Source organism: Procambarus clarkii, chromosome 50, assembly GCF_040958095.1.
Source record: "Procambarus clarkii isolate CNS0578487 chromosome 50, FALCON_Pclarkii_2.0, whole genome shotgun sequence".
NCBI classification, from domain to species: domain Eukaryota; kingdom Metazoa; phylum Arthropoda; class Malacostraca; order Decapoda; family Cambaridae; genus Procambarus; species Procambarus clarkii.
Genome location: NC_091199.1, coordinates 17,812,361 through 17,956,539, shown reverse-complemented (window position 1 = coordinate 17,956,539; position 144,179 = coordinate 17,812,361). Strand labels below are relative to the sequence as shown.

Sequence of the window (144,179 nt, the reverse complement as noted above, 5' to 3'; positions counted from 1 at the left end):
AGATACTAGGGAAAGAGGAGGGGATACACCCAGCCTATTAGATCTCATTTTCACCCAGAATGTAGAAGACATCGAGCAGTTGGAACATGAAATACCACTAGGAGCCAGTGACCATTGTGTCCTAGGCTTTGACTACATGATGGAGCTTAAAATTGTGACCAAAGGACAAGAGGTCCGGGAAAGAAGACTTGATTACAGAAAAGGAGACTACAGAAGGATAAGGGACTACCTGGGAGAAGTGCAGTGGGAGGAAGAACTTAGAGGAAAAACAGTGCAAGGTATGATGAACCAAGTCATATTGAAATGCAAGGAGGCTGAAGAGAGATTTATTCCAACAGTAAAGGAAAAAAGCAGGAGGGAATATAATAACCCATGATTTAATAGACAGTGTCAGGAAGCAAAGGTGAGAAGCAGGAGGGAGTGGAGGAAGTACAGAAGACAAAGGACAGAGGACAACAGGATTAGATGTAACAGAGCTAGGAACGATTACATTTACATAAGACGAGTGTCGGAAAGAAATTATGAGAATGATATTGCAATCAAAGCGAAAAAGCAACCTAAATTACTACATAGCCATATAAGAAGGAAGATATCGGTAAATGACCAAGTGACAAGACTGAGGAAAACAGAAGGGACATATACAGAAAGCGGCAAGGAAATCTGCGAGGTACTGAATGCAAGTTTCCATGGAGTGTTCACAACCGAGCCTGAGCAACTCCCATTGTTAGAAGCGATTACCCTAGATGAAAGACTATCAGATATAGAGGTGACAGCAGAGGAGGTAATGAAACAGTTGACAACACTGGATGCAAATAAAGCTGTTGGACCAGACAAAGTATCATCGTGGATACTAAAAGAGGCAGCGCAGGCTCTCAGCGTGCCGCTGGCAATGATCTTTAATGAGTCACTTATGTCGGGAGAATTGCCCAGTTGCTGGAAGGAGGCAAATGTCTTACCGATTTTCAAGAAAGGTGATAGGGAGGAGGCACTTAACTACAGACCCGTATCACTGACAAGCATCCCCTGCAAAATACTTGAAAGAATAATTAGGCTAAGACTTGTTGAGCACCTGGAGAGCATTGGGTTTGTAAACAAGCACCAACATGGGTTCTGGACAGGGAAATCATGCCTAACAAACCTTTTAGAATTCTATGATAAAGTAACAAGGATAAGGCAGGACAGAGAAGGCTGGGCAGACTGCATATTTCTTGACTGCCAAAAGGCCTTTGATACAGTACCGCACATGAGACTGCTATACAAACTTGAGAGGCAGGCAGGAGTAAGCGGAAAGGCCCTAGCATGGGTGAAGAACTACCTAATAGGAAGGAGCCAGAGGGTAATGGTAAGGGGCGAGAAGTCAGACTGGCGAACAGTAACAAGTGGAGTACCTCATGGATCGGTGCTGGGCCCAATCCTCTTTCTAATTTACATAAATGATATGTTTACAGGAGTGGAATCATACATGTCAATGTTTGCGGATGACGCAAAATTAATGAGAAGAGTTGTGACAGACGAGGATTGTAGGATTCTCCAAGAGGACTTAAACAGGTTGCAGAGATGGTCAGGGAAATGGCTACTGGAGTTCAACATCAGTAAATGTAAAGTTATGGAAATGGGATCAGGTGATAGGAGACCAAAGGGACAGTACGCAATGAAGGGGAACTGCCTACCTGTAACGATTTGAGAAAGAGACCTGGGAGTGGATGTGACACCTAATCTAATTCCTGAGGCACATATAAATAGGATAACGACAGCAGCATCCTCTACACTGGCGAAAATTAGAACTTCATTCAGAAACATAAATGAGGAGGCTTTTAAGGCGCTTTGCACTGCCTACGTGAGACCCGTCTTAGAGTATGCCGCGCCATCATGGAGCCCCCACCTGAAGAAACACATAAGGAAACTGGAGAAGGTTCAGAGGTTTGCAACGAGGCTTGTCCCAGAGTTACGAGGGATGGGATATGAAGAGCGTCTGAAGGAACAGAACCTTACGACACTAGAGAAAAGAAGGGAGAGAGGAGATATGATAGGGACATATAAAATACTCAGGGGAATTGACAAAGTGGAAATAGATTAAATGTTCGCACGTAACAATAACAGAACGAGGGGACATGGGTGGAAACTGGAAACTCAGAGGAGTCACAGAGATGTTAGGACGTTTTCTTTTAGCGTGAGAGTAGTGGAAAAATGGAATGCACTTGGGGAACAGGTTGTAGAAGCAAACTCTATTCATACTTTTAAAATTAGGTATGATAGGGAAATGGGACAGGAGTCATTGCTGTAAACAACCGATAGCTGGAAAGGCGGGATCCAAGAGTCAATACTTGATCCTGCAAGCACATATAGGTGAGTACAAATAGGTGAGTACACACACAGACACACACAGACACAGACACACACACACACCGACACACACATTAGGCAGTGATGTGGTGGAGGCTGACTCCATACACAGTTTCAAGTGTAGATATGATAGAGCCCGATAGGCTCTGGAATCTGTACACCTGTTGATTGACGGTTGAGAGGCGGGACCAAAGAGCCAGAGCTCAACCCCCGCAAACAAAACTAGGTGAGTACACACACACACACACACACACACACACACACACACACACACACACACACACACACACCCACACAGAAGGATTAAGACAGAGGAGGACAGCTTGAGGCTTCAAGAAGACCTGGACAAGCTGCAGGAATGGTCGAACAAATGGATGTTAGAGTTTAACCCAAGCAAATGTAATGTAATGAAGATAGGAGTAGGAAGCAGGAGACCAGATACAAGGTATCACTTGGGAGATGAAATACTTCAAGAGTCAGAGAGAGAGAAAGACCTGGGGGTTGATATCACGCCAGACCTGTCCCCTGAAGCTCATATCAAGAGGATAACATCAGCAGCATATGCCAGGTTGGCTAACATAAGAACGGCCTTTAGAAACTTGAGTAAGGAATCTTTCAGAACATTATATACCACATATGTCAGACCAATCCTGGAGTATGCGGCTCCAGCATGGAGTCCATATCTAGTGAAGCATAAGACTAAACTGGAAAAGGTTCAAAGGTTTGCCACCAGACTAGTACCCGAGCTGAGAGGTATGAGCTACGAGGAGAGACTACGGGAATTGAACCTCACTTCGTTGGAAGACAAAAGAGTTAGGGGGGACATGATCACCACATTCAAGATTCTCAAGGGAATCGACAGGGTTGATAAAGACAGGCTGTTTAACACAAGGGGCACACGCACTAGGGGACACAGGTGGAAACTGAGTGCCCAAATGAGCCACAGAGATATTAGAAAGAACTTTTTTAGTGTCAGAGTGGTTGACAAATGGAATGCATTAGGAAGCAATGTGGTGGAGGCTGACTCCATACACAGTTTCAAGTGTAGATATGATAGAGCCCAATAGGCTCAGGAACCTGTACACCTGTTGATTGACGGTTGAGAGGCGGGACCAAAGAGCCAGAGCTCAACCCCCGCAAGCACAACTAGGTGAGTACAACTAGGTGAGTACACACACACACACACACACACACACACACACACACACACACACACACACTCACACAAGTGCAACACACCAATTAGAAACTAGCAAATTTTTGGATTGTGTCCAATAGTGCATATTAGACAAGTTCAGGGGTTCGACATCAGTGCCAGGACAAGCACGTGGGCCACTGCATGGTCAGAGTGTACACAACTAGATGTGATAGTGAAGATCATAACAATTAGTGAATAGGATAGTGAAGAAGTGATTCTAAACGTGTGGCATTAGAACTATATTGGTGCGAAGAGGAACAAGAAGCAGATTACTGGTGATAGATAGCAACAAGTTGGAGAGACCTACGCCTGGCAGCTGCGTGGATGGAGACAGCAGGCCTATTCACGACTGTCAACAGTACTTTTAACACCTGTTTGTGCTGTGGGATGTTTTGAATTGACGGTAAGGTAAGGCCTCTCAAAATGTCAATCAAACGGTGTACAGTGTTATTGCTTTTTAATAGTTAGTCTTGGATATAAGTTAACAAACGGAAACGAACCTCAAGGGAAATGTTCGGCTCATGTGGGAACTAGTTTTGTGGCACCCAAGTGTGAAAAAAATACTACGCCTTACACCGAGACCACTCCCCACCCCCTTCTCGCACCCCCACCCCCCTCCCACCATAGCACCAACAATACACACACAGCCTCCCAACCATAGGGCCCTCACCCTCCCATAACCCTCCCACTCTAAACCGCCCCATACACCCTCACCATCCCCTCCCTCTCTCCCACCTCCCCCCCCCATACACACCCCCCCCCTCTCTCTCTCTCTCTCTCTCTCTCTCTCTCTCTCTCTCTCTCTCTCTCTCTCTCTCTCTCTCTCTCTCTCTCTCTCTCTCTCTCTCTCTCTCTCTCTCCCTCTATATCTCTCCCCCTCTCTATCTCTCCCCCTCTCTATCTCTCCCCCTCTCTATCTCCTCTCTCTCTATCCTCTCTCCTCCCTCTCTCTCTCTCTCTCTCTCTCTCTCTCTCTCTCTCTCTCTCTCTCTCTCTCTCTCTCTCTCTCTCTCTCTCTCTCTCTCTCTCTCTCTCTCTCTCTCTCTCTCTCTCTCTCTCTCTCTCTCTTTCTCTCTCTCTCTCTCCCCCCCCTCTATATCTCTACCCCACTCTATCCTCTCTCCTCTCTCTCTCTCTCTCTCTCTCTCTCTCTCTCTCTCTCTCTCTCTCTCTCTCTCTCTCTCTCTCTCTCTCTCTCTCTCTCTCTCTCTCTCTCTCTCTCTTTCTCTCTCTCTCTCTCCCCCCCCTCTATATCTCTACCCCACTCTATCCTCTCTCCTCTCTCTCTCTCTCTCTCTCTTTCTCTCTCTCTCTCTCTCTCTCTCTCTCTCTCTCTCTCTCTCTCTCTCTCTCTCTCTCTCTCTCTCTCTCTCTCTCATAGGGAAAATATTGCAGGGACACGAACTCGGGGTGACAAACGCGGGATGGCAATCACGTCTGGAACAAACTCAGAAGATGCGGTGGAACAGGAAGCCTGGATGAAGGGAGTATTCCAGTAAATGTGTGATGAATTCAGTAAAGGACTGAGGCTAACGAGGGAGACAGTAGCCAACCTGCAGGATGAACTACTGGCATCAAAGGACGAGACAAGGTGCCTGAAGGAGACTCCTCCGCATTACCAGACACAAACCGTACCTCAGGGAGATGGGAATGCTACTGTGGAGGGGACCTCCACAACTTAGCTCTCATTTGCTGAAATGCTTAAAAAAAGCCAGGAAGCTAGGTCTGCAGTTAGGGAAGTTGCCATGGAAGTGGCTTCCTCTCAGGAAGCAGCTAGATGTACTAGCCGGCTGATAGAGAGAAAAAGAGCAGTAGTAGTAGTAGCAGACATTAAGGAGCAAACAGGGACCAGCCCAAAGGAGCGGAGAGACAAGGACAAAAACGAACCTGTCAACAGTACTTCTAACACCTGTTTGTGCTGGTGTCCACCATAGTTACTGAGATCCTTAAAGAGGTAAAGATGGAGGGAATTGACCAAAATGTTGAAAAGGTTTTCAGGCTTGGAAAGTACAACAAGGATAGAGACCGAATGATAAAGGTGGTATTCATGAGCGAAATCACGAAAAAGAAACTGTTAGCAAAGAAGAGCGGTCTAGCAAATTTACAGAAGTTCAAAAAAGTATTCATGCAGAGGGATATGACAAGGGTAGAGAGAAAGCAGGCAGCAGACGCGAGGAAGGAGCACAGGGAGAGAGAAAGAAATCAGATAACCACAACCCCGAACCCTACAATCCCAGAGGAGAGTGGGGAATCCTCAAACAGTGCAACAGCCACAGGGAGTGGGGCACCACCCCTACAGTCTACCCAACAGACACCCTACCTGCCCCATCCCCTGTCAGCCCCCCCACTAAGTACCCACCTAGGGCACCCTCCCCCCACCCACCCCCCCCTCCTCCCACTCACCCCCCTCCTCCCACTCCCCCCTCCCCCCAGGACCTCCCTTCTCCCCCATCCCCCAAGCCCTCCCTTCTCCCACATGCCCTAGCTCCCGTCTCTCCCACCCCCAAGCCCTATGTTCTCCCCTGCCCCCTTAAGCCCCCCACTCTCCCCCACCCCACCTAAGCCTTCCCCTCTCCACCACTCCCCTGAACCCTCCCCTCTTCCTCATCCACCTCAGCCTTCCCTTTCCCCCCACGCCCTCCCCCCTTTTCTGCCCCCCATGCCCCCCTTTTTCACCTTCCCCCCAAGCCTCCCCCTCTCACCCCCCCAACCCTTCCCCTCTCACTCTCCCCCCCTACCCTCCCCCTCTCACCCACTCCCCCTACCCTCCCCCTCTCCCACCCACCCCTACCCTCCCCCTCCCCCCCCCCCCAAGCCCTTCCTCCTCCACCAGTCTCCTTGTACCAGATCCTCCCAGCTCCCGCTCACCCCAGATCCAACAGGCCCCCCCCCCCTAGAGGAGAAACAGAAGAGAGTCAGTTTCAGGGTAATGTTCTCAAACCTAAATGGGATCACAAGCAAGGCAAATGAACTAAGGGAAAGAGCACAAGAATATGTAATTGGACTCACTGAAACAAAACTCTCTGGAATCATAACGAATGTCGTGTTTCTCCAGGAGTACACAGTAATAAGAAAAGAGAGGGAAGGTAGGGGAGGAGGAGGAGTGGTCCTACTCATGAGAAAGGAATGGAGTTTTAAGGAGATGGCTATCCCGGGCTGTGAGGGTTTTAGAGACTACATAGCAGGCACCATGACAATGGGAGGACCAAGGATAGTAGTAGCAGTAATATATAACCCTCCACCAAATGACAGAAGACCCAGTCAAGAGTATGAAAACAACAACATGGCAGTTAACATTATAATTGAGAGGGCAGCCTCTGCTGCCTGTAGAAATAGATCCCACCTGCTCATCATGGCGGAATTCAATCACGGAAAGATTGACTGGGAGAACAAGAAACTGCATGGAGGCGAGGATATGTGGAGAGCCAAACTATTCGAGGTGGTGACTAGAAACGTTTTAACCCAGCATATCAGAGAACCCACAAGGATGGAAGGAAATGATGAACCAGTGAGACTCGAAATAGGCTTCACTCTGAACGAGTCCGACATAAGAGAAATCGGTTTTGAGGCCCCAGTAGGAATAAGTGACCACAGTGTACTGGTGTTTGAGTACCTGATTGAAGAAGGGTTATTGAACTCGAGGAAGGATACCGAAAACAAAAGGTTAGCATACCGAAAGGGAAACTATGAAGAGATAAGAAAATTCCTAACAGATATAGCATGGGAAACAGAGCTCAGGGGAAAAACGGCCCAAAACATGATGGACTACATCACACAGAAGTGCAAGGACGCAGCAAACAAGTTTGTCCCAGTCCAAAAGGAAAACAGTGAAATGAAGATGAGAAGGTTATCTTGAGGTTATCTTGAGATGATTTCGGGGCTTTTTAGTGTCCCCGCGACCCGGTCCTCGACCAGGCCTCCACCCCCAGGAAGCAGCCCGTGACGGCTGACTAACACCCAGGTACCTATTTTACTGCTAGGTAACAGGGGCATAGGGTGAAAGAAACTCTGCCCAATGTTTCTCGCCGGCGCCTGGGATCGAACCCAGGACCACAGGATCACAAGTCCAGCGTGCTATTCGCTCGGCCGACCGGCTCCACACCAGGAGAAAAATAACAATAAAGGAACAGGTTATGAAATTAAGGATAGGGGCAGAACGATTCACTACAAACGACAAGGAAGTGTGTGAGAAACTGAATAAGAAATTCCAGGAGGTCTTCACCTTAGAGCAAGGAGAAATTATAGAGTTAAGAGAGGGAATAGTTAACCAGGAACCACTGGAAGATTTTGAGATTACCAGCGGGGAAGTAAGGAAGTGTTTACTAAAGTTGGATGTGACAAAGGCTATAGGCCCAGATGGAATCTCCCCTCGGATACTAAAGGAAGGAGCAGAAGAACTGTGCTTGCCACTCTCCATAGTGTATAACAAATCACTGGCCACAGGGGAACTGCCAGAAATCTGGAAAGTACTAACGTAGTCCCAATATACAAGAAAGGGGATAGACAGGAGGCACTGAACTACAGGCCAGTGTCCCTAACCTGCATACCATGCAAGCTGATGGAGAAGATTGTGCAAAGAAAGCTAGTGGAACATCTGGAGCGAAACAACTTTGTAACACAGCATCAACATGGGTTCAGGGATTGCAGGTCCTGCCTCACAGGGTTACTTGAACTCTACGATCAGGCAACAAAAATCAGGCAAGAAAGAGAAGGGTGGGGAGACCGCATATTTTTGGATTGTCAGAAAGCCTTTGATACAGTACCACACAAGAGGCTAGTGAAAAAGCTGGAGATGCAGGCTGGAGTGAAAGGGAAGGTACTCCATTGGATAAAGGAGTACCTAAGTAACAGGAGACAACGAGTCAATGTGAGGGGTGAGGTCTCAGATTGGCGAGACGTTACAAGTGGAGTACCGCAGGGGTCAGTCCTTGGACCTATATTGTTTCTGATATATGTAAATGATCTCCCAGGGGGCAAACATTGAGTTCTCTCAATGTTTGCTGATGATGCAAAAATTATGAGGAAGACTGAAACAGAGGATGATAGTAGGACGCTACAAGATGACCTAGAGAGACTAAGTGAATGGTCCAACAAATGGCTGTTGAAGTTCAATCCAAGTAAATGCAAAGTAATGAAACTAGGCAGTAGAAACAGGATGCCAGATACAGGATACAGAATAGGAGATGAAATACTTAAGGAAACGGACAAAAAGAAAGATCTAGGAGTTGATATCACACCAAACCTGTCTCCTGAATCCCACATAAAAAGAATAACGTCTGGGGCATATGCGAGGTTAGCTAACATCAGAACAGCATTCAGGAATCTGTGTAAGGATTCATTCAGAATCTTGTACACCACATATGTAAGACCAATCCTGGAGTATGCGGCCAGATACTAGATATCATCTGGGAGATGAAATACTTCAAGAGTCAGAGAAAGAAAAAGACTTGGGGGTTGATATCACGCCAGACCCGTCTCCTGCAGCCCATATTAAGAGGATAACATCAGCGGCATATGCCAGGCTGGCCAACATAAGAACGGCATTCAGAAACTTGTGTAAGGAATAATTCAGAACTTTGTATACCACATATGTTAGGCCAATCCTAGAGTATACAGCCCCAGCATGCAGTCCATATCTACTCAAGGATAAGACCAAACTGGAAAAGGTTCAAAGGTTTGCCACCAGACTAGTACCCGAGCTGAGAGGTATGAACTACGAGGAGAGACTATGGGAATTGACCATCACTTCGCTGGAAGACAGAAGAGTTAGGGGGGACATGATCAACACATTCAAGATTCTCGAGGGAATTGATAGGGTAGGTAAAGACAGTCTATTTAACACAAGGGGCACATGCACTAGGGGACACAGGTGGAAACTGAGTGCCCAAATGAGCCACAGAGATATTAGAAAGAACTTTTTTAGTGTCAGAGTGGTTGACAAATGGAATGCATTAGGGAATGATGTGGTGGAGGCTGACTCGCTGACTCCATTCACAGTTTCAAGTGTAGATATGATAGAGCCCAATAGGCTCAGGAACCTGTACACCTGTTGATTGACGGGTGAGAGGCGGGACCAAAGAGCCAGAGCTCAACCCCCGCAAACACAACTAGGTGAGTACACACACACACACACACACACACACACACACACACACACACACACACACACACACACACACACACACACACACACACTAAAAGGGAAACTATGAGGAGATAAATAAATTCCTAAGGGATATACCATGGGACACAGAACTCAGAACCAAGTCCGTACAAGACATGATGGACTATGTCACCCAAAAATGTCAGGAGGCTGTAAGCAGGTTTGTCCCAGCCCGACAGAAAAAAACAGAGAAGCAAAAGAAGAATCCGTGGTTTAATAGGGAATGTATGAAAGCAAAGGAGCTGAACAAAAGGGCATACCTTACCTTACCTTACCTTGAGGTTACCTTACCTTGAGGTGCTTCCGGGGCATAGCGTTCCCGCGGCCCGGTCGTCGACCAGGCCTCCTAGTTGCTGGACTGATCAACCAGGCTGTTGGACGCGGCTGCTCGCCGCCGCCAGAAAGTAGAGAGAGATACCAGAGAACCAGGAACGTGTATGTTAGTGTGAGAAGAGCAGCTGAGAAAAAGTATGAAAATTATATAGCTTATAAAGCCAAGACCGAACCAAAACTATTACACAGTCACATCAGGAGGAAGAGAACAGTGAAGGGACAGGTGATGAAACTTAGGATGGGTTATCTTGAGGTTATCTTGAGATGATTTCGGGGCTTTAGTGTCCCCGCGGCCCGGTCCTCGACCAGGCCTCCACCCCTAGGAAGCAGCCCCTGACAGCTGACTAACTCCCAGGTACCTATTTACTGCTAGGTAACAGGGGCATTCAGGGTGAAAGAAACTTTGCCCATTTGTTTCTGCCTCGTGCGGGAATCGAACCCGCGCCACATAATTACGAGTCCTGCGCGCTATCCACCAGGCTACGAGGCCTCACCCTGCCCTGGGTGAGGACAGGTACACAGAGAATGACAGAGAGGTGTATGAAGAACTCAACAAAAGATTTCCAGGAGGTCCTTATAATAGAACAGGGAGAAGTCACGGCGCTAGGAGAGGTGGCAGCAAACCAGACGACCTTGGAAAGGTTGGAAATTACAAGAGATGAGAAGAAGCACCTATTGGAGCTGGACGTGAGAAAAGCTGTTGGACCGGATGGAATCTCACCATGGGTATTGAAAGAGTGTGCAGGAGCATTTTGCTTGCCACTCTCCATAGTGTATAGTAGGTCACTGGAAACGGGAGACCTACCAGAAATATGGAAGACTGCTAATGTAGTACCAATATACAAAAAGGGTGACAGGCAAGAGACACTGAACTACAGGCCAGTGTCCTTAACTTGTATACCATGCAAGGTGATGGAGAAGATTGTGAGAAAAAACCTGGTAACACATCTGGAGAGAAGCGACTTCGTGACAACCCATCAACATGGGTTCAGGGAGGGTAAATCTTACCTTACAGGCTTAATAGAATTCTACGATCAGGTGACAAAGATTAAGCAAGAAAGAAAAGGATGAGCGGACTGCATTTTTTTGGACTTTTGGAAAGCCTTTGACACAGTACCCCATTAAAGATTGATGCATAAGCTGGAGAAACAGGGAGGAGTAACTGGTAGGGCGCTCCAGTGAATAAGGGAGTACCTAAGCAATAGGAAGCAGAGAGTTACATTAAGGGGTGAGACCTCAGATTGGCGTGAAGTCACCAGTGGAGTCCCACAGGGCTCTGTACTCGGACCTATCCTGTTTCTGATATACGTAAATGATCTCCCAGAGGGTATAGACTCATTCCTCTCAATGTTTGCTGACGACGCCAAAATTATGAGACGAATTACGACAGAGGAGGACAGCTTGAAGCTTCAAGAAGACCTGGACAAGCTGCAGGAATGGTCGAACAAATGGTTGTTAGTGTTTAACCCAAGCAAATGTAATGTAATGAAGATAGGGGTAGGAAGCAGGAGACCAGATACAAGGTATCATTTGGGAGATGAAATACTTCAGGAGTCAGAGAGAGAGAAAGACCTGGGGGTTGATATCACGCCAGACCTGTCCACTGAAGCTCATATCAAGAGGATAACATCAGCGGCATATGCCAGGTTGGCTAACGTAAGAACGGCCTTTAGAAACTTGTGTAAGGAATCTTTCAGAACATTATATACCACATATGTCAGACCAATCCTGGAGTATGCGGCTCCAGCATGGAGTCCATATATAGTCAAGCATAAGACTAAACTGGAAAAGGTTCAAAGGTTTGCCACCAGACTAGTACCCGAGCTGAGAGGTATGAGCTACGAGGAGAGACTACGGGAATTAAACCTCACTTCGTTGGAAGACAGAAGAGTTAGGGGGGACATGATCACCACATTCAAGATTCTCAAGGGAATCGACAGGGTAGATAAAGACATGCTATTTAACACAAGGGGCACACGCACTAGGGGACACAAGTGGAAACTGAGTGCCCAAATGAGCCACAGAGATATTAGAAAGAACTTTTTTAGTGTCAGAGTGGTTGACAAATGGAATGCATTAGGAAGTGATGTGGTGGAGGCTGACTCCATACACAGTTTCAAGTGTAGATATGATAGAGCCCAATAGGCTCAGGAACCTGTACACCTGATGATTGACGGTTGAGAGGCGGAACCAAAGAGCCAGAGCTCAACCCCCGCAAGCACAACTAGGTGAGTACAACTAGGTGAGTACACACACACACACACACACACACACACACACACACACACACACACACACACACAGTATGCAGTATGAGTATGCGGCCCCAGCATGGAGCCCGCACCTTGTCAAGCACAAGACGATGCTGGAAAAAGTTCAGAGGTGTGCCACTAGACTGGTCCCAGAACTAAGAGGCATGAGTTACGAGGAAAGACTGCGGGAAATGCACCTTACGACACTAGAAGACAGAAGAGTGAAGGGAGACATGATCACTACATACAAAATCCTCAGGGGAATTGACAGGGTAAACAAGGATAAACTATTCAACACTGGCGGTACGCGAACAAGGGAACACAGGTGGAAACTGAGTACCCAAATGAGCCACAGGAACGTTAGAAAGAACTTTTTCAGTGCCAGAGTAGTTAACAGGTGGAATGCATTAGGCAGAGATATGGTTTAGGCTGACTCCATACGTAGTTTTAAATGTAGATATGATAGAACCCAATAGGCTCAGGAATCTGTACACCAGTTGATTGACAGTTGAGAGGCGAGCCCAAAGAGCCAAAGCTCAACGCCCGCAAGCACAAATTGGTGAGTACAGGCAAAGGGAGCAGAAGGCTGAACACAAGGTACCATCTAGGAGGTGAAATCCTGCAAGAGTCAAATAGAGAGAAAGATCTGGGGGTTGATATCACACTAATCCTGTCCACAGAGGCCCACATCAAAAGGATATCGTCAGCGGCGTATGCTAGCTTAACCAACATTAGGACTGCATTTAGAAACTTGTGTAAGGAATTGTTCAGGACCTTGTATACCACTTACGTCAGACCAATCCCGGAATATGCAGTTCCAGCCTGGAGTCCATACCTAGTTAAACACAAGACAAAGTTAGAGAAGATTCAGCGGTATACTACGAGACTAGTCCCGGTACTGAGAGGTAAGAGCAACGAGGAGAGGCTAAGGGAGCTGTACCTCACATCCCTGGAAAACAAAGATGTAAGGGGAGACATGATGACGACCTACAAAATTATCAGGGGAATTGACGGGGTGGACAAAGACAAACTCTTTTGCTCTGGTGTAACACGAACAAGGGGACACAGGTGGAAAATTAGTACCCAGATGAGCCACAGAGACATTAAAAATAAATTTTTCAATGTCACAGGAATTAACAAATGGAATGCATTAAGTAGTGATATGGTGGAGGCAGACTATACACTGTCTCAAATACAGATATGATAGAGCCCAATAGGCTCAGGAATCTGTACACCAGTTGATTGACAGTTGAGAGGCGGGACCAAAGAGCCAGAGCTCAACCCCCGCAATCACGACTAGGTGAGTATAACTAGGTGAGTACACACACGTATTCATTCTTATATTAAGACATTCATGTTTCCTTTTCTTACAGATAATGCTATTTACTGTTGTGAAGATGTTGATGTTAGTGATATCTGTTGGTGCTGGAGCTGGTGGAGTCCGCCTCAGGTGGACAGGTGGTGGAGAGGTGGTGCCGCTGGTGGTGGGGGCGGTGTTGGAGAACGCCTCCCTCCATCACTGCTCCATCATCCTCGTTACTGGTGGTTCACCATCATACACCACACTCTACCTGGTGAGTACTGGTGGTTCACCATCATACACCACACTCTACCTGGTGAGTACTGGTGGTTCACCATCATACACCACACTACCAGGTGAGTACTGGTGGTTCACCATCATACACCACACTCTACCAGGTGAGTACTGATGGTTCACCATCATACACCACACTCTACCAGGTGAGTACTGGTGGTTCACCATCATACACCACACTCTACCAGGTGAGTACTGGTGGTTCACCATCATACACCACACTCTACCTGGTGAGTACTGGTGGTTCACCATCATACACCACACTACCAGGTGAGTACTGGTGGTTCACCATCATACACCACACTACCAGGTGAGTACTGATGGTTCACCATCATACACCACACTCTACCAGGTGAGTACTGATGGTTCACCATCATACACCACACTACCTGGTGAGTACTGGTGGTTCACCATCATACACCACACTACCAGGTGAGTACTGGTGGTTCACCATCATACACCACACTACCAGGTGAGTACTGGTGGTTCACCATCATACACCACACTACCAGGTGAGTACTGGTGGTTCACCATCATACACCACACTCTACCTGGTGAGTACTGATGGTTCACCATCATACACCACACTCTACCAGGTGAGTACTGGTGGTTCACCATCATACACCACACTCTACCAGGTGAGTACTGGTGGTTCACCATCATACACCACACTACCAGGTGAGTACTGGTGGTTCACCATCATACACCACACTACCAGGTGAGTACTGGTGGTTCACCATCATACACCACACACTACCAGGTGAGTACTGATGGTTCACCATCATACACCACACTACCAGGTGAGTACTGATGGTTCACCATCATACACCACACTCTACCAGGTGAGTACTGGTGGTTCACCATCATACACCACACTCTACCAGGTGAGTACTGATGGTTCACCATCATACACCACACTCTACCAGGTGAGTACTGGTGGTTCACCATCATACACCACACTCTACCTGGTGAGTACTGATGGTTCACCATCATACACCACACTCTACCAGGTGAGTACTGGTGGTTCACCATCATACACCACACTCTACCAGGTGAGTACTGGTGGTTCACCATCATACACCACACTCTACCAGGTGAGTACTGGTGGTTCACCATCATACACCACACTCTACCAGGTGAGTACTGATGGTTCACCATCATACACCACACTACCAGGTGAGTACTGGTGGTTCACCATCATACACCACACTCTACCTGGTGAGTACTGGTGGTTCACCATCATACACCACACTACCAGGTGAGTACTGATGGTTCACCATCATACACCACACTCTACCAGGTGAGTACTGGTGGTTCACCATCATACACCACACTCTACCTGGTGAGTACTGGTGGTTCACCATCATACACCACACTCTACCAGGTGAGTACTGATGGTTCACCATCATACACCACACTCTACCAGGTGAGTACTGGTGGTTCACCATCATACACCACACTCTACCTGGTGAGTACTGATGGTTCACCATCATACACCACACTCTACCAGGTGAGTACTGATGGTTCACCATCATACACCACACACTACCAGGTGAGTACTGATGGTTCACCATCATACACCACACTACCAGGTGAGTACTGATGGTTCACCATCATACACCACACTCTACCAGGTGAGTACTGGTGGTTCACCATCATACACCACACTCTACCAGGTGAGTACTGATGGTTCACCATCATACACCACACTACCAGGTGAGTACTGGTGGTTCACCATCATACACCACACTCTACCTGGTGAGTACTGGTGGTTCACCATCATACACCACACTACCAGGTGAGTACTGATGGTTCACCATCATACACCACACTCTACCAGGTGAGTACTGGTGGTTCACCATCATACACCACACTCTACCTGGTGAGTACTGGTGGTTCACCATCATACACCACACTACCTGGTGAGTACTGGTGGTTCACCATCATACACCACTCTACCAGGTGAGTACTGATGGTTCACCATCATACACCACACACTACCAGGTGAGTACTGATGGTTCACCATCATACACCACACACTACCAGGTATGGACTCTTACTTCACAATCAATCACTGGGGGTCACAGTATGATGTATCACTGGGGTCACAGTATGATGTATCATTGGGGTCACAGTATGATGTATCACTGGGGGTCACAGTATGATGTATCACTGGGGTCACAGTATGATGTATCACTGGGGTCACAGTATGATGTATCATTGGGGTCACAGTATGATGTATCACTGGGGTCACTGTATGATGTATCACTGGGGTCACTGTATGATGTATCACTGAGATCACAGTATGATGTATCACTGGGGGTCACAGTATGATGTATCACTGGGGGTCACAGTATGATGTATCAATGGATTCACAGTATGATGTATCACTGGGGTCACAGTTTGATGTATCACTGGGGGGTCACAGTATGATGTATCACTGGGGTCACTGTATGATGTATCACTGGGGGTCACAGTATGATGTATCACTGGGGGTCACAGTATGATGTATCACTGGGGTCACTGTATGATATATCACTGGGGGTTACAGTATGTTGTATCACTGGGGTCACTGTATGATGTATCACTGGAGTCACTGTATGATGTATCACTGGGGGTCACAGTATGATGTATCACTGGGGTCACTGTATGATGTACCACTGGGGGGTCACAGTATGATGTATCAATGGGTTCACAATATGATGTATCACTGGGGGTCACAGTATGATGTAACACTGGGGGTCACAGTATGATGTATCAATGGTGGTCACTGTATGATGTATCACTGGGGGTCACAGTATGATGTATCACTGGTGGTCACAGTATGATGTAACACTGGGGGTCACAGTATGATGTATCACTGGCGGTCACTGTATGATGTATCACTGGTGGTCACAGTATGATGTATCACTGGGGTCACTCTATGATGTATCACTGGGTTCACAGTAGGATGTATCACTGAGGTCACAGTATGATGTATCACTGGGAGTCACTGTATGATGTATCACTGGGGTCACAGTATTATGTATCACTGGGGTCACAGTTTGATGTATCACTGGTGGTCACAGTTTGATGTATCACTGAGTTCACAGTATGATGTATCACTGGGTTCACAGTATGATGTATCACTAGGGTCACAGTATGATGTATCACTGGTGGTCACAGTTTGATGTGTCACTGGGGTCACAGTATGATGTATCACTGGGGTCACTGTATGATGTATCACTGGGGTCACTGTATGATGTATCACTGGGTTCACAGTATGATGTATCACTGGGGGTCACAGTATGATGTATCACTGGGGTCACAGTATGATGTATCAATGGGTTCACAGTATGATGTATCACTGGGGCTCACAGTTTGATGTATCAATTGGGGTCACAGTATGATGTATCACTGGGGTCACTGTATGATGCATCACTGGGGGTCACAGGATGATGTATCACTGGGGGTCACAGTATGATGTATCACTGGGGTCACTGTATGATGTATCACTGGGGGTCACAGTATGATGTATCACTGGGGGTCACAGTATGATGTATCACTGGGGTCACAGTATGATGTATCACTGGTGGTCACAGTATGATGTATCACTGGGGTCACAGTATGATGTATCACTGGGGTCACAATATGATGTATCACTGGGGGTCACAGTATGATGTATCACTGGGGTCACAATATGAGATATCACTGGGGGTCACAGTATGATGTATCACTGGGGTCACTGTATGATGTATCACTGGTAGTCACAGTATGATGTATCACTGGGGTCACTGTATGATGTATCACTAGGGGTGACACATCATACATCATATCACTTCTAGCTGGAGGTTCTTGATGTTGGAAGGAAGTTAAGGAACATGTTGGTGGTGAAGGCGGTAGGAAGCCACAGTTCCTACTGTTATGGAAGGGAATAACTTAACAACTCCTCCCTGTAGCCTCTTCTTATCGCCTGAGATGCTGATGGAGACTGGAGATTGGAAGCGGGAGGTTCCACATCATGGATGTGGACCGTGGGGCGTCTGCGATGATGTTGTCCAAGCTTTTGTTGAACAAGATGTTGATGTTGTAGTTCTGCAAGTACAAGACCCAGCAAAGTAAGCATTGGTTGGAGAACTGGGCTTGCTAGAAGAACTGAGGAGGAATGTGATCTGAGAAGATGGAGATGGGTTGATGTCCTTGAAGATAAGGTTCGCAGTGTTATACACATGGGATGATGGCGAGTAGCTCTTTTTCGACTATACTGTAGTTACGTTGATCTGGTTTCAGCTCGTAGCTGTGGTAGCTGACCGGCAAGATCTCCTCTTCTCGCATCAAGACACCCCATTATGCCGGTGCTGCTGGCATCTACATTGAGGACGAAGGGTTTGTTTACATCTGGCGAGGCGAGACTGCGATTAGTACAGAGTAATGTTTTTAGCTGTTCAAATGCAATGCTCTGTGATTTGGTCCAAATGAACTCTGCTTGGGGCTGGTTAGGTTGATGACAGGTGTAGCCACGGAACTCAAGTTCTTGCACAAATAACGATAGTAAACCTAGAAAACGCATGAGCTTTTTTCGTGAAGTAGGCTGAGGGAAGTGTTGAATAGCTTGTAGGCGAACACCAAGAGGTGCTACACTTCCACTGCCTTTTATATGACCCGAATAGCACACTATATGACCCGAAAGATCGTTCATGATTTCAGAATTAGAGAGCACTGGGTGAGAATTACTGTTGTCAGGAGGAGAGGCACGGTAGGTATCACTGTGGGTATATGTATATGTGAAATGTGGATACTGACATCAGTACAGGTGAAGGATTACCTTGGTATTGCTTGAGGAGGTTGTTGTGGCGGAGTTTGATCTTACGCTGCTGATCTGGAATCTCTAGAATGTAGTTGTTCCTGCATCTTGGATTCGGCATGAACCTGACAATTTACTCTGGAAGGGAAAGCTTGGGATAGAAAAATATGCCGAACCGAAGTCTCCTACATTGAATTTCCTTACTTTAGTATTTTGATAAAAATGTGCTTTCATTTTATGCTGAGATGATGACAAGTTAGCACTGGCAAATTGATGTACTCTCTCAAGGATGTATCTCATGTTTTGAAGAAATTGAGACACAGTAAGAGAATCACTGAAGGTGTTAGATGTTAAGGAATCTTTAAATTACTTTAAGGGGGATATGGCACTTACGACCGTAGAGCATCTCATAAGAGATACTCCAAGGGACTCCTTAGGAAGACTTATGAAAATACACATAATTAGGTCTAGTTGCTTATCCCAATCCTTCTCTGTACTAATGCAAAATTTTCTTAAAAGTGACTTTGAGAGTTTGATGACTACGTTATAGAGAGCCCTGTGAAGCAGGATGATAGAGGCTAGACAATACCTTTGTGATGTGGAACTCTTTATGGGTTATCCCAAACAAGTCACTGGTTAAATTTGTGCCACAACCACTCTAAATCTCCTTGAGAAATCTATATTGCGTGAAGATGATTGATGATTGATGAAGATTAAGCCACCCAAGAGGTGGCACGGGCATGAATAGCCCGTAAGTGGTGGCCCTTTCGAGCCATTACCAGTATCAAAAGATGATACTGGAGATCTGTGGAGGCGCAACTGCACCCTGCGTGACGGGAGATGTCTCCCGGACCAAGTGGTGACCAAATGGTGGTGATGATCGGTGATATGAGTGTGAAGATCTTAGAGAGGTGCTTAACAACTGTAGCAGCCGTAATGTTCTTGACAAGAACTGCTATAGAGAACCTGGCAGTAGGACACATGATAGTAATGATGAAGAGATTGCCGGAACTGGTTCGTGGTAGAGGCCCAACGCTGTCGATTATGAGTTTGGTGAAGGGCTGTGATGGCACAGGAATAGGAATCAGTGGTGCCTTGGGAATAGAAGCATTGGTCTTACCTGCCATTTGACATGTTGACTGATGTTTACGAAGGTCCTCACATCTCGTGCCATGCCTGGTCAATAGTAATCCTGTTATGGGTATGATAGGTTTTGTTGATGCCATAATGGGATATCGAGGCATGGGCCAAGTCAGTTATATCTTTATGTAATGATGTAGGAACTACCAACTGATCAACATTAGCCCAATCATCCTCTGCCTTTAATATACTGAATCTGCACGATATAAAATTTGATTGAGCCAGAAACAACAAGGGGAATTAATGAAATGTCAGCTTGCTGTAAATTATGGAACTCGAACAGGTTGAAATTCCGTGGGAGTCCTTGTGGATCTTGAGTGACAGTGGGGGTTGAACGGTTTGTGCACACGTAGTCACTAGGACAGGCTGAGAGATGTCTTCAGTTTCGTCGGTCACTGGTATCTCATCTGTGGCATGCTTCATTACAGGATCTACTGTAGCAGAGTCACATACCTGGGGTTTGTCACAGAGGAATAAGTTTGTGGAGTCTTTTTATTCAGTCAAGTCGTTGCCCAGAAGAAGTTGAATTTCTGTCATGAGAAAGGTTTATCCAGTATGGCGTCTTGGACGTCTCCACGTATGAAAGAACAATCCAGGTGGAGTATGGTATGGAGTGAGTATGGAGTGGCTGCAGTGAGGTCGGTGATGAGAATGGTTTCTCCAGTGTAGGTAACTTTGGGTGTAGCGGCTTTCAGAAGTATACTTTGGAGAGCAGCTGTATCCCTCAAGATGTTCACTTTGACCTTTCCCTCAGAATCTCCACCGTTGACAGAGACAAATCCAGGGTACACGTGTCTCTGGAATAAGGAAAGATTAGAAGCTGGAACATGAGTATGCATATCAGGCTTATGAGTCTTGGGAGGTTGAGGTTTAGGCTTACGTAAATCGTTGCTAGTTTTACAATGAGGGTTGGTACATTTTTCGATCGTGCGTCCATATACTTTACAATACCGACAGTAGAGTGCGTAGTTAACATTGACAGGACTTACTGAAGCAGAGCTGGACCAAGATGGTTTACTGGAATAAGAATCATTGAATTTGTGAATTAAACTAGAGGTATCAGCCAACTGGGCACATCTACTGAGGTTGGTCTCTCCTTTATCTGAAAGGTCAAGACGTACGGGATTTGACACACGGACAGGAATTCTTCCATGAGGATGAGGTTGATTAGCTAAGAAAAAATGGTGATCTGGGCTGACTTCAGCCACTTTATAAAGTATCTGATTTTATTCTGAGGAAACTACATTGGTGGTGGTACTGGCTTTATGATAATCTCTGAAACGTCTATAAGTTTCTGTCGACAAGAGAGAGGCATCTAGAACTGCTTGCTTCAGCAACTGGTAATCAGTCTCAATGGCAAGAGTACTGAGGGTCAAAGCAGTTCTACGTGTAAGATGGGATCGAAAGAGTATTGACATTGGTTCTGAGGCCAGCTGAGTTGAGTAGCTAAAACCTCAAATGAGGTAAAAAATTAATCCACCTCTGTCTCTACAAATGGCGTCAACATTTTAATACACTGAGTCGCATTAAAACGTACCGGGAGGTTGGCTTCGGCTTCCTGGCGCTGAGTGGTGTTGGTGGTTTCAAGTTCAAGTTCCTGTTCTCGAAACTTGAGAGCGACAGCAGCTTTCTTTCGTTCAGAACGGAGAGAAATGGTGGTTTCTTGTTCTTGTGGCTGAAGTCTCTCTCGTTCGCGATGCCGTTGCGGATCAGCTTCTTTCTGTCGTAAACGTTCTAATTCCGCTCATTGTTCCATGATTTGATGTTGTTGCCTCTCGCGTTCACGTTGGAGAGCAACTTCTTCTTGCTGACGTTGGCGTTCCAGGTCTACTCGTTGTTCTTGGAACCAGTATTGTTCATTCTCTCGTTCTCGTTGGAGGGCAGCTGCTTCCTTCTGTCGTTGACGTTGCAGGTCAGCTTCTTCTTGCCGACAATGACGTTGTATGCCAGCTTCCTGTAATCTTATCACTTGTTTTTGTTAATTAGCCTCTGCTTCCATGCGGGCTAATTCTGTCTTCAGCTTCATGATGCTGAGTGCAGTCTAATCGGCCATCTGATGTTGTTCCTGCAGCTATGGAGTGATAAGATCGTTATCAACTAAATAATCTAATATTATATTATGGAGTTCAGATTAGTCGGCTGCATTAGGATAAGGGGGTGGAGGGGGGGGGGGGGGGGGGAATTGAGAGGTGATACTCGGTGATAAGTGTCAGTAATTCGGGTTTGGTGGCGCGAATGAGGTTACCCACTTCATGCACCGGGCTGGAAAGGAAGGCAGCTAAGCTAAACATGATTTAAAGTATTAAAGTACAGAGACAAGTAAAAAAGTGGAAGAATAATGTGACTGTCCTCCTGTAAGTAAACCAGTACGTGAGGTTTATTCGATTCACACAAAGATTACGTGATAACAGACACGGGAATGGTTGTTGTAGGACTGGCAACTCTTAACTATCCTGTAGAGTAATAATGGAATTACAAGATAAGTTATTGAAGCATAAGGTTAATTGATTAATATAACTAAGTCATAGACTGTGTCAGCACTTTGAGAAACAACAAAGAATGTTTCGAGGTAGTACAAGATAAAGAATGAGTAGGGATGTCTATACCCGGTACCCTATTAATGACGAGGATATGGGCAAGCGCTCTCCGAGGATATGGGCAAGCGCTCTCCTACTAAAAACTCGGTAATTAACTGCAGAGTTACAATTCCATGTGCCCAGGAAAAAGAATGGTAAAGGCCCTTCTTGGGCAATTAATCACAATATTTGAACCAAGGCTTAGGGGGTGCGGAGAGTGTCAACATGTGACGAGAACTGCTGTAAGAGTCCCAAACGTATAGTTTAGTCCTGAATGTGAAAGGAACGAAAGCCCAATACGTCCTCCTAAATTCATACTGCAAAGTTGAACAAAATAGTTTGGAGACAAAGCAAAGTACCAGAGTACCCGAGGGGGTGATCTGTCTGAGTGAGATACTTCTGTAGGGACAAGATTGTATAGGGTAAATACAATATAGCAAAGGTTCATAAGACTAACCATGACGAGTATAAATTTGTAATCTAAAGTCAATCTAACAAACAGGTCACAAATTGTTTCACCTGAAATGTGAATAGACTTGTTCAAAAATGAAAAGTATTTAAAAAAAATAGTTCTGAAAGGCAAACATGTGTTAAAGCCAAATAAACAACTGAACACAACTTTAAGCAAAGGAATTAATAACATTACTGGGGACAAGACTCCCGGAGAGGATTCCGGGAGCATTTATTTAGGCATACCATACCTAATGCACATAAAACAAACAAAAAGATAAAACAAATTAAAATACAACTGCTTACGTCCTTTGCCGTGTGAACAGTTGCAGAGAAAACTAGAAGAATTAACAATTAAACTCTTTTTCTTAATAATAATAATAAACACAAAGAATAATACCAAAAACCTGAAAACTTGGCTTTACACACAACACTCTACACACAAGAGGGTGACTATAAAATATGTATAAATATGTAGTGCTTCCTCCGTCACTCGTTGTAGCAAACCCCATCACGTGAGAGAAGACATGTGTGACCCAAGAGAGAGCACCAGCAGTAGTCTGAGTGCTGGGTCACTGGACGTCACTTATGTACACCATTGGGTGATGTTGACCAGACCACACACTAGAAGTTGAAGGGACGACGACGTTTCGGTCCGTCCTGGACCATTCTCAAGTCGATTGTGAGAATGGTCCAGGACGGACCGAAACGTCGTCGTCCCTTCAACTTCTAGTGTATGGTCTGGTCAACATACTTCAGCCACGTTATTGTGACTCATCACCACCATTGGATGATGTTATGTTGGCGTGGAACAGTTGAATGGTCAGTCAGCAGATTAATGGGTAGATTGCAGGTATTGAGCAAACAGCCAGCGAACAACTGGTATGTGGATCTCGAGGCAAAGCCGAAGAAGGCCGTAGAGAAACATTCTAGACGTCTAGCTAGGGGTTTTGCGGTAGGAATGACGTTAAGGAGCATGTTGATGGTGAAGGCAGGAGGAGGAGGAGGTATATTCCACTGTTATGCAGGGGAATAACGCAACAATGGTGACCAACAGGCGGAGTGGATGACGGAGGCGGCGGGAGTGGGCGTGATGGTGGTGACTTCCCACGCCCAGGACGACCTCACCTCACTCACCAAGGCTCTCTCCCACGCTCGTGAGGTAAGACCAGCACCCAGTCAACACTCTCCCACTCCCGTGAGGTAAGGCCAGGACACCCTCACCACTCTCTCCCACACACGTGAGGTAAGGCCAGGACACCCTCACCACACTCTCCCACACACGTGAGGTAAGGCCAGGACACTCTCCCACACACGTGAGGTAAGGCCAGAACACCCTCACCACACTCTCCCACACACGTGAGGTAAGGCCAGGACACCCTCACCACACTCTCCCACACACGTGAGGTAAGGCCAGGACACCCTCACCACACTCTCCCACACACGTGAGGTAAGACCAGGACACCCTCACCACACTCTCCCACACACGTGAGGTAAGGTCAGGACACTCTCCCACACACGTGAGGTAAGGTCAGGACACTCTCCCACACTCTCCCACACACGTGAGGTAAGGCCAGGACACCCTCACCACACACGTGAGGTAAGGCCAGGACACCCTCACCACACACGTGAGGTAAGGCCAGGACACCCTCACCACACTCTCCTACACACGTGAGGTAAGGCCAGGACACTCTCACCACACTCTCCCACACACGTGAGGTAAGGCCAGGACACCCTCACCACACTCTCCCACACACGTGAGGTAAGTTCAGGACACCCTCACCACACTCTCCCACACACGTGAGGTAAGGCCAGGACACCCTCACCACACTCTCCCACACACGTGAGGTAAGGCCAGGACACTCTCCCACACACGTGAGGTAAGGCCAGGACACCCTCACCACACTCTCCCACACACGTGATGTGTTTACATTCTAATTTACATTCTTATATAAGCATACATTTTTATATCATTTACATTCTTATGTAAGCATACAATTGACTTGAGAATGGTCCAGGACGGACCGAAACGTCGTCGTCCCTTCACCTTCTAGTGTGTGTGGTCTGGTCAATTTGCATTCTAGTCTTAACAAAAAATGCAATGAGGACAAGCATAATATTTCAGATGACGGTCACAGTAAACTCAGTGCTTGGTAGTTTACCAGGAAGTTCTATTCCAACTTCTCTATCATATCAAATCAGGGTAATTCCCAGACAGCAACAGCGATTATGTATTACTGTAGATGAATTGTACACTATATTCCACAGGTGGTTAACATACATCTAGCAACTCAGCATTCTAATACCTGTATTCATATGCTAGTCATCAACAACTGTAATCATTCATTGAGCAGTGTTAAGTTCGAAGCTAAATTGCTGCCCAAATGTCGTACCGCAATTTAAGTAGAATCGTACGTCTGGCCCCATAGTAGGTCAGCTGTCCTAGTACCTGTGCTCATAGTAGGTCAGCTGTCCTAGTACCTGCGCTCATAGGTTAATCAGCTGTCCTAGTACCTGCGCTCATAGGTTAATCAGCTGTCCTAGTACCTGCGCTCATAGGTTAATCAGCTGTCCTAGTACCTGCGCTCATAGGTTAATCAGCTGTCCTAGTACCTGCGCTCATAGGTTAATCAGCTGTCCTAGTACCTGCGCTCATAGGTTAATCAGCTGTCCTAGTACCTGCGCTCATAGGTTAATCAGCTGTCCTAGTACCTGTGCTCATAGGTTAGTCAGCTGTCCTAGTACCTGTGCTCATAGGTTAGTCAGCTGTCCTCACATCCATCAACTAGTGGCCCAAACGTAGCGCCGCAATTCATCCATCTAGCAACACAGTTGGATCTTAGCCAGTATACTCATGGGAATAATCATTTCTGGACCACAAAAACCCTATTCTTGCTACGCAAATCAGATAACTTGTTTCCTAAACAAACAGTCACAAATACATACATACATACAAACTCTTCAATCTGTCATCTTCAATCCGGTGCCCCCAGAAATCACACGGGACAAGCCCATGACATCACCCTAACAAAAGAAATGTTGAATAAAAACACTTGTATAATAGACAAAACCAAAGATTATAAGAAGATTATAAATTCTTGAAGCAATCCCCCAAAAATTGAACCTACAATAAATGCTCAAATTACGGATCTATTCACTCTACCCTCCTTGAGAGTAGGAACAAGACCACAACGTCAAGATGCCCACATAGAAGACACTGATCGACAAACAGCGTCCACTACGCTTGATTAATCTGTGTGTGTATCCTATTTAACCTTCTGATCCTTAGCTTCTTTTCTCCTTTATGCCTTATTCTTTACCCTTATGTTTACCCAATGTATTCCCAGTGTTTACACCTGACCCCATTGTTCGATCCATTTGTATTCACCTGACTCTCTATTAGTATAAATATGATGTCCTGTACTGTAATATAACTTGAGAAGGAACCATGTAGGTTCGAAACGTTGTGCAATTTTATAATAAGTGTAATACATTCTACAATTATTCACTTCTTTTTCTTCACCTTGAATACGAACATGACTTTTGGTGAACTCCTCTTATACAGAACCCTGATGCAAGAGTACTAGTAAGAGGGATAGACGCCCTAAACCAGAAATTAGTTAATACGGAATATGCTGTCATATTCAATGAGACATGTATAGAGAAAACCTGCTGCCAGTATACACCAATATATATATATATATATATAACCAATATATATATATATATATATATATGTATATATATATATGTATATATATATATATTTTGGTAGCAGTCTTTCTTGTAAACATATATTATTAAATATGACCGAAAAAGTATGATTAATAATTCTTAACACAAATTTTCTCAATATTTCTTATGTTTCTTTTCACTGTCGATGGTAATTGAAAAATCAATTCTCCAAAATTCATTTTTATTTCTAGTCTGACGCGACACTTGAACGCGTTTCGTAATAACTTATTACATTTTCAAAGACTTTAGTTTACACACACACAACTATAACTGATAATGACAAAATTCATTTTTATTTCTAGTCTGACGCGACACTTGAGCGCGTTTCGTAAAACTTATTACATTTTCAAAGACTTTAGTTTACACATACACAACTGAATAGAACTTACACATCTTCGATTTGTTTATATCTACATTTGAGTGAGGTGGATGGGGTGAGGTGGTATTAATAGGGTATTAAATTCCTAAACACAAGACAGAACACGAAACAATGGGTATTGAATGGAAGTGATTGTAGAAAGCCTATTGGTCCATATTTCTTGATGCTTCTATATTGGAGCGGAGTCTTGAGGTGGGTAGAATATAGTTGTGCATTAATTGGCTGTTGATTGCTGGGGTTGACTTCTTGATGTGTAGTGCCTCGCAGACGTCAAGCCGCCTGCTATCGCTGTATCTATCGATGATTTCTGTGTTGTTTACTAGGATTTCACTGGCGATGGTTTGGTTGTGGGAAGAGATTATATGTTCCTTAATGGAGCCCTGTTGCTTATGCATCGTTAAACGCCTAGAAAGAGATGTTGTTGTCTTGCCTATATACTGGTTTTTTTGGAGCTTACAGTCCCCAAGAGGGCATTTGAAGGCATAGACGACGTTGGTCTCTTTTAAAGCGTTCTGCTTTGTGTCTGGAGAGTTTCTCATGAGTAGGCTGGCCGTTTTTCTGGTTTTATAGTAAATCGTCAGTTGTATCCTCTGATTTTTGTCTGTACGAATAACGTTTCTATTAACAATATCTTTCAGGACCCTTTCCTCCGTTTTATGAGCTGTGGAAAAGAAGTTCCTGTAAAATAGTCTAATAGGGGGTATAGGTGTTGTGTTAGTTGTCTCTTCAGAGGTTGCATGGCGTTTCACTTTCCTTCTTATGATGTCTTCGACGAAACCATTGGAGAAGCCGTTGTTGACTAGGACCTGCCTTACCCTACAGAGTTCTTCGTCGACTTGCTTCCATTCTGAGCTGTGGCTGAGAGCACGGTCGACATAAGCGTTAACAACACTCCTCTTGTACCTGTCTGGGCAGTCGCTGTTGGCATTCAGGCACATTCCTATGTTCGTTTCCTTAATGTAGACTGCAGTGTGGAAACCTCCGCTCTTTTCCATGACTGTTACATCTAGAAAGGGCAGCTTCCCATCCTTTTCCATCTCGTAAGTGAAACGCAGCACGGAACTCTGCTCAAATGCCTCCTTCAGCTCCTGCAGATGTCTGACATCAGGTACCTGTGTAAAAATGTCGTCAACATACCTGCAGTATATGGCCGGTTTCAAGTTCATGTCGACTAAGACTTTTTGCTCGATGGTACCCATGTAGAAGTTTGCAAACAGGACACCTAGGGGAGAACCCATGGCGACCCCATCTACTTGCTTATACATGTGCCCATCCGGGCTCAAGAAGGGTGCCTCTTTAGTACAAGCTTGGTGTAGTTTCCTTTGAATATTTTCTGGTATGTCAAGAAACTACTCCTAAATTAGAAACTAAACTAAATTAATATATTTTCTCTAATTTTTTTCTTATGAAATGATAAAGCTACCCATTTCATTATGTATGAGGTCAATTTTTTTTATTGGAGATAAAATTAACGTAGATATATGACCGAATCTAACCAACCCTACCTAACCTAACCTAACCTATCTTTATAGGTTAGGTTAGGTTAGGTAGCCGAAAAAGCTAGGTTAGGTAGTCGAAAAAACATTAATTCATGAAAACTTGGCTTATTAGGCAAATCGGGCCTTGCATAGTAGGCTGAGAAGTGCGTTCTGGCTACAAGGTACGACATATATATATATATATATATATATATATATATATATATATATATATATATATATATATATATATATATATATATATATGCGAACAAGCCTGAATGGTCCCCAGGACATATGCAACTGAAAACTCACACCCCAGAAGTGACTCGAACCCATACTCCCAGAAGCAACGCATCTGGTATGTACAAGACGCCTTAATCCACTTGACCATCACGACCGGACTAATGAGGTGATAGCCGAGGCTATTTGAACCACCCCACCGCCGGCACTCGGATAGTTATCTTGGGCATAGCATTTTACCAAATCACCTCATTCTTTGGGGCAACACGTGAGGAACACAAATGCGAACAAGCCTGAATGGTCCCCAGGACATATGCAACTGAAAACCTGACCATTCAGGCTTGTTCGCATTTGTGTTCCTCACGTGTTGCCCCAAAGAATGAGGTGATTTGGTAAAATGCTATGCCCAAGATAACTATCCGAGTGCCGGCGGTGGGGTGGTTCAAATAGCCTCGGCTATCACCTCATTAGTCCGGTCGTGATGGTCAAGTGGATTAAGGCGTCTTGTACATACCAGATGCGTTGCTTCTGGGAGTATGGGTTCGAGTCACTTCTGGGGTGTGAGTTTTCAGTTGCATATGTCCTGGGGACCATTCAGGCTTGTTCGCATTTGTGTTCCTCACGTGTTGCCCCAAAGAATGAGGTGATTTGGTAAAATGCTATGCCCAAGATAACTATCCGAGTGCCGGCGGTGGGGTGGTTCAAATAGCCTCGGCTATCACCTCATTAGTCCGGTCGTGATGGTCAAGTAGATTAAGGCGTCTTGTACATACCAGATGCGTTGCTTCTGGGAGTATGGGTTCGAGTCACTTCTGGGGTGTGAGTTTTCAGTTGTGATATATATATATATATGTCGTACCTAGTAGCCAGAACGCACTTCTCAGCCTACTATGCAAGGCCAAATTTGCCTAATAAGCCAAGTTTTCCTGAATTAATATATTTTCTCTAATTTTTTTCTTATGAAATGATAAAGCTACCCGTTTCATTATGTATGAGGTCAATTTTTTTTTATTGGAGTTAAAATTAACGTAGATATATGACCGAACCTAACCAACCCTACCTAACCTAACCTAACCTATCTCTATAGGTTAGGTTAGGTTAGGTAGCCGAAAAAGTTAGGTTAGGTTAGGTTAGGTAGGTTAGGTAGTCGAAAAACAATTAATTCATGAAAACTTGGCTTATTAGGCAAATTTGGCCTTGCATAGTAGGCTGAGAAGTGCGTTCTGGCTATTAGGTACGACATATATATATATATATATATATATATATATATATATATATATATATATATATATATATATATATATATATATATATATATATATATATATATACTGATATACTGTCATGTATTGCTTGTTGCAGCAAGATCGTGCATCCAGCGATCTTGTAGGGCGTTTGTGAATCGGGCAAGTTCTGAGCCGAGTACCCAATAGTATGACGTTGAGCCATAGTTAAGTCCATTACCGGGTGACTCTCCATTGTGTGCTCCACTGGTGTTAGTAGTGGTGGTGGTGGTGCTCCACTGGTGTTAGTAGTGGTGGTGGTGGTGCTCCACTGGTGTTAGTAGTGGTGGTGGTGGTGCTCCACTGGTGTTAGTAGTGGTGGTGGTGGTGCTCCACTGGTGTTAGTAGTGGTGGTGGTGGTGCTCCACTGGTGTTAGTAGTGGTGGTGGTGGTGCTCCACTGGTGTTAGTAGTGGTGGTGGTGGTGCTCCACTGGTGTTAGTAGTGGTGGTGGTGGTGCTCCACTGGTGTTAGTAGTGGTGGTGGTGGTGCTCCGCTGGTGTTAGTAGTGGTGGTGGTGCTCCACTGGTGTTAGTAGTGGTGGTGGTGGTGCTCCACTGGTGTTAGTAGTGGTGGTGGTGGTGCTCCACTGGTGTTAGTAGTGGTGGTGGTGGTGCTCCACTGGTGTTAGTAGTGGTGGTGGTGGTGCTCCACTGGTGTTAGTAGTGGTGGTGCTCCACTGGTGTTAGTAGTAGTGGTGGTGCTCCACTGGTGTTAGTAGTGGTGGTGGTGGTGCTCCGCTGGTGTTAGTAGTGGTGGTGGTGCTCCACTGGTGTTAGTAGTGGTGGTGGTGGTGCTCCACTGGTGTTAGTAGTGGTGGTGGTGCTCCACTGGTGTTAGTAGTGGTGGTGGTGGTGCTCCACTGGTGTTAGTAGTGGTGGTGGTGCTCCACTGGTGTTAGTAGTGGTGGTGGTGGTGCTCCACTGGTGTTAGTAGTGGTGGTGGTGGTGCTCCGCTGGTGTTAGTAGTGGTGGTGGTGCTCCACTGGTGTTAGTAGTGGTGGTGGTGGTGCTCCACTGGTGTTAGTAGTGGTGGTGGTGGTGCTCCACTGGTGTTAGTAGTGGTGGTGGTGGTGCTCCGCTGGTGTTAGTAGTGGTGGTGGTGGTGCTCCGCTGGTGTTAGTAGTAGTGGTGGTGCTCCACTGGTGTTAGTAGTGGTGGTGGTGGTGCTCCACTGGTGTTAATAGTGGTGGTGGTGGTGCTCCGCTGGTGTTAGTAGTAGTGGTGGTGCTCCACTGGTGTTAATAGTGGTGGTGGTGGTGCTCCACTGGTGTTAGTAGTGGTGGTGGTGCTCCACTGGTGTTAATAGTGGTGGTGGTGGTGCTCCACTGGTGTTAGTAGTGGTGGTGGTGCTCCACTGGTGTTAGTAGTGGTGGTGGTGCTCCACTGGTGTTAGTAGTGGTGGTGGTGCTCCACTGGTGTTAATAGTGGTGGTGGTGGTGCTCCACTGGTGTTAGTAGTGGTGGTGGTGCTCCACTGGTGTTAGTAGTGGTGGTGGTGCTCCACTGGTGTTAGTAGTGGTGGTGGTGCTCCACTGGTGTTAGTAGTGGTGGTGGTGCTCCACTGGTGTTAGTAGTGGTGGTGGTGCTCCACTGGTGTTAGTAGTGGTGGTGGTGCTCCACTGGTGTTAGTAGTGGTGGTGGTGCTCCACTGGTGTTAGTAGTGGTGGTGGTGCTCCACTGGTGTTAGTAGTGGTGGTGGTGCTCCACTGGTGTTAGTAGTGGTGGTGGTGCTCCACTGGTGTTAGTAGTGGTGGTGGTGCTCCACTGGTGTTAGTAGTGGTGGTGGTGGTGCTCCACTGGTGTTAGTAGTGGTGGTGGTGCTCCACTGGTGTTAGTAGTGGTGGTGGTGCTCCACTGGTGTTAGTAGTGGTGGTGGTGCTCCACTGGTGTTAGTAGTGGTGGTGGTGCTCCACTGGTGTTAGTAGTAGTGGTGGTGCTCCACTGGTGTTAATAGTGGTGGTGGTGGTGCTCCACTGGTGTTAGTAGTGGTGGTGGTGCTCCACTGGTGTTAATAGTGGTGGTGGTGGTGCTCCACTGGTGTTAGTAGTGGTGGTGGTGCTCCACTGGTGTTAGTAGTGGTGGTGGTGCTCCACTGGTGTTAGTAGTGGTGGTGGTGCTCCACTGGTGTTAGTAGTAGTGGTGGTGCTCCACTGGTGTTAATAGTGGTGGTGGTGGTGCTCCGCTGGTGTTAGTAGTGGTGGTGGTGGTGCTCCACTGGTGTTAGTAGTGGTGGTGGTGCTCCACTGGTGTTAGTAGTGGTGGTGGTGGTGCTCCACTGGTGTTAGTAGTGGTGGTGGTGCTCCACTGGTGTTAGTAGTGGTGGTGGTGGTGCTCCGCTGGTGTTAGTAGTGGTGGTGGTGGTGCTCCACTGGTGTTAGTAGTGGTGGTGGTGCTCCACTGGTGTTAGTAGTGGTGGTGGTGGTGCTCCACTGGTGTTAGTAGTGGTGGTGGTGGTGCTCCACTGGTGTTAGTAGTGGTGGTGGTGCTCCACTGGTGTTAGTAGTGGTGGTGGTGCTCCACTGGTGTTAGTAGTGGTGGTGGTGGTGCTCCGCTGGTGTTAGTAGTGGTGGTGGTGCTCCACTGGTGTTAGTAGTGGTGGTGGTGGTGCTCCACTGGTGTTAGTAGTGGTGGTGGTGGTGCTCCACTGGTGTTAGTAGTGGTGGTGGTGGTGCTCCACTGGTGTTAGTAGTGGTGGTGCTCCGCTGGTGTTAGTAGTGGTGGTGGTGCTCCACTGGTGTTAGTAGTGGTGGTGGTGGTGCTCCACTGGAGTTAGTAGTGGTGGTGGTGGTGCTCCACTGGTGTTAGTAGTGGTGGTGGTGGTGCTCCACTGGTGTTAGTAGTGGTGGTGGTGGTGCTCCACTGGTGTTAGTAGTGGTGGTGGTGGTGCTCCACTGGTGTTAGTAGTGGTGGTGGTGCTCCACTGGTGTTAGTAGTGGTGGTGGTGGTGCTCCACTGGTGTTAGTAGTGGTGGTGGTGCTCCACTGGTGTTAGTAGTGGTGGTGGTGGTGCTCCACTGGTGTTAGTAGTGGTGGTGGTGGTGCTCCACTGGTGTTAGTAGTGGTGGTGGTGGTGCTCCGCTGGTGTTAGTAGTGGTGGTGGTGGTGCTCCACTGGTGTTAGTAGTGGTGGTGGTGGTGCTCCACTGGTGTTAGTAGTGGTGGTGCTCCACTGGTGTTAGTAGTGGTGGTGGTGCTCCACTGGTGTTAGTAGTGGTGGTGGTGGTGCTCCACTGGTGTTAGTAGTGGTGGTGGTGGTGCTCCACTGGTGTTAGTAGTGGTGGTGGTGCTCCACTGGTGTTAGTAGTGGTGGTGGTGGTGCTCCACTGGTGTTAGTAGTGGTGGTGGTGCTCCACTGGTGTTAGTAGTGGTGGTGGTGCTCCACTGGTGTTAGTAGTGGTGGTGGTGGTGCTCCACTGGTGTTAGTAGTGGTGGTTGGTGGTGGTGCTCCACTGGTGTTAGTAGTGGTGGTGGTGGTGCTCCACTGGTGTTAGTAGTGGTGGTGGTGGTGCTCCACTGGTGTTAGTAGTGGTGGTTGGTGGTGGTGCTCCACTGGTGTTAGTAGTGGTGGTGGTGGTGCTCCACTGGTGTTAGTAGTGGTGGTGGTGGTGCTCCACTGGTGTTAGTAGTGGTGGTTGGTGGTGGTGCTCCACTGGTGTTAGTAGTGGTGGTGGTTAAAGTAAGATATTATTATTTATTTTTGTCTGTTTTTATATCAGCGACGTCCTGGCGAGGTGAAAACCCAGGGTAAAGCTGGGTGACACCTGAGAGAGAGAGAGAGGGAAAGAGAGAGAGAGAGAGAGATAGATAGATCAGGGGACCTTAATAAAAGTTAGGGACCCGTCAGGGGAGAGTTTAAGGGAGCCCTGGTAGGTGATGTTACCATAACTCCCACAGCTGTGGGAGGTGGTTAAGTGTCCCGGGGTGATGGTACCATAACTCCCACAGCTGTGGGTGGTGGTTAAGTGTCCCGGGGTGATGGTACCATAACTCCCACAGCTGTGGGAGGTGGTTAAGTGTCCCGGGGTGATGGTACCATAACTCCCACAGCTGTGGGTGGTGGTTAAGTGTCTCAGGGTGATGGTACCATAACTCCCACAGCTGCATATATTGGTTAAGTGTCCCGGGGTGATGGTACCATAACTCCCACAGCTGCGGGTGTTGGCGAGGTGCGTGGTGGTCGTGGTGGCGAGCGACGACCCGGCCTTCCTGGTCGCCTTCGCCCAGTCGTCTGACAGAGGCCGCCTGCTGGTGTGGTCGACCAGACTGTTGGTGGTGACGAGGGCGCCTCTCCACGAGGTCATGCGTCTCCTGCGCCAGTACTGGACCTTCTCCATGATGAACACCATGTTCCTGACCCCAGGAGTCCCAGCGTCTGGTCACAGGTAATGTTCCTGACTCCAGGAGTCCCAGGGTCTGGTCACAGGTAATGTTCCTGACCCCAGGAGTCCCAGGGTCTGGTCACAGGTAATGTTCCTGACCCCAGGAGTCCCAGGGTCTGGTCACAGGTAATGTTCCTGACCCCAGGAGTCCCAGCGTCTGGTCACAGGTAATGTTCCTGACCCCAGGAGTCCCAGGGTCTGGTCACAGGTAATGTTCCTGACCCCAGGAGTCCCAGGGTCTGGTCACAGGTAATGTTCCTAGTAGTAAAGATGAAGGCATAGCACTATTTTTTTTGTAACACTTCGTACTATGCCTCACCAGATTCAACGAACTTTTGGAGAGTTACCGCTGTGCCCCACCCGTTTGAGCCCGAATTTTTTCAGTTTATATTCCTCACTCTGTCACACCTGTATAAGACCTAAATATTTTCAGAGTATAAGACCGAAATTTTTTCAGAGACCATTTTCGGAGAATATGTTCATAGAATTTTTGTTAAGGGAAATAGACATCTTAGCAGTAACTTTTCAGAGATCAGTTTAGGACCGAAATTTCTTCAGAATATAGTTTGAGAGTGAAATTTGACAGAGATCATTTTAAAACCAAAATTTATCAGAAACAAGTTTAAGACCGAAATGCTTCAGAGACCGTTTTAAGACTGAAATTTGACAGGGATCAGTTTAAGACCGAAATTTCTTCAGTGAATAAATTAAGACTGAAATTTGTCAGAGATCAGTTTAAAACCGAAATTAGTCAGAGACCAGTTTAAGACGGAGGTTTGTCAGAGATCAGTTTAAGACGGAAATTAGTCAGAGACCAGTTTAAGACGGAAGTTTGTCAGAGATCAGTTTAAGACGGAAATTAGTCAGAGACCAGTTTAAGACGGAAGTTTGTCAGAGATCAGTTTAAGACGGAAATTAGTCAGAGATCAGTTTAAGACGGAAGTTTGTCAGAGATCAGTTTAAGACGGAAATTAGTCAGAGACCAGTTTAAAACCGAAATTAGTCAGAGACCAGTTTAAGATTGAAAAAAATATAAAGTTTAAATCATCCCTGCCTTCTTAAAGAGTTTGTATGGATATAATTAAACTCTACAGACTTGAGCAGCTATTTTAAAAAGTTCATCAGCAGTTCTTCGACCCGACTCTATACATTTATAAGTGAAGTTTCACTATTAACCAATCAATTTCCCTGAAATTTAACACTGTCTTACTTCAAACAAAGTTAGAAAAGAAAATTATGTTGCTGAGTTCTAGTTCTCATTATCCGCCTTAGTTTATTGTTACAACTCCATTGTCAACCAATCAATCTCCCTGAAATTTAAACCCCCTTTATTTCTGTGCGTAAAATAGATTATTTCTGTGCGTAAAATAGATTATTTCTGTGCGTAAAATAGATTATTTCTGTGCGTAAAATAGATTATTTCTGTGCGTAAAATAGATTATTTCTGTGCGTAAAATAGATCAAAGCAATTGCCAAGCTCCAGCTCTTATCCTCCACCTTACTTTACTTCTGCAACTCCGTTATTAACCTATCAGGTTCCCTGAAATTTTTAAACTGCTGTATTTCAGATTCAAGGAAAATAGATCAAAGCCATTCCCAAGCTCCAGCTCCTGTCCCCCACCTTAGTTTCCTTTCAAAACACCGCTATTGTCTTATCAATTTCCTCGAAATTTAAAAGATAGTTATTTTGGGAACAGTAAATAAGATGTTGACCAGACCACACACTAGAAGTTGAAGGGACGACGACGTTTCGGTCCGTCCTGGACCATTCTCAGGTCGATTGTGATCAAAGTAAACATATCCTCTCTTTCAATAAGCTTGTTTACTCAGCTATGTAAATAATCACTTACCGTGTAATAATCACTTTGCCACATCACACCTCATCTTCCGCTCCCTCCCGCCCTTCCTTCCTCCGTGCCCCCATGCTCGTCCACTCTTATTTGCTCATTTGCTCGTCCATTGTCTTATTTCCATTTTACCCCAAGCTCTCCCCCCCCCTCTACCCTTTTTTCTTCCCACTTCCCCAACTCCACCAATCCTCCATCCCTTCCTCCCTCCCTCCCTCCCTCTCTCTCTCTCCCTCCCTCCCTCCCTCCCTCCCTCTCTCCCCAGAATTTAAAAATACAGCTATTAACCAATATTTTTACCGTATTTGTGTAATCTATCCATGTTCACAGCATATTCTATGTACAACTTTTATACTCATTATTCATGTTCTCTGCAAGTTCAATTCATGTTCACTTTGCTCACCGCAATCACTTACATGTTCTTTTAAAATCAAATGTATAATTGTTTCTGTCATTCAATAACTAGTTCTTTGTCAGATATTATCAACAGCATTACAGTTTCCCAACACTTTTAGCTGCAAATTATTTACCGATATACAAATTATTTACTACAAAGTATTTAGTTCGTCAGTCAGTCACCGACTTTTATATTCTAAACACTATGCCAATGTTTTCTCTTTATTAATTTATTAATTATTAACAACACAGGTCTTAAGTGGGAAGGTGGATTTGGGTAAAAATATATAAAGAGGATAAACTTTAAGAAATAACTTAAAACTATACCTGTAAGGTTAGGTTTAGGATAATATAAACCTAACTTACCTGAAATTTCACCGTTATATGCTGGATATATGCTAATATCCCCTAAAATTACCATTATATAGAACTCGTTTTGGCAAGAATATAACATATAATATATAATATAATATTTTGACGCCGTTTTGGCAAGAATATAACAGCCAAATCCTGCAATCACCTCAACACCCCAAACATGTTGACATAATGTCTAATAAAACGAAATAGTATTGTACTGCTATCCAGCCAACAGGTGGGCCACCTACACACACCTGCCATACAGCCAGCAGGGGGCTCTGACACTTCCTCTTCCTCCGGCAGGTGGGCCACCTACACACACCTGCCATACAGCCAGCAGGGGGCTCTGACACTTCCTCTTCCTCCGGCAGGTGGGCCACCTACACACACCTGCCATACAGCCAGCAGGGGGCTCTGACACTTCCTCTTCCTCCGGCAGGTGGGCCACCTACACACACCTGCCATACAGCCAGCAGGGGGCTCTGACACTTCCTCTTCCTCCGGCAGGTGGGCCACCTACACACACCTGCCATACAGCCAGCAGGGGGCTCTGACACTTCCTCTTCCTCCGGCAGGTGGGCTACCTACACACACCTGCCATACAGCCAGCAGGGGGCTCTGACACTTCCTCTTCCTCCGGCAGGTGGGACACCTACACACACCTGCCATACAGCCAGCAGGGGGCTCTGACACTGCCTCTTCCTCCGGCAAGTGGGACACCTACACACACCTGCCATACATCCAGCAGGGGGCTCTGACACTTCCTCTTCCTCCGGCAGATGGGACACCTACACACACCTGCCATACAGCCAGCAGGGGGCTCTGACACTTCCTCTTCCTCCGGCAGGTGGGACACCTACACACACCTGCCATACAGCCAGCAGGGGGCTCTGTCACTTCCTCTTCCTCCGGCAGGTGGGCCACCTACACACACCTGCCATACAGCCAGCAGGGGGCTCTGACACTTCCTCTTCCTCCGGCAGGTGGGCCACCTACACACACCTGCCATACAGCCAGCAGGGGGCTCTGACACTTCCTCTTCCTCCGGCAGGTGGGACACCTACACACACCTGCCATACAGCCAGCAGGGGGCTCTGACACTTCCTCTTCCTCCGGCAGGTGGGCCACCTACACACACCTGCCATACAGCCAGCAGGGGGCTCTGACACTTCCTCTTCCTCCGGCAGGTGGGCCACCTACACACACCTGCCATACAGCCAGCAGGGGGCTCTGACACTTCCTCTTCCTCCGGCAGGTGGGCCACCTACACACACCTGCCATACAGCCAGCAGGGGGCTCTGACACTGCCTCTTCCTCCGGCAGGTGGGACACCTACACACACCTGCCATACAGCCAGCAGGGGGCTCTGACACTTCCTCTTCCTCCGGCAGGTGGGACACCTACACACACCTGCCATACAGCCAGCAGGGGGCTCTGACACTTCCTCTTCCTCCGGCAGGTGGGACACCTACACACACCTGCCATACAGCCAGCAGGGGGCTCTGACACTTCCTCGTCCTCCGGCATGTGGGCCACCTACACACACCTGCCATACAGCCAGCAGGGGGCTCTGACACTTCCTCTTCCTCCGGCAGGTGGGCCACCTACACACACCTGCCATACAGCCAGCAGGGGGCTCTTACACTTCCTCTTCCTCCGGCAGGTGGGCCACCTACACACACCTGCCATACAGCCAGCAGGGGGCTCTGACACTTCCTCTTCCTCCGGCAGATGGGACACCTACACACACCTGCCATACAGCCAGCAGGGGGCTCTGACACTTCCTCTTCCTCCGGCAGGTGGGCCACCTACACACACCTGCCATACAGCCAGCAGGGGGCTCTGACACTTCCTCTTCCTCCGGCAGGTGGGACACCTACACACACCTGCCATACAGCCAGCAGGGGCCGCAGGTGGTCCACGTAGCCACCTGGACACCTGCTAGGGGACTGGTCGTCCTGACCCAACACCACCTGTTTCCTCAGAAATTCGAAAAGTAAGTATAATTGTGTCCCAGTTCGGTACCAGTGTAGTTATGTGAACACGTGCAGACGTAGGGACAGGTGTTGGTGAACGGACAGGTGTAGACGTTGGGGCAGGTGTAGTTATAAGTCTTATGAAGGTTGCCTACGACAGTCCCTTGTATTCTAAGCTACAGCCCCGCTCCTGTGCCAGGTAAGTCCACTACGGGCTCACCGTAGCCCGTGCTACTTGGAACGTTTTGTCCCCAGTAGCTGAATCTTAAACAACAACAAGAGTCCCTTGTGTGTCTGGCTGTGGACGGTCGCCGACGCACTGCTCTCCTTCCTAAGAAACCAACAATTCCAATCATAAAATGCTTTTCGCTTCCTATTGGTTTTCAGTGAACGGCTTCTGGTATAAAATATATCGTAACGTCCCATTCAATTTTTGGCAAGGGCCGGTCTGAGCCCCTGACCGCCTTTAGCGACCTAGATACGGACTGGTTTCAGCTTAACCTGTCTTCAGTGACCTTGGTAGGGAACTCCTTCAGCTGTAGACGGGGCAAGTGAACCTAACCTACCTGAATTTAACATGATATATAATCTTCCTCTGTCACATCAAACTTGTAACCAAGTTATCCATCTTACCTGAAAGAGCATTAGCATTAAGGAAATTTAGATGAGTATTATCGTATCAGCTCCTATTTATATCCACTGGAACTCATTCATATATATATGCCCATTTGACTCTTTAATCACGAGATCCTTCACTAAAGCATCTCACCGGTGAGCAAGATGAGATCTAAGGGAGCTCTGTTGACGTATTCCTCCTCTCTACATCCTCCAAAACTCATTTACATTTACAACCAACATTCCCTATGATCAAGTTATCATTTATATTTCAAGGTAACCTTTCCACACCTCAACAATCCTGCATCCACACTAACGATGAACAGTCACGCAGACAGGCGCAAAGACAAATACAGACAGTAAACAAGAGAGAAATAAAAACAGTGACCAAAAGAGACGGATATACAGACGGTAACATGCATTCACCGATAGACAGAGAATCAAAGAGGCAGAGAAAAGACATTCAGCGATATACGATCGTGCAGACAAGAGATACAAAGGGACAGAAACATACATTCAGCGATACATAAAAAGCCATGCAGAAAGCAGTCAGTCAAGAAGAGACCGAAATGCAGACACAGAGAGATATACATCAATAGTCAGAGACACCGAGAGATATACAGCAATAGTCAGAGATACAGAGAGATATACACCAATAGTCAGAGATACAGAGAGATATACAGCAATAGTCAGAGACACAGAGAGATATACACCAATAGTCAGAGATACAGAGAGATATACAGCAATATTCAAAGACACAGAGAGATATACAGCAATAGTCAGAGACACAGAGAGATACAGCAATAGTCAGAGACACAGAGAGATATACATCAATAGTCAGAGACACAAAGAGATATACAGCAATAGTCACAGAGAGAGAGAGAGATACAGCAATAGTCACAGAGAGAGAGAGAGATATACAGCAATAGTCAGAGACACAGAGAGATACAGCAATAGTCACAGAGAGAGAGAGAGATATATACAGCAATAGTCACAGAGAGAGAGAGAGAGAGAGATATACAGCAATAGTCAGAGACACAGAGAGATACAGCAATAGTCACAGAGAGAGAGAGAGAGAGAGAGAGAGATACAGCAATAGTCACAGAGAGAGAGAGAGAGAGAGAGATATACAGCAATAGTCAGAGACACAGTGTGACGTTAAGTTGAAAGAATAGAGCAGTGGCTATTCTGACGAGTGTTATGCCAATCACATTAAATAAAAAAAGTAAAATAAACTAAATAAGACTGCTTCTGATCTCTTTACAGCGTGAGAGCTGCAGGTAAATTTCAAAAGAATGAAGAACTTTAAACATTTAATATAAGAAAAATGACATTAATAGCAAATAAAACAAATCCCATATTCTACTTGGCAATACACAATATAAAATGTAAAAGAAACATAAACACGTGACAGTTACATTAAGGGCAAAATAGAGGTGCAAAACAATACAATATTCAATAGCTGTATACATCTACAGAAGTGCATTCTGAGGTCAGGCCAATGGTAAGCTGCTTATATATGCGACCAGGCCTAGTGTAGATGGTGCTGATGTGCAGGTTACTATAGCCAGTAGTCTTAAACAAGCAGTTAAGCTGGTCGACCGGTGAGTGTAGCTGGGCCCCAGACACCAGGTGTCCAGGTGTCTTGGGTACTAGAGCGTGGGGGCGGGGGGTCATGGCTCACACCAGTCATGTCATTAATTACGTTATCGCCACATCTTCATATATAATATCTGATCATGGTAACCAAACTCTTGCCTCCTAACACTAGATACTCCTTGTTCCTCAACTACAAATAATAGTTCATTACTTATAATGCATCAAAGTCTCTCAAAGTAGTTAATATATATATAATATTTCAACTGCATTTGTTGACACTTTCTTTAAAAGAGAGAGAGAGAGAGAGAGAGAGAGAGAGAGAGAGAGAGAGAGAGAGAGAGAGAGAGAGAGAGAGAGAGAGAGAGAGAGAGAGACAGAGAGAGAGACAGAGAGAGAGACAGAGAGAGAGAGAGAGAGAGAGAGAGAGACAGAGAGAGAGACAGAGAGAGAGACAGAGAGAGAGACAGAGAGAGAGACAGAGAGAGAGACAGAGAGAGAGACAGAGAGAGAGACAGAGACAGAGACAGAGACAGAGACAGAGACAGAGACAGAGACAGAGACAGAGACAGAGACAGAGACAGACAGGCAAAAGGAGACATACCACTGTCTCCTCCCACACACAGTAGTCTCTGATTTCCAGCCTAAAAGCCAGGGCGTTCGCATGTGACGGTTAAATAGTGCTCTCTTAATCTGAGGACATTTAGAGGCTCTGGTCCCTCGACGCCCTGTGGACGTCTGGGGACTGGATCCTGAGAGTAAGGCTAGAGACGAGCAGTGTGTGGTGTGCCCAGCGATCCACACCACATGTGGTCTTCGTCACTCGGACATCCTGCCTGCTCTTCCTACGTACTCTTATATTGTCAATTAGGAATCAGTGTTTTGATGGTGGATGCCTCCAGGTTGTTCTCTTATGTTTGGGCAGACGGAGCAGGATGTTAGGGATCAGATTTTTACTACACATGTCCTCAGAAGCTTATGTTTATTGGTGTTATAGCTGCCGATGACTCCCTCCCACGCCACACGGTCAGTGCCAACTTTGGCGTTGAAATCGCCAAGGATGATCGGGTTGTCTGCCTTCGCTAGTGTGGCAATCAGTGCTTCCAGGTGTGGGTAGAATGTTTCTCAGGAATGTTCCAAATTCGTCATGGTTGGTGCGTCAACACGAATTACTGCCACTGGCTTTTACCCAGAAATAGGAAGCTTCAGCACAATCTGTAGGCCGTTGATGCCCTTTGGTAGAATGAAATGTGCATTCGCCAGACAGGTCTGAACAGCAAATCCATGTCCTGACTAGTGGCGCTCGTCTGTGTCCGCCCACTCAAGAAAAAGTTGTAAATAACTCCCGCTTCAGTCAGCTGTCCGACATCTGCCAGACAGATCTCACTTCCCAGTGCTACTTCGACCTTATAGTAAGCAAGCTCGCAGGCAATTAGGGCAGTTGTCTCTGTCTGTCAGATTCTGCACGATCCGTGAGTGTACACACTCCAAAAATGAGGGGGAACATTCCTTTTATTCTTTGTATTTCGACAAAAATGTAGGATTCCATACAGCTGCGGTAAGATGGTCAGGATATGTAAAGCAGGATTTTTTTAAGGCACCTTTCTAGCCCTTTCCTCTGACTACGGAGGTAAGCAGCGCTATCCTAAAAAAGATCTACTGGGTCACTCAGGAGGCTGCCAGAAACAATTGCTGCTTCTTGTCAATAGAAGACGACCATATGGCCTGAGCTGCCTAGGTGCAGATTTGTCACTGTGGCCGTCAGTTTTTCCACTCCTGCGTTTTTGCAGCTAGCCAATCGCTGGAGGACTTGTGGTGAAAGGATGAGTGAATGATGACATAGATGATTTACACGTGAATTTAATTAAATTGAGTCATGGAATATCAGCCTCACTCTCTCATGCAGGTTCCGTTTGGTCCAGAGGCAAGACATAAGTTAAGACAGCTGAACTGGTGCAGTGGATGACAAGGATACCCGTTCTATGTATTTTGCAGTGCTCTTCGCACTCGGCAAAGTTTTGTAGGAAATCGTCTTTCTGTTCGTTGGTCAACTGACTCTGCGCAGTGTGTAATTTTTAATCTTCACAAATGGTGGCGGACATGCCCAGAGCTCACAGAGTGTTTAAGACCCATCGGCTTCCCTCTCCTGGTTTAGCCGGTCAGTGAAATCATTGCCCGTGGTGTGGCCGTGGTGCTCGCTCTAGCTGCTAGCAGCCACACCTCTGAGCTGAGATTCAAGTGATTACCAAATGAGGACGAACTGCTATAAATTTAATAAGTTTAGATTAGAAAAATCCTTAAAAATGTTTGGAAATGGATTCTAGATATATATAATAAATTACCGGGTAACATAATATATGTAGGATTGCTTAACGCATAATATGTACATGTAGTATATGCGGGAATTTATTTCTGTATAAATATGAAAAAAGTTGCATGTCATGAGCCAAAACGCTATTTTAGTTAGCTCTTTTCAATATTCTTATTAAGGTTTAAAATCAGGTAATTTAATAATATTAACCAATCAGTCATCTGGTAATCAACTACACTTACTCAGGGCCAATCAATCTCTCCAGTTTCTACGGAACAATCCTTAACGTGACTGTGAACTTCTTTAAACCCATCTGGATGGTGGTGGAGGAGAGGGCAGCGGACGACAGCAAGGTCTCCCGCACCACGGGACGCGACTACATCATCCTGGAGACCATTGCTGGGCTCCTGAACTTCTCCTTCAGGGCCATCCCTCTCTCTGATAAGACTGAAGTAAGTGTTTTGATGTTGACTTTCACTTAATTCTACTTTCCAGTACAAACGCAGATGTAAATTAATTGTCTCAAAATGTGTATATATTTCTTGTTACGCGATGTATCAAATAATTATTCATAAATCTTAAAGACAGTTAATAATGTCACAGGCAGCAATATGATAGAGCGTATTTTGACCAGACCACACACTAGAAATTGAAGGGACGACGACGTTTCGGTCCGTCCTGGACCATTCTCAATCGACTTGAGAATGGTCCAGGACGGACCGAAACGTCGTCGTCCCTTCAATTTCTAGTGTGTGGTCTGGTCAACATACTTCAGCCACGTTATTGTGACTCATCGCCTGCATATGATAGAGCGTACTACTCCTGTTCAGTAGTGGCTCAACTGGCTCATACGACACTTTACCTCGTCTCACTCTCCGTTTTATAGTGAGCCTTTGCTAATTTGTATCCCCTTCTAACCTATCTTTGCAAGTATTGTCACAATCAACGAAACGCATCTCTTAGTATCAGGTAATAATACAAATGTAAAATGAACTTTGGAGAGCTAATATCTTTATCATAAGAGATAATGTCTGTTTGTCTGTCTGTCTGTCCAAAGTTGGAGGCCTGACATTTGGGCCTACTAGTCTCATCCAAATTGTTGTCCTGTCTATATATATTGAATTCGTTGGGGCTGACAGTCCCAAAGGGGGCATGTGAAGGCATAAACAACATTCGTCTCTTTCAAGTGGTTTTGTTTGGTGTCAGGGGAGTTCTTCAAGAGCAAGGTGGCAGTCTTCTTGCTCCTATAGTACATTATTAATTCAATCTTCTGGTTGGTATTAGTAGGGGGGTCACATTTCAACAAATAATGTTCTTCGGAACCCCTCTCCTCCGGTTTGGGAGCCTTGGAAAAGATGTTCCTGTAGAATATTTTAATAGTAAGGACCGATGGTGTACTGCTATCTCTTGTTGTTAAAGTCGCATGGAGGCTCACCTTCCTTGTGATGATCTGGACATATCCATTAGAGTACCTAATACCTAGAGTAGAGTACCTAGAGTACCTAGAGTAGCGCGCAGGACTCGTAATTCTGTGGCGCGGGTTCGATTCCCGCACGAGGCAGAAACAAATGGGCAAAGTTTCTTTCACCCTGAATGCCCCTGTTACCTAGCAGTAAATAGGTACCTGGGAGTTAGTCAGCTGTCACAGGCTGCTTCCTGGGGGTGGAGGCCTGGTCGAGGACCGGGCCGCGGGGACACTAAAGCCCCGAAATCATCTCAAGATAACCTCAAGATAACCTATTATTGGCCAGGACCTGCATTACTCTACCGAGTTCCTCGTCAACTTGCTTCCAACTGGAGCTGTGTTTAGTTTCCTCAGCGAATACTGCAGTGTTAAAGCCACCATTCCTTTCCTGACTGTTACATCTAGAAAAGGTATAATAGTCTTGGAATTCCTTCACTCTTCATCTCGTAAGTGAATCTTAGCACTAAACTTCGCTAGAATGCATCCTTAAGCCACAGCAAGTGCTAAATATCAGGTACCTGCAGGAACATGAAGTCGTCTTGGAATTTAGGTCCATGTCAACAAGGACTCTCTGTTCGGCAGGTCCCATGAAAAAAGTAGCAAATAGAACAACAAGGAGAGACCCCCATAGCAACACCGCCTACTTGCTCCTACATGCGCCCATCAGGACTCAGGAAGGACTCTTTGTAACATGCTTAGAGTAGCTTCCTGTGTGTGTTTCTGGGATGTCGAGAGGAATACAAACTGCATCACGATATCCGTCCATCATCATTCCAATGGTCTCATCCACGGGCACAGTCGTGAACAGCTACTCATCCACGGGTACAGTGGTGAACAGCGACTCATCCACGGGTACAGTGGTGAACAGATACTCATCCACGGGTACAGTGGTGAACAAATACTCATCCACGGGTACAGTGGTGAACAGCTACTCATCCACGGGTACAGTGGTGAACAGCTACTCATCCACGGGTACAGTGGTGAACAGCTACTCATCCACGGGTACAGTGGTGAACAGCTACTCATCCACGGGTACAGTGGTGAACAGCTACTCATCCACTGGTACAGTGGTGAACAGCTACTCATCCACGGGCACAGTCGTGAACAGCTACTCATCCACGGGCACAGTGGTGAACAGCGACTCATCCACGGGTACAGTGGTGAACAGATACTCATCCACGGGTACAGTGGTGAACAGCGACTCATCCACGGGTACAGTGGTGAACAGCGACTCATCCACGGGCACAGTGGTGAACAGCTACTCATCCACGGGTACAGTGGTGAACAGCTACTCATCCACGGGTACAGTGGTGAACAGCTACTCATCCACGGGTACAGTGGTGAACAGCTACTCATCCACGGGTACAGTGGTGAACAGCTACAGATCCACTCATCCACGGGTTCAGTGGTGAACAGCTACTCATCCACGGGTACAGTGGTGAACAGCTACTCATCCACGGGTACAGTGGTGAACAGCTACTCATCCACGGGTTCAGTGGTGAACAGCTACTCATCCACGGGTACAGTGGTGAACAGCGACTCATCCACGGATACAGTGGTGAACAGCTACTCATCCACGGGTACAGTGGTGAACATCGACTCATCCACGGGTACAGTGGTGAACAGCTACTCATCCACGGGTACAGTGGTGAACAGCTACTCATCCACTCATCCACGGGTTCAGTGGTGAACAGCTACTCATCCACGGGTACAGTGGTGAACAGCGACTCATCCACGGGTACAGTGGTGAGCAGCTACTCATCCACGGGTACAGTGGTGAACATCGACTCATCCACGGGTACAGTGGTGAACAGCTACTCATCCACGGGCACAGTGGTGAACAGCGACTCATCCACGGGTACAGTGGTGAACAGCTACTCATCCACGGGTACAGTGGTGAACGGCTACTCATCCACGGGTACAGTGGTGAACATCGACTCATCCACGGGTACAGTGGTGAACAGCTAGTCATCCACGGGTACAGTGGTGAACATCGACTCATCCACGGGTACATTGGTGAACAGCTACTTATCCACGGGTACACTGGTGAACAGCTACTCATCCACGGGTACAGTGGTGAACAGCTACTCATCCACGGGTACAGTGGTGAACATCGACTCATCCACGGGTACAGTGGTGAACAGCTACTCATCCACGGGTACAGTGGTGGACAGCGACTCATCCACGGGTACAGTGGTGAACAGCGACTCATCCACGGGTACAGTGGTGAACATCGACTCATCCACGGGTGCAGTGGTGAACAGCTACTCATCCACGGGTACAGTGGTGAACAGCTACTCATCCACGGGTACAGTGGTGAACAGCTACTCATCCACGGGTACAGTGGTGAACAGCGACTCATCCACGGGTACAGTGGTGAACAGCTACTCATCCATGGGCACAGTGGTGAACAGCGACTCATCCACGGGTACAGTGGTGAACAGCGACTCATCCACGGGCACAGTGGTGAACAGCGACTCATCCACGGGCACAGTGGTGAACAGCTACTCATCCACTCATCCACGGGTACAGTGGTGAACAGCTACTCATCCACTCATCCACGGGTTCAGTGGTGAACAGCGACTCATCCACGGACACAGTGGTGAACAGCTACTCATCCACGGGCAAAGTGGTGAACAGCTACTCATCCACTCATCCACGGGTACAGTGGTGAACAGCTACTCATCCACTCATCCACGGGTTCAGTGGTGAACAGCGACTCATCCACGGGTACAGTGGTGAACAGCGACTCATCCACGGCTACAGTGGTGAACAGTGACTCATCCACGGGCACAGTGGTGAACAGCGACTCAAGAGAGGTTCTCACTCCTCATGCCTGAGACTCCCGCAATAAGTCGACAAATTCCTTTGGAAACCTGAGGCTGAAGGCTTATATCGAGTTATTTTCTTATTTTTTATATATTATTTATTTATATATTCAAAAGTTGTTACATTCTTGTACAGCCACTAATACGCATAGTATTACGGGCAGGTCCTTAATCCTTTTTTTCCTCCCTGGAATACGACCTGCTAAATCGTTTAACAACCAAGGAACACATTCACAGCAGGGTAAACAGAAGCTACAGTTAAGGACTGGCACCTGGTCAATCCTCCCCGGCCAGGATACGAACCCAGGCCATAGTGCTTGCGAAGCGCCGGGTGAGTGCTTTACCACAACACCACGAGGACTTAACTAGTAAAGAGTTCAGTTACTTAGGTAGACCGTACATGGGCACAGACATCTGGCTGATGATGGGTCGAAGTGGGTTTCCAGGTGTGTCGGGTCTTGACAGTCCCATATGCATATCCAGCTTTGTACTCTCCAGTAGCTTATGGCAAGCGAAGTCCAGGGGCCAGATTCTCGAAAGCACTTACGCAAGCACTTACGAACCTGTACATCTTTTCTTAATCTTTGGCGGCTTTGTTTACAATTATTAAACAGTTAATGAGCTCCGAAGCACCAGGAGGCTATTTATAACAATAACAACAGTTGATTGGCAAGTTTTTATGCTTGTAAACTGTTTAATAAATGTAAACAAAGCCACCAAAGATTGAGAAAAGATGTACACGTTCGTAAGTGCTTTCGTGAATCTGGCCCCAGATATTTTGGCGTGAATAGAGTCAATCAACCTTTCTTTGCTTTCAGCAAAGCAGCTGTGTCCCTAATGATCCTTTAAGGCTTAGTTTGATCAGAGAGGATGAGGTTCATTTTCTTCATATATTCATCCTTTATGAGGATAATCAGTAAGGACCTATTAATTAATTATTAAAGAATATTTAGTCTTTATACATACCCAGACCATCACCAGAGATATACTCACAAGCAACACTAAGAAAGTCTACAGATTCAGCACCAACACAAGACAGGACACGGGCGAGACAACAAGCCCACCAGGCCATGCATCAGTAGCCGACTACCACCGCCTTACACAGCCAACTTCCAGAATACGACCGAACACACACCATACTGAACCAGCCATCACGGAAACATAAGAGTGATACAGTGGACCGATAAGTGAGGTGCTTCACCTTCATCTCATCACCTTTACCTCATCCCATTCACTTCATCACCTTCGCCTCATGCTCGGGTACATATCATGCAGAAAGACACTTTGTAATTGAAAAGGCAGACTCAAGCAAAAACAGCAACTACTCTACCTGTAGTACAGTTCAAAATACATCCAAGTTTATCATAGATTAAGGAGCAAATCAAGAAGAAAATACTCCCAACTATCTTAAGTCGCCACACAGCCAAAGTAGCGCAAGGAAGATCCACTGCGATATGGTACGAACATGCCACTAGGTACTACTCTTTCAAGCCTGACAAAAAGATATCCAGAGACATTGCAGTAGCCATACACAGACTCAGACTTGGTTTCAGGTGCTGCTGGGAGGTAATAAACCCAATAGGTAAAGAGTGTTATATCCGTGGAACAGAAGTAGAGGCGCCACTATTGCACTACTTATTGGAATGTGTGGCAACTTGAGCCCTGCGCATCAAACTCAACATTAATCCAACGACAGCAGCTGCATTAGATGGACATTCCACAGCGACTATAGTGATAGAAAAGTAGTTACAGAATGGGAAACACTAGTGAACATTCTACATCCGAAACTAAGATAATGTTATTAAAACAAGACTAAGACCAGTGCGCTAAAACAGATGCGAAAAAAAATAAGGGAAATAGGAGGACACTCCGCCTCCATTTATAACTTTGACCCAAATATCAGAGCAACAAGGTTATCACGAATAACCAAACTCAATTACGGGCTCACTATAGCCCGTGATATATATATATATATATATTAGTATATTTTGGTAGCAGTCTTTCCTGTAGACATATATTATTAAATATGACCGAAAAAGTAAGATTAATAATTCTAACACGAATTTTCTCAATCTTTCGTACATTACGCTTCACTGTTGGAGGTAAATCAAAAATCAATTCTCCAAAATTCATTTTTATTTCTAGTCTGACGCGACACGGGCGCGTTTCGTAAAACTTATTACATTTTCAAAGACTTTAGTTCACAAATACACAACTGAATAGAACTTACGTATCTCCGATTTTATATCTACATTTGAGTGAGGTGGAAGGGGTGATGTGGCATTAACACAAGACAGAACAAAATGTGGTATTAATAGGGTATTAATTTCATCAACACAAGACAGAACAAGAGTATTAATAGGGTATTAATTTCATCAACACAAGACAGAACACGAAGCAATGGATATTGAATAGAAGTGTTTGTAGAAAGCCTATTGGTCCATATTTCTTGATGCTTCTATATTGGAGCGGAGTCTTGAGGTGGGTAGAATATAGTTGTGCAATAATTGGCTGTTGATTGCTGGTGTTGACTTCTTGATGTGTAGTGCCTCGCAAACGTCAAGCCGCCTGCTATCGCTGTATCTATCGATGATTTCTGTGTTGTTTACTAGGATTTCTCTGGCGATGGTTTGGTTGTGGGAAGAGATTATATGTTCCTTAATGGAGCCCTGTTGCTTATGCATCGTTAAACGCCTAGAAAGAGATGTTGTTGTCTTGCCTATATACTGGGTTTTTTGGAGCTTACAGTCCCCAAGTGGGCATTTGAAGGCATAGACGACGTTAGTCTCTTTTAAAGCATTCTGTTTTGTGTCTGGAGAGTTTCTCATGAGTAGGCTGGCCGTTTTTCTGGTTTTATAGTAAATCGTCAGTTGTATCCTCTGATTTTTGTCTGTAGGGATAACGTTTCTATTAACAATATCTTTCAGGACCCTTTCCTCCATTTTATGAGCTGTGGAAAAGAAGTTCCTGTAAAATAGTCTAATAGGGGGTATAGGTGTTGTGTTAGTTGTCTCTTCAGAGGTTGCATGGCTTTTCACTTTCCTTCTTATGATGTCTTCGACGAAACCATTGGAGAAGCCGTTATTGACTAGGACCTGCCTTACCCTACAGAGTTCTATGGCAATTCCACGACCAAGAGATGGCTTCCTGAACCTTGCAGGAATTAACCTCACTGAGGACCAAGTCACTCTCCTAAATCTGGGCATAAACTGTCATGTTATGTCCAGACCGAGTGAAATGGCCCGGAAAGTAGAGTTGGAAATTCTGTTGGACGACATATTCGACCTCGAGACACAAAAGAAGGTCACTACCAAAGATACCTTACAAGCAGAACTTATTGCAGAAGGAGGAAAGAATCGAGGCAACTACAGAAGCACCATACTGTCCCCCGAGCTTAAAGCGGCAGCTAAAAGCCTTCGTGAGAACAAGGAGATAGTTGTCAGGAGAGGTGACAAGTCGCCAATATATGTCATTCTTAAAAAAGACGAATATCTGGCGAAAATGAACATCATACTCTCTGACCAAACTAAGTTCCAAAGGGTAACGAAGGACACTACAGCCGAATTAAAAGCAAAGGTCAACAAACTGATCGAAACTGTGAACGCCAAGAAATCCGGAATCCACCTGCCAAAGATCATTGGGGAATATAAACCTGGATATGCGTATGGAAATGTCAAGACGCACAAGCCTGGAAACCCACTTCGGCCAATCATTAGCCAGATACCCACACCCACGTACAGACTGGCGAAGCGACTCAACGGCCTGCTGACTCCTTATGTTCCTTGCGCCTTCAGCCTGAAGTCTCCAAAGGAATTTGTTGACTTACTGCGGGGCACACGGGCCACAGGGATAAGAGCCTCGTTGGACGTAGAATCGCTGTTTACCAACGTACCAGTGGACGAGACAATCGGAATGATAGCTGACAGAGTGTATCGTGATCCAGCCTGTACTTCTCTTGACATACCAGAGAATATTCTGAGGAAACTACTCCAAGCTTGTACTAAAGAGGCACCCTTCTTGAGCCCGGATGGGCACATGTATAAGCAAGTAGATGGGGTCGCCATGGGTTCTCCCCTAGGTGTCCTGTTTGCAAACTTCTACATGGGTACCATCGAGCAAAAAGTCTTAGTCGACATGAACTTGAAACCGGCCATATACTGCAGGTATATTGACGACATTTTTACACAGGTACCTGATGTCAGACATCTGCAGGAGCTGAAGGAGGCATTTGAGCAGAGTTCCGTGCTGCGTTTCACTTACGAGATGGAAAAGGATGGGAAGCTGCCCTTTCTAGATGTAACAGTCATGGAAAAGGGCGGAGGTTTCCACACTGCAGTCTACACTAAGGAAACAAACATAGGAATGTGCTTAAATGCCAACAGCGACTGCCCAGACAGGTACAAGAGGAGTGTTGTTAACGCATATGTCGACCGTGCTCTCAGCCACAGCTCAGAATGGAAGCAAGTCGACGAAGAACTCTGTAAGGTAAGGCAGGTCCTAGTCAATAACGGCTTCTCCAATGGTTTCGTCGAAGACATCATAAGAAGGAAAGTGAAAAGCCATGCAACCTCTGAAGAGACAACTAACACAACACCTATACCCCCTATTAGACTATTTTACAGGAACTTCTTTTCCACAGCTCATAAGACGGAGGAAAGGGTCCTGAAAGATATTGTTAATAGAAACGTTATCCCTACAGACAAAAATCAGAGGATACAACTGACGATTTACTATAAAACCAGAAAAACGGCCAGCCTACTCATGAGAAACTCTCCAGACACAAAACAGAACGCTTTAAAAGAGACTAACGTCGTCTATGCCTTCAAATGCCCACTTGGGGACTGTAAGCTCCAAAAAACCCAGTATATAGGCAAGACAACAACATCTCTTTCTAGGCGTTTAACGATGCATAAGCAACAGGGCTCCATTAAGGAACATATAATCTCTTCCCACAACCAAACCATCGCCAGAGAAATCCTAGTAAACAACACAGAAATCATCGATAGATACAGCGATAGCAGGCGGCTTGACGTTTGCGAGGCACTACACATCAAGAAGTCAACACCAGCAATCAACAGCCAATTATTGCACAACTATATTCTACCCACCTCAAGACTCAAGACTCCGCTCCAATATAGAAGCATCAAGAAATATGGACCAATAGGCTTTCTACAAACACTTCTATTCAATATCCATTGCTTCGTGTTCTGTCTTGTGTTGATGAAATTAATACCCTATTAATACTCTTGTTCTGTCTTGTGTTGATGAAATTAATACCCTATTAATACCACATTTTGTTCTGTCTTGTGTTAATGCCACATCACCCCTTCCACCTCACTCAAATGTAGATATAAAATCGGAGATACGTAAGTTCTATTCAGTTGTGTATTTGTGAACTAAAGTCTTTGAAAATGTAATAAGTTTTACGAAACGCGCCCGTGTCGCGTCAGACTAGAAATAAAAATGAATTTTGGAGAATTGATTTTTGATTTACCTCCAACAGTGAAGCGTAATGTACGAAAGATTGAGAAAATTCGTGTTAGAATTATTAATCTTACTTTTTCGGTCATGTTTAATAATATATGTATATATATATATATATATATATATATATATATATATATATATATATATATATATATATATATATATATATATATATATATATATATATATATATATATATACATGTATACATATATATATATATAAATATGTAAATATGTAACTATGTATATATATATATATGTCGTACCTAATAGCCAGAACGCACTTCTCAGCCAACTATGCATGGCATTGTGTTGTGGGGGCCCTCTCAACCTCGTGGCCCCAACCCAGGGAACCAGGGGTATTCTCTTGCACCATCGGTCTGTGTCAGGTTCGGTTAAAGGCAGTGTGTCCTGTGGAGGCAGGAATGTACTAGATGATCCTTAAGTGACTTTCCTCGTCTCCAGGCCAGCATTGGAGGTGTTTGGGCAAACCTAGGCCAGGAAGGGTGGTCCCCATAGGTGTTTCTCAGCCAGTTCCAGATGTCAGTCAGGGCATTTTGGAGAGGGCTTGCTAGGCCGTTAAAATACAGCGATGGGAGGATCCATCTCGACTGAGGGTCTGGAGTGGGGGCCTGTATGAGGAGCTCTGACCTCGTCTTCAGGTCTAGTTTGTTTTTAGCCGTTGCTATTACTCGTTCTGGGTATCCTCTGGCTGAGAACATGTCCCAGAGGTCTAGAAGTTGAGTAGCAAGTGTGTCTTCAAGGCTGTTTATCCTCTTCAAACGTAGACCTAAGGAGTTGGGTAGGGAGTTCTTCAAGGAGGAGGGGTGACTGGAGTCGTATCGTAGATACGTGTGCAGGTTCGTGGGCTTGTAGTAGGCCATCGTGTGAAGGAGCCTGTCCTCACTGCCGATGAACACTGTCGTATCCAGGAAGTTTATCTCTGTTTTACTCTGCTCCAAGGTGAACTTCAGATTTTCGTGGGCTGTATTTGTCCAGGCGTAGAAAGACTGGAGGAGTGAACCACCCCACCACCGGCACTCGGATAGTAATCTTGGGCATAGCATTTTACCAAATCACCTCATTCTTTGGGGCACACGTGAGGAACACAAATGCGAACAAGCCTGAATGGTCCCCAGGACAATATGCAACTGAAAACTCATTCAGGCTTGTTCGCATTTGTGTTCCTCACGTGTGCCCCAAAGAATGAGGTGATTTGGTAAAATGCTATGCCCAAGATTACTATCCGAGTGCCGGCGGTGGGGTGGTTCAAATAGCCTCGGCTATCACCTCATTTTGTCCGGTCGTGATGGTCAAGTGGATTAAGGCGTCTTGTACATACCAGTTGCGTTGCTCCTGGGAGTATGGGTTCGAGTCACTTCTGGGGTGTGAGTTTTCAGTTGCATATTGTCCTGGGGACCATTCAGGCTTGTTCGCATTTGTGTTCCCCACGTGTGCCCCAAAGAATGAGGTGATTTGGTAAAATGCTATGCCCAAGATTACTATCTGAGTGCCGGCGGTGGGGTGGTTCAAATAGCCTCGGCTATCACCTCATTTTGTCCGGTCGTGATGGACACGTGGATTAAGGCGTCTTGTACATAACAGTTGCGTTGCTCCTGGGAGTATGGGTTCGAGTCACTTCTGGGGTGTGAGTTTTCAGTTGCATATTGTCCTGGGGACCATTCAGGCTTGTTCGCATTTGTGTTCCTCACGTGTGCCCCAAAGAATGAGGTGATTTGGTAAAATGCTATGCCCAAGATTGCTATCCGAGTGCCGGCGGTGGGTTGGTTCAAATATCCTCGGCTATCACCTCATTTTGTCCGGTCGTGATGGTCAAGTGGATTAAGGCGTCTTGTACATACCAGTTGCGTTGCTCCTGGGAGTATGGGTTCGAGTCACTTCTGGGGTGTGAGTTTTCAGTTGCATATTGTCCTGGGGACCATTCAGGCTTGTTCGCATTTGTGTTCCTCACGTGTGCCCCAAAGAATGAGGTGATTTAGTAAAATGCTATGCCCAAGATTACTATCCGAGTGCCGGCGGTGGGGTGGTTCAAATAGCCTCGGCTATCACCTCATTTTGTCCGGTCGTGATGGTCAAGTGGATTAAGGCGTCTTGTACATACCAGTTGCGTTGCTCCTGGGAGTATGGGTTCGAGTCACTTCTGGGGTGTGAGTTTTCAGTTGCATATTGTCCTGGGGACCATTCAGGCTTGTTCGCATTTGTGTTCCTCACGTGTGCCCCAAAGAATGAGGTGATTTGGTAAAATGCTATGCCCAAGATTACTATCCGAGTGCCGGCGGTGGGTTGGTTCAAATAGCCTCGGCTATCACCTCATTTTGTCCGGTCGTGATGGTCAAGTGGATTAAGGAGTCTTGTACATACCAGTTGCGTTGCTCCTGGGAGTATGGGTTCGAGTCACTTCTGGGGTGTGAGTTTTCAGTTGCATATTGTCCTGGGGACCATTCAGGCTTGTTCGCATTTGTGTTCCTCACGTGTGCCCCAAAGAATGAGGTGATTTGGTAAAATGCTATGCCCAAGATTACTATCCGAGTGCCGGCGGTGTTTAATCTTTGATGTTTAATCTAATCTTTTTAATTAATCTTTGTGTTTAGATAGGAGATGCCTCGTATGGGCCAATAAGCCTTCTGCAGCCCCTATGTTTATCACTTATGTATCCCCCCATGTTTTCACCTTCATTGTATTATCACCTGACCTAATGCGGGTATAAAATCAACTAGTATTGTAAGATCTGTTCACTTGAGAATGAACCATGGAGGTTCGAAACGTCGTGCAAATTATACAAATAAGTGTAATACACTCTATAGTAAATCACTTCTTTTCTTCACCTTAAAAGTACGAAAATGAGTTTTGGAGAACTCCTATTTCAATTAAGCCCTGATGCTAAGAAAATAGTTAGAGGGATAGAAGCCCTAAACCAGAAAATAATAAATACAGAATATGCGGTCATATTCAATGAAACATGTTTGAAAGAAAACCTGCTGCCAGTATACACCAATATATATATATATATATATATATATATATATATATATATATATATATATATATATATATATATATATATATATATATATATATATATATATATATATATATATATATATATATATTTGTATATAGGGAAGGGAGTACCACCTCTGGCTGGAAGAAGGGGGACCCATAGCCTCGGAGGAAACCACACATAACGCATTGGAGGGAATGTAGGTCCCCTCCAATACAGTTTCTGTGTGCTTTTCTCCTACCACCCCCTTCCTTTTTTTTTTTTGCTTTATTGTGTATATAAAGGTTACAAAACATACAAGACAAATGCCTAAAGGTTATGGATCTCTTGAAGCTCCTCCGCTTCCGGACAGGAACCGAGGACGCAGCAGGCATTTCCCCTCTGGATCGCCACGCTGAGACGCTGAAACAAAAAACTGGAAGCCCTTGGGTCTCTGGTGACGTGAATGAGCTTGGAACCCAATTCCTTGAGAAATCCCAAGGCACTCTTGCCCCAGGGGCCATGCGTCTCAGACGCTATGGGAACAAAGAGGTATTGACCTTCCAGTCGCCTGTACTTGAGTGATTTTGCTGTTTCCCTGTGGTTGGACGCCCCACCTGCTTGATCAGCTCTGAAGTGTACATAGGTGTCAGCCAGGGTGGATACACATGTGTAGTCCCACACCACCTGTCTACCCTCCTTCCATGAGTATATGGTGATGCCATCAGGGCGAAGTGCGGGGAAATCCGGGTTTTGGACCCCTAGGATGCGAGGTTCTCTCTCCGCTGGGCACCTAGCTGAGACGAGGCTTCTCTTGATAATGTCATTGACCTCGTTGTGTCTTGCATGCCAGCCCTTTGTGCTTCCGCAATGCAACCCATGCAGTCTGTATTGGTCTGTTTCCACCTTGTTGCAAATACACTTGTATTCAGTGTGTATTGGGGCACCAAGGCAGAGGGCCACTGCTACACGAAGGGATTCTGGATCTAGGCACGTGCCCATTGCTGACATGGGAACTGCCAGGAGGAAGTCTCCTGCATGGGGGGGCAGGCACTGCTCTGAGGCGGGCTTTCTCCTTGTCTGATGTTGCGGCGCTGAGCATGGCATCAGCTACTTTTTCCACTAGAGGGTGGTCCCAGCCGGACTGTTTGTGTTGTTTTGTTGGCTCTATAATAGTTGCTGGGGCTGTAAGAACATCCCACTGATTTGAACATTCAGTGAAAGCAGGATCGTGTATTCCTGCTGAATCTCTCAGGGTTGCATGTAAGATATCTCTGACGAGGTCGTGCGATGCATGGGAGGAGGAAAGGAAGGCTGGTAGACACCAAGGCCATCGAGTTTTACAGGAAGGGTTGCTGGCTCCCACTGAGAGTCGTCCAATGGCAGGTTCAGGATTTTCACCAGCATGGACCTCAGAAGGGGGTCATACACATTTAACTTAGGGCTGCTGTAGGATGGAGAACATCTCAGAAAGTAGGTCAACTTAGGGAGAGACAGGCATCTTGTGAAGAGAAAGAGAGCATCATATGCATCAATCTTGTCAATCCTGTCCAGTATTCTCTTTAGATCAGTGATTTTTGCATCCAGGACCTCCTCGATTGCTCGTGGGCCAATGGGGGCACCCAGGAGAGTGCAGTCCGGTGGCTCGACAACGAGAATGTCTGGAAGAACATTTTGTATTTGTCCAGTGATGTCTGGGTTGCGGGAGATTATTTCACATTTGGATGCATTGAAAATGAGTCCTAAGGCTGCTCCCTGCTCCTGGATTTTCCTTATATCCTCCAAAATGGTTTCCGGGGTTCCAGCGAGAGTGCCATCATCCAGGTACCAGATGTTTAGCTCGCTTGTCAGACTATCAGCGACCTCTTTGATAGCTAAGCAGAAAAGGAGGGGGGTTAAGGGGTCACCTTGTTATATATATATATATATGTCGTACCTAGTAGCCAGAACGCACTTCTCAGCCTACTATGCAAGGCCCGATTTGCCTAATAAGCCAAGTTTTCCTGAATTAATATATTTTCTCAAATTCTTTTCTTATGAAATGATAAAGCTACCCATTTCATTATGTGTGAGGTCAATTTTGTTTTATTGTAGTTAAAATTAACGTAGATATATAACCGAACCTAACCAACCCTACCTAACCTAACGTAACCTATCTTTATACGTTAGGTTGGGTTAGGTAGCCGAGAAAGGTAGGTTAGGTTAAGTAGGTAAGGTAGTCGAAAAAACATTAATTCATGAAAACTTGGCTTATTAGGCAAATCGGGCCTTGCATAGTAGGCTGAAAAGTGCGTTCTGGCTACTAGGTACGACATATATATATATATATATATATATATATATATATATATATATATATATATATATATATATATATATATATATATGAATATGGATTGCATGGCCTGCACTGTGGAAAATCTGGTGGTTGGCACACTAGACACGACGAAGTCAATGACATCATTAAAAGAAGCCTTGCCTCTGCGCAGTGTCCAGCAGAGAGAGAGCCCCGCAACCTACTGGACCGTGACTCTGTTAGCTTTGCCGGCCGACCAGACGGAATCACACTGCGACCGTGGAAGGGTAGCAGACAGTTGGCATGGTACTATACTTGTGTATCTACCCTGGCAACCACATACATCAACCTCTCTGCCGGCACAGCAGGAGCCGCGGCAACACGCAGAGAAAGAGACAAGTCAGGCAAGTACAGGCAATTAGATCATCGGTACAACTTCGTTCCAATAGGGTCTGAGACCCTAGGCCCATGGGGAGAGAGTGCAAGAAGGTTTCTCAAGGATCTTGGTTCCAAGCTCATTGACACCACAAGAGACCCTAGAGCAGCAAGTTTTCTCTTTCAGCGCCTCAGTGTCGCGATCCAGGGGGGGAATGCTCGCTGCATCCTCGGTTCCTGCCCGGCGTCGGAGGAGTTCGAGGAAATCTACAGCCTCTAGGAAGCGAACTTTTTTTGTGTCCTCTTAATGTTAATTATTTGTATAAAATCAGATATGTAACTGTATAACCTTGCATAATTAAGCGTACACAATAAAAAATAGGGGGGGGGGGTGGTAGGAGAAGCGAACACTCTTACGTATTCAGAGTTAAATGGCAAGTTTTTCCCTGAATGCTCTGTGTTCCCTTCTCTGAGGCTGTGGGTCCCTATAATTGCACCAGAGGTGGTACCCCCCCTCTCTCTCTCTCTCTCTATATATATATATATATATATATATATATATATATATATATATATATATATATATATATATATATATATATATGTCGTACCTAGTAGCCAGAACGCACTTCTCAGCCTACTATGCAAGGCCCGATTTGCCTAATAAGCCAAGTTTTCATGAATTAATTGTTTTTCAACTACCTAACCTAACCTAACCTAACTTTTTCGGCTACCTAACATAACCTAACCTATAAAGATAGGTTAGGTTAGGTTAGGTAGGGTTGGTTAGGTTCGGTCATATATCTACGTTAATTTTAACTCCAATAAAAAAAAATTGACCTCATATATAATGAAATGGGTAGCTTTATCATTTCATAAGAAAAAAATTAGAGAAAATATATTAATTCAGGAAAACTTGGCTTATTAGGCAAATCGGGCCTCGAATAGTAGGCTGAGAAGTGCGTTCTGGCTACTAGGTACGACATATATATATAGACATATATATATATATATATATATATGACAATGTCAGACCACGGAGGAAAAATGAAACAGGAAATTTCCTTAAGTACTTTCGTATATTAAATACATCTTCAGAAGGTGAAGATGTATATAATATACGAAGACCTTCTGAAGATGTATTTAATATACGAAAGTACTTAAGGAAATTTCCTGTTTCATTTTTCCTCCGTGGTCTGACATTGTCACATTCTTATTCACGTGTTTATTTTCGTGATATACACACATATATATATATATATATATATATATATATATATATATATATATATATATATATATATATATATATATATATATATATATATACAATATATTCTACTTTCTACTAGTCTACATTCAAGTGTAGTCTAGAACAGACACTTGCGAGATACTGTACCGACGCTCAGTGCGCTCAACTCACACCAAAGTATCACCTGCATACATCTGTATACTCGACCAAATATATATATTCTCTTAGTGTCTGTGTTTATTGTCACCATACTTTACGTAACAATAGAACCGTTACATTGGTCTGATCGTCCGTTTGATGAGATAGCCCGCATTGTGCTTATGAAAAACATCGATTAACTTAAAATAGAAGTTCGATAATGCTTTAAAGTGGTGGATAACTGTAAATATGCTTTTCTCCAAGCCATTCCGCCTGAGTGGAACCGTTGTATGATGGATTAATGTTATACTAGTTTGAGGTCTGCCTGCAGAAAGGTGAGTACTAAACTTGATTTTAAATTGAAGAGATTTATTCAACAAAATGACTGGAGTAAACACTCCAACCGGGATTTTATTATCAACCTCTCGGATAGACAACTTGATAACAACACGATTACTGCATTAGGATATGGACTGAGCTTTGCCACATTTTAATGGAACAGTAAATTTTGTAGATATTGTCAAAGGTTTCAGTAATCTCGAAAAGTATAGTGATGTCTCTGTTGAAGATATTAATGAGTGTAAGGGTATGATGTATGGCGTTTTACTTAACAATTCTGTTCCTAATTGTCCAAGTCGATTTGTTCATGCGTTCAGAAATCTAAAAAATGATAATTCATTACATATTACCAAGGCTAAGTCAAATGCAGTAGTTATTATGAATAAGGATGACTATGTCCGGAAAATGGAGTTACTCTTGGAAGACAGGGATACTTATCTATTGATTAACAGAGATCCTACTGAAAAATTGATTACACATGTTAACAAAACTCTCAGAACTGTGTGCAAAGGCGATAAAGAGCTAATTTCTAGGCTAACAAGTCGATCTCCCTCTCTACCTTACATGTATGGTCTTGTTAAAACCCATAATCGAAATAATCCGGCAAGACCGATTATTAGTTCAGTTGGTTCGGCGGCTTATAAACTCTCTAAGTGGTTGGTCAAAGTTTTGTCCCCTATCGTTGGTACTATTTCCAACTCACACTTAACTAACAATGTAGACTTAGTTAATAAGCTATCCACACTGAATTTAAAATTTGATTTAAAGTAGTAAGTTTTGACGTGACTGCTTTATTCACTAAAGTACCTGTTGATGATTGTTAGAATTCCTACGTAAGGAACTGCCCAAATATAATTTGAGCTTGCAGACCAATAATGTGTTGGAACTTATCAAATTGTGTATAAAAGACAATTATTTTAGTTTTAAGGGACAATTTTTCAAACAAACATTTGGAATGGCGATGGACAATCCCCTTTCACCTGTTTTGAGCAATTTGTATACGGAGTTCTTTGAAACAAAAATCTTATCCAGGATTATCCCTGATAATGTAGTTTGGTTTAGGTATGTTGATGATATTTTGTGCTTATGGCCGCCCAAATAGTTTTTCTTAATGAACCTAATTCTTTGGTATCTTCAATAAAATTCACATGTGAGACTGAGGAGAATGGTACTCTTCCGTTTTTGGACATTATGATTCATAGAGTCAATAGAAAATTCAAATTTAATGTGCATAGAAAACCTACCAACGTGGGTTCGTTTGTTCATTATTATTCGACTCATCATAGTAAAGTTAAATAGGCAGTATTTTCAGGAATGTTTCTTCGAGCTTTGAGGGTATGCAGCCCAAAGTTTTTTGATGAAGAGATTGCAAAAATATATGAAATTGGGAAGAGTTTACAATACCCTAAAATGTTTTTGGATTGCTCGTTCAGACAAGCTAAGCGTCCGTTTTATAATCATGTCCCCAAAGCGAAACCAGAAATTAGAAACTCATTGGTGGTACCTTATGCAATTGGAATTGAAAAACTTTCCTCGGTTTTTAAGAACCTTAATATCAATTTGGTGTTCACTAATAGTACGATCAAGTCCAATTTAATAAAAAAAAACTCCCCTGGTACAGCAGGTTGCGTGTATTCGATTCCCTGCAATGATTGTGATTTTGTGTACCTTGGACAACAGGAAAGTCCTTACAATTCCGGTTGTCCCAACATGCTTATAGTATTAGAACTGCCCAAGCGTCTAGTGCATTGTATCTACGCAAGAGTTTAGGTGATCACACTATTAAGTGGGATGGTGGGAAAAGCATTGCTAATTGCGGTGGTTTTGTGGAACGAAATTTGATCGAGTCTGCCTTAATCAGTGTCCAAATTTTATCAATGTTAGTACTGGTATGTACAAACTTGATACATTTTTAAGTTACAATATTGCACAACAGTTTAAGAAAAAACTCTGAAAGGGTTACTATGTCTCATATCAATATTATATTCATATATTGTGTATTCATTGAGGCTTTAATCTTTCATCCTTATTCTCTGACCGCTTAATCCTATTATTCTAAGCTAAATCTATACCTGCTTCAGGGTAATTCTTTACCTGGGGATAAGTGGTCATATTCAGCTGTTGACATGCACCCTCCCTTTGCTTCTCCTAGTCAGTCTGGTGTTGACAACGGCTGTAAAACGGACGAAACGTTCATCTTCCTTTCCAATTTCATTGTGGATTTTCCGCATACAATATATATATATATATATATATATATATATATATATATATATATATATATATATATATATATACAACTGAAAACTCACACCCCAGAAGTGACTCGAACCCATACTTCTGGGGTGTGAGTTTTCAGTTGTATATAGTCCTGGGGACCATTCAGGCTTGTTTGCATATATATATACATATATATATATATATATATATATATATATATATATATATATATATATATATATATATATATATATATATATATATATATATATATATACATATACATATATATATATATATATATATATATATATATATATATATATATATATATATATATATATATATATATATATATATATATATATGTGTGTGTGTGTGTGTGTGTGTGTATATCACGAAAATAAACACGTGATTAAGAATGTGACAATGTCAGACCACGGAGGAAAAATGAAACAGGAATTTCCTTAAGTACTTTCGTATATTAAATACATCTTCAGAAGGTGACCTTATGAAGATGTATTTAATATACGAAAGTACTTAAGGAAATTCCTGTTTCATTTTTCCTCCGTGGTCTGACATTGTCATATATATATATATATATATATATATATATATATATATATATATATATATATATATATATATATATATGTTTCATTGAATATGACCGCATATTCTGTATTTATTATTTTCTGGTTTAGGGCTTCTATCCCTCTAACTATTTTCTTAGCATCAGGGCTTAATTGAAATAGGAGTTCTCCAAAACTCATTTTCGTACTTTTAAGGTGAAGAAAAGAAGTGATTCACTTTAGAGTGTATTACACTTATATGTATAATTTGCACGACGTTTCGAACCTCCATGGTTCATTCTCAAGTGAACAGATCTTACAATACTAGTTGATTTTATACCCGCATTAGGTCAGGTGATAATACAATACATGGGGGGATACATAAGGGATAAACATAGGGGCTGCAGAAGGCTTATTGGCCCATACGAGGCATCTCCTATCTAAACACAAAGATTAATCCAGTGTAATTGGCCTGTTATGTTGGACATTGTCTTCTGTGTTGGCATCGATATGTTCTTGTCTTGTCCTTACTCTCATGGTGGGTAGAGTAAATAGTTCCGTGATTTGGGTGTTCATGGTAGGTCGCTCTATTCTTATGTGAATTGCCTCAAGAATTTGTAATCTTCTTGAATCTTGGGTTTTGTCTATTATGCAAGTATTCTTGTTCAACATTTCTCTTGTTAGAGTAATGTCATGGGCTTGTCTCATGTGATTCCTAGGGGCACCAGATTGAAGATGGCATGTCAAACGCCTCGTCAGCTTGGTCGACGTCATACCTATGTACGTACATTGAAGGTTACATCCTTCGTGGGGGCAAGTGTACATGTATACAACGCTTGACTGCTGTAGAGGGTTCTCCGTCGGCTTCGGGCTGTTTTTGATAAGGAGTTCGAAAGTCTTCTTGGTTTTGTAGAATATTAATATTCTACAAAACCAAGAAGATCTTAACCTATCTTTATAGGTTAGGTTAAGTTAGGTAGCCGAAAAAGTTAGGTTAGGTAGTCGAAAAACAATTAATTCATGAAAACTTGGCTTGTTAGGTAAATCGGGCCTTGCATAGTAGGCTGAGAAGTGCGTTCTGGCTACTACGTACGACATATATATATATATATATATATATATATATATATATATATATATATATATATATATATATATATATATATATATATAATAATATATTGGAATAACTTTGATAAAGAAATTAATTTTCTTGTGAAATTTTTTTCAAATAATGGTTATCCTGTGCATATGGTTTATACCTTTATAAGGAATTTCTTAAATAAGAAGTTTCATCCATCGTGTAGGATTACTACAGCAGAACGGGATCTTAAATATATTAAATTACCATTTTATGGCACTATTAGGTTTTCTGTAAGGAGTCGTTTGAGGAGACTGTTGCAGCATTGTTATCCTCAAGTAGACTTTAGATTTATTTTTGTCAACACAAATACCATAGGCTCTTATTTTAAATTTAAAGATAAAGTGCCTACCCCCTTGTGCTCAAATGTCGTATATATGTATAATTGTTCCAGCTGTAATGCTGGATATATCGGGAGTTCCATTCGGAACTTTAAGATTAGGATACTTGAGCACCGGGGAATGTCTTTTAGGACTGGATTACCATTGTCTAAACCAGCATTTTCGGAGATTAGAAACCATTGTTATGAGTTTAATCATTCTCTGCTGGAATCTGATTTTAAAATTCTGGACACTTGTATGAATGGCCAGTCAGATTTGAGAGTAATGGAATCCTTATATATAAAGGAGCTGCGGCCTCTGTTAAATAGCAACCTTTCAGCTGTTCAATTGTACACTGTATAGTGCACAGTAGGCCCTGTAAATTGATTTATAGTTCATTCTGGTAGTTTAATTTTATTATAATTTTGTTTAGTTTATCATGTCTTTGCCCTTTCTTACTTATTTCAAGTCTTGACTCTGTACATTATTATAATCTTTTATTTAGGACATATAATACATTTTTTGGTATTTAATTTTATTTAATATTTGAGTTTTTATAAGATTTTGGTTAGTACTTTATAATTGTCGTTTATTCTGTTTGTATTTTATATACATTTTTTGTAGATTTGTAGTCATTATATGAATATTTGTTATAGTGTTTAGTATCTATGTGTTAGGTATCAAGTTTCACTTCTGATCACTTCACGTAAGTTTAATAGAATGGTTTGTTTTAGTAGTTATAAATTTCGTCTTGTAGTCTAATGGATTTTTAAATTAGCTTTTATATATGTGACAGTTAATAAGTTTTATTTGTATTGATCACTTTAAGTGCGCTTAAGTGTTTTGTTTTTTTAAGCGTTTTCCTTTCTTTGATAGGCATTATATTCAGTATGAGTTCTTTGTTTACCAGTTATTTGATTGTGATTTCTGTCTTTTCTTTTAGATCTGATGATGAATACGAGAAGTATTCGAAACGTTATGCATTTTAAAGTAAAGAATCTGAAACAAGATGTTCAGTATATCCCTGGTTTTCCTATTCATCTTAATATATATATATATATATATATATATATATATATATATATATATATATATATATATATATATATATATATATATATATATATACACTAGCAGTACCCGGCCACGCGTTGCTGAGCAACACCAACCTTCCCTGTCCCCAAGTCCTCCCCACCATTTCCCCCTCACCTATCTCCTCGGCCTCCCAACAATTTCCCACTCAACCGTCCCCTTTTCCTTCCCACCATGCCCCACTCCCCTGTCCTTTTGTCCTCCCCACCATTCTCCATTCCCCCATCCCCTCGTCCTCACCATCCCAAACTGCCCCGTCCCTTCATCCTTCCCCACCATTCAACCCGTTCTCGCAAATTCGTAAAGTCAATATTGACTTATTAACTACGTGCATAGGTGATATACTAAACATAATAGATACCCCTAAAAAGATTCATAGAAAACACCGACCTTACCTAACCTTGTTAGTATCTTAAGATAAGCATCTTATTGCTTCGTAATTACAATTATTACTTAACCTATACCTATTATAGGTTAGGTAATAATTGTAATTACGAAGCAATAAGATGCTTATCTTAAGATACTAACAAGGTTAGGTAAGGTCGGTGTTTTCTATGAATCTTTTTAAGGGTATCTATTATGTTAAGTATGTCACCTATGCACATATTTAATAAGTCAATATTGACATATTAAACTTGCGAGAACGGGTTGCACCATTACCCCCTCCTCTGACCCCTCGTCCTCCCCACCATCTCTCACTCCCGTCCCCTCGTCCTCCCCACCATTCCCCACTCCCTCGTCCGATGCCTTCCCAAATGGTCTGATGTTCCCATCAGAAAATTGGGAACATCAAGTGATCTGATGTTCCCATCACTGAAATATAAGAAAAATATAAGAAAAAAATATATAGAAAATATATGAAACAAATAGAAAAATATTGGAAAAATATATAAAAAATATATATTTAAGAAATATAAGAAAATATAAGAAAAATAAATATAAGAAAAACAGTTAAAAAATGAAATGAAAATATAAAAAACCATAAAAATAAACTATACCCACGAAATGAACGGTCAGGTAAACAACACAGCTCAATTCCAACGCAATTCACACAAAATAATTAAATCAAAATTTAAATAAATTAAAATCTATGAAAATTCAATTTACCAATGCAATCAGAAACATTGAAATGGAATTGTAACATATCTAGTATAGCATGTGTGTTGCTCTTACATGCAACAGATGGTGCTGTTTTTTAAGACAAGCATAGTTTTACCTGTCACAGGTCTGGCAACTATACTTATACTTACGAAATGGACGGTATGGTAAACAACACAGCTCAATTCCAACACAATGTCACAGAAAATAATTCACTAAAAAATAAAATAATTGAAATCTATGAAAATAAAATTTATCAATGCAATCGGAAACATTGAAATGGAATTCGTGACATATTTAGTATAGCGTGCATGTTGCCATTATATGCAACAGATGGCGCTGTTTTTCAAACACGTGTGTTTTTACCTGTCACAGGGGTGGCATCTATATAGTAGGTATATAAAAAGACGCGCCTATTCGAATGCAACGTTGAGTCAAAATTTCAAAGCAATTGGTGAAGCACTTTTGGAGATTACAGCGTATTTTGCCCTTACGACCAACAGATGGCGCTGTTTTTCAAAAAACGCATGTTTTTTTTCCTGTCACAGGTGATGCATGTGTATAGTAGATATATAAAAAGACGCGCCTATTCGAATGCAACGATGTGTCAAAATTTCAAAGCAATCTGTAAAGAGGTTTCGAAGATTTCCCTCACATGAAAATCACAGTTTTTCAGAAAAAGCATGATTTTTTACCGTCACAGACATGACATATATATAGTATGTATATAAAAATCTGCTCTGATGCGAATGGAACGTTGTGTGAAAATTTCAAAGTAATCGGTGAAGAACTTTCAGAGATTAGCGGTTTTGAACAAACGAACATTTACATTTATATTTATTTAACGCGTTTTGTAACTTATTACATTTTCAAAGACTTAAGTTTACACACACAACTGTAACCTGAAAACACTAAACAGAGTCTTACTTATACTAACACTAAACAGCTTATCTGTCTTACTTATACTCGTATTTGGGTGAGGTGATATGGTGCAACAGTTTTGAATGAGGTGAACAAACTTGTTGCAAATACAAGACAGAACAAGAAACAATGGGTATTAGTTGGATAAGAGAGCATAAGAATGGAAGTAACTGCAGAGGGCCTATTGGCCCATACTTCCTCTTGATGCTTCTCTATTGGTTCAGAGTCTTGAAGTGGGTAAAATATAGTTGTGCATTAATTGGCTGTTGATTGCTGGTGCTGACTTTTTGATGTGTAGTGCCTCGCAGATGTCAAGCCGCCTGCTATCGCTGTACCTATCGATGATTTCTGTGTTGTTTATTAAGACTTCTCTGGTGATGGTCTCGTTGTGAGAGGAGACTATGTGTTCCTTTATGCAGCCCTGTTGTTTATGCATTGTTAATCGCCTGGAAAGAGACGTTGTTGTCTTGCCTATATACTGAGTTCTTTGGGGCTTACAGTCCTCAAGTGGGCATTTGAAAGCATAGACGACGTTGGTTTCCTTCAAGGCATTCTGCTTTGTGTCTGGAGAGTTTTTCAAGAGTAGATTAGCCTTTCTTTTTATTTTATACTAAATCGTCAATTGTATTTTCTGATTTTTGTCTGTAGGGATAACGTTCCTATCAGCAATATCTTTTAGGACCCTTTCCTCCGTCTTATGAGCTGTCGAGAAGAAGTTCCTGTAAAATAGTCTAATAGGGGGTAGTCTAATAGTGTTGTGTTAGTTGACTCTTCAGAGGTTGCATGGCGTTTTACCTTTCTTCTTATGATGTCTTCAACAAAACCATTAGAGAAGCCGTTGTTGATTTGGACCTGCCTTATCCTACAGAGTTCTTCATCGTTTAACAACCAGGTACCCATTTTACTGTTGAGTTAAGCAGAGGCTACAGTTAAGGATTTGCGCCCAGTAAATCTTTCCCGATCAGGATACGAACCCAGGAGAAAGCGCTCGCAGAACGCCAGGCGAGCGTCTTAACCATTACACCACGGGGCTGATGTGGTGTCATTCATTTGCACTATTTAATTTCCCTGACTCCTCACTATGGTCAGGTGGGGACTAACTCTCAGTGTGGGGCAGACCTACATGATGAGGCTACATGGGGCTTCATAACACACCCCCTTCCCTTATATTTGAGAGTTATTCTCAGTGGCAAGGCTCGTGACACAGCGTCAGCCACTATATTGTCTCGCCATCTTATATGACGTATACTTAGGATATACTCCAGCAGTAATAGGAACAACCTGGTTAACCTTTGATTTAGGTGTTTCATTTAACGTAGGAACACCAGGAGGCTATAGTCCGTATATACAGTCACCGGGTGTCCTCCCTCGCTCACGTAGGAACACCAGGAGGCTATAGTCCGTATATACAGTCACCGGGTGTCCTCCCTCGCTCACGTAGGAACACCAGGAGGCTATAGTCCATATATACAGTCTCCGGGTGTCTTCCCCCGCTCACGTAGGAACACCAGGAGGCTATAGTCCATATATACAGTCACCGGGTGTCCTCCCTCGCTCACGTAGGAACACCAGAAGGCTATAGTCCATATATACAGTCACCGGGTGTCCTCCCCCGCTCACGTAGGAACACCAGGAGGCTATAGTCCGTATATACAGTCACCGGGTGTCCTCCCTCGCTCACGTAGGAACACCAGGAGGCTATAGTCCGTATATACAGTCACCGGGTGTCCTCCCCCGCTCACGTAGGAACACCAGGAGGCTATAGTCCATATATACAGTCACCGGGTGTCCTCCCCCGCTCACGTAGACTTCTAAATGTTTCAGTGCCAACGTCTTCTCTTCCACCGCACTATACGACCTCTGGTGCTTCACAAACTTCTTGGAAAAGAAAGTCATGGAGCGATGAATTTCATCTCTCAGCTGCGTCAATACAGCATCAGCCCTTGCATCACTGACACCTACAGCACCAGCCCCTACATCACTGGCGTCTACAGCACCAGCCCCTACATCACTGGCATCTACAGCACCAGCCCCTACATCACTGGTAACTACAGCACCAGCCCCTACATCACTGGCATCTACAGCATCAGCCCCTACATCACTGGCATCTACAGCACCAGGCCCTACATCACTGGCATCTACAGCATCAGCCCCTTCATCACTGGCATCTACAGCACCAGCCGCAACATCATTGGCATCTACAGCATCAGCCCCTACATCACTGGCATCTACAGCACCAGCCCCTACATCACTGGTAACTACAGCACCAGGCCCTACATCACTGGCATCTACAGCATCAGCCCCTTCATCACTGGCATCTACAGCACCAGCCGCAACATCATTGGCATCTACAGCATCAGCCCCTACATCACTGGCATCTACAGCACCAGCCCCTACATCACTGGTAACTACAGCACCAGGCCCTACATCACTGGCATCTACAGCATCAGCCCCAACATCACTGGCATCTACAGCACCAGCCCCTACATCACTGGCATCCACAGCACCAGCCCCTACATCACTGGCATCTACAGCACCAGCCCCTACATCACTGGCGTCTACAGCATCAGCCCCTACATCACTGGCATCTACAAACAGAGAAAACGGCGCCCCAAAATCTGGTGATATCAACACAGGCGCCTCAATCAATGGCTATAATTTAGTGAACTTATTGGGGATAAATTAAAAAGTGAATTGTTTAATAATGGATTAACCTACACTGAAAATGTTGTCATGGAATATTAATGGTTTAAGAAACAGAGTTGCAGATGTTCATTGTTATGTGGTGGGAAATTATATTGATGTTGTAGTGCTCTAGGAGACAGGAGAAGGAATGAAGGCTTATTGAAATTTAATAGCTATAAAAGGTTTTACTTTTTCGCCACAAGTAATATATGAGGCACGTCGATTTATGTTAAGAACTCCATTCCAGCAGAGTTAGTAGAACTGCCGTCAAAAACACAAGGTACAGAGAGTGTAAAATTATCATTAAGGGAAGGGAAATTTATTGTAGTTAATGTGTATGTATCCAGGAACTACTTCGACGCTCACTATCTACGTGACTGCATTTATACTAATCCTTCACTGGTCATTGGGGACCTTAATTCTTGGCACACAAGCCTTGGGACAGTGAGAAGTATTAATGCTAATGGGGTCAAGTGGTTACAGTTTCTACAAGATCATCCAGATACCTGTCTCTTGGGAAACAATGAACCAACTCACATCAGGGGAGGACGGCTTGACTATGCCTGCATGTTAAACTCTCAGGGAATTATGGGGGAGGCTCGGGTTGTTCGGGAACTACTTAGTGACCACTTTGCCTTGTTTGCTCCTGGGGAAAAATACAAGTCCACTTGCAAATGAAAAGATTAAATATTAATAAAGATAAGACAAATTATTGTATTCAAAATATGGGAGATTGGTATTAACAATACACGCCTCTCTGCGTTGATGGCTTTTACGAGGACACGGTCGAGAACACCGAGAAATTAGTACAGAGGGAGAGTAACGGGGGCAGGGGAAACAAGACACATGGGCCTTAAAAATAAATTTAAATATTCCAATGATCAGCAAGTCAAGGGGTGGGAGAGAATGTTACGGAGTGCGCACAAATAATGGTTAAACAATGGAATGAGGGATGAAGAGAAAAATACAATATTGGAAGTGGCTAGGGAGTGCAGTCAGGTAAGGAAGGTGGCGCGGGAAAGACAGGCAAGACTTTGCTCAGTCCATTGGTAATATTAGGAACCTTAAAGACATATGGAGAGAAGTGTTGACCAAACCTCACACTAGAAAGTGAAGAGACGACGACGTTTCGGTCCGCCCTGGACCATTATAAAGTCGACTATCAGTTCCAATCGACTTGATAATGGTCCAGGACGGACCGAAACGTCGTCGTCCCTTCACTTTCTAGTGTGTGGTTTGGTCAACATTTTTCAGCCAATTTATTGTGACTCCTCATCTGCACATGGAGAGAAGTAAACAAAATCATGGATTGTACGACCAAATTCATCTCACCCAGATCCAAGAAAGGTAGCTAATGAGTTAGTAGACAATTGGGCCAGTGCTGCTAATATAGAGCCCATATCTTAATTAACATACGAGACATACTGAGTCATGGGGAAATATTAAAATTAGAGTAACTTTGTGTGCTTTAAATACATGATTAATAACGTGAACTGAGATGACTTACGATGAGCTACTTGATGCTATAAAAGTGACAGCTCTACTGCTCCGGGGAAGGATCGAGTAACGTAATACAGTTTTTAATTATTTAGCAGGTATGAAACCTAGTCCCTTACTTGATTTGTTTAACATGAGTTATAGGGAAGGAAAGGTACCAAGAAAATGGAAGGCGGCTGTCATCATTTCTATACCCAAGTCAAATGGAGGCTACAGGCCTGTATCCTTAAAATCCTGCTTATGTGAAATGATGGAAAGGATCTTGTTAAATAGGCTACTCTACCTTGTCGGAGATTACATGTCCAATAACCTCTTTGGTTTTAACAAGGGCAAAAGTACTGCGGACTGTCTCATAAAGTGTTTGTCTAATGTGGATGACAATTGTAGAGTTTTTGTTGATCTACAAGGAGCAGTTGATAACGCCAATGGACAAGTTATCTTATACGAGTTAACCAATCTGGGAATAACAGGGAAATTGCTACATTGGATACGAGATTATCTACAAGAGAGAAAAGGTCAGGTGTATTACCAGGGATACATGTCTGAGGAAAGGTCAGGTGTATTACCAGGGATACATGTCTGAGGAAAGGTCACATGTATTACCAGGGATACATGTCTGAGGAAAGGTCAGGTGTATTACCAGGGATACATGTCTGAGGAAAGGTCAGGTGTATTACCAGGGATACATGTCTGAGGAAAGGTCAGGTGTATTACCAGGGATACATGTCTGAGGAAAGGTCAGGTGTATTACCAGGGTTACATGTCTGAGGAAAGGTCAGGTGTATTACCAGGGTTACATGTCTGAGGAAAGGTCAGGTGAATTACCAGGGATACATGTCTAAGGGAATGTCTGGTGTATTACCAGGGATACATGTCTGAGGAAAGGTCAGGTGTATTACCAGGGATACATGTCTGAGGAAAGGTCAGGTGTATTACCAGGGATACATGTCTGAGGAAAGGTCAGATGTATTATCAGGGATACATGTCTGAGGAAAGGCCAGGTGTATTACCAGGGATACATGTCTGAGGAAAGGTCAGATGTATTACCATGGATACATGTCTGAGGAAAGGTCAGGTGTATTACTAGGGATACATGTCTGATTAAAGTTGGTTTCAGTTAGGTACCCCCCAAGGGGAAGTTTTAAGTCCCACTTTATTCAATGTATTAATTAACAGATTAACATCAGTGATGTATCCTCCAGTGGTCACGACGATCATATATGCTGATGACATTCTTATACAAGGCACTTCCGGGAACAAAATTCCAACTGCTCTTAACATACTTGGTACAACATGTCACAAGTTTGGCTTAGTTATAAATACAGACAAAACCAAATATGAGTATAGGAAACGAGGAAATATAACACTTACTCTAAATGGTGTGGAATTGAGCCGTGTTTAGAAGTACAAGTATCTGGGCATGTATGTAGGATACACATGTGAGAGTGAAAATGCTGAAATAAATGATATCAGCATCTTATGTAAAGCCCGTCTGCATCCGCCAAAGGCGCTAGCATTTTCTGGTAAAGGTGAAGGGGTAGCTATCTTGCAGATGTTATACATAAGCACTGTTCGGTCCCTGATAAACTACGCAGCGCCCATTTTGTCTTTCACAGGCCAAGGCAGAATTTAAAAAAAATAGAGCTGATACAGAACGAGGCTATGAGGATTATACTTGGATGTCAAAGAAATGCAATGATTGAAATAATTAGAATGGAATTAAACTTACAGAGTTTGTATAATAGAATCCGTGAAATTAACACTAGAGTATCTATTGGCTTCATGAAGAGAGGAGGGAATAAGCTGTTTCACAGCGTTCAGAATTGCTTGAGTGACGTACACACTTCCAGGAAAATGGAGAGAGAGAGTCATGCTACACGAGGGTATTAGCTAATGACCTCAGGGAATACGATGTACTCGACTGCTGCAAACCCTCTCGACAGTGTAATTGGTCTGCTCCCTGGAAAGTACGAAAAATAGAAGTCGAAATTATACCTCCTCAAGGTATAATTGTGGAATTTTTGAAAAAGATTCAACATGAACCGGGACAATTACGGTGTTTGTATGGAGGCATGATATCTGGGTTATCAGGAGGAAATAGTTTGCATGTATATTGTGACGGATAGGATGGCAGGGTAGGGTGTGGTGTCCTAATAAAGAAAAATATTGAGTTTGGTACTGTGGACTGGAAAACTGTATTTCGACTCAGTAATTATATATCATCCACACGAGCTGAACTGCAGGCCATTCTGACTGGTTTGTAGGAAGTACGTCAAGACGAAAAAGACGTTTTTGTACTTGTCGATAGCCGAGGAGCACTTAATTCCTTAAACAGTCGAAATCCATTCTTAATGTTCATAGTTGAGGATTGTAAGAAAAAGATAAATGAGATACAGCTTAAAGGTAACAAAGAGAAATTCATGTGGATTCCATCTTATGTTGGAATATTACTCAACAAGGTGGCGGATGACCTGGTCAAACGCGCCACATCAAACCCACAAGTTGACATTCAATATATTTTAACAATGAGACAAATTAGAACAAAAATTATAAATATTCAGGCACAGGTAGAAGTGGCGAGGAGAAGTATAATGTATGAGAGAAGTCAAACCATGCAACACTACATGTATGTGAGTCAAAACACCCATTTCACTTATGGTAAAAGGAGAAATGCTTGGAGTGACTCTGTACACATGCGCCTCAGGCTTGGGTACAAATATTACTGGGAATATGGAATAGGTGTTCATGATAAGGAAACCAAGTGTAAACTATGTGGTATGTTAAGGTCTCCGACCCACACTCATTATGTTCTTGATTCCCTGTTGATTAATGTATATAGAAACACTGAGACAAGGACTGTTCCTGAACAAATAGTCAGGATGTGTCACAACGGAAAGGTTGATGATATTCTGGCGAGATATTAGAATTTTGGACCAGGATTGTAAACTTTTATTGAATTGTCTGAATGTCTATTGTAAATTGTCGGTGAACCTAGTCACACAAATATTTATGTGTACGTCTGATAACATACTGCATGTGTAAAGGAAGAAATGTATATGTTTATCACTTAGAATGTTCGGTAATAGGCTTATAGTTTGTGATGTGTGTCTATATATGAACACGTTGTACTGAGCGGGGTGAGAATAGCTTGAGCTTCCTCATCCCTCTATGTGTATTTATAACTCAATAAACTTATTTCAGTTTCAATCCCCAAGTATCTCAGCAGCTCTTTCTTGCCCCTTGCTACCGGGAAATTATGAATAGCCTCAACCTTGGTTCTTACTGGAGCAACTTCACCTTGTTTTACCACATGACCTAGGTACTCTAGTCGGGCACACCCGAACGCACTCTTGGCTAAATTTATTCTCATATTGGCTCTCTCCAGTCGGCTGAACAAATCAACTAACCTGTACGCATATTCTCTCCAGAAGTCTGCGAACAACACAATATCATCGATATACACAGCGCACCCCATCGTATTTTGCAACGCCTGATTCATTACACGTTGGAAACAGGTATTACTGTTCTTCATTCCGAACGGCAACACCTTGTACTGGTACAACCCATCAAGTGTCACAAATGCTCAAATTCTCTTCACCTCCTCCGACAGTAGGATCTGATAATATCCCTTCAACAGGTCGATTTTCGATAGATACCATGCGCTTTCAATCCGGTCAATACAGTCATCTATGTGGGTATTGGATGTGAGTCAGCGACAGTAATTATGTTCAACTTCCTTTAGTCTTTACAAAAACGGTCTGTACCGTCGCTTTTCTTAACGAGGAGGCAAGGTTAACTCCATTCACTATCGCTTACCTCTGCCAGATCGTTGTCCAGCAGGTATCTCACTTCCATCCTCATTGCCTCTATCTTGTCTGGGTTGACCCTGTAAGGGTGCTGTGTGATGGGAGCAGCATCCCCTACGTTAACCTCATGCACCGTCCCTCGATGTCTCCGCGGTACATCACTGAAAAGCGATCCATTCACCCGCAAAATATTCACCAGTTCCTGGCGCTGGTCATCCTCCGAATGAGCCAATTACTCCTCCACCTCGGCCAGGCTTTCCGTGTTGGACATCTTGGTTACGTCGGCCCTCTCTAGCTTAATATTCTCTTCCTCCATCTTCTCTCTGCCTGACACAAAACACATTCGTCAGTTGTGGGGTTTCCATCTCTCCTTTCTCTTCACTCGGGGGTTTATCTGTCACAATACTTCTTCATCAGGTTGACGTGGCACACCTGAGATATCCTGGGTGGATCAGGCATGTGCACTACGTAGTTTAGCTCCCCCAACACCTTCTGTATCGTGTTCGGTCCACGGAACATTGACTTGTACACATTTCCCTTCATGGGCAGGAGGACTATCATTTGTTCCCCTTTCTTTCATTTTTCTCTCCTTAGTCTTCCAGTCGTATCACTTGGCCATCTCCTCCTGGGACATCTTCAGAATCTTATTGGCTAACTCGCTTGCCTTTGAGAGTCACTTTCCAAAAATCCTCACATATTGTTCTATATCCATCCTTTCCCTTTCCTCCATGAGCTGTTCCTTGAAGGCACTCACCGACTCCTCCCCAAGTGCCCGTAAACTAATTGGAATGGGGTGAATCCTAGGGATTCCACTACCACATCTCGCATAGCAAACAATACCGACGGCAACGCCACGTCCCAATTGTTCCCTTCTTCAGCACAATATATTCACAGCAGGCTCTTCAACGTCCCGTGGAACCTTTCCAATGCACCTTTTGATTGAGGATGGCATGGCGACGAGCGTACCTGCTCTTCCCTCCATCCTCTCACAATTTCCTTGAACAATTTTGACTGGAAAACTCTTCCTAGGTCCGTCTGGATTTCTCTCGGCAGGCCTACCCAGGCAATGTAGTTTTGCAGTTTGTCCAAGACGGCCCATGACGTCAACTTCCTCAGTGGGACTGCTTCCGGGACACGAGCTGCCGTACACATGATGGTGAGTAAGTACTCATGGCCTTTCTTGTTTCGAGGAGTCGATTGCTAGCGGCCGTGGAGTGAGGACGTTTACCGACCCTCCGTGGCTGTTGGAGTTGTTTGCTGTTTTGGTCGCCAGGTGGTGTGGGCGTCCCTGCCCTACCAGTTTTGTTGCCTGCCTGGCTGCATTGACGTGGCAGTTCTGACATGGGGAGGCCATCTTCCTCCTGTTCAGCGTGTGAACTCCGTGGGCCTGGAGTTCACTTGTAAGGCTGGTTATCTGACCATCGAGATGGTGATGTGTGACATGCTTTGTGTCCCGGTGGAAGTTGTTTACGGTGTGGAGCTAGTTACGGCCCATCGGGATGTTATTAAGTTCGTGGCGGAGGACGAGTACCAGGACTTCCTCAGTCGGTACGGGGGGCGTACGTTGCCGTTGCCAGACGATGCCGGCTCTGTGGCGATTTCGGACCGCAGTGGTGCCCTGACTTATGTCAGTAACCATGGTGCGACCCTGGAGTTCCCTGATGACCTCCTCCGGCGTTACTTCGGGGGGTTTGGTACTGTTGTCAGCATGCAGGTGAACACGCTCTCCTCGGGGCTGTATGCTGGGAGGCCTACAAACATTCGCACGTTGGGGATGCGCCTGCGGTCGGATATACCTTCTTCTGTCCGGCTTATGGGATACTACGTCCGGGTGTATTATGCCCGGCAGCCTCGTACCTGTTTCCGGTGTGGCCTGTTGGGGCATCAGGCTGCCGGGTGCTCTGAGGCCCCTGCTGCTCTTGTCAACTTGTTCCGCGACGAGGATTTCCCGCCACGCCCTCTGGAGGCTGTCTCAGGTGATGTTGATGAGGTGGTGCGCGTCCCGTTTGCTGCTGCAGCTTCCCCGGCGGCGCCTGCCATTCCTCCGGTTGTTGCCGTCCCTCCTCCGGTTCTTGAGGTACCATCGGTTGGTCTGCCTGATCCTGTCGCTGTTCCAGCTGCTCCCGTGGGCCTTCCTGGAGCCCCCTGTGTGACGTCGCTGTCTTCTCCCTCGTCTTCTGATGCTTCGCCTGGCCCTGTGTCCGTGACTCGGGTCCCGGATGTGCTTGGTGCTGCGGTGGCTGCGGAGCCTCCTGCTGTGTGTGCCCGGTTCTCCCTGTGGTAGAGGCTGCTGCCGTTCTGTGTCGGGCGTCGGTTCCTTCGGCTCGTGGTACCCGTGTTTCTGGGTCACTTACTGGCTCTGACGATATCTGGCCGGTGCCCAAACGTTCCCGGCGTTCGACTTCTGCCTGGGCTGACGTTGGTGACTTCAGTGACTGCGGGTCTTCGGGTATTGACAGTGTGGATACGGATGCATCGATGTCTCCGCGGTTCGTGGTGGCGGATGTCCATGTGCCTGCTGGTGCTGGTGCCTGTGTCTCGGACGTGCCTTCGGTTCTTTCTCCACAGGGGGACTCTCCACAGTAGGAAGTAGTGGCTTCCGCTGCCAGGGATGGTCTGGACTCTGGTGCTGGGCGTGGCCTGGTGGTGACGTTACAGAAGGATGCGCGCCGTCTGGGTTCCCTGCTGTCGTCTGGTGGTGTGCCCGGGGCTGCGGGGACCCCTGTGGTGCGGGTGCGCGTTGGGGCCCTGGGGGACGTGTTGCTGGCGTCTGTGATGCCGCCGGGTCACTGGTCGAAGATTGCTGAGTTACTGCTGTCTGATGGACCGGAGTGCTTTCATGGTGGGCAAGTTCCCTTTCTGTGGGGGCGAGTAATGACTTCTCGCCTCTTGAATACTACCATCTGGGTCCCCAGTTTGCAGGTGTTTGTGGCCCCGGTTCCGGATGTTATGGCGTCCCCGGTGGATAGACGGGACCCTTTGCAATGGGTGTTCTGGGAGGCGTTTAATGTACGGTTCCCGCGAGCCAGGTTCCCGGGCAAGTATGTGCTCTGATTTCCTGTGTATTTGCTCTATGACATGCTGTGTGCCCTTCTGGCTGTTTGTTTGCCCTGTTCTATTATGTGCTTCTGCCTCTCCCTTTGTGCGTTGCTTTGCCGTGTGGCATATTAGTTTCTAGTGCTTGGCGTCACTCGTTTCGCGTTTTGGCTTGGCATTTCGCCTTTCCTGGCTTTGTGATTCACCCTTCACGGTACGCCGGGGCGCATCCGATCCCACGATCGTCGTCGCCCCTAACTCAACAACAACAACAACTTTCTTGGTCCGTAGCAACGGACCTACACAATCCACAAGATTCTCTCGAAAGGCTCACGAAAAGCCACAATGGATCTTAAAGTTACTTTGGGTAAAGCTGGCGCCGGCTTACTCGCACATTGACAAGACAAACATGTCCCACAATATTTCCTCTCAACTATCTACGTACTGGGCCAATAAAAGTGTTCTTGCATCTTCCTCAAAGTCTTCTTGACTCCCATGTGTCCTGCCATATCTACAAAATGGGCAAGTTCCATCACTACAACACTGAAATCTCTCGGTACAAACAATTGGTGTTTCTCCTTCCATACTTGATCTGCGCCGTCTCCCGGTCGTCATTTTCTCATTAGTACGTCGTGCTCCATATAATAATGTATTGGGGACTCTAGATAAAAGTTCTCCCTTTTGCCTCTTTGATCTGTTCCTCAAATTCAACTTTTTGGGCATTAATCAAATCCACTCGGTTTACACTCCATCTTTCTAGCAGGGTTATCTTTACCTCTGACCTCACCATGATCTCACCCTCTCGAGCTGAACCCTCATCAAACAGCCCTCCTATCTTCACTTCAGTCTCTTCCTTCAGTGAAGTTGACACTGTTACGTCACCTCTGGTGTCTTCCTCGTGTCACCACTCAGGCAGGGGTACAAAATGACTTGGCTGTCCTCTGACTCATCCTCCAAGATGCTAGCCAGATCTACTTTTTCAGGTGTCCCGTCGTTACCGTGGCCCTTCTGGCACACCTCCGGTACAGCCTTTATTATCAGCTCCGGCAACATCATTGATCCGCACAAGTCATTTCCCAGGATCACTTGTATCCCTGGAACAGGTATGTCAGGACACACTCGCAACATCATCTCCGCCGACAAATAATCAGACCTCAGTCTTACAGCACATATGGGCATGTCACTCTCTGACAATAACCCAGTCACGTTTATTCTGTGACTGTCAGCTAAACGTCTTTAGCCACACATCAGGCTCCTAAGAATCAGGCTCTGATTTGCCCCCTGTATCTCAGAGAATTTTCACTTCTTTCTTAGGTTGGTCTCCCAAGCTGACCTAACCTTTGCTGATGAACGGATTGTATATTAAGTTCACGAATCCTTCCTTGCAGTTCATGTCTCATTAAACTCACGCATAAGTTCCTGGTATCACACATTACAAGGGTCACCACTTTCTTGCCTTGTCTGCAATCTCTCATCACGTGACCATACTTGTTGCAATTGTAACACCTCACCGGGGAGATATTTCTTCTCCAAACTGTGTTATTTTGTCCACCAGAGTTGGTCCTTTGATTCTGTCCACTTGCCATGTCTGCACTCCTCTACACAAGTGCACCACCTACAGTAGGCTGTATCTGGCTGGTTTCCCAACGTTTCTGTACCGACTTTACCGACGTTTGTCTCCTGCAGCTGGACCATGAAACTTCTTCTCATAGGGTTTAGGGCACCTGTTTACTCATTTGTCCACTAAAATTGTTCTCCCTGCATGATCCACTGGGTCTATTAAAATTCCGTCGTGCATCACTCTTCATCCAACTTTCTCTTAGGCTTCGGTAGGCTTCTGTGATCATGTCTGCAGCATCCTTAAGATTTCTCACCCTTGTCTCCTGAATTTTCAATTTTGTTTTAAGATGCATCATCTCTAACAACTTCTCCATCACTATCAACTGATTCAGATCAGTTTATGACTACTCAAACAGTCACAATCCACCTCTGGAAACGTCGCTCCAGGTCCCTAGCCATTTCCGTGTAAGTGCTGGCAGGAGCTTTCACCATGTCCCGAAACCCCTTCCTATAAGCTTCAGGGGTTAACAAAAAATATCTCAACACACTGTTCCTCACCGTCCAGTAGTCTTGGCACTCCTCAAGAGTCACTGAGTGTATGCCTCTCTGGCAGCACCATTCAATCTTAACTGTACTAACTATGCCCATTTCTCATAGGGCCACTGCTTGAGACCGGCAAACCTCTCAAAGTGCTCAAAAAACTTTCAGACTCCTCTGGCGCAAACAGTGGTAAATCCTTCTATCTCATTCTATTATCTGGTGGGTGTGACCAATGTGTGGCGTTTTCTGGCAACCCACGTTCTATCCACTGCTCCACTTAAGCTCTATAAGCTTCTATCTCCATTTGTCTCGTTTTCTCTTTTCCTTTTTTATTTCTAACTCCATGTCTCGTATCCAGGTTTTCTCCTTTTTCTTTCTCCACTTTATTTTCATCTGCTGTTCTAGCTTCAACTTCTCTAGTTAAAACTGTCTCTCCTTGTCCTCATGTTGCATTTGGAACTCTAGATGGAATCTTTCCAAGCTCCTGTTCCGGCTGCTTCTGCTACTGCGGCTGCTCCTACTACTCCTGTTTGACCCTTGTGACCTCACTTCATCTTGCCCATCATCTTTCTTTCCAACTTCAGCTCCCTTTTGAGCTACTCGCTCTACCACTTAACTCCTGGCTCTCAATTCCTTTGGGATCTCATCCTTCATCCCTGCTCCCTTGGATGATTTTATCCTAATATCACATTTCTCTGCAATCTGTCTCAACCGATCCTCTGTACTTCTCTCCAAGTCCTCAGGTTCCCCTGAATCTACAAACATTTGTACTCTGTCCATCTTGCCATATGAGTTTTCTAAAGAGAGAGAAATAAATCGACCTGCAGCTACACGTGCTAATAACAGTTCCCTGTTCTCGGACACAGACTACAAGTGTGACAGCACAGGCTCCCAATTTTTATCAGAGGGTCCTCAACTCTCTCTCTCGGGTGTGACACAGTTTACCCTGAGCTTTCACCTCGCCAGGGAGCCGCCGATAAAAAAAAATAATATCCGTCTTTTACCACCACCACTACTAACACCAGCATACACTCTTCAGTGTATGCTCCACACACTGGAGAGTCACTCGTCATTGGACTTTAATATGGAGAAGGAGCTCAACGTCAGTCAAATGGGGATTCGACTCGGAACTGGCCAATTGTCATGGGTACGCACCCTAACTGAGCCACTATGACTTAATCTCTCTGCTAGTCTTAAGGCGACCTCCTTCTAGTTCCCCCTTTTCGTTTTCTGTATACTGTCGTCCGGCCTACAATTATTTCTCTCTCTTTCCTCTTAGAACTCTTCACCAGGATAAGGGCAAACACGGTTGTCTAACAGACTCATTTATTACAAACAATATAGAATAATGAATAAACTGGGTAATATCAGATAATGGTTCTACATAAACAGCCTCACTCTTCCCTGTGAACAATACACCATCTGATTGTCTCTACTAGGCTACTGCCTGATCCCCTTCAGCACCCGCTTGCCTCAGTCACCTCGCCGTCTGGGCTAGGCTTTTTACATGGAAATTTAACATCATAAAAAAATATCAACGCTCTCACCTTGAATTGTGTCAGACATGCAGCATGAATCCATCCACCTCTCAAACATATAATGATGCCCTCACAACCCTCTGTATCATATCCTGAAGATCTGCTACACTCCCTATGCAAAAAGTCTCATCCATGGTGATTGATAGTTTTGGGAATAACTACTGGGACCATCCATCAGTGGGTCGTCAAATTAAGTTGATCCTCTTACAGCTTCTCTTATATCACTGTTACCTCAACTAATGATGAATCGTGTCCACCATGTACCACTGCTACATCAACTCTAGACGCATCACGTCCATCACACATGATCCTGTAATTCCATTACCACTAAATAATAAACTATATCCTTCCATCGGAACACAAATTAAATTTATAGAATAAAATCCTCCTCACAATTTCACATTCCACGCGCATGCCTTTACTGTGGGAGTACTCCCCTACCTAGACGAGTCCACATATCCGTCCGCTGTAGGGCTTTTCCCCACAGTCAGCCACTGACCTTGGCTGAGTGAGCATGCGTCGCTCCCGCCTTCATAATGTCAATTCACCTTAAACTCATTATATCATTTCACTACTTCCTCAAACTTTCTAATCTACATTTATAAACATAATACAAGATCGCTAAGCACACGATCTCACTGCAACAAGCAAAATATGTCAGTTTACTAAGCTCTTACCGCAAAATATGGAGAGAGATACCCTCGTCGCACGACGACCAAATATGGCGCTCTGCTTAGTCGCTCACATAACTCTCTTTTGACTGCCACTACTCGGCTCCTCTTAATTTTGACTTGCGAAGGGAAAGGTCACAGGACAGGTGCCAATCAGGTACACTTGCCCAACACGACCAGTTGGGTGGTCAGGGCACGACCACCCAACTGGCTTCAGGTCATCCCTACTCATTGCCACTATTTAAGAGAGACGTCACCAATCGCCCTTCCACAGCTTTCTCACGCTTCACTCACGAAGCTCCTCGCAAATTCTTCTCCATAAACCACAAATATCTGTCTTTCTCTTGAGCGACGACGTGCGTCCTTCTCTTCAGACTTCCTCACGACCAGTGACGTCTTAAGACCTTTGTACACGACATGGTCCCGAGATGACATAATTTTTGCACACGGGGCACGTCTCATACAGTCGACCTCTTCCCTCACTTGCAAGTGACTTATGCAAGTGCTCATCAGTGACTTACCTCATTCTTGGTCACATTTAATGATAGTTACTTCCACTATTTCCCATGACTCCTCACAATGGTTAGGTGGGGAATAACTCTCAGTGTGGGACAGACCTACATCATGAGGCTAGATGGGGGTTCATAACAATTATATATATATATATATATATATATATATATATATATATATATATATATATATATATATATATATATATATATATATATATATATATATATATATATATATATACTAGTTGTACCCAGTTACAGCAACATTCCCCAGTCTCCCAGTCCCCCCCGACCATTCCCCCCTCCCCCATCCCCTCTTCCTCCCCACCATCTCCCACTCCCCCATCCCCCTCGTCCTCTCTACCATTCCCCTTGTCCCCCGTCCCCTCGTCCTCCCCACCACCCCCCACTCCCGTTCCCTTGTCCTCCCCACCATTCCCCACTCCCTCGTTCGATACTTTCCCAAATGATTTGATGTTCCCTTCAGAAAATTGGGAACATCAAATGACCTGATGTTTCCATAATTGAAAAATAAGAACAATTAAAAACGAAATGAAGAACAATGACAAAATAAAAATATAAACAATACTCACAAAATGAACAGTATGGTAATCTACACAGCTCAATTTCAACGCAATATTACACAAAATAATTAAATCAAAATTAAAATAAATCGAAATCTATAAATATTCAATCTATCAATGAAATCGGAAACATTGAAATGGAATTGTAACATATTTAGTATAGTGTTGGGTGCTGTTATGTGCAACAGATGGCATTGTTTTAAAAAAACGCATGTTTTTACACATCACAGGTGTGGCATCTATATAGTCGGTATATAAAAACAGGCGCATATTCGAATGGAACGTTGTGTCAAAATTTCAAAGCAATCAGCGATGAACTTTTGAAGATTACAGAATGTGTTGCAATTACATCCAACAAAGGGCGTTGTTTCAAAAAGAAAATGTTTGTTCCTGTTACGGATGAGGCATTTGTATAGAAGGTATATAAAAACACAGGCCTATTCGAATGCAACGTTGTGTCAAAATTTCAAAGCAGTCGGTAAAGAGGTTTCGAAGATTTCCCTCACATGAAAAACACATGAAAAACACAGATTAAAAAAAATGTTTTGTCCTGTCAAAGACGTGACATCTGTACAGTATATATAGAAACCCGCTTGGATGCGAATGGAACTTTGTGTGCAAATTTATAAGCAATTGGTGAACAACTTTTGGAGATTAGCGATTTTGAACAAAAGAACATTTACATTTTTATTTCTATACTAGGTGTACCCCACCACGCGTTGCTGTGGCTAAGCAACCTTCCTCTGTCTCCCAGTCTTTCCCACCATTCCCTCTCTCCCCCGTCCCTTCGGCCTCCCCAACCATTCCTCATTTCCCCCGTCCCCACATCCTCCCAACCATTCCTCACTCCCCTGTCCCCTCGTCCTCTCATCCTCCCCGCCATTCCCCCTCTCCCCTGTCACTTTGTCCACGAACCATCCCACACTCCAGAATCCCCTCGTCCTCCTAAACATTCCCCACTCCACCATCCCCTCGTAATCCCCACCATCTCCCACTTCTCCGTCCCCTCGTCCTCCCTCCCATTCCCGCCCCCCCTCCCTCGTCTTCCAAACAATCCCCCCCCCTCCCCTGTCCCTTCGTCCTCCTCTCCATCACTCACTTCCGTCCCCTCGTCATCCCCACCATTCCCCACTCCCTCGTTCGATGCCTTCCAAATGGTCTGATGTTCCCATCGGAAAATTGGGAACATCAAGGATCTGATGTTACCATCACTGAAATATAAGAAAAACAGTTATAAATTGAAATGAAAATATGAAAAAATAAAAAATAAACTACACTCACGAAATGAACGGTATGGTAAAAACACAGCTCAATTCCAACGCAATTCATACGAAATAATTAAATCAAAATGAAAATAAATCAAAATCTATGAAAATTCCATTTATCAATCCAATCAGAAACATTGAAATAGAATTGTAACATATTTAGTATAGCATATGTGTTGCTCTTACTTGCAACAGATGTTGCTGTTTTTCAAGAAAAGCATAGTTTTACCTGTCACAGGTGTGGCATCAATACTTATACTTACGAAATGAACGGTATGATAAACAACACAGCTCAATTCCAACACAATGTCACAAAAAATAATTAAATAAAAAATAAAATAAAACAAAATCTATGAAAATAAAATTTATCAATACAATCGGAAACATTGAAACTGAATTCGTGACATATTTAGTATAGCGTGCATGTTGCTATTATGAGCAACAGATGGCGCTGTATTTCAAAAATGCATATTTTTACCTGTCAGAGGGAAGTGGTATCTATATAGTAGGCATATAAAAAGACGCGCCTATTCGAATGCAACGTTGTGTCAAAATTTCAAAGCAATCAGTGAAGAACTTTCGGAGATTACAGCGTGTGTTGCTCTTACGTCCTACAGATGGCACTGTTTTAAAAAACAACATGCTTTTTCCTGTAACAGGTGATGCATATATATAGTAGATATATAAAAAGACGCGCTTATTCGAATGCAACGTTGTGTCAAAATTTCAAAGCAATCGAGTAAAGAGGTTTTGAAGATTTCCCTCACATGGAATATACATGAAAAATACAGTTCTTCAGAAAAATTTTGTTTTCCGTCACAGATGAGACATCTATATAGTATGTATATTAAAACGTGGCCGGATGCGAATGGAACGTAGTGTGAAAATTTCAAAGCAATTGGTGAAGAAATTTCGGAGATTAGCGGTTATGCACAAACGAACATTTCCATTTTTATTTATATACTAGTTGTACCCGCCACGCGTTGCTGTGGCTCAGTCTGGTTAAATGGAAAAAAGGAAGAAAAAAGAAAGTGCACGTTTCTGATATGTTTAATTTCATGGTGCTTGCGGGTATATAATACTTTTTGTTTTTACAATGTATGTGGAGATATAGAGATTGTCTGGTGTGCCGACTCCAGAACACGCAACGCATAATTGGCCATGTGAGAAGCAATCCATGTCTTGATATAAACCACACAATTCTGAAGATTGGGCCTGAGCTTTATTGATGGTGATTACAAATGCCAATCGAATTGGAAATTACAATCTCTTAAATTGAAATAGCATATCCGTTGGAATCATAGGAATGAGAACATCTTCACCTTTGAAAGGTCCTGTCGATATTGTTGCTTCTACGACGTTGCTGATTATTCTTTTTAACTGCAAGCTGCGTGCCGTTACAAAGCTTTGTGTGGTTGATATCTCGCAACATGATAATTGGCACGCCAATTTTCAATTGCAGTATGTGCAGTGGTATCCCTGGCAGATCGAGTGAATTCATGAATTATTTTAGATCATTAATCGCTTCATCTGCTTCCTCAACAATGTCGATGGACTTGTATGTAACTGCCTCACTTTGAATGTTAGACTGAATAATATTAAGTTCGTAGACGTCTTTGTTCTTGGCCGCAAGAATAGCTCGTTCACTCAGCCAATCGTGATCCTTATTATTGGTTTGAATATTGGGAAATACTTTTTTTTAACCAATTCTTCCTTTGGAGTGCTGGGGCTGCGCCACCAGAGGGTGCAGACGTCGAGCTCTGGCTGTCAGTGGTCGTCTGCCGTTGCTGAGTGGCGGTTGCTGTGGGGGGGTGTGGAGCTCCCGCTGGTCGGGGCCCCACCTGCCAATATGGACGGGGCTGGTAATGGCCGTATTCGAAGAATAGACACAGTGCAGCTGGATTTTTCTGCTGATGTGGACTGGCCCGTTGTTGAAGTTGCCCTCCTCGACGTCCTCCGTGTTGACGTCCCCGAGCTCCTGGGCCTAGAGAAGTTGTCGCCCGCCCGTGTTGCGGTGTCATTCGCCACGTCACATGTATACCGGGAGTTTGTGGCCCGCTGGAATGGCCGCACGCTTCCTCTTCCGGCCTCGGCTGTGTCTGTAGAGGTCTCGGATCCCTGGGGGCTCTTGACGTTTGTGAGTATTCACGGGGTGCCGGTGACCTTCCCCGAGACGGCCCTCATGGCCTTGTTTACGCGGTTTGGGTCGGTGGTGAAGCACCGGTTCAACACTTTGAGTGTGGGTCGACTGAAGGGGGTCCGGCTGGGTTCACGCACACTTGTCATGCGGCTCACGAGCCCTATACCGTCTAGGGTCTCGTATTGTGGGCTGTCTCTGAGGACTTTCTATCAGGGGCAGACGCGAACGTGTTTCCGGTGTGGTGCTGAGGGCCACGTCGTGGCCGGTTGTGACGCTCCTCGTACGGAAGCCCCTTCTGTTTTCCTAGAGGATGATTTTCCTCGCTTATCTGTGCGTGTGGACTCCCTGGCGGATTCTCGCTCTATGCAGGTGCCTGGTGTAGATCCCGCGGCGGTTCCGGATGTCGCTACGTCTGGACCGGATGTGTCTGCCCCGCCGGTGAACTCGGGGGACCTAGGGGCGCCTATGTCGGACCTGCATCGTTCGGTGACTGTGGAGGTGCATCCGCATCCGATGGCCTTGGGGGATGCTATAAGGGTGGTGCCTGCGTCTCCTGCTGGAGGCAATGTGCTTCCCGGGGCTGACGGTGCGGTGGTATGTGTGTCTCCACCCACGTCCTCTGCCTCGTCGCCTCTGGGTGTTTCCTCGTTGACGAGTACATCTTCTTTTCTGCATGTTCTGTCGCCCTCCCTGGATACCTCACGTGTGCTGACGTCTTCCCTTCCGCCTGTTGTGTCTCTTCCTTCTCCGACTCCGGTCTCCGTTCCTGGTGGTGGCTTTTTGCCCCGTGTTGTTGAGGCTGCTGTTCTGCGTGAACGTGCTGCCCCGATTTTGGGGCCGCCTGTCGATGGTTCTTCTGGGACACCGCTTGTTGGGGGTGACAGCTCCGACGATCAGCAGCCTCTTTTTAAGCGCCGTCGCTCGGCTCGGGGTGCGTCACCTCGCCGGTCGTGGGCAGAGGAGCGTGAAGCAATGGAGGATGATGTGGCCGACGCTGTGTTGCCTTCTGAGTTGGATGCTGTGCCTCTTGCTGGTGGCTCCCCTCAGTGGGCTGTTGCCCCTGGTAAGAATGAGCTTGTGGTGGTGTTGACGAAGGATGTGAAGCGGGGGGCCTCTGCTCCTGTTTTGGTTGGTGGGGGCTCTGGGGCCCCTGCGGGGCCACCCTCCGAGGGTCTCGGTGCGGTTCCTGACACCGAACGGTGTGCACGCCCTAGTGGGCGGGCCGGTGTGCGGCCTGCCGTGCAGTCAGATGTGCCTCCCAGCGTGCGCACGTGTGTCCAGCGTCCTCGGGGGAAACCCATCCCTTTTGTCCTCTCGACCGGCGAGGTGCTCGACGGATCTCCGGCCACTGCAACTTTTCAGTGTGATGACTTGGTGCGTCCTGTTCCCTGGTGCCCATCTACCATCTGGGTTCCACGAGAGCAGTGTTTTGTCTCGGGAGTGCCAAATTCGATGCCTCGGCCTACTGCAGCTCCTGGGTGTCCGATTCCTGAAAGTGACCAACTTGTTTGGGAGGCTTATTGTTTACGGTTTCCTGCTCGGGAGTACCCGGAGAAGTATGAGTGATTGGTTTATTGGTGTGTTTGGTTTCTGTCTGTGTTGTGCGTGATGCCTGCGTGCACAGGTGGGTGTCCTTGTCTGTGCGTGTGGGTGTTGTTCTTGCCCCTGCGTGGCTTGTTTTCATGTATATTTTGTGCTTTGCTTTTGGTGTGTGGTTGTGTATGTCGCATGTTTATTATCTTGTCCTTGTGACATTGCTTTATTAGGTGTGCGGCATTGTTGTGTTTATGTTTTGTTTATTGTTGTGTTTATGTTATCTCTGTATTTCCCTGTTTATGTCTTTACATGTTTTTTGTTTTTATTTTTTGTTGTTTCCTGTAGCTCTGCACTTATGCCTCTGTGTCGGTGGTTTATGAGGCCTGTTGTTGTTATGTACTAGTCTGCACCTGAGTTTGTGTTGCTGGGTTGGGCTGGTTTTGTGTTTACTCTCTATTTCTGTACTTCCGTTTTTTGTGGATGTGACGGTTTTATGTTATTTATGTCGTGTTATTTATTTGTAAAGTACTGTTTTTTTTTGTTTTGTTTGTGTGTGTGTGTGTGCCCTCCAGTGCCCGTTTCGGGGCACTGGAGGGCTCACTAATAATGATGAATTGATCAGGAACATAATGATTACAAATACCTGTTACTCAGATCACAACTTAATTGAAGTTATGACAACCATGGGGATTAGACCTTCAAAACCAGTCCAGATTCCCGGTGGAGGAGATTTCAGCAAATTCAACTTCAATAATAAACAGATAAACTGGGAGCAAATAAACCAGGACTTCACAGAAATAAACTGGGAAGAACAGCTAGAAAATGCAAACCTGAACCAGTGCCTGGAAAAAATAAGCTCAGTAGCACTAGAAATATGTTCAAACCGCATACCTCTAAGAAAAAAGAGGAAGAGATGCAGATTGGAACGGGAACGTCGTTCCCTATATAGGCGAAGAAAACGAATCGCGGAACAACTTGAGAGTCGCACCCTATCTCAAGAACGGCGAAGAAGGTTAGGTAGAGAAATAGAAACAATTGAACGGAAGCTACAAGAATCATACAAAACCCAGGAGAGGCAAAGAGAGCAAAAGGCCATCAGTGAATAGAAAGAAATCCGAAATATTTTTTCTCCTATGCAAAATCAAGATCAAAAACCACATCTTTCTCATCTAGTATCGGGCCCCTGCGAAAGGGAGATGGAACTTTCACCGATGACAACAAAGAAATGAGCGAGCTACTGAGGACGCAGTACGACTCTGTTTTCAGCGAGCCATTAAACACACTAAAGATTGATAACCCAAATGAATTTTTCATGGATACGATACCAACATCAAATCATATATCAGACGTCACCCTATCCCCACTGGATTTTGAAGAAGCCATAAACAGTATACCTATGCACTCTGCACCAGGCCCGGATTCTTGGAACTCCATATTCATAAAGAACTGTAAAAAACCACTATTTTATTTTATTTTATTTTATTTTATTTATATATATACAAGAAGGTACATTGGGTTTGTGAGAATACATTGGATAGTACAGTAATTACATTCTTGTAGAGCCACTAGTACGCGCAGCGTTTCGGGCAGGTCCTTAATCTAGCAGATAATATTAAGTAGGTAAGTTAGGTAACTAAGTAACTAGGTAACTAGGTAAGTAGGTAACTATCGCAGGCCCTCCACATTCTGTGGAGACAAAGCCTAGATACTGGCGTTATTCTTGATATACTAAAAACAGCAAAGATAGCACCACTTCATAAAGGAGGAAATAAGGCAGAGGCAAAAAATTACAGACCGATAGCACTAACATCGTACATCATAAAAAATTTTGAGAGAGTGCTAAGAAGTAAAATCACAAAATACATGGAATCACAGCAACTCCATAACCCCGGACAACATGGTTTCAGGACAGGGTGCTCTTGCCTGTCGCAGTTGCTGGACCACTATGATATGGCATTAGATGCTATGGAAGACAAACATAACTCGGATGTAATTTACACAGATTTCGCAAAAGCTTTTGATAAATGTGACCATGGCGTTATTGCACATAAAATGCGTTCAAAAGGAATTACCGGAAAAATAGGCAGATGCATCTACAATTTCCTGACTAACAGAACCCAATGTGTAATAGTCAACAAAATAAAGCTCTTCACAACCGTGAAGAGCTCAGTCCCCCAGGGTACTGTGCTTGCTCCAGTACTTTTTCTCATCCTCATTTCGGACATAGACAAGAACGCAACCTAAAGCACTGTATCATCCTTTGCAGATGACACTAGGATCTTCATGAGAGTAGGCAACATAGAGGACCCGGCGAACCTCCAGTCAGATGTAGATCAGGTCTTTCTATGGGCTACAGAAAATAATATGGTGTTTAACGAAGATAAGTTCCAGCTCATGCGCTATGGAAAAAATGAAAATATAAAAACGGAAACCACGTACAAAACTCAGGCAAATCATAACATAGAACGAAAGGGCAATGTAAAGGATCTGGGTGTACTCATGTCGGAAGACCTTACCTTTAAAGAACACAATAAAGTAGCCGTCACAACTGCAAGAAAAATGACAGGTTGGATAACAGGAACTTTTCACACTAGAGATGCTATACCGATGATGATACTTTTCAAAACGCTTGTGCTCTCTAGAGTAGAGTACTGCTGCACACTGACAGCACCTTTCAAAGCTGGAGAAATTGCTGACCTGGAGAGCGTGCAGAGATCCTTTACTGCTAGAATCCACTCAGTAAAACATCTAAACTATTGGGACCGACTAAAGAGCCTAAAACTGTACTCCCTTGAGCGCAGGCGGGAGAGGTACATAATAATTTACACGTGGAAAATATTAGAGGGGCTGGTCCCAAACCTGCACACAGAAATAACATCACATGAGACCAGAAGACATGGCAGGATATGCAGAATACCCCTGTTGAAAAACAGAGGTGCAACTGGTACTCTGAGAGAGAACTCTATCAACATCAGAGGTCCGAGACTGTTCAACACGCTTCCACTACACATAAGGGGCATAACTGGCCGACCCCTCACAGTGTTCAAGAGAGAACTGGATAAGCACCTCCAAAAGATACCTGATCAACCAGGCTGTGACTCATACGTCAGGCTGCGAGCAGCCGCGTCCAACAGCCTGGTTGATCAGTCCGGCAACCAGGAGGCCTGGTCGACGACCGGGCCGCGGGGACGCTAAGCCCAGGAAGCACCTCAAGGTAACCTCAAGGTAAGGTAACCACACACACCCTGTCGTGTCCTCCAGGAACTCAATCAACGTCCCACCATAAACGCGTCGTCTCCGTGTTCTGTCCTCCGTGGGTCCGTGACCCTCCTCCACGTCTTGTAGGGTTGGAGTCGGTCTCCCGGCCGTCAACTTCTCCTCCCAGCAACGGCTGCCTGCCTACGTCTCGGCTGCAGGCGTTCGGATTCCCGATTAGTGTCTTCTTCACTGCTTCCCAGTGGATTGGCCCAGCCGCTACGTCGTCACTGTGAAGCTATCAGACGTCCCAGACGATACTGCCTAGACTTCACCTGCACAGCACCCGACCCTGGAGCACTTGATGCTCAATATTCCGTCAATTCCCTCTTCGGTCCACACATGGAATGAAGGAAGACCTCTGGCGTACTTGCAGACTACGGGTGACGCGTAAGATCCACGGGAGTGGCGTATTACTGTCAGATTGACAGGATCAACCTTCACACATCCGCCCACCTTGACGTGTCGTGTCAGACTGATGGCGCCGCCGTGGCGCTCTGACCGGACCCCCCTTCCTTCATGACGTCATATTCGCCATGGGAGGTTTTTATTGACTCCCTGTGCCACATCGCTGTCGGTGACCAATCTGGTGCCACTGACGGCACACAGTTTTGGCGGCAAAACAGAGTAGCCAGCGCCATATTGGCTTCCTAAAGGGCTTAAACCACAGCCCAAAATACTCTTCTTTTACAAATTTCTCGGCAAGGCGAGAACACTACACTCTCCCACATATATCAAACTGATGCCTGCCACGTAGAGAACGCTCGGGTAAAGTGGACATGACTCTTACAGCAGGCGTGGGAGAAATATAAGGGGGGGAACACCGTCACATACCCCTCCCCTTAAAATAAGAGTCATGTCTAATTAGTGTATACGGGACAGGGCATCCGCACGTTGTCCTTCCCCCTGATGTGCTTGATGTCCAGCCGGTACTCCTGCAGTAGCAACGCCCACCTCGTCAGACGTTGGTTGGAGTTCCTCATTTTGTACAAAAAGGTTAGAGGGTTGTGATCTGTGAACACCAGAACAGGTCTCGCCCCTCCTCCCACGTACACATCGAAGTGCTTCAGGGCCATAACTAGCGCCAATGCCTCTTTCTCAACGGTACTATAGGCCCGCTGATATTTCACAAACTTCTTAGAGTAGAAAGCTACCGGCCTATGTATCTCACATCTCTCTTGAGCCAACATGGCCCCTATCCCAACGTCGCTGGCGTCTACGTACAGGATGAATCTGGCTGAGAAATCTGGGGATATTAATACCGGGCCTCTGTCAAGTTTCTTGGTCTTCTCAAAAGACTCTTGGCAGGCCTCTCCCCATCTCCATCGCACATTCTTGGAGAGTAGCTCGGTCAGGGGATGCGCTACCGTGGAAAAATTCCTGCAGAACCCACGATAGTATCCTATCATCCCAAGATACCGTAACAACTCTTTACGCGTTCTGGGCACGGGGTATTCTTTAATGGCTGACACTTTGTGATCTACAGGGCTTACTTCTCCTTGGCCGATGACGAAGCCTAGGTACTCCAAGTGGGCCTTCCCAAACTCGCTCTTTGCTAAATTTACAGTCAAGTTAGCCTCCTCTAGCCTTCTAAACAATTCCTTGAGTCTTTCCAGGTGCGTCTTCCAATCGTCGGCGTACACGACGATGTCATCGATGTATACTGTGCAGCCTTCGGCCCCCCTTAGCAACTCATTCATCATGCGCTGGAAACAGCTACCGCTGTTTTTCATTCCAAAGGGTAACACCTTGTATTGGTACAGCCCGTCAGGTGTTGCGAAAGCTGATATTTTCCTGGCCTCAGGAGTCAAAGAGATCTGGTAGTACCCCTTGAGCAGATCGACCTTGGATACGTACCTTGCACTGCCCACCTGGTCGATGCAATCGCTCACTCTTGGCATGGGGTGAGAGTCTGCCACAGTGATGGAGTTCACCCTTCTGTAGTCTGTACAAAAGCGGAAGGTACCATCGCTTTTCTTCACTAACAAGCATGGGGAACTCCACTCACTTTTGCTAGGCTCCGCAAGGTCGTTCTCAAGGAGATACTCCACCTCCTTCCTCATCAGCTCTCGCTTCTCCGGGCTTACCCTATACGCGTTCTGCTTGACGGGCCTGGCGTCCCTCACCTCCACCTCGTGCGTTACACTCTTGTGTCGTCGGGGCACGTCGGTAAAGAGAGAGGCATTCTCCCTCAGTAGGTTCGTCAGGTCCGCGCTTTGTTGCCCTTCCAGGTGTTGTAGCTTATCCTCGATCTTCGCCAGACTCTCCGTATTGGTGAGACGGGTGCCGTCCGCCAAGCCACTTTCCTTCCTCCTCTGGAAGTTCCTGGTCCACCTGCATGCACAAAATCGTCTGCTGCTGGGGGTCTCGGGTCACCGTCCCGTCCTGCACGGCGGCTCCTCCTTCCTCAGGGAAGAAAGGCTTCAAGCGGTCTACATGACACACCTGTTTCTTGCGGGGTCTATCCGGTTTCCCGATCTCATACGATACAGGACCCAACCGCCGTAGCACCTGGTATGGTCCCTCGAACCGCGACTCGGTCACTCTACTCTTACCCTGCAGCAATACCATCACCTGGGACCCAACCTGGAACTCCCTTGGCGTAGCTCTCTTGTTGTACCATTCCGACATCTTACGGTGCGCCTCCTTCAGATGTTTTCCAGCTAGTTCCTTTGCTAGAGTGAGACGCTCCTTGAACTTTTGAACGTATTCATTGACCGTTCCCACGGCCATTCCTGGTGTCCATTGTTCCTTCAGCATGGACAGAGGACTTCGCACCTCATGTCCATACACCAGCTGGAAAGGTGAGAAACCTAACGATTCCACCACCGCGTTCCGTATGGCAAACAACGCGGGGTATACTGCCTCATCCCACTCAGCCCCCTGTTCTGCGCAGAACACTCTCAGAACGGTCTTCAAGGTGGAGTGACACCTTTCGATCGCCCCTTGCGACTGCGGTCGGTACGGCGACGACCGAATCTGAGTCACTCCCCAACTTGTCACTGTCTGTCGGAACCACTTAGACTGGAATATACTTCCACAGTCTGTCTGAATTTCTCTGGGCATCCCCACCCAAGAGAAAAATCGTTGTAGTTGCCCGGCTACTCCTCTCGACGTCAAACGCCGCATCGGGATGGCTTCTGGAAATCTGGTGGACGCACACATGATCGTCATCAGGTAGGTATTCCCTCGTTTCGTCCGTGGCAACGGTCCCACCCCGTCGACCAACAGACGCTCGAATGCAGGCCCAAACGCAGGAACAGGGACCAACGGGGCCTTCGGTATCGCGGGTTGGCTCTTCCCTGCCCTCTGGCAAGGTAAGCACGTTTTACAATAACGCCTCACATCGGCGTCCATACCTGGCCAGTAGAAATGATCCCTGATCTTTCGCAGCGTCTTGGTTACCCCCAGGTGACCTGCAGAGTCCACAGAGTGCGATAGGTCCAACACTGCCGCTCTGCACTGGGCCGGCAACACTACCTGGTGCCTCGTACCTAGAGACTCTTCTCCGGCCTCCATCCTCACCGGCCTCCACTGTCTCATCAGCATGCCGTCCTGTATGTAAAAATGAGTGGCCCTCTCAGGACCAACACGTCCTCCATTTGCCTCATGAATCAGTTCGGGGAACTCTATCTGCTGCAGCTCTCCAAGACGAGTGCGGTCGACCCCTAGAGAACTGGTGAGGGTCACCTGCAACTCACCATCCGGGCTGCCTTCGCCCTCCGCTCGTTCTCCGGGTCCCATGAAGAGGTGATCGATTCCCAGGCTGTCGGACGTCTCCTCAGCCCCATCAGATTCGCACCCTCCGTGTCCTTCGCACTGCCTTGGCATCACAGCACAAACCGGGAACGCCACCGTGGCGATTCCTTTCTCGTCCCCACAGGCGTCTAACACTCCGCCCGTCTCCTTATAGTGCTCTAAGCACTCCTCGCCCTTCACGAGATTCGGGAGGACATATCCTTCACATGCGTCATTTCCCAAGATGACTTGTGCCTCCATCTTGGGCATTGATGCACAGACCCCCACCACAAGGGTCTGGCAGCCATAATCAGAATTCAGAGTCACCTGGTGTAGGGGCATCCTCACTGGGCCTCCCACAGTGGTCACACTTGCCACCCCCACACTGGTACTCTCGTAACCCTCGGGGAACAGGGTTTCGCTCACCAGGGTAAAATCTGCCCCAGTGTCTCTTAATATCTTCACCGGGATGGGGTCTGCGTCCCACATCCTTACGGTTCCCTCACACACGAATGGGTGAACTCTTTTCTCCCCACTCAGTACGGGTTCATCCCGCACCCTCTCGGCCATCTGGTCCTCGACCCTCACAAAAGCAACGTTCCCCCGCTGCTTAGGGCGACTGCAGTCCCGCGCGACGTGTCCGAATACTCCGCAGTTGTAGCAGCGGATCTTCCCCGTCGGAGACCATCCACCACCGCTCGCCCTGGCACCGCCTCTAGAGGCCATCGCTCCGTGTGTCTTCTTCACACCATCCGTCGACTCCTTCGTCGCAGCAACAGCTCCTGAGCTCTCAGCTTGGGACTTCTTTACCGGCTCCACAGCACTCTTCGATCCTCTGTTGTCCCCACTCGAGAGGTGGGACTTGGGAGAACTCGCTCCTGTCCTCCATCCGTCCGTCCTCTTATAATTTCTACCATTTCCGGAGTATACGGGCGGTCGGTGCTGTCCCTCTCTGCATGGGCGTAAGGCTTCTTCCAGCATGTCGACTCTGTCGGCTGCGGCCCTCATGGTCATTTATGTCCGCCTCCTTTACTCTCACCCTGATCTCAGGAGAGAGCACGGACATAAACTTCTCCATGACCATAAGCCTCTTGACCTCCTCAGCCGACTTCGCTCCTTCAGATTCCAGCCACTTAAGTGATTCATAACACAAATTAACATTAGCTATTAACAATTCAGGGCGAATATTTTATAACATATTTTAAGGTTAAGCTTAACAGAAAACAATGAACCTAGTATAATAAATGGCCAATAGCAAAGCCTCAGTAACATTATTGACTGAAAGGTAGGATTATGTTAGCCTATTTGGTGGTAAATCTTTATTAAATAAGCAATACAATACCTGCATGCATATTATTTGTTCAGGGTAGGGAAGACCATAGGCGCACAAAGAAGACACCGTCACTTCCTCCAAAATCTCAACACATGAGTCAGCACTGAAGCCTCCCTAAATATTAGCAAGTTCTCCTCCGCCTTATAAATGAATCTACTCCCATACACTTCACGATATATAATACAAGACAGACATGTTACAATATACAAATATTGTAACATAAGTCTGTCTATATCTGTCTCGATGTGTTTCTCTATTTCTCTCTCTCGTTTCTCTCTCTCTCTCTCTCTCTCTCTCTCTCTCTCTCTCTCTCTCTCTCTCTCTCTCTCTCTCTCTCTCTCTCTCTCTCTCTCTCTCGTTTCTCTCTCTCTCTCTCTCTCTCTCTCTCTCTCTCTCTCTCTCTCTCTCTCTCTCTCTCTCTCTCTCTCTCTCTCTCTCTCTCTCTCTCTCTCTCTCTCTCTCTCTCTCTCTCTCTCTCTCTCTCTCTCTCTCTCTCTCTCTCTCTCTCTCTCTCTCTCTCTCTCTCTCTCTCTCTCTCTCTCTCTCTCTCTCTCTCTCTCTCTCTCTCTCTCTCTCTCTCTCTCTCTCTCTCTCTCTCATAATTATTTGGTCAACTATATATACTGAATATTGAGGTATTTACCATTATTCATATAAAGTAGATCAACTATATTCGCAAATGTAAATGTTTGCAAACGACTTTTAACTTGAAACAACGTTTTGTGTGTTGTTGATGGAGTGGACGACGATGATCGAGGTAGCATTCTGTGTGTGATGCCAAGTCGTCTCTGCCTCTTCAGCAAAATACCAATACATAACATTATCACCTGTTATATAGTTTACATAAAAGGTCAATGAACTCAAAAAGTACGCCTGTAGGGCCATCTCCCCTGATTAATATATTAATTTTTATTCATTGTCGTATTATACTTTCCTATAGAAGGCATAGAGATTTATGTATACAAGTGAGTGGTGTTTTGACCAATGACACTCGTCATTACAAAGCGCCTATTCATTCATAATTTAACACAATACTACGACAGCAGCAAATATTGCGTTGCCATTTAGCACGCACCAAGAACTGGGTGATAAAGGAATATTTTCTCTTGAATGTCCCAACACTTTTGCACTCATCAATACTCCACCACCCACAGATCATGGAGGACGTACAGAATCGGACATCTTTCTTGAGGTCAACGAAGATGGCGCTGTTGTTTCACCTCAGACAGAAGCTTGACTCTACCTTCATGATCGAGGAATCCACAATGACCTTCGCCATGGCCAAACCCCTGTTGCCGCCCCGTTGGCAGAGCCTCTACCACCCCTTCAGCGGCCAGGTGTGGGCGGCTGTGGTCGGCCTCCTCTTCCTAGTCCCGCCCACTCTCCTGCTGGTGGGTATGTGCCAGGCTTGGTCTCCATGTCCAGTCTTGAGAAGTTTGGAGTGTTTATTTTTGGATAAGTGTGCAATTAATGAGATACTGCGTGGATATGTTCTAGATGATTTATGTGTTGTGATAGAGGTTGTACAGGTTGTGTATAGGGTGTATATGTTGTTCTAGGGTGCTTTTGTTGTGTATAGGTATTTGTTGTGATAGGGAATGTGTTTGGTCCAGTAAATGATGTTATTATTGTGGTAGAGGAAGGATAGTTGAAGAGCAAGTGTGTCAATCTCACAGTCCGCGACTCACTCGCTACTGCTTCCATACTTACCACCCATAAATGCACCTAAGTTACAAATACTACAAATGTATAAGCAAATTACTAAGTACCAGTCTTATGAGTTCACTCAAAAGAAGGTGATTGTAGATCCTGTGGTATAGGATGCCTGAACGTCAGTCCATTACATATCAGTTATTGAAGGTTCGAAGAAGACCCGCGGATCAGTTTCAGACGTGAATTGGACGTGACAGCTCTGAGCTACGGTAGGCTTTGCTTGGACAATGTCACTTGGATGGCACTGTCCATGTCAGGTATTGCTGGTGTGGATGACAGTATGCAAGTATTCTATAGGTGACGTTGATGATTTCGCTGGTCGATCGCCAAAGGGTGCGGACGTGCCCCAGTATTGTTCCTCAGTTGTTTGGCGAGGCATTAAGTCAGTAGATGGGTGACTGTTTCCGTGCCCTGTGTGGTACCCCGGTAAGTGCATGGTACAGTTGCTACAGGATGGGGTCATCACTGCCTCATCTCAAGCGGACATCATCAGTAGGTCTCGAGTTTTCGGCACCTGTTGACCATAAAGGCCTTGTAATTACGCTGGTAGAGGTACTCAGTGTGTAGTTGACGAGGAGTTGCGTGGTGACCGCCGGCCAGGTCGGACGTTCCTGAGGTCTCTCCGCTTCTGGCTAGTGTTTACGTTGGGTGATAGCTTGTTTGCCCTGCTGGTGGTGGTTTGCCACTGACAGGGTGACGTTTGCTTAGCCATGGGGACGTCTCGCCCTCCAATGACGAGGACGCTGTCAGCTGGTCTGGCGTTTACGGTGCCGGTGGACCATCCATTGGTTGGTGTCGCCCTGGTGGACGTGCTGCATGTGGAGCTGTCGGACCTGGTGGGCATCCAGCTGCTTCAGGGCCACCGTGCTGTGGTCAAGTTCCGCCTCCAGGCTGCCTTTCAGGCGTTTCTCGAGCGGTGTGAGGGGCGTGTTTAACCTCTCCCTGATACTGCTGGCTCCGTTAAGGTAGTGAATCTCAGTGTCACCTTGACGTCTGTGACGGTGCATGATGCCCCCTTCGAATTTCAGGACGACTTTTTAACCTCCTGTTTCGAACGGTTTGGGGCTGTGTTAGGTGTTCGATGGAATAAGGTCGTTGCCGGACACTGTGTTGGTATGCTTGACGGCTCCCGCACCCTGACGATGTCGCTGAAGTGTAGTGTACCGTCGTCGATGTCCGTGTTGGGTTACACGCTCCGCTGCCAGTACCGGGGTCAACCGCGCACCTGTTATCGGTGTGGTCACGAAGGTCATCTGGCTGCGGCGTGCGACGTGGGAGCAACTGGTCGGGTGCATGTTCTTCGTGCGGAGGATTTTCCACCCCTGTTGCGTTCGGATGGTGTGGGTGCTGTGCCTGAGGCGCCTGACTGCCTGTCTGCTGCTCCGCCTGTTGAGGCGAGTTCTCTAACCCGTGCGACACGTCAGGTGACTGCTGTGGCCCCTGGGGTTGTTGAGCCGGTGTGTGAGTGTGACGGGGCGTCGCCTGCGCTGCGTGTAGTGCAGGGTGTCCCGGTGGAGGTTCATGTCCCACCCCCGCCTGTGGATGTGGTAACGGCTCCCAGGGACGCGGGTTCTGCTGTTTTGGAGGGGGTGCTTCGGCAAGGTGAGGTGCCTGCCGTGCATGTGTGTGTTAACGACTGTAGTTCTGCTCTTTCCATTCCTTTGCAGAAGCGTGCGCGTCGGTGTTCTGAGGCTGTTTCCGTGGATGATGTAGACAGTGTGGGTGATGTGGCCTCTGTGGACTCTTCGGACGGTGCGGGTGTGGCCTGTGTGGATGTAACGATGGTGGCCGTGCCTGCGGAGGGGCCTGCTGGGCGTGGTGTGGTGCGGCCTGTCTCGAAGCGTTCGCGGCGGGCTCGGAGTGTCTCTCCCCTTCGTGGTGTGCCTTGGGAGGAGGTAGGGGAGTATGGTGCTCAGCTGGCGTCCCCCGCCGTGGATGATGGTGCTGTGCGGGGCTCAGAAGTTGCTGCCTGTGTCCCCCTTCCTGTGTCACCTGCTGTTGGATCCCCGCAGTGGGGGGTTGTCCCTGATGATCGGGACCTCGTCGTGATGTTGCGGAAAGATGTGCGCCGGGGGGCCTCGGCTCCTGTGCCCTGTGGTGGGGTCGCTGCCGCGCCTGCATCCCCTGCTGTTCCCCCTCCTTCATTGCCCCGGTCTGGTGGTTGCCTAGTCCCGTCTGCTGGGGTCGTGCCCTGTGAGGGTTCGGAGTTGGGCCCTTATTGGGATGCCCGGGTGCTTCCGATCCCATGGTGCTCGTCCACTATCTGGGTATCGTCTGAGAAGGTGTTTGTTTATAGGGTGCCGGATAGGATGTCTCAGCCGAGGGTACTGCCTGATGGCCGGCTGCCCGCCGACCTGTGGGTGATTTGGAAAGCGTACTGCTTGCGCTTTCCGATACGCAAGTTTCCGGAGAAGTATTAGTTCCCATCTTGCGCACTCGGCTACGCCGTGCCTGGATCAGCTGCCGCCGTGACCACGACTCCCCGCCCCCTGGTACGGGGAGTCTCCCTCTAACGTTCGCCTCTGTTTTCGTCGCCACTCCTCTCTCTATGGCCCATCACATCTACCGCTTTTGACTTTCACATCTACCGCTTTTGACTTTCTTCTCCTCCTCACCATCAACGCGTCTCCTTACATCTGTCTTGGTGCAGTCATCGGGAGGGTTACCCCTTCATGCAAACTGCATCTATTCTCAAGAAGAAGTAGTTGACGAACCTGTTGGGGGTGCATCTAGTTTCAAGACTGCCGTGTGGTGAAGTTTGTTCATCTTGAGGTGTTTAGGAAGTTCCTTGATCGATGTGAGGGATGCTCATTCCCTATGCCCGATGGTGCTTGTGCGGTGCGAGTAGTTAACCTGAGTGTGGCGTTGACTTAATGTGGTGTTGCGTGGTGCCCCGTTTAAAATGACGGTTGGGCTCTTGATCAGGCTGTTTGGAAAGTATGGGAAGGTGTTGAGCATAAGGTGGAATAAAGTTTCCACTGGTTATTGTAAAGGGATGCTTGGTGACACCAGGACGTTGGCAATGTACTTGTCGAGGGATATAGTGCGATATCCCGACAGGGGTCTTAAGAAGACTCTGACAAAGCCGCCTTCAGATATCATAAATGCTTCCAACCCATTTGCCATTCTGGAAGACGAATGTTGTAGGAAGACTGCAGTTCACTCGAAAGGCAAGGTAACGAAGGGAGTGCCGGTCCCTCAAGGTGCTCACAAAGTAAAAAAAGTACCTAAGCGTATTTTGGTTGTGGGAGATTCCCAGGTGAGATTTTTGGATAGAGCTTTTTTTGCCAGAGATAGGGGGGGGAACAGGTTATTTGCTATCCGGGAGCTGGAATTGGTGATATAGAAAACAACTTGAATGATATTATGGCTGGATATGGGAAAAAAACTCATTATTTGTATCAGTGCCAGAGGAAATGATATTGGACAAGTTAGGGGTGAAGCACTGATACAAAGGTTTACGACGCTCATCGAATTAGTTAGGAAAAAGGGAGGAATATCCCGATCATATATGGTATTCTTCCAAGAAAGGGAGTTGGAAATGAATGGTTGTCGAGGGCACTTGGTGTCAATTGCCTACTGGACAAATATTGTAAACAAATGCAATATCATTCATTGATAACTGGGAACACTTCTATGGAGGGAATGATATATATGCTAGGGGTGGAGTGCATTTATTTAGGGCTGGGGGTGACTGTTGTTGCAAACTCGTTGGAACCTGTGGTTGGAGAGGTTTGTTTGGGTTTAAACTGTTAATAGACAGTGGTATGGTAATTTATATGGAGAAAGAAGGCATAAATGTATGTGTTGGGGGGGGGGGGGGGAGAATAGCTAAATGATCCAGGAAGGAGAAGGGCCTCAAGATAACAATACACTTAAGGTATATTACACAAACAGTAAGAGTCTTAGAAACAAAATAAACGATTTAAATGCACTTTTCTGCACAGAAACAATACATATTATTGCACTTACCAATACATGGATGAATGTAGAAAGAGAACAATTAGCTGAATATCAAATAAACAGACTTAAACTATTTCACACAGATAGATATATTAGATGAGAAGGGGGGAATAGCCATATATGTTAGAGAAATTTTGAAATGTAGTCTCAAAGAGGAAATCAAACTGAGCCACACACAGAAAATATTTAGCTAGAATTTAACGAAAAAAATAAAAATCTTTTAATAGGAGTTATATACAAGCCACAAAACTTAGAATGGAACCAAAGCATCTATGGGATGAAAGATCTAGATCATCTAGGTCTAACAGTATTTGTGTCATGGGTGACTTTAATTTAAGTGGAATAAAATGACTTAACCGAACAGGGAATAATGTAGCAGAAGATTATCCAGAATTAATTGACGATTGCTTCCTTAAGAAACACATTAAGGAACCAATGCTGGAAAATATTATTTTAGATTTAGTGTTAACTAACAGGGAAACGCAAATTAATGACATAAAAATAGGCAGTGAGCTAGGGCACAGTGCTCACAAAGAAATCAGATTTAGCATAGAATGGAAAAGATTTCTAGGAGAAAATTCTAAATCATTTATTAATTTGGGGTTTTCAAGATGACTACGAATGGTATTTGCAATTATCGATTCAAGTAACTTTTCCACAATATATGTTAAGCTAATTAGCCGATTGTTTGAAGCAAGTGATCTATCTCCTTTCTTGAAAATTAGTACCACATTAGCAACCTTCTACAACTCTGGCACGCTGCCTGACTACAATAATTTATTAAATATGGTAGATAATGGCCCGCAAAACTCCTATTTGCATTCTTTAAGTACCCTGGCAAACACTTCGTCCGGCCCTGGGGGATTGATTGGCTTGAGTTCCACTATTTGTTTAATAATATCCTTCCTGGTAACTGCTAAACTAGTCAACCTGTCCTCTTTCCCACCCACATAGACTTGTTCGGCTGAAGGCATAATGCTACGTTCCTGTTTAGTAAATACAGATAAAATATTTATTAAAAATACTACTAATCTCTTCGTCATTATCAGTTATCTGACCTGTCTCGGTTTTTAATGGACCCATCCTTTCCCTAATTTTTGTTCGATATAACTGAAAAAACTTTACAATTTATCTTTGCTTGTCCTGCTATGCGAACTTTCATAGTTTCTTTTTGCCCTCTTTATCTCTTTTTTTTTAACATTTCGAACAAGTTGGGAGCCGGTCGGCCGAGCGGACAGCACGCTGGACTTGTGATCCTGTGGTCCCGGGTTCGATCCCAGGCCCGGCGAGAAACAAGCCCTGTTACCTAGCAGTAAAATAGGTACCTGGGTGTTAGTCAGCTGTCACGGGCTGCTTCCTGGGGTGGAGGCCTGGTCGAGGACCGGGCCGCGGGGACACTAAAACAAAAAAAAACGAAAACATCTCAAGATAACCTCAAGAAGTTAGATGAATTCATGTTCTAAACTGACTTCCCTATTCTGAATCCTTTTGTACAAAGCTCTCTTTCTACCTATAAGGTTCTTCAGATCCTTTGTTATCCATTTCGTGTCATTATTATCCTATCTATTAAATTTGTAAGGCGTACAACGTTCCTGTGCTTTGCTTAGAATATTTTTATATAAATTATATTTTGAATCCACATTAAAATCCCTTTTTACATCACCCATCGCTGGATTCACGCCTCGTTCCAAGAGCAAACCCCCCCCCCCCCTCCCATGCCCAGGACTTTCCAGTCTATTTCACCCCCCAAAAAATTAGGCGATTAAAATCAGCTTTTCGAAAATCTGACACTTTTAACAGAATTTTCTCCTTCAAATCTATTACATTCTATGCAAAATCTGTTTTCTTTCTGATCACTGTTCCCTAGCTCACTCCCTATTTCGATGTCATTAATTTGTGTTTCCCTGCTAGTTAACATTAAATCTAAAATATTATATTCACGCATTGGTTCTTTGATGTGTTGCTTAAGGAAGCAATCGTTAATTAATTCTGGATAATCTTCGGCTTCATTATTCCCAGTTCTGTTAAGGCAGTTTATTCCACTAAAATGAAAGTCACCCATGACACATACTGTTTAACCTAGTTGATCTAGATATTTCATCCCAAAGATGCTTTGCTTCCATTCTGTCTCAGTTTGGTGGCCTGTAAAACTCCTATTATAAGATTTTTCGCTTTTTCGTTTAATTCTAGCCAAATAGTTTGTGAGTGTGGCTCAGTTTTGATTCCTTCTTTGAGATTACATCTCAAAATTTCCCCTAACATATATGGCTACTCCCCTTCCTCGTCTAATATATCTGTCTGTGTGAAATAGTTTAAATCCGTTTATTTGATATTCAGCTAATTGTTCTCTGTTTACTACATACATCCATGTTTTGGTAAGTGCAATAATGTCTTTTGTTTCTGTGCAGACAAGAGTATTTAAATTGTTTATTTTGTTTCTTAGACTCCTACTGTTTGTGTAATATACCTTAAGTGTATGGTTATTTTGAGGCCCTACTCCTTCCCTGTTCATTTTGCCAGTTTCCTTCCCCCTCACCAATGCATACTTTTATTGCCCCCTTTCTCCTTATCAATTCCCATACCACTATCTACTAACAGTTTAAACCTCTTCAAACCCCTCCAACTACAGGTTCCATCGATTTGGAAACAACAATAACGCCAGCCCCATATAAATGCACCCACATCCCGAGCATACGTGGCATTCCTTCCATAGAAGTGTTCCCAGTTATCAATGAATGATATTGCATTTGATATACAATATTTGTCCAGTCGGCAACTGACACCAAGTGCCCTCGGCAACTATTCATTCCAACTCCCTATCTTGGAAGAATGCCATATATGATAGAGATTCCTCTCTTGCTCATAACTAATTCTATGGCTGTCTTAAACCTCTGTATCAGTCCCTCACTCCTAACTCGTCCTGCATCATTTCCACCGGCACTGATTCAAATAATGGGTTAGTCCCCATTTCCAGCCATAATATTGTTCATCCTGTTTAGTATATCACCAATTTTTGCTCCCGGATAGCAAACCCTTAAGCTGTTTCCCTGTTACATGTTATCTGTGTGGTCTCCCGGGTCATCTTGCTTCAGCTTGCGATGTGGGAGCAGCTGCTAATGTAAATATCTTCAGGGAAGGTGATTTCCAATCCCCCGATCCCAGGAAGATCCTACGGGCGTGTTGGATAATAGCAGTGAACCGCCTGCCAGCCAGCCTGCTGTGGAGCCTGTCTCAGAGGCTTCCGCGGAGCCAGTGGAGCACCCTGGGCGTCCAAGGTCTGTCAATGGGATGGTGTGTGTGTGTGTGTGGATGCGGTTATGACTACAGAACTTAGTGTGGTGCCGTCTGTGCTGGTGGAAGTACACAGTGCACCGCCTGCTGTGCTAGTGTTCCTGGCTCCCCTGAGAGAGTCCCTGTCTGTTGCTGGAGAGCAGGTCGGGGGCTCTTGCTCCGCCTGTGGGGTCCCTGGCCATGGGTGGTTCCCCCCTCGTCTGAGGAGGCGGTTCTGACTGCCTCTCCAATGGAGGATGTGCACTTCCCTCGACGTCTACAGGACTACACTGGCGTTCATGACAGTATGAGAGTTGAGTTCGGACGATCTGAAACGTAGAAAGAAGCCTGCCCAGTTACGGTCCGTAAGTAGTCCAGACAAATTGATGCCTGTGGCAGGTGCGGGTAGGGTGGATGAGGCAGTGGTTGACGTGGAGCAGGGGCGGGGTGTGGTGGATCCCTTGCCGGTGAAGGCCAGTGGGCCCTCAGTGCCAGTGTACAGAGGTGGGGGTTCGTTGATCCCGGTGCCGGTGGTTGGGCAGATTTGTGTTTGCGGACTTGTGACCCCTCCTCTTGGGACCTTCTGCTTCTTCATGCTTCCCGTGCTCCTCGCCCTGCTTCTCGGTCTGATTTACCGTATTCGGCTTACAATATGCCGCCGGATTATTATATGGTGCCTGATCCTTGACCCATGTGTTTAGGGCTGCATCCCCCTTTTGATGCGGGCACCGAGTGAGTGTATTGTGGCTAGGTTTTGAAGTATCTCACTTCCTAGCTTGTGACGATTGTCTAGGTGTGTGTGTGTGGTGTGATGCGTTTAGTCTGTTTATTATCAGTTGTTCTCTTCGTTCTAGTAACTGGATTTCCTGTATCCCGTGTTCCCCTGTTTATTGTTCAGTTTGGATGTGGCTGTCTGCTTGTTTGGGGTTTAAGGCTTCCATCTAATTGCCTTCGTGTCATTGCTTTCGGTTTAGGTGTGGTCGAATGTTTGTTTAGGGTTATATACTTCCCCAACGTATATATATATAACGTATATATATAACGTATAACCCAACGTTTTGGGTTCTTCATTTCCGTGTTAAATGTGTTGGAGGAAGTAACGGCCTCAATTTGTTTTTAGTGGCTTTAGTATGTGTTTCTTTTCCACTGGTATGGGTTTATTGTTTTTTTCCTTGTATTGTATTGGATGTTTTTGCCGTATCTTTCAGTATACTATAATGTATTTCTGTTTTCCCTTGTTCTGTGTGTTTTCGCACTGTCCTGTGATGCGTGTACTTGTGTATCCAAGGTGTACGTATACTTTCTGTTATGTTTCAGTTTTTTGGTGTGTTTTTGGCCTGGTTTGTATTCTGTGTTTATGTACTGAGAGATTGATTTCTTCTTGTGTTGGGTAATATTTATGCAGATGTTTCTGGTGTTTCAGCCACAGGCTGAGTTTTATGTAGTTTTAGGGCTGGGTGTATAATATTGTTGTGATGAGATTTCAGCCTCATTTATTTAGGGAGTAGTAAGTGGTAAGCCAAGAGTTGAGTACCCACTTGATATGGACGATTGATGAAGCCAGGATATGATATTGGATTGCTACTGGGTTGTAGCAGCTTAGAGTGTTGTCCGATAATATTATATTTTTATTATATCATGTATTGTGTATGTTTTTTTTTATTAAATGTGTATTTTTAGGTTGTTTTTGCTCTTGTCCCGGTAAAGCTTCCCAGAAAGCAGGAGAAAGAGAGAAAGGGGTCACAGCTGCAGACAGGGTGGCAGAGAATACTAATTCACAAAAGGGGACTTACGAGATCATTCCAAACAAGGAGAGAGTGGGGAGTCATGGTGGCACAAGTAGAGTGTATACACAAGACAACGAGGCCAGTGTTGGAGCTGGACCCCTAAACGTGTGATGCTGAACCCCTCTCCGAGATCAAGAGGCGTACAGGGTGATCTCCTGAGTAAGTTTCAATCACTCCAGTGTTCACTGTTGGTCGACCGACAGTAGCGGGAGTGTGGCTGCCGTGGTCGGTTGTCTGTTCCGGCAGAGAGTGGTTGGGGGACGTTGTCCGCCTGTACGCAAGTGACAGTCTAGTACAACAAACAGAGCTTTCTTTGGAGGCTAAAGTGTTAATATTAATTTAACACTTTCGCCCGGCGACGACGCCCGGCGACGTTCCATAAGCCCCAACACCCTCAGGCTAGAACATAAACAAGTTTTCTATATGTGTCGTTGATGGTAAACGAGTATTCTATATTTGGCGTTAATGACAGTATGGGAGTATTCTATAGGTCGTGTTGAAGACAGTATGCGAGTTTCCTTAAATGGTGTTAATGACAATATGCGAGTATTCTATATATGGCGATGGTGGCTATATATGGTGGTGTTGATTACAGTATGCCAGTATTCTGTATGTGGTATAGAAAAATAATAATAATGATACTGTTAATAATACAATATGTATGGTAGATATAGCAATAAAGTTAGAGTGTATTTAACAAAACCCGTAAATTGATACAGCAGGGTTACATTTTTTAAAGAGCCTCCGGATCCACGCCAACAACTCTCTCAGCTGGTGACAACAAGCACTAAGGCACCACAGGGTGGACAAGCAGTAGCAAAGGTAGTCAGACCTATTACTATCCTTAAAGTAAATATCTAAATTTTTGGTTGGTAGATCCCTGCCAAGCTGTCTGCATGCAAGTCTCACTCACTGTTGTTGACTCTCAGGTTGCTCGCTTGGAGGTGACCATCACCTCAGAGGAAGGAGAAGGAAGGAGTCCCCCAGGACCCTTGCTGGTGACGCAGGACGTGGTGGGGACGCTTCTGGGGCAGGACCTCACCAGACGCCTCCCCAGCAGGAGCTCCACACAGATTGTGGTGGGAGCGTGGCTGGTGTTGGCCTTCATCGTGGGCACGGCTTACCGGGGCAACCTTACTGCCTTCCTCACTGTACTCAAGTACCCGCCCAGACCAGAGAACCTCGAGCAGCTCTTAAAGACAGATGCAAGGTGGGTACTGGCCAAGATCTGTGTCTACACGCTTGTTGCTGCTGTTGTGAGTCTATTATGTCTATTGTGACATCCTTGCTGCCTGCCTCACTGTGGTCAAGTACCCGGCCAGACCAGAGAACCTCGAGCAGCTCTTAAAGACAGATGCAAGCTAGGTGGGTGCTGGCCAAGATCTGTGTCTACACGCTTGTTGCTGCTGTTGTGAGTCTATTATGTCTATTGTGACATCCTTGCTGCCTTCCTCACTGTGGTCAAGTACCCGGCCAGACCAGATGTGCCAGACCGTACCCGGCCAGACCTATTCAGGAAAACGTGTTGAGTATTATGAAATGTTCACTCTTTGTGGCATGTGTAGCGGTGAACACATTTCTTATTACCCCCTGAAATGATCTAAAAAAAATAATTGTTAAAACAAGTTAGTCCTTGTGTGTAGACTAATGAGCAATTGGGTAAATATCAATTATGCAACTGTGACTGTTTCCCTGTCCTGTTTGCTTACGTAAGACATGGTCACAAGCCTGGTCAAGCAATGCGCTCCAGCGACCATGACTAAACATATTAATATACTTGTGGCTTGTCTTCAAATCTTTAAATGATAACCTCTTTCAGCTATTGAAAACTGAATGAGTTTAGGTAGCCTTAATTTTTTTATTTCAGATAACCTAAAATACGGCCATTGAAACATGTAATAACATTTAGCATTATATAGTCTCTTAATATACTACAGGATGGTAAGAAGCGGAAGTTTAACTCTTAGCACACACACCGCTCCTGTGCCAGGTAAGTCCACTACGGGCTCACCATAGCCCGTGCTACTTGGCCCCGTTCTTGTACCAGGTAAGGTACGGGCTCACCATAGCCCGTGCTACTTGGCCCCGTTCTTGTACCAGGTAAGGTACGGGCTCACCATAGCCCGTGCTACTTGGCCCCGTTCTTGTACCAGGTAAGGTACGGGCTCACCATAGCCCGTGCTACTTGGCCCCGTTCTTGTACCAGGTAAGGTACGGGCTCACCATAGTCCGTGCTACTTGCCCCGTTCTTGTACCAGGTAAGGTACGGGCTCACCATAGCCCGTGCTACTTGGAACTCGTTCCGAGTAGCTGATTTTCAAACAACAACAACAACAACGATAACAAGCGATTTGTGAAAAAGAGGAAAAATACATGAGTCAGAAGATATGCTGTAGGCAGAACCCTTGAAGAAACCTCTGAAGGCCAGATTCATCTGCCCACAGGAGTAGTGCTTGTGTTTGGCGGTCAGCTGGTTACCCTGCCATGTGGCTTTTTCCCGCCCTCCCCTGCCATGTGGCTTGTTCCCGTCCTCCCCTGCCTGGTGGCTTGTTCCTGCCCTCCCCTGCCATGTGGCTTGTTCCTGCCCTCCCCTGCCTGGTGGCTTGTTCCCGCCCTCCCCTGCCTGGTGACTTGTTCCCGTCCTCCCCTGCCTGGTGGCTTGTTCCCGCCCTCCCCTGCCTGGTGGCTTGTTCCCGCCCTCCCCTGCCTGGTGGCTTGTTCCTGCCCTCCCCTGCCTGGTGGCTTGTTCCCGCCCTCCCCTGCCTGGCGGCTTGTTCCCGTTCTCCCCTGCCTGGTGGCTTGTTCCTGCCCTCCCCTGCCTGGTGGCTTGTTCCCGCCATCCCCTGCCATGTGGCTTGTTCCCGCCCTCCCCTGCCTGGTGGCTTGTTCCTGCCCTCCCCTGCCTGGTGGCTTGTTCCCGTCCTCCCCTGCCTGGTGGCTTGTTCCTGCCCTCCCCTGCCTGGTGGCTTGTTCCTGCCCTCCCCTGCCTGGCGGCTTGTTCCCGTCCTCCCCTGCCTGGTGGCTTGTTCCCGTCCTCCCCTGCCTGGTGGCTTGTTCCTGCCCTCCCCTGCCTGGTGACTGGTTCCCTGCCTGGTTGCTTGTTCCCGCCCTCCCCTGCCTGGTGGCTTGTTCCCGCCCTCCCCTGCCTGGTAGCTTGTTCCTGCCCTCCCCTGCCTGGTGACTGGTTCCCTGCCTGGTGGCTTGTTCCCGTCCTCCCCTGCCTGGTGGCTTGTTCCTGCCCTCCCCTGCCTGGTGGCTTGTTCCTGCCCTCCCCTGCCTGGTAGCTTGTTCCTGCCCTCCCCTGCCTGGTGGCTTGTTCCCGTCCTCTCCTGCCTGGTGGCTTGTTCCTGCCCTCCCCTGCCTGGTAGCTTGTTCCTGCCCTCCCCTGCCTGGTAGCTTGTTCCTGCCCTCCCCTGCCTGGTGGCTTGTTCCCGTCCTCCCCTGCCTGGTGGCTTGTTCCTACCCTCCCCTGCCTGGTGGCTTGTTCCTGCCCTCCCCTGCCTGGTGGCTTGTTCCCGTCCTCCCCTGCCTGGTGGCTTGTTCCTGCCCTCCCCTGCCTGGTGGCTTGTTCCCGCCCTCCCCTGCCTGGTGCTTGCTCCCGTCCTCCCCTGCCTGGTGGCTTGTTCCTGCCCTCCCCTGCCTGGTGGCTTGTTCCTGCCCTCCACTGCCTGGTGGCTTGTTCCTACCCTCCCCTGCCTGGTGGCTTGTTCCTGCCCTCCCCTGCCTGGTGGCTTGTTCCCGTCCTCCCCTGCCTGGTGGCTTGTTCCTGCCCTCCCCTGCCTGGTGGCTTGTTCCCGCCCTCCCCTGCCTGGTGCTTGCTCCCGTCCTCCCCTGCCTGGTGGCTTGTTCCTGCCCTCCCCTGCCTGGTGGCTTGTTCCTGCCCTCCACTGCCTGGTAACTGGTTCCCTGCCTAGTGGCTTGTTCCCGCCCTCCCCTGCCTGGTGGCTTGTTCCTGCCCTCCCCTGCCTGGTAGCTTGTTCCTGCCCTCCCCTGCCTGGTGGCTTGTTCCCGCCCTCCCCTGCCTGGTGGTTTGTTCCCGTCCTCCCCTGCCTGGTGGCTTGTTCCTGCCCTCCCCTGCCTGGTGGCTTGTTCCTGCCCTCCCCTGCCTGGTAGCTTGTTCCTGCCCTCCCCTGCCTGGTGGCTTGTTCCCGTCCTCTCCTGCCTGGTGGCTTGTTCCTGCCCTCCCCTGCCTGGTAGCTTGTTCCTGCCCTCCCCTGCCTGGTAGCTTGTTCCTGCCCTCCCCTGCCTGGTGGCTTGTTCCCGTCCTCCCCTGCCTGGTGGCTTGTTCCTACCCTCCCCTGCCTGGTGGCTTGTTCCTGCCCTCCCCTGCCTGGTGGCTTGTTCCCGTCCTCCCCTGCCTGGTGGCTTGTTCCTGCCCTCCCCTGCCTGGTGGCTTTTTCCCGCCCTCCCCTGCCTGGTGCTTGCTCCCGTCCTCCCCTGCCTGGTGGCTTGTTCCTGCCCTCCCCTGCCTGGTGGCTTGTTCCTGCCCTCCACTGCCTGGTGACTGGTTCCCTGCCTAGTGGCTTGTTCCCGCCCTCCCCTGCCTGGTGGCTTGTTCCTGCCCTCCCCTGCCTGGTAGCTTGTTCCTGCCCTCCCCTGCCTGGTGGCTTGTTTCTGCCCTCCCCTGCCTGGTGGCTTGTTCCCGCCCTCCCCTGCCTGGTGCTTGCTCCCGTCCTCCCCTGCCTGGTGGCTTGTTCCTGCTCTACCCTGCCTGGTGGCTTGTTCCTGCCCTCCCCTGCCTGGTGGCTTGTTCCCGCCCTCCCCTGCCTGGTGGTTTGTTCCTGCCCTCCCCTGCCTGGTGGCTTGTCCCTGCCCTCCCCTGCCTGGTGGCTTGTTCCTGCCCTCCCCTACCTGGTGGCTTGTTCCTGCCCTCCCCTGCCTGGTGGTTTGTTCCTGCCCTCCCCTGCCTGGTGACTTGTTCCTGCCCTCCCCTGCCTGGTGGCTTGTTCCTGCCCTACCGTGCCTGGTGGCTTGTTCCTGCCCTCCCCTGCCAGGTGGCTTGTTCCTGCCCTCCCCTGCCTGGTGACTTGTTCCTGCCCTCCCCTGCCTGGTGGCTTGTTCCCGCCCTCCCCTGCCTGGTGACTTGTTCCCGTCCTCCCTTGCCTGGCGGCTTGTTCCTGCCCTCCCCTGCCTGGTGACTTGTTCCCGCGCTCCCCTGCCTGGTGGCTTGTATTGTAGTGTGGGTTGGTGGTGTTGTCGTGTTGTTGGTCTTTCTTTCTGGACAGCCGAACCCACAACTCGGTAGAGTGCTAATACTATACCAGGAGATCACCCTGGGCGCTTCTGGCTCTTGGAGAGAGGCTGATGTTGAGCCCCTCGTTTAAGGGATGCGGCTCCAATACTCAGCCTCGTTGTCACGTGCACACACCCACTCGAGCCACTGCGACTCCCCACTCTCTCCTTATGTGATATGATATCCTCAGTCCCCTTTGACTTATTAGTTTTTCATTCAACCCTTTCCACAGCAGTGGTTTTTGGTTCTTTCTCTCTCTCTCTCCTTCTTTACAACATCCTGGGAAGTCTCACTAGGACAAGGGCAAACACCAGCAAATTGGAATACATTTACTGAACCAAGCACATACACAATACATACACATATATAATAATAATAATGAATCCTACACTCTATACTATTTCAGTCAGGTTGCACTCCAACACCATCAGAACTCTATCAACAGCTTATCAAGTGGATTCCTATCTCCTGATTCACCACCTGATACTATCAACCTCCTCAAGTAGATCAACTCTTATAATACAATGTTGCACTATCAGCAAGAGAATATACATCTGTAAACATGTGCAAGGAAAATTGGCGTATGAATGCAATAACATAAATATCATTATAAATGTTCCTCGATATACAGCAATGATCCATCGATCACCCTATCAGCCCTAGAACACATACATCTGTAGGTAATCCAGCCTACGACTGTAACTTTATACTTCAGTATAAACACTCCTTGGTACAAGAATGGCAAACAATCACTCACCTTTCACTGCGTCTTGCACGCTAATGACAGCCAAACACTCTCTCGACTCCCTACAAGTAATCATTTAGAATTTCCCTTCCACATCTATAAGTTCACTACCCTGATCTCTTCAGGTTCTTCCGAGTTTACCTACCAGGATCCTCCGCAGCTCCTCCAGACTGCTACACCATGAAGTCTTCCTTGAGCAACTATGGTGCTTCACCACCTCTACAGAAGCACGTGACACTCCTCTTCACTGCTTCTCCTCACAGCTCGAGGTCCTCTCCTCCACTACCTTGGAGTCTCATCAACTACTCCCTCTGTGCTGGCTGCGAAGTTCTCAGCAACTTCTTCCCTAAAGACAAACCTGCAACCCATTTACACTCCAATAAAAATGTTTCCCCTTTAAACACAAACAAAAATATCCACACAATATGTTTGCCTCCAACATCTATCTGCTCTCTACATACTGTGAGAGTGGACTCCCCCATTTTGGGCTGGTCCATGCTCCGCTTTGCCCGGTGGTCCTCACTCACTCTGGGTGGGTCCTCCGCCGTCAGGAGCTGGGCTCCCTCAGTCACCTGCCAGCACTCAAAGGAGACGGATGTCGCTCCGTCCTCCAGGACGTTCCTCGCACTCCACTCTCTTATTTTAGGCCTTCTGCCTTATCAAAACATGTCTAACTTATCAATATACATTGATACTGTCGCTGGGCACATGACCAACTACAAGTAATATAAGTAATTATACAAGTAAAATTTTAAGCTATTGACTAGCTTAAAATCGTGCTTACCACAGATTGTTCAGTCGAGGGCGCTCCTCCCTCTGATGGAGTCTGGTCAGGGCACTCCCACGCTCACGATAATATCTCTGGGCGGCTTAATAAACACTACTCGCCGACCAGGACTTGAGACCACAACGTTCCCAGCTCGATTCCACAGCTGGAACATCTACACACTTCTCTCTTGAAGATATATCACTAGGGGTTCCTTTCTGACGGGTGCTCAAACGGAGCACGGCTTCCCTCTGCGATGTCTGGCACTCAAGTCAGGTCAAAGCCCTCCAGAAGTGAGCCTCACGCCTCCAGCAAATTATCCACATCTCCAAACCAGTCATTTATCTATTTTCTTATTCACTGCCTATAATCTCAAATTGTTTATTAAATCCGATCAACTATTTTACATCTGTGTTATCACCTCTATATTTCCTAGACCTTCTAGTCAGGTCAGGCTTGATAGAATAATTCTCAAAGGGGAGACTCGTTTTTCGGCGGCCTGGGATCATAACACTTGGTCCCACCCTCCCCTGCCTGGTGGCTTGTTCCTGCCCTCCCCTGCCTGGTGGCTTGTTCCTGCCCTCCCCTGCCTGGTGGCTTGTTTCTGCCCTCCCCTGCCTGGTGGCTTGTTCCTGCCCTCCCCTGCCTGGTGGCTTGTTCCTGCCCTCCCCTGCCTGGTGGCTTGTTCCTGACCTCCTCTGCCTGGTGGCTTGTTTCTGCCCTCCCCTGCCTGGTGGCTTGTTCCCGTCCTCCTCTGCCTAGTGACTTGTTCCCACCCTCCCCTGCCTGGTGGCTTGTTTCTGCCCTCCCCTGCCTGGTGGCTTGTTCCTGCCCTCCCCTGCCTGGTGGCTTGTTCCTGCCCTCCCCTGCCTGGTGGCTTGTTCCTGACCTCCTCTGCCTGGTGGCTTGTTTCTGCCCTCCCCTGCCTGGTGGCTTGTTCCTGCCCTTCCCTGCCTTTTGGCTTGTTCCCGTCCTCCCCTGCCTGGTGGCTTGTTCCTGCCCTCCCCTGCCTGGTGGCTTGTTCCCGCCCTCCCCTGCCTGGTGGCTTGTTCCCATACTCCCCTGCCTGGTGGCTTGTTCCTGACCTCCTCTGCCTGGTGGCTTGTTTCTGCCCTCCCCTACCTGGTGACTTGTTCCTGCCCTCCCCTGCCTGGTGGCTTGTTCCCGTCCTCCCCTGCCTGGTGGCTTGTTCCTGCCCTCCCCTGCCTGGTGGCTTGTTCCCGCCCTCCCCTGCCTGGTGGCTTGTTCCCACCCTTCCCTGTCTGGTGGCTTGTTCCTGCCCTCCCCTGCCTGGTGGCTTGTTCCCGCCCTCCCCTGCCTGGTGGCTTGTTCCCATACTCCCCTGCCTGGTGGCTTGTTCCCACCCTTCCCTGTCTGGTGGCTTGTTCCCGCCCTCCCCTGCCTGGTGGCTTGTTCCCGATCTCCCCTTCCTGGTGGCTTGTTCCCGCCCTCCCCTACCTGGTGGCTTGTTCCCACCCTTCCCTGTCTGGTGGCTTGTTCCCGTCCTCCCCTGCCTGATGGCTTGTTCCCGCCCTCCCCTGCCTGGTGGCTTGTTCCCATACTCCCCTGCCTGGTGGCTTGTTCCTGCCCTCCCCTGCCTGGTGGCTTGTTCCCGTTCTCCCCTGCCTGGTTGCTTGTTCCCGTTCTCCCCTGCCTGGTGGCTTGTTCCCGTTCTCCCCTGCCTGGTGGCTTGTTCCCGTTCTCCCCTGCCTGGTGGCTTGTTCCCGTTCTCCCCTGCCTGGTGGCTTGTTCCCGTTCTCCCCTGCCTGGAGGCTTGTTCCCACCCTCCCCTACCTGGTGGCTTGTTCCCGCCCTCCCCAGTATGGTGGCTTGTTCCCGCCCTCCCCTGCCTGGTGGCTGGTTCCTGCCCTCCCCTGCCTGGTGGCTTGTTCCTGCGCTCCTGTGCCTGGTAGATTGTTCCTGCCCTTTCCTGCCTGGTGGCTTGTTCTCCCCCAACCTGATGGCTTGTTTCCGCCCTTAGTAGTGGAAACCAGGCCTACGAGCTATCACTTCGAGAAGTTAAAAGTGTTTGCTCGTAGGCGCACTCATTTTTCGTCACCTCGGCGTGTGATTGCTTGTAGACCGTGACATTTTGTTTTTTTCTGCAATTAATTCCTCATTGTCCAAGTCATTTTAGAGGTGCCACTGCTACTGAGTGCTCGTAGTTTAGGTCATTTTATGTTATATCAACAACGCCAGCCAATCTTCATCTTCCCTGTATAAGTCCATTTTATGTTATGGTATATTTATGTGAAGGGGATTAAAAGGCCGCCTTTCATCTAGCCATGTTTTCCGTTAACTTGGCTAGTGATTGCTCGCCTTCTAGCCCCTGAAAATTTCGCTCAAGGGGATTGAAAGGCCGCTTCCCGTCGCACATATATTTCATTACCTCGGTGACCCTGCACAGACATCGCTAATGGTAATTGATGTCAGTCAATCTTCATCTACCCTGAATAAGTCCTTTTTCTGTTATGGTTTATTTATTCCCTTTTCAATATTTATGGGAAAGAGGATTAAAACGCCGCCTTCCATTAAGTCTAATGTACATTAGCGTCATCCATAATCTTTCCGTAATAAGCCCGTTTTCTGTAATAGCATATTCAACCCCATTTTCTTTTTGTTCCCCATTTTCAAAAAAATAATTTTTTCTGGTCAAGACCGCATTTTGAATATAAAAAATGAAATTGCAGAAGGCCTTTGTAGGGAACCATACAGGATCTTCTATTTACTTACAGCTCATGTTAAACATACGAACACTACTCAACCCCCAGTTGAAGTCTCCAAGTACATGCAAATATTTGTTACTAGCAGTACCCAGCTACGCGTTGCTGTGGCTCAGCCTTCCCCCTCTCCCAGTCCTCCCCACCATTCCCCCCTCACCCATCTCCTCGGCCCCCCAACCATTCTCCACTCCATCATACCCTCGTCCTCCCCACCATTCCCCACTCCACCATCCCCCTCTTCCTTCCCACCATGCCCTACTCCCCTGTCCCCTTTGTCCTCCCCACCATTCTCCATTCCCCCATCCCCTCGTCCCCACCATCCCAAATTCCCCCGTCCCCTCGTCCTTCCCCAACATTACCCCCTCCCTTGTCCCCTTCATCTCTCACTTCCGTCCCCTCGTCATCGCCACCATTCCCCACTTCCTCATCCAAAGCCTTCTCAAATGGTCTGATGTTCCCATCAGAAAATTGGGAACATCAAGTGATCTGATGTTCCCATTACTCAAATATAAGAAAAACAGTTACAAAATGAAATGAAAATATGAAAAAAATATAAAAATAAACTATACTCACGAAATGAAGGGTATGGTAAACAACACAGCTCAATTCCAATGCAATTCATACAAAATAATTAAATCGAAGTGAAAATAAATCAAAATCTATGAAAATTCAATTTACCAATGCAATCAGAAACATTGATATGGAATTGTAACATATTTAGTATAGCATGTGTGTTGCTCTTACATGCAACAGATGGCGCTATTTTTCAAGAAAAGCATAGTTTTACCTGTCACAGGTGTGGCATCTATACTTATACTTACGAAATGAACGGTATGGTAAACAACACAGCTCAATTCCAACACAATGTCACACAAAATAATTCAATAAAAAATAAAATAAATGGAAATCTATCAAAATAAAATTTATCAACGCAATCGGAAGCATTGAAATGGATTTCGTGACATATTTAGTATAGCGTTCATGTTGCTATTATGTGCAACAGATGGCGCTGTTTTTCAAAAACGCATGTTTTTACCTGTCACAGGTGTGGCATCTATATAGTAGGCATATAAAAATATGCGCCTATTTCAATGCAACATTGTGTCAAAATATCATGGAAATCGGTGAAGAACTTTCGGAGATTACAGCGTGTGTTGCTTTTACATCCAATAGATGGCGCTGTTTTTCAAAAAACATATGTTTTTACGTGTCACAGGTGTGGCATGCATATAGTAGATACATAAAGAAGCGCCTATTCGAATGCAACGTTGTGTCACAATTTCACAGCAATCGGTAAAGAGGTCGCGAAGATTTCCCTCACATAAAAAACACAGCATTCAGAAAAAGCATGTTTTTTTTTTTTACCATCACAGACGTGACATCTATATAGTATGATCTCTCTCTCTCTCTCTCTCTCTCTCTCTCTCTCTCTCTCTCTCTCTCTCTCTCTCTCTCTCTCTCTCTCTCTCTCTCTCTCTCTCTCTCTCTCTCTCTTACAGACTCTTTTACCGTCACAGACGTGACAGCTATATAGTATGTATATAAGAACCTGCTCGGATGCAAATGGAATGTTGTGTGAAAATTTCAAAACAGTCGGTGAAGAACATTCTGAGATTAGCGGTAATGCACAAACGAACATTTCCATTGTTATTTATATAGATTATATAATTTTCAAAACAAAAGCTATGACATAACTCGGACATTTTCATTTATTCCTCTCTCACTGCCAATCCCATGAACGCCTCATTATGGCTCAAAATGGCCCATTCCCCCCCCCCCCCCCCGCTCCCCCCGCTCCCCACTGTAGCATATACCCATCTATGTCCAATCAAAATATTCATTCAGTGTACATATATATGACTGAGATTATGTAGATATACATAGGAACTGCCTCATATGGGTAAAATAGGCCACCTGCAGTTACTTTCATTCTTATGTTCTCATAACCCTAATAATAGAAAGTCATAATCCCCAATGAGGTCTGCTCCACCAATGGGGTACGTTGACGTACCATGCCCATGACGTCACAAAGTGGTTCCAGTAAGGGATTAATATCGCCTCTCATTAACACAGATGTGTGATGATCTCACAGTATCCTAACGTTTCAGCGGTCGGTGACGTCACGAGCTATGCAATGATGCCTTGGCATCCTACTTATTTTCGTAACATTTTTTGTTTAACAATAATAATAATAATAATAATAATAATAATAATAATAATAATAATAATATTAATAATAATGATAATAAAAAATGGCTAGACTAACCATCCCCAACCTAACCTAACATCATTAAAAATTTTGCCATCCTTAAACCTAACCTAACCAGGGGTTTAAGAATATATATTCTTTTATTAATACTAAGAACATAAGAATGAAGGCAACTACAGAAGGCCTATTAGCCCATACGAGGCAGCTCCTATATATATATCCAACCAATATCATTCATATTTATGTCCAACCTACGCTTGAAACAATCAAGGGACCCCCACTTCCAGTATTAGTTTACAATAATAGTTTGTAATAAATTGCTTACATTCTAGTTTTAAGCAATGGGGACGCTCAATATATCAGGTGATACTATCTATAACCGCAGTTCTGGTTCATTGCACGCATATATACAGCAGCAATTCCTCATCTATTTGAGGAAAGATAATTACCTATACAACAGCAATTATGAAACGCTGTAGCTAGATATCGTACTATAATCCACAGGTAGTTACTGTTCATCTGGCTACTTTAGTGGATTATTACCTGTGTTCATAGGTAAGTAAACTGTAATCACATCCATCAAATTGCTGACCAAATGTCGCATCACAATTCATCCATCTGACAGCCCAGCTGGATCCTTGCCACTATATTCATAAGTTAATCATTCTCAAACCTCAAAAATCTTAATCTTGCTGCACAAATCAGCTAACGTGTTTCTAAACCAACAGTCACAAATACATACTTACCTACACATACTCCACAACCCATACATGCATAAAGAATGGCCTGTTGTGCCACCATAGCCCCAATCAGATGTAATTTATACCACATTAATCCCTAAAATGTATTAAGAACAAGATTTCAGTAACCCCCACAGTTCATTCACTCTAAGTAATCTTAAATTTTTATACTGTACTAGTTTTTGCGGGGGGGTTGAGTTCTGACATTTTGGTCCCACCTCTCAACCGTCAATCAACTGGTGTACAGATTCCTGAGCATACTGGGCTCTATCAAATATACATTTGAAACTGTATGGAGTCAGCCTCCACCATATCTCTACTTAATACATTCCATTCGATAACTACTCTGACCGTGAAAAAATTCTTTCTAACGTCTCTGTGGCTCATCTGGGTGTTAAGTTTCCACCTGTGTCCCCTTGTTCGTGTTCCACCCGTGCTAAAGAGTTTCTCTTTCTCCACCCTGTTAATTCCCCTGAGAATTTTGTAGGTGGTTATCATGTCTCCCCTTACTCTTCTGTTTTCCAGGGATGTAAGGTTCAGCTCCCTTACCCTTTCCTCGTAACTCATACCTCTCAGTTCCGGGACTTGTCTAGTGGCATACCTCTGAATCTTCTCTAACTTTGTCTTGAGTTTAACTAGGTATTTACTCTAGGCTGGAGCGGCATACTCCAGGATTGGTCTTACATAAGTGGTATACAGGGTCCTGAACGATTCCTTACACAAGTTTCTAAAGGCAGTTCTTATGTTGGCCAGTCTGGCATGTGCCGCTGACGACATCGTTTTGATGTGGGCCTCTGGGGACAGGTTCGGTGTGATATCAACTCCCAGATCTCTCTCTCTATTTGACTCTTGCGGAATATCACCTCCCAGATCGTACATTATGTTCAGCCTTCTGTTCCTTTCGCCTAATTTCATTACATTACGCTTTCCTGAGTTGAACTTTAGTAGCCATTTTCTAGACCATTCCACCAGGTCATCCTGTAGTCTCTGTTAACTCATAATAATGCATACCAATCAGCAAGGTAACCATATTATTCCAGCAAGTCCAAAATTTTATTAAATACCCAAATATTCATATACATATATTTTAGTCATACATACATACGTATGTGCATATTGTTACGCTTATCTCCGGCATAGCATTAGATTCTGCCTGTTGCTTACCACCAATGTATCTGCATGCTCCAACGTCATGCTCCAACGTCATGCTCCAACGTCATGCTCCAACATCATGCTCCAACGTCATGCTCCAACATCATGCTCCAACGTCATGCTCCAACATCATGCTCCAACGTCATGCTCCAACATCATGCTCCAACATCATGCTCCAACATCATGCTCCAACGTCATGCTCCAACATCATGCTCCAACATCATGCTCCAACATCATGCTCCAACATCATGCTCCAACATCATGCTCCAACATCATGCTCCAACATCATGCTCCAACATCATGCTCCAACATCATGCTCCAACGTCATGCTCCAACATCATGCTCCAACATCATGCTCCAACATCATGCTCCAACGTCATGCTCCAACATCATGCTCCAACATCATGCTCCAACATCATGCTCCAACATCATGCTCCAACATCATGCTCCAACGTCATGCTCCAACATCATGCTCCAACATCATGCTCCAACATCATGCTCCAACATCATGCTCCAACATCATGCTCCAACATCATGCTCCAACATCATGCTCCAACATCATGCTCCAACATCATGCTCCAACGTCATGCTCCAACATCATGCTCCAACATCATGCTCCAACATCATGCTCCAACATCATGCTCCAACATCATGCTCCAACGTCATGCTCCAACATCATGCTCCAACATCAACAACAACACAGTATGGGCCAAAATGTGCTGTCTTGCCACACCTCTCCCCCCCCCCCTGCTCCCTCACACCACCACCCTACCTTCCACGAGACACCGCATATCTACCGTCTAGCCAGCGCTCCCGACTCCAGACATACTATTGTGATCAGTAGCTATCTCGCCGGCTTCTAGTCTACAGCTCCAGAATTCGCGCCAAAATAACGTCGCGCACCCGTATATAAAGTCATGCCAGCGTCCAGCTCAGTAGATTACCTCCTTAAAATTTTCTTAGATTAAGGACCTGCCCGAAACGCTGCGCGTGCTAGTGGCTTTACAAGACTGTAATTACCATATTTGTATCCTCACATTCCTTATGTACATTCTTGTATATGCATAAATAAATAAATAAATACATAAATAAATAAATAATTACCCTTCGGGTGCTCATTGCTTCAGCATGTATCCTCGCCTATTTGGTGACGGTAGACGCACATAGCACTTTGTATAAAATATTACTTACATCTTTGTTATTAACGTAAATTTCTCATGTATATATTTATCTTTTGATTGTATTTAAGTCAAATGGATAAGAGGTTTTGTTTTCATCAATTGTTACTTATCATTTTGTATAAAATTAAAAGTCATTTTTTGTTTTATTAAATGTTTAATGCTTTTATTCTCTTTGTCTTTTACCACCATTGATACACTGTAGAGGACCCAAGCAACTTTATTTTATTTAGTTTTCTCTTTTTTTATTAATGTGCGTTTGGAACAACACCAGCCAGAGTAGTTACTGCTCTATTCCAGATGGCCTCACAATATATACATACGTACATATATACACCTACAGTTAATACTCCTATTTTATAAAAATGACACCTCTATTTAGTCGGGTGTAATTAGTTGAACCCTAAACCTTTCTGATAAATATGGGTCATATTCTAGCAATAAATAAAGTGTGCATTCGTCCCAATAATCGTTCAGTTGATAATACCTATAATATTTAGGCATAACAATCAATGAGATTAACATATCATTCGAGCAACTCCGAAAAATATTACGTAAATTACCCTATTCTAGTCTAAACTAATCCTACAATATCCTATCCAAATCCAGCTCTGACCCAACACAATCTATCCAAACCTACCCATACCCCAGCAGACCCTTACCTATCATAGCCAGAATACTATCCTATCCTAACTCAACCTAGTCTAAACTAACCCCACACTAACTTATCCTAATCCTACATGTAGAGAAAGTGGGTATTGTCTCTACATAAGCTCTACTTAACCATCCTTAACCTAACCTGATGTACCTGGATCTGAACTCCATTTTTACATTATATTTTCAGAAAGGGATATGATTCACTATATTTATGCAATTACCATAACCAAATTTTTCCTGAACCTACCACATAACTAAGTTTTTTTTAGAACCCTTCCCCCCCCCCCCCATACACCAAAATTATCAAATATATTAAAGGTAGGAATATATTTTCACATATTATCCTAACATATCCCTAATTAACTCTTATAATATAGGGTAAATTATAAGGAGGGATCTAAAAAAAACTTAGCCATAAGGTAGGCGAAGGAAAAATTGAGTTATGGTAATTGCATACATATTATGAAACATATCCCTTTAAGAAAAATATGATGTAAAAATGGAGTTCAGATCCAGGAATATCAGGTTAGTTTAAGGATGGTTAAGGTGGTGGTGTGTTTCTTGTTGCTGTGTCAGGTGGTGGTGTGAGTCCTGTTGCTGTGACAGGTGGTGGTGTGTGTCCTGTTGCTGTGACAGGTGGTGGTGTGTTTCTTGTTGCTGTGTCAGGTGGTGGTGTGTTTCTTGTTGCTGTGTCAGGTGGTGGTGTGTGTCCTGTTGCTTTGCCAGGTGGTGGTGTGTGTCCTGCTGCTGTGTCAGGTGGTGATGTGTGTCCTGTTGCTGTGACAGGTGGTGGTGTGTGTCCTGTTGCTGTGTCAGGTGGTGGTGTGTGTCCTGTTGCTGTGACAGGTGGTGGTGTGTGTCCTGTTGCTGTGTCAGGTGGTGGTGTGTGTCCTGTTGCTGTGACAGGTGGTGGTCTGTGTCCTGTTGCTGTGTCAGGTGGTGGTGTGTGTTTCTTGTTGCTGTGTCAGGTGGTGGTGTGTGTCCTGTTGCTGTGACAGGTGGTGGTGTGTTTCTTGTTGCTGTGTCAGGTGGTGGTGTGTTTCTTGTTGCTGTGCCAGGTGGTGGTGTGTGTCCTGCTGCTGTGACAGGTGGTGGTGTGTGTCCTGTTGCTGTGACAGGTGGTGGTGTGTTTCTTGTTGCTGTGTCAGGTGGTGGTGTGTGTCCCGTTGCTGTGTCAGGTGGTGGTGTGTGTCCTGTTGCTGTGACAGGTGGTGGTGTGTGTCCTGTTGCTGTGTCAGGTGGTGGTGTGTGTCCTGCTGCTGTGCCAGGTGGTGGTGGTGTGTGTCCTGTTGCTGTGTCAGGTGGTGGTGTGTTTCTTGTTGCTGTGTCAGGTGGTGGTGTGTTTCTTGTTGCTGTGACAGGTGGTGGTGTGTTTCTTGTTGCTGTGACAGGTGGTGGTGTGAGTCCTGTTGCTGTGACAGGTGGTGGTGTGTGTCCTGTTGCTGTGACAGGTGGTGGTGTGTTTCTTGTTGCTGTGACAGGTGGTGGTGTGTGTCCTGTTGCTGTGTCAGGTGGTGGTGTGTGTCCTGTTGCTGTGACAGGTGGTGGTGTGTGTCCTGTTGCTGTGTCAGGTGGTGGTGTGTGTCCTGCTGCTGTGCCAGGTGGTGGTGGTGTGTGTCCTGTTGCTGTGTCAGGTGGTGGTGTGTTTCTTGTTGCTGTGTCAGGTGGTGGTGTGTTTCTTGTTGCTGTGACAGGTGGTGGTGTGTGTCCTGTTGCTGTGACAGGTGGTGGTGTGTGTCCTGTTGCTGTGACAGGTGGTGGTGGTGTGTCCTGTTGCTGTGACAGGTGGTGGTGTGTGTCCTGTTGCTGTGTCAGGTGGTGGTGTGTGTCCTGTTGCTGTGACAGGTGGTGGTGTGTTTCTTGTTGCTGTGACAGGTGGTGGTGTGAGTCCTGTTGCTGTGACAGGTGGTGGTGTGTGTCCTGTTGCTGTGACAGGTGGTGTGTTTCTTGTTGCTGTGACAGGTGGTGGTGTGTTTCTTGTTGCTGTGTCAGGTGGTGGTGTGTTTCTTGTTGCTGTGTCAGGTGGTGGTGTGTGTCCTGTTGCTGTGTCAGGTGGTGGTGTGTGTCCTGCTGCTGTGTCAGGTGGTGGTGTGTGTCCTGTTGCTGTGACAGGTGGTGGTGTGTGTCCTGTTGCTGTGTCAGGTGGTGGTGTGTGTCCAGTTGCTGTGACAGGTGGTGGTGTGTGTCCTGTTGCTGTGTCAGGTGGTGGTGTGTGTCCTGTTGCTGTGACAGGTGGTGGTGTGTGTCCTGTTGCTGTGTCAGGTGGTGGTGTGTGTCCTGTTGCTGTGACAGGTGGTGGTGTGTGTCCTGTTGCTGTGACAGGTGGTGGTGTGTGTCCTGTTGCTGTGTCAGGTGGTGGTGTGTGTCCTGCTGCTGTGCCAGGTGGTGGTGGTGTGTGTCCTGTTGCTGTGTCAGGTGGTGGTGTGTTTCTTGTTGCTGTGTCAGGTGGTGGTGTGTTTCTTGTTGCTGTGACAGGTGGTGGTGTGTGTCCTGTTGCTGTGACAGGTGGTGGTGTGTGTCCTGTTGCTGTGACAGGTGGTGGTGTGTGTCCTGTTGCTGTGTCAGGTGGTGGTGTGTGTCCTGTTGCTGTGACAGGTGGTGGTGTGTTTCTTGTTGCTGTGACAGGTGGTGGTGTGAGTCCTGTTGCTGTGACAGGTGGTGGTGTGTGTCCTGTTGCTGTGACAGGTGGTGGTGTGTTTCTTGTTGCTGTGACAGGTGGTGGTGTGTTTCTTGTTGCTGTGACAGGTGGTGGTGTGTGTCCTGTTGCTGTGTCAGGTGGTGGTGTGTGTCCTGTTGCTGTGACAGGTGGTGGAGGTGTGTCCTGTTGCTGTGACAGGTGGTGGTGTGTGTCCTGTTGCTGTGACAGGTGGTGGTGTGTGTCCTGTTGCTGTGACAGGTGGTGGTGTGTGTCCTGTTGCTGTGACAGGTGGTGGTGTGTTTCTTGTTGCTGTGACAGGTGGTGGAGGTGTGTCCTGTTGCTGTGACAGGTGGTGGTGTGTGTCCTGTTGCTGTGACAGGTGGTGGTGTGTTTCTTGTTGCTGTGTCAGGTGGTGGTGGTATGTGTTCTGTTGCTGTGACAGGTGGTGGTGTGTGTCCTGTTGCTGTGACAGGTGGTGGTGTGTTTCTTATTGCTGTGACAGGTGGTGGTGTGAGTCCTGTTGCTGTGACAGGTGGTGGTGTGTGTCCTGTTGCTGTGACAGGTGGTGGTGTGTGTCCTGTTGCTGTGACAGGTGGTGGTGTGTGTCCTGTTGCTGTGTCAGGTGGTGGTGTGTTTCTTGTTGCTGTGACAGGTGGTGGTGTGTGTCCTGTTGCTGTGACAGGTGGTGGTGTGTGTCCTGTTGCTGTGTCAGGTGGTGGTGTGTGTCCTGTTGCTGTGACAGGTGGTGGTGTGTTTCTTGTTGCTGTGACAGGTGGTGGAGGTGTGTCCTGTTGCTGTGACAGGTGGTGGTGTGTGTTCTGTTGCTGTGTCAAGTGGTAATGGAGGTCTGGAGCTTCTGCGCTCGGATTGTTGTGTGGCGTCTTCCCGTTGGGGAGGTGATGGATGTTGGTGAGGGAGGTGGTGGATGTTGGTGAGGTAGGTGGTGGATGTTGGTGAGGTAGGTGGTGGATGTTGGTGAGGTAGGTGGTGGATGTTGGTGAGGTAGGTGGTGGATGTTGGTGAGGTAGGTGGTGGATGTTGGTGAGGTAGGTGGTGGATGTTGGTGAGGTAGGTGGTGGATGTTGGTGAGGGAGGTGGTGGATGTTGGTGAGGGAGGTGGTGGATGTTGGTGAGGTAGGTGGTGGATGTTGGTGAGGTAGGTGGTGGATGTTGGTGAGGTAGGTGGTGGATGTTGGTGAGGGAGGTGGTGGATGTTGGTGAGGTAGGTGGTGGATGTTGGTGAGGTAGGTGGTGGATGTTGGTGAGGGAGGTGGTGGATGTTGGTGAGGGAGGTGGTGGATGTTGGTGAGAGAGGTGGTGGATGTTGGTGAGGGAGGTGGTGGATGTGGTCTGATGCCAATGATATTCCAGTTGCCGTTGATTCTTTTGCGAATGATGATAAGTCAGCATTAAAGGTGGCCGATGCTCCATCCGGCTGAGAAGACTGTTAACCTGGATGACAATGGTCCTCCTCACCGAACCGTAGGCATTGAGTTGGTGGTTCTTAGCATAGGATGGTAGATGCGCCTTCCATGCAAGTTGATGTAGCGGGTGTCAGGGCTCCTCTGGTTGTTTCTCTCCGTGCGGTGGTTGCCCTGGAAGTGCCTAGGTGCTATGATGTTGATCGTGCAACCTTAACTGTTTCCTCGGTGTGTTGGGTGGGAGATGTTGCGACGGGGCCTCTCCCAATAGTGGCGATATTCATAGTACTGCATCAGACGATCGAATTAGGAGAATTTTAGAGGATAATCAGCAGATGGTATTTCTTTTATGCTGACACTGCAAAAGGGTGCAGAAGAGCCTCGTGGACTTGGCGCCTCGCCCGTGGTGGATCATGGGGATGGAGGGGGTATTGTCCACTCTGGTGGGGGGCTCATCACCTACAAGCTGATTGGGGTGGGTAGGCCCATGACCGTCTTTGATTTCGTTTTTGTTTCTGTGATTCGTAATGTGGTGTATTATCCTACGTTGTTTTGGTTGGTCGTGTATTTGCTGTAGTTTTCTTTCAGGTTGCTGCTTGGTTGCTCCCTCTGTGTGTGTTTGTCGTGAGGGTGTTGAGCGAGTGTTGTGGCTCGTGAAACTTTGGTGTTGCACCTATTAGAAGAGAATATTTGAGATTCCTTTGTTCAATGGCGTACTACGCAATGAATATGATGACATGCGTCCAGTGGAATAAAAAGTCATTAAGGACTGAAAAAATCTTTATGGTTCGACTGAGCGTAGAACGCAAGGAAAATGAGAAGGCAAGCAAAAGTTAGGTGAAAGAAATTTAAAACTTATTTTTTTATCAAAATTACGTGAAGACTTTGAAACGATATGATATACCTGATAGTATGAAAGAAAAAAGAATATATTTTGAATACGATTAACGATGCTGGCAGCGATATGATCAAACTTTATAAATTAGTTAACTCGTTGTTAGGTAAATTAAGGAGTCACGTCGGACCAGGAAGAAAACTTAACATCGTTAGTGCTAACAAATTTTTCGTATTTTTTTATTAGAAAATATTTAGAAAGTTTTGAAGGTGTTCCGTACCACTTGGTACAGAGGTCCCTGAAGGTGTTCCGTACCACTTGGTACAGAGTTCCCTGAAGGTGTTCCGTACCACTTGGTACAGAGTTCCCTGAAGGTGTTCCGCACCACTTGGTACAGAGTTCCCTGAAGGTGTTCCGTACCACTTGGTACAGAGTTCCCTGAAGGTGTTCCGCACCACTTGGTACAGAGTTCCCTGAAGGTGTTCCGTACCACTTGGTACACAGTTCCCTGAAGGTGTTCCGTACCACTTGGTACAGAGTTCCCTGAAGGTGTTCCGTACCACTTGGTACAGAGGTCCCTGAAGGTGTTCCGTACCACTTGGTACAGAGTTCCCTGAAGGTGTTCCGTACCACTTGGTACAGAGTTCCCTGAAGGTGTTCCGTACCACTTGGTACAGAGTTCCCTGAAGGTGTTCCGCACCACTTGGTACAGAGTTCCCTGAAGGTGTTCCGCACCACTTGGTACAGAGTTCCCTGAAGGTGTTCCGTACCACTTGGTACAGAGTTCCCTGAAGGTGTTCCGTACCACTTGGTACACAGTTCCCTGAAGGTGTTCCGTACCACTTGGTACAGAGTTCCCTGAAGGTGTTCCGTACCACTTGGTACAGAGTTCCCTGAAGGTGTTCCGTACCACTTGGTACAGAGTTCCCTGAAGGTGTTCCGTACCACTTGGTACAGAGTTCCCTGAAGGTGTTCCGTACCACTTGGTACAGAGTTCCCCGAGTTCCAGTTTGTAAAAATTACTAAGATTAGATAATTAAATTTGGGAGAGACTGTTCATGAAGACTAAGAAATAGACACTATGTTAGTGATCCCATCCCTATTTCCGATCTTGTTTGACCCTTTGTACAAGTGCCATATCTTTTTCATTGCATATCTAGGGAGGAATGCCTTAATAAAGTATAATAAAAAAAATATAAGTTTCTCATGCAAGCAAAATAAAGATCGCACCATAGAAATATTATTTACTCCATGTAGACTAAAGATCACTTTCCTGATCACAAAACTTGTAATACCTTAATTGTTTCTTCACAGAGTGGCTATGCACCGTAGCCTTCAAGACTACTTCTACAACTACTACAAGCATTCCAACTCTACTATGTTCAGGGAGCTGGCTGACCGCACATATCTCGTAGCCTCGCATGCTGACGGACTCCAAAAAGCCATGAACAAAACGTAGGCGTCAATACTTGTTTAGCCCATGCTGTGTGATATGGCAACCTATCTTATTACCAAGTATGAAATACCTGAAATCCTTGCACTGTATCCATATTTCGCTTCCAGTAGATAAACAACATATGAGATTAAGAAACAAGTAGTGTATTATGAAGACTAAAAATAAACAGTAGCTTCCCAATGACTCTCAAGTGTTCAAATAATTCTGTGTTAGCGATAAGACCTACCATCAATGTATGTTATATATATATGTATGACTTACTTTGTCATATAGTAGTAGTAGGCATCCTTCAGTCTCGGGAGACTATGGAGTTGCGCCCTGGTTGTCAATCCTGGTCCAGCGTCTGGTGTGACTGATGAGGCATATCCGAGAGTGGCAATCCATCCCACACCGAGCACAAACGAAGTCCGATTCTGGTCTGTCTTCCTGACTACCGGCTTTCCTTCTCTGTCTCTTTGCCTCCGATTTCTTGGCAAGTGACTCCTCGAACTTGGAGAGACCTCTTTGAACAGACTGCCCCCAGGCTGAACGGTCTGCAGCCAGTGTTTCCCACGTAGCAAGATGGCTATGTCCATGGCTTTCAGGTCCCTCTTGCATACGTCTTTGTACCGCAGCTGGGGCTTTCCTGTTGGGCACTTTCCCTGCGTCAGCTCTCCATGCAGGCGATCCTTGGGGATCCTGCCGTCGCCCATTCGCACCACGTGCCCGAGCCAGCGCATTCGTCTCTGTTTCAGCATTGTGTACATGCTGGTGATTCTTGCTCTCCCCAAGACGTTGTTGTTTGTCACCTTGTCCTGCCAGGTGATGTCCAAGATGTGTCTAAGGCAGCGCATGTGGTAGGCATTCAGCTGTCTTTCCTGACGGGCACGGAGTGTCCAAGACTCACTGCCATAAAGGAGAGTGCTCAGGACACAGGCTCTCTAAACCTGAATCTTAGTATACTCAGTCAGCCTATTGTTGGCCCACACTCTCTTTGTCAGTCTAGACATGGTAGTAGATGCCTTACCGATGCGTTTGTTTAGCTCCGTATCAAGAGAGACGGAGTCAGAGATTGTGGAGCCCAGGTACACGAAGTCGTGAACGACTTCAAGTTTGGAATCGGAGATGCCGATGTCAGGTGGGGAGTCCACTCCTTGTCTCATGACTTGCGTTTTCTTCAGGCTGATGGTGAGTCCGAAAGCCTGACAGACCACGCTGAAGCGGGTCATGAGCCGTTGGAGGTCTTCGGCTGAGTGGGCAGGAAGTCGCGCAGACACCTCAACCGAACCTTCGTCTTGGCTCTCAGCCTGGCGAGGTTAAAGAGCTTTCCATCCGACCTGGTCCGGAGGTAAAGGCCCTCCGTGACAGATCCGAAGGCGTGCCGCAGCATAACTGCAAAGAAAATCCCGAATAGGTTGGGAGCCAGTACGCAGCTCTGTTTTACTCCACCTCGGATGTCAAAGGCGTCTGATGTTAGGCCATCAAAGACCACGGTGCCCCTCATGTTCTCATGGAAAGATCTGATGATGCTGAGGAGCCTGGGTGGGCATCCGGTCTTGGGGAGGATCTTGAACAGGCCATCTCTGCTGACGAGGTCGAAGGCCTTCGTCAGATCTATGAAGGCTACGAAGAGTGGCTGCTTCTGTTCCCTGCAGTTGTCTGAGGAAAAAGACCATGTCGATGGTGGACCTGTCAGCTCTGAAGCCGCGTTGTGATTCTAAATAGACTCTCTCTGCAAGTACTTGGAGCCTCTTCAATGCGACTCGAGCAAACAGCTTTCTGACATTACTGAGGAGGGAGATTCCACGGTAGTTGTTGCAGTCGCCTCTGTCACCTTTATTCTTATACAGCGTGACGATGTTGGCATCCCTCATGTCCTGTGGCACCTCTCCTTCCCAGCAGAGGCAGAGAATTTCATGCAGCTCCATGAGCAGGCTACCTCTGCAGCACTTCAAGGTCTCAGCAGGAATGCCATCTTTGCCAGGAGCTTTACCAGAAGCAAGGGAGTCTAAACTTACTGAGTCTGACTTACTGTGTTATATATAGCTCTTGAAATAGAACATTCTCTGTAACTATAAGGTGTAACATTGTAATTATAAGGTGTGAAGGATAGATGAGATTGTGTATGAAATAATCTAAGATGAGGTCTGATAAAGACCTTTTGTGCCGTCTGTAAGGCTTTTTGTGCTATCCCCTTACAGGATGAGTATTGGGTGCACAATAAACTATCCGCCTCCGACGGCAACAACAAAACAAAAGGTGTTGAAATTGCGAAGGGACTGAGAGTTATGATTAGTAAGAATTTAAAGCTGAAAATCAATGCATAAATATTCGTAATAAGGCAAATATAACATTGGGATTTATTTCTCGTAGCATACCTTGAGGTTACCTTGAGGTGCTTCCGGGGCTTAGCGTCCCCGCGGCCCGGTCGTCGACCAGGCCTCCTGGTTGCCGGACTGATCAACCAGGCTGTTGGACGCGGCTGCTCGCAGCCTGACGTACGAGTCACAGCCTGGTTGATCTGGTATCCTTTGGAGGTGCTTATCCAGTTCTCTCTTGAACACTGTGAGGGGTCGGCCAGTTATGCCCCTTAGCATTAGTAATAAGACACCTGGTGTTATTCTTAACCATATCTTGCTCTTGTTAGGCCCCATTTAGATTATGCAGTTCAGTTCTGGTCGTCATACCATAGAATGGACATAAATTCACTAGAACGCGTCCAGCGAAGGATGACCAATTAACGTCCAGTCCAGCGTCCAATTAACCAATCAAACAGTAACTCTGTACTTTAATCTTCTGTCACACAGACAGTTAATCAAGTTGAATAATTACGTTAACAATCTGTTACTCAGATAACCAAAATGAATTACTACAAAATTAAAATGACACTACAACTCACAACACAATAATCCCACAAAGCACTGTATGATAGCTCACAAAAGTACAAAACAATAATCACAATGGGTAACAATAATAATTATACCTCTCACTAAGACACAGTACTCAGTGACTTACTCTTTCACTGGACCTTTGGAAAGAGATAGAAAAACACAATATCACACAGACACGGAAATCACAAATAATGAAACAGTATTATCAAAACCGTTTCGTCAAATGTACAATCAGTATTTCAATTACTAAATGTGTGGTAAGTGTGTAACAAATATACTCACCCAGTGACGAATATAGGAGTCACACAGACGGCTATAATCGACAACTGCCTCAGTGTTTCCTTGACTTATTTCTCACACCTATTGAAGGCTTTACGAGACAACATCTAGTCGGCTGGTTGATATCAGATTAACACAAGAGTATACACAAATAAAAAATTAAAGGAAATATCTGTACCCACTTAAAGACCGGCCTTGCCAATCAAAACCTTCCTTGAGATCTATCTTGAGATGATTTCGGGGTTTTAGTGTCCCCGCGGCCCGGTCCTCGACCAGGCCTCCACCCCCAGGAAGCAGCCCGTGACAGCTGACTAACACCCAGGTACCTATTTTACTGCTAGGTAACAGGGGCATAGGGTGAAAGAAACTCTGCCCAATGTTTCTCGCCGGCGCCTGGGATCGAACCCAGGACCACAGGATCACAAGTCCAGCGTGCTGTCCGCTCGGCCGACCGGCTCCCCATAACCTTGCATAAAAACAATGTACAATTTGTTGATGCTTTGATGAAATTCTCCTCCAATCTCTGTAGGTGGTAATCCTGCGAGAAATGACCACTGACACTGGGTGGCAGGTGCAACACTCAGGTAACTTGCTAGCAATAATCACACAAGCGAAAGGTGTAGACTTTCACATGGACCCCACGTGGTTACATATGAGTAAAGACCGTACGCAGACCATACTCTGACATTACTCAGAAACTGAGTAATGATCACACACAGAGTGGCTGGTGTCGACTCAGGTAGGACCGCACGTGGTTAGCATGCAAAACACGTGGGGTGAAACCAAGTGTTGGTGCGACGTATTATACAGGTACTGGGTAGTGCATTTAAACAGCTGGGTGGCAGGCAACAACCTCACACAGGGTGGTGATAGCAAGTGTGGGCACACGGGGGTGAGACACACGTGGTGAGGGGAGGGGGAACACGGTGACGGCGGTAAAGCACTCAAGTCCACAGAAAGGGGCGAAAATACAATTATCTCCCTCGGAGAAATCAACAGCACACTGGGAAATACTTGCTTAATTAATCCAGATAACTATCGTAGCAATAGACTAACGGATGTTAGCGATAATCACTGATGAACACTTTGGCAGTCTCGTTGCGTCTGCTGGTGTTCATGTGGTGAGTACACTCTTTCTTCTCTCTCGTTTATCATTCGAATATCAAAAGGAATCTCAAACCGCGGACCGGATTCTGTAACTTCAGTATATAACTATGTTACTGCCAGCTTCGGCCAGTAATCGGATTCTTTCTGTTAACGTGTCCTATAACCCCCTCTTCTTGATCCTACCCCAAGTCGATGGTAACCTTTCAAGAACTGGATGTGACAAGTAGTAGTGCAAAGAATAAAGGGGAGATAAACAATACGCAATTACACCTTCACCAATATATTATATCTCTAAGTATTGCTACACATATTTACACTGTATCACTTTCCCTCAGGACACTCAATAGATTTGCTGTGTTCATCAAATCCCGGCAAGACCACTGCGTTCAGGTACACGTCGCCCACACTCAATCGTAATTCACCGGCGAATTCACTTTCCTCAACATGGGCCGGTCCACACACTGTATCATCACGATGTCCCAATACCCCACATCCGCTCTTCAGAAGTACACTGGCAGAGGGTTTCAGCAACACGCTGAGAGGAGGGTCTCAAGTAACCATGTACAAAGGTAGCTAACACCCTGGCAGAGGTCACTAGCAACGCACTAGCAGCACTTCTCAACAGACGCTCTCCTATCATCTCGTAACTCTTCTTGGCCAAATCCTGGGTACGTCGGTCCATACAACACTGCATAAATCCAGCAGCTACTGCCGACGGTGGCCACTTTGTCCTCTCACATGACCAAGTGAAGAGTTCTTGACTGCCCGACTCAGTGCAATCGCCTCCGTACGTCACCTCTTTGAACATAGACAGACAGTATGCTGGGTTATCTTAGGATAACACCCTTTCACCGGGGAATTGCAATTGTAATTGCTTACACAACCTAGATGGAGTTGATATCGTTACGCCACCCACCCGAGGTCGTCATCATCGACCTCACCTTCTAACTGAAGCATGAAACAGGAGCCTTTAACTGACACCACGTCACTGCCAACCAATGGCGTTGCCTGTGTTGCACAATATACCTCGGAGTTGGAGTGCAGTTCCATAGATGGCGCAGTAATCGCCACTCCACACTCCAGCGACGGTATTGATACCGTAACAAAGGAGTTTACAATTTCCGTCGCGTAGGCGAATTTCTTTAGCTGTGGCTGTAGGGTAGAATATTTCATCTTCACAGGCAAGCAACAAGGAACAGAATAAGGATGGAAGCTTGGGGAGGCCTGCTCCAGGCAGCGTCCCTCACTCCTTTCCTTGTTTCCCAAAAGGACCACTCAGGCTAAAGGCACTGCGGCCTACTTCAATCAGAGCCGTCTCTCCGTGTGGCACTATACTGTGACGTTATGACTACGTCACAGGACAGGCCTATATGATTACACGACAGTTGGGAAGGTCTGCCTTGCAGTTGGTCTTCCCAACTGCAAGACAGGAAAATACCACGACCCTCTGATTTGGGACTTAACTTCCCTGGAGTTAACTAGCTGTTCTTTCTGTTATTCGTTCCTGTATTTTTGTTTATTTATAAAAGTAAACACAAGAAAAAAATTAAAAAAAAACTTACAAAGAACATTTCAAATGAACAGAAATGATCCAATACGGGCTATAACCATTGGTCCAAAAGCATAAAGGCTAGAACAGGAAGACAACATAAACAGGAAGACAACATAAACAGGAAGACAACATAAACATAAATACAAAACTGAGATACAAAACATGAAACATGGTGTAAACACAGGAAACTCAAAAGGGACACACAAATTATATATACATATACATATACACAGAACTAGCCAGTGACAAAAAGGAAACATGATAAATGAACACTATAAGCATGAGAGAGAAACTTAGCCAGAAGGGCCACATGTAAACACTATAAGCATGAGAGAGAAACTTAGCCAGAAGGGCCACATGTAAACACTATAAGCATGAGAGAGAAACTTAGCCAGAAGGGCCACATGTAAACACTATAAGCATGAGAGAGAAACTTAGCCAGAAGGGCCACATGTAAAGTAAACAAAACAAAGTAACACAACACGTAAGCAAACTGCACACCACACAACAACAGGCATCACACCACACAACAACAGACATCACACCACACAACAACAGACATCACACCACACAACAACAGGCATCACACCACACAACAACAGGCATCACACCACACAACAACAGACATCACACCACACAACAACAGACATCACACCACACAACAACAGGCATCACACCACACAACAACAGACATCACACCACACAACAACAGACATCACACCACACAACAACAGGCATCACACCACACAACAACAGGCATCACACCACACAACAACAGACATCACACCACACAACAACAGACATCACACCACACAACAACAGGCATCACACCACACAACAACAGACATCACACCACACAACAACAGGCATCACACCACACAACAACAGGCATCACACCACACAACAACAGGCATCACACCACACAACAACAGACATCACACCACACAACAACAGGCATCACACCACACAACAACAGGCATCACACCACACAACAACAGGCATCACACCACACAACAACAGGCATCACACCACACAACAACAGACACCACACCACACAACAACAGACATCACACCACACAACAACAGGCATCACACCACACAACAACAGGCATCACACCACACAACAACAGACACCACACCACACAACAACAGACATCACACCACACAACAACAGACATCACACCTCAGAAACAGAAACACACTACACACACAGGAACAGAACACAAACAAAACAGGACACACAGCACACAGAAATCATGCATACAAAACAATTTCACACCAAATGGGAAAGCTCAATTAGAGACACATAGAAACGACGACACAATAAGTATAACACAGGAAATATAACATATGAAACAGAACAAAGGAAATATAACATATGAAATAAAACAAAGGAAATAGAACATAGTACATTACAAACAAAATGCAACACCCAGACGCTGCAAGCCAAAACAGGATACATGATGGTAGGACATAAGACAAGGCATCAAGGACATAAGGATAGGGAGTACACAAGGTAAACAGAAGCACTATGTATGTTTAGCTGCGAACTCCTCGCCGGAAAGCGTAAGCAGTACGCTTCTCAAATCAGCATGACGTCATTCGGTATCCGGCCACTAGATGGCGCCCATGGCATCCTTTCGCAGCACCATGACGAGGTACCGATCATCAGGGGCAACCTCCCTCTGCGGGGAGCCACCAGCAAGAGGAGAAGGGGGGAGGGGGCCCAGGAAGTAACGCGGAGCCCCCTCACAGCCCCGTCACCTTTGGCGGGCAATGCCAGAGCACCGTACTCCCCCACCTCCACCCAAGGCTCACCACGAAGGGGAGACACACTCTGAACCTGCCTTGATCGCTTTGAGACAGGCCGCCGGTCGTTCGAGCTATCACTCTCATCATCCTGCATCACAACAGAAACTTCCGGTGGGCGCACTTTCAAAGCGCGACCCCTGAGAACCACAGCTTCCACAACCTGGGGCACCGGACCACACACCACAGGAGACAGCCCCTCGCAGACAGCCAGAGCGACAAAAGACAACGTATCCAAGGACAGAGCAGGCAGGGGCGGCTGAGTAGGGGAGGACTGGGGTAGCTGGGGCAGGGACGGCTGAGGTGGGGAAGCCGGCGGCGGGGGCGGGGCAGCACCATCACGTCGACCCCCACACCACCACCCACATCTGCATCCAGGCGAGCTGCAAAATCCAACAACGGGGCACCAGACTTCTGGGAAGCAACACACATTATACCATCACCTGGAGACTGGTCCGGGGCCGACAACAGGGGAAAATCCTTCTCCTGGAAGAGGTTAATAGGGGTGATCTGGCGTGCCACACACCCCGCAGCCTTATGGCCCAACAGTCCGCACCAGAAACACATTTGGGGCTGGCCCCGCCTGAAACACATGAAGAGTGTAACCCAGCAGCTTGACGGAGGACGGAATATTACCCCCTGAGGCGCATGGCGAAAGAGCGGGTCATAAACGGGACACCCTTCCACTTCCCGAAGGAGACGGCATTCATACGCACATGAAGTACCTGCCCAAAACGGGCAAAGTATCAACTCAGGAGGTCCGCAGGAAACTCAAGGGGGCGGGCGCCCCATGTAGAGACATATGTCATCGAATCACCACTGAGTAGGAAGCGTTACCGGAAAATTCAAGGCCAATAGTGTGAGAGTTTAGAAGTGGAATAAATGAAATGGTTGAGGAATTGAGCTCGGAAAATTTTAAAATTTTCTTTAATCCTTTAACCTTTATTCCTGTCGTGATATTCGAAGAGGTCGCCTCAGGAAGGACTTGCTTAGCTAACACACCAGTGTAGTAAGCAGCTCATTTCTCGCTCTGGGACCATTTATGAACAATTGACTAGGCGCGAGTAAATGTCGAGACCCCGAAAAGTTTGAAATCCTCCTCCACTTGGTCGTCGACCTTCGCAATTCGTCAAAGCGAATCTTACGAGTAGGTCCTGGGCTCTCACATCAATAATTTATTGTTGTGTGGTGCCGTATATTTGGTCCAAAACTCATGAATCAGTCTCATTTTTAATAGTCGAGTGTGACAGTACACTTGCATAACAATTATAATGTGTGGTGTGTAACGAAAAGTCAGTGTTAAACATAACAACTTAGTTTATTCAAAAAAGACTAACTACTACAACAAAAACAAAAGAAATATCAATGATGTTACTCGAAATCCTTCCTGTGACACTATCAATGACAGCTAGACACCAGCCCCTCGGACTGCATAAAGAACTAACTCGAACATAAGGCGAGACCACAGAGGAATCAGTCAAGAAACAATAACTAACAGATCTATAATCATAATTACAACAAATGACACAGTAGGTTCTGAAACATGTCTCCAGTAACCTCCTAACTGTTCAGGTTAGGAGGTTAGGAGAGGAAACTTTCAAGTAACGTTTTTCATAACGTTTTTAAACTTTATGAGAATTTCCTGCCCACCTAACCTACCAGAGGACACTTAACTTACTGTTGTTGAAAAAAAAATCCAAAATATATTTTATTTTTTTTTAATTTTCAAATTACGTCCACTTTCGGCCATACGGGCAAACGGCCAGAAGCAATGTTATTTTTAAGAGGACAGGTTGCTAGAACAGTGCCCCACAATGACTTTACTGAACTGCAATCACAAACGATGATCGTTCAACACTAGCAACAATCACCATCAATGACATCCCCTTTGCAATGACACACGGCAAGTACTCTAATTTCCAAGTATTACAATACTGCAAAACACTAATTGTTTCAAATGACCCCAGTGCTCTAATTACCACTTAGAACATAGGTCCACACATTGCAATCACCACAGTAAATAACACAATAACACTGGGCACTGTGACACTACGATCATATATATACAATACAATACAATACAATTTTATTTAGGTAAGGTACATAGATACAATACATTTTTACAAGGATTGGTAGACTTATAGGTAGAGCTAGTACATACAATGCCTAAAGCCACTATTACGCAAAGCGTTTCGGGCATAAATATATATATAATATATATATATATAATTACTGCTGACACATGTAGCCTACAGCTATCAAACGTTACTGGGAACAATAAGAAGATCTCGCGCTCCTTAAATCACATGGGTGAGTGATTTATCGGTCCCGCAGATAAACACTCCCGAGAATTACATTACTCGACAGAGCAACGGCTGTCACTCGCGACAGTCTCGTCACTCACCAAATTCTACCAAAATTACGTTAATACTGCAACCAATATATATATATATATATATATATATATATATATATATATATATATAACACTTGTCACGGCCCTGGGAACAAAACAAGAAATTAACACCACACTCTGGTATCACTCCACAATAATCATTGCCAGGAATCCCTGATGTTACACACTGACCCTAATCCTGAGCGTTCAGTACTGGAATTCCACACCTACAATATTACACATGGAATAATATCACTATGTCCCACGGACGATCAGAAATTATTGAATTACCACAATTCTACCAGAATGGAATATAAAGTATTACATGGACAAAGTCTCAGTCCTTAGCTTATCTATGTATACTATGTTCCCGTGTGTACCCACACACACACTGTATGTCTGTGTACACAAGACATCTCTGGACTGACAAAATGACAACAAGGGTGATTATCTCGTCGTCCACACTTCACTTCACCTCTACAGGTGCTTAGTGACAATGCAACGGAACACCTGACTTCGAATTCAGGCTTTAGAGACTGACTTATCACCAAAAATACACACATAGGTACTTAAACATTTATACAGCTGGCCTCACACACACAATTACCATACATCAGGCACCCCACTATGGGTGGCTGGCTCACAGCGGTGGTAGGTGGAGGCGCGCATAGGTGGCGGGTGGTAGGCTTAAGCAGAGACTTTCCCCCGCCCCCTCTCCCAAGCAAGCGTAGCGCTCCCAACACTTTGGCGCCAAAACACTGACTCGAGATTTCCACGAATTACTATGAGAAAACTGCCGCTGAACACTTGGCACGAATTTCCCTGTTCCCTCGACTGCTACAGAGCACAAGCAGGAATTTGAACGTCTATAATCACTGGTATGGGATCCACGAGTCTGTTACTGCTCATATGCAAATTACCCACGACCCAGATCACTAGATCTCTACCCACTCTACAAAATGTCTTTCTCCCCTTCGAGCGACGACTTCGGCCGGATTCTGCTGCAACCGCCGTCGTAGATGAAGCAGTTGAGTAGTCTAGCCACCACGACGTCCTATACTCAGTTTGGCCGAAATGATCACAGGAAACGTCAGGACTCGGTGGTGGCTGTGTTCAGAATGATGCCTTGAGGGAAGGACACCGGTGATTCCAGCTTCCTCCTCGAAAGAACCAATGAGAGGAAGGCACACAACGGCCTACCCCTCTCAACCAATCAGGGGCGGTGTAGCATGGCCCCTAGGGCACGCCAAAATGACCGACCAACATGGTGGCTCAAGATGTTTGCTAAGATGGCGGCTGTTGCCATGACGACGAGTCAAGTGGCTGGCGGGAGGCCCACGCTCGCCCACGCATCCCTGGAAACACAAACCGTAACTGTCTCTATTTTCCGCTTGTTACAACTTGTAATAAAGTTGTTACATCTTGGCTTAACGTGTTTATGACGTATTAGAACGTTGTTACAACTTGCTATATTGGTTGTTATAACTGGTTAGGAGGTGTTAAAACTTGTTCGAACGTTGTACCAACGTCGTTGTTTCGGTGTGTGTTTGGCGGGATGGGACCTAACTGTTCCTGCGCGGACTCGAGTCCTCGCTCCAAGCCATACAATAGAATGACACTATCGGCATATCTTTGTCCACAGACGTGCTACCCCGGCCAGGGTAACATTTCTGGACTGCTGATGACTGGGGCTCTCACATGAGCTCAAACACAAGATATTCGGATACTGGTTACCAAACTCAAGTCCGTGCACTGGCCTCCACAGGCAGAAGAGCACCATTGTAAGTGAGCTGGTGAACAATTACCTCATAAATAGAGTCCTACATAACGACAGGGGACACTGGCGCCCCCATACTGCAGGCCAACACTTGGCCAAGGGGGCCCCCTCAGTAGAGCATGTCACTTTGCTCATATCAGCAGCTACACCAGGGTCCGCTCTCCACGCCGGGTTGTCAACCACACCTTGCTGTAATTGCTGAATGGAGATATCCACGACGGCCATCGTGGTACCAATAGATTCATGCTGACAGAAGCTGTCAAAGGATATCCATCAAGGCATGTCAAAGTTTCGTATTAACCAAACTCGACCTAGTGCACTCACTCTGTGCACTCAGGAGTCTCTAACTGTTATGTGCACGCTCCTACACACATTTAGGATAGCTAGAGATCCACCTCTTACAATTAGCAACTTTTTTTACCACTGCTGAAGACAAAGTGGGAGAGTACACTGGGTAATATGGCAAACATCAAGCTTGGAGTGCCCACCTTCCTTCACAAAACTCTAAGCCTCTAATGCTCACTCTCTCTCCGCTAACTAAACAAATCACAATCAAAAGGATTAACAATACTTGGCTCACGAAAAGCATGCTTACATCAATCAACAAATAGCATATATATATATTATATATATATATATATATATATATATATATATATATATATATATATATATATATATATATATATATATATATATATATATATATATATATATATATATATATCAGATGAAATACAGAATAGGGATCATTTCCAAAGTGTCGTCTAAGAGATACCTTCAATAATCTTAATCTTACCTGACCTGAAAGACAAAAAGAGAAAGATACACATACATTATAAATAATTCATTGTGTCGGGGGGACAGAAAGCCAGAGTGTATTCATACACGTCTGGGTTTTATCAAGATCTAACCCCCCAACCTTCCCCCCCCCCAACCCCCCCGAAGCCGAATTACTGATCCGCCCAGGATGCATCCCCCAACAAGCTGACTAACTCCTGAGTATCTACGCACTGCTAGGTGAACAGTCTCATTATGTGAAAGGAAATGAGCCCAACCATATCTGTCCCGCCTGGGATTCGAACCCGTAATTCTCGATTGTGAATCGACAACGAACCTGACTATACTACCGCAGCCCGTCTTCCAAACAAAGATCCAAAAGTGATTCCATCCACCCGCCAAACCCCCTGTTTATGAATGAAAAACGGTTTACACACGACTCACAACTGCTGACGTTCGAACATATCCGGAACAAGTGCTTCACTGACGAATTTTGTTGGAACCACAACGCTGTAAATGCTTCACCCACGTACTACAAATACAAATAATCGCCAACAGAACCTAAACACCTAACCTAACCTATCCTATGCCTATATATACACAATATGCTAATATATTATAATATTAATTTATACTTGCGAAAATTCCCGTTTTGAATGAACAGCATGTTACAATTTATGAATGCGTCTGTGGGGTTGACCGCTGAATGTAATGGACTTGAGTCGAGGACGGGTTAACTACCGGGACCCTTAATTATATTATTATAATTATAATTATTGTCACTCGTTCTTGATACTATCTTTCCTAGTGTCTTAAATGAATTATTTCTATACTATCCTTTAGTGTATATACTATCCAAATCTGGTGGTTCATTAGGTTGTATTGGCTAGCCTATGATATAATAGCCGACATAACCAAAGATGAGTTTGGATGGTTTCTTGTGATGGTGTAAACATAAATCATATTATTATCCACCTGTGTTTTGCTGTTATTCTGAACATTAACTACTAACAACTAATGTCTAAATACGAGTTAAAGTTTTTAAATATTTTTAAACCGCTTGAAGAATACAAATAGTTTAGCTTAGTCCTCGTTTAGTATTTAGTGTTACCCCATTTAACTTAAAAATAAATTACTTATGTCTGAAACTTATGTACGAAACGTTCTGTGTTTGTTTCATAAAACATATTGTTTACCTACAAATTATCCACTATCATTTATCTAATCTATGTATTTACTTTTATATAATTACAAAAATAATATTATATTTAACCTATGTATGAAAATATTCAGCAACCCCAATCGTACTTTATTACCCCGAAATTTGGTATATAAGTCAAAAACTCTTCTCCATCCAGTCTCTATAACGATCTTCACTGCTTCTAAACTACATCTGATCAACTACGTTCTGTCAGCGAGGCGTACGTCTTCGAGGGCGCCCTGCTGAGAG

General features: G+C 45.7%; 1 protein-coding gene across 1 annotated transcript; it reads left to right on the top strand.

Annotated features, from left to right (window-relative positions):
• The first annotated feature begins 38,814 nt into the window (after nt 1-38,814).
• On the top strand, nt 38,815-134,833 carry LOC123772737 (ionotropic receptor 93a-like). The gene is made up of 6 exons (XM_069303688.1): nt 38,815-38,926; nt 43,694-43,880; nt 98,829-99,065; nt 109,337-109,617; nt 130,019-130,159; nt 134,752-134,833. Exons 2-6 carry the CDS (start codon nt 43,746-43,748, stop codon nt 134,831-134,833), a joined length of 876 nt encoding a protein of 291 aa, XP_069159789.1. The 5' UTR covers nt 38,815-38,926; nt 43,694-43,745.
• The last annotated feature ends 9,346 nt before the right edge of the window (nt 134,834-144,179 follow it).

What these genes read in the sequence shown, in the direction of transcription:
- LOC123772737 (XM_069303688.1), top strand. Translation starts at nt 43,746, where the DNA reads ATGGTGGTGGAGGAGAGGGCAGCGGACGACAGCAAGGTCTCCCGCACC. An exon ending in CTCTCTCTGATAAGACTGAA is followed by an intron (nt 43,881 to 98,828) that starts GTAAGTGTTTTG and finishes CACCACCCACAG; the next exon opens with ATCATGGAGGACGTACAGAA. An exon ending in TCCCGCCCACTCTCCTGCTG is followed by an intron (nt 99,066 to 109,336) that starts GTGGGTATGTGC and finishes GTTGACTCTCAG; the next exon opens with GTTGCTCGCTTGGAGGTGAC.